This window comes from Vidua macroura, chromosome 13 (genome assembly GCF_024509145.1).
Source record: "Vidua macroura isolate BioBank_ID:100142 chromosome 13, ASM2450914v1, whole genome shotgun sequence".
In the NCBI taxonomy this organism is placed as follows: Eukaryota; Metazoa; Chordata; class Aves; order Passeriformes; family Viduidae; genus Vidua; species Vidua macroura.
In genome coordinates, this window is record NC_071583.1 from 2,822,549 (window position 1) to 2,966,727 (window position 144,179).

General features: G+C 44.5%; 1 protein-coding gene across 1 annotated transcript; it reads right to left on the reverse strand.

Moving 5' to 3' along the window:
- Nucleotides 1-8,682: 8,682 nt before the first annotated feature.
- Nucleotides 8,683-106,714, reverse strand: CHL1 (cell adhesion molecule L1 like). The gene is made up of 27 exons (XM_053989270.1): nt 106,657-106,714; nt 65,409-65,598; nt 63,383-63,488; nt 61,585-61,775; nt 52,995-53,117; nt 52,083-52,253; nt 49,619-49,666; nt 47,636-47,756; nt 44,286-44,470; nt 38,353-38,484; nt 37,678-37,815; nt 36,852-36,963; nt 36,018-36,184; nt 34,261-34,426; nt 32,995-33,119; nt 30,822-30,923; nt 30,428-30,625; nt 29,209-29,279; nt 26,685-26,907; nt 25,356-25,471; nt 24,996-25,200; nt 24,643-24,765; nt 23,024-23,203; nt 16,949-17,110; nt 16,178-16,309; nt 15,372-15,444; nt 8,683-13,542 (listed from the first exon to the last, which is right to left on the reverse strand). The coding sequence occupies exons 2-27, from the start codon at nt 65,497-65,499 to the stop codon at nt 13,326-13,328; spliced, it is 3,678 nt and encodes a 1,225-aa protein (XP_053845245.1). The 5' UTR covers nt 65,500-65,598; nt 106,657-106,714; the 3' UTR covers nt 8,683-13,325.
- Between the last annotated feature and the right edge of the window lie 37,465 nt (nt 106,715-144,179).

The following is a 144,179-nucleotide window of genomic DNA, read 5'->3' on the forward strand; positions in this document are numbered from 1 at the left end:
TTATTAAAAATAAACATTAACGATCCAAAGAGTAGCTCAGATGGCTCTTAAAAATTTTAGGTGCCAGTTAGGCAGACTTACTGATTTAACAGAGTCTGGTGAGAGGAGCTGCTGTTTAACTGCCTCCTAATCACTGCTGGGAGATAAATTATTCCATCTTGTGAGGCAGCAGCATCACCCTCCTCCCTCCCAGGGACAGGACAGAGGCACCAGCAGCCCTGGGTCCACCTGAAAATGGGCTGGTGCACTTCTGTTCACTCCTATCACACTTAAAGAACATTATTAAATAAGTTTAAACTCGCTGCTCGAACATTTTTTTCATGTTTTCTCTTCTCAGTCTTACCCAACTCCTCACTTCCATTCCCTGCCATGGGCTCCTGATCACTCCACTTGCCATTTACAGAGTATTCTGCCAGGGACAGAAGGGTGGAGGAATCAGGAGAGTTGGATTGTTTTCCTCAATGTGAAATTGGATATTTTGGAGAACAGTAAATAGAGATTTTTTTTTTTATCTGTTAGCATAAACCAGACACAATCAAAGCGAGCAGCCACTAATTTTCCATGCATTGATCAATTACTCTCTTGCTGTGGAGATGGGATCTAATCTAGAGCTCCATCCTGCTGGATGGGATGCACCCTAAATCAGGGAAATATCAGCCACAGATTTTAGGAAACACCCTGGGCAATCTCCCACCAGCTGCTCCAGACCTTCTGTGTTGGCTTCCCAAAAATTCCCCCAAGGACCAGCTCCTTCCACCCTGCAAAACCCAAGTGAAGAACATCCTGTGGGGTTTATTTCCTAGCAGCCATGGCCAAGTGCCCCACCCTGGATTCCAGCTAGCAGGAAGCTGACCTGGAATGCTGATGGCTCACTTGTATTAATTGCCTGGGACTGCAGACTGTGCCATTTCCCTGGGCCAGCTTCCTGCTTGCTGCTCCCAAAAGGGCACAAAGCGCCGCTAATTGTTATATTCAATACTCTCCTGCAAGCAATACCAATTTAATTAAATTTACGTGGTTTTAAGTGACCAAATACAACTCCTTTCATGTGTTTATACAGGTCACTAGAATTGATAAATCTCCATTTCATTGCTGACATCTTCTTTTAAGTGCTCCCTTATTCCCCTCCTGACCTTTTAAAGCTGTTTTCTACCCTTCCTGCCCAGCTGAGACAGGTCGAAATAGAGGTTCTCTCCTTCCCTAGGAGGCAGGACAGCAATCCATAAACCCCCAATCTCACTGTATGCCAGGGGATTTTCCTTAACACTGAGTATGAAGTGTCTTTGAAGAGTAAATTTGAATATTTCTCTTTTTTTTACCCATTTAAATCCCCTAGAGCCATTCACAGCTGAAACCAGAGCCTGCATTGCCAATACCCTCTACAGAATCCATCATCATTGTCACCTGGCACTGCTGGTGACGCCAGCATGGCAAAAGCTGAAATAACAGCAGAGAAATCTATTACTTTGAGCCCCAAACCAGACAGGATGGAGCCGTGGGCAGCTGTGCCTTCCTGGGCCACCAAGAGCCCTCTGGTTCCACTCCTCCAGCTCTGATCCTCCACCCACACTCCAGCACCCAGCTGAAAGCTGATCCCACTCCCTCTGCTTTTCCCAGGGCAGCCAGGACCACACTTGCACAATTCAGACGCCCAAAAATCAGAGTAAAGGAGCTGAAAAGCTGCTCCAGTTCTGTGCCCTCCCAGCAGCTGGATCTGGTGTTAGCTCGACTCTCTGCTCAAACCCAGAGGCAGTGCCCAACCTCTCAGTCCTTGTCCCATCCCTCCAGAACCTGAATTCACAGAATCACTGGGTTGGAAGAAACCTTCAAGACCATCGAATCCAACCCAGCCCCAGCACCTCAACTCAACCCTGGCACCCAGTGCCACATCCAGGCTTTGTTAAACACACCCAGGGATGGTGACTCCACCACCTCCCCGGGCAGCCATTCCAGAACTTTATCACCTTTCTGTAAAAAACTTTTTCCCAGTATCCAACCTCAATTTCCCTTGGTGCAGCTGAGGCTGTGTGCTCTGGTTCTGTCAGTTCCTGGAGAAGGAGCCCAGCCCCACCTGAGCACAGCCACCTTTCAGGAGTTGTGGAGAGTGATGAGGGCACCCCTGAGCCTCCTTTTCTCCAGGCTGAGCACCCCCAGCTCCCTCAGTCGTTCCTCAAACCTGCCTTTCCTCTGGGTCTGGGAGCAGAGTTCCTGCATCCCTCCCACCCTGCAGTCAGTCAGGGCGTGGGGTCACACCAGGGAGGGCTCTGCTCCCAGCACCAGCCAACAGCAGGTTGGCTTCCAAGGCTGGAAGGAATAAAAATGAAATAATCTTCAGCTGCAGCAGCCTGAAGGAGGTAGAAGCTGAGCAGCATAAATCCATCCTCACAGCCTGAGCTCAGGGAGCAGCTGGTGCTGCTCTGCTGCCAAAGGCTCCAGAGTTGGACCATGAGGGAATGGCTGGGCTGGAAGTGGAGATTGGCCTTGAGGGTTCCACACACTGAGGAGGCTCCTTGAGCTGTCGAGGCTGCCCCTGGATCCCTGGAAGTGTCCAAGGCCAGTCTGGATGAGGCTTGGAGCAGCCTGGGACAGTGGAAAGTGTCCCTGCCCATGGCCGGGTGGGAATGAGATGATCTTTAAGGTCCTTTCCAACCCAAACCATTCTGGGATTGCACTGCCACCACCTGAGACCTCAATGACTCTTTCTCTCTTGCAGTTAACAGGAACAACATTTTCTTGGGCTGTTTTGACATTTTTCATAAGATTATATGCTTGGGTTTTTGTTTTTTTTCGGGCATGAGGGAGAAAACATCAGCAACACTTATAAATCGCTTTTATCTTAAGGTTTTAAATCATTTTTGCAAAGGGTCTCTGGCCCCTTTTTCCTCACCTGTACAGGGAGATTATCTTCAGAGCGCCCCATCAGCTCTGGAGATGTGTTTGATATGGAGCAGACTGATTATCCCACTGCTCCATATGTGCTCAGTCAGGGACACAACTCAAAGCAGCCAAAAGGCAAATCTGGCCCAGTTTCTCCTCTTTCCCTCTGGGGAGAATTCAATCAAGAATTGATTAATGCTTGAATTCTCATCAAGAATTAATAAGTTCCTGATGTGGTGAAAATGAATAGTCTCAGGGAAGCAGCTAAGCTTGTTGTTTTGTATGGGGGAAAAGAAAAAAATTCCATGTATTTGGTAACTGATGCAGTGGTGAAGTTAGAGAGGGGGAATTCTGAATTCCCTGACTCCTTATGACATTTTAATAATCTAATGAATGGATTGACTGAAGGTTGACTCTCAGAGGTGACTTGGGCTGCTCCTACCACTTCCCTCAAGCTTAGGTGCAATTCTCAAACTCCACATCAGGTGGGGAGCATTGGGGGTAGCAGCTCAACACCACCACCACAGAAAAGCCATTTCCTCATCCCCAAAAAGATGTCCCTAAAGGCTAAAAGCAAGAAAAGCACAAAGTCAATCCTTTCTCATCAAAACCCTCCTCAATGTATTTGTACAGACAATAAAATGAGACTCAGCAGGCACTAAGAGTGATAAAGGTAGGAAATATTTAGTGACATTTTTTATACTTCCTTTGACGGGCTGGAGAGCTAAAATACCTTAAAAAAAAAAAAAAAGAAGAAAGAAAAACCCATGATGCTCTAAGACTAATTGAACCAATAATCAAAGGCTGTCTCTAATTCCTGGACCAGGAGGTCAATTACAGAAATAAATCTGACAGCAGATAGATGGGAACAGAGTGCAATTACCAGTTAAAGACTTGATAATTATGGCAAGAATTAGTCTGCATTTTCAATGGCAGCAAAACCCATCCGTTCTTTGCAGTTATTATCTGGATTGGAAGAAGAAATGGGTTCAGCTCTGTCTCAGGCTGACACAAAGCTCCAGGTACAACAGGAACTGAGAAGTGGCTGATGAGCCCATGGAGTTGGAAGTTTCCTTAACTGCAAACTTCAATGGCAGATGTGAGAGAAAATTAATTATTCGGCAAGGAGAGATGTGGGGAAATTTTAACTCTGATAGAATAGGACTGAGAAGCATGTATTTTTATGAGGTTTGTCAAAATGAGCCCAAACATGGGCTTTTCAAAAACCCAATCTTGAAAGGCAGTCAATGAGAGAGTAACCATCCTGAATATTTAAAGAATTAGCACATTGTTCTTCCATTCCCTCATGGCATTATGTAGTCAAAAGGAAGAGGTTTTGTAACTATTTCTTTTTAAGAAGTGTGATCTGCAAAATCTGTAAAAATCTCAATAAATTACCCTAAACTTGATGACCTTTATTCCCTGAGGTAGGTTGAACTTATATTTCTTCCTTATTGAAATAATCTGAAAGCACAACACTTGAATTCTTCCTCTTATTCTTAATTCTGTCATTCTGGGACTCCAGGAGCTGGGAAGTTCAGAAAAGTTGGATCCAGGTAAAGCCAAGGAGATGCTGCTGCCCTGGGAAAGTAAAAACCTTGGCAAGAGAGCGATTGAGCCCAGCAGAGGAAAACAACACCCTCAGAAAAATGACTAAAACCTGGCAGCTAAGAGGCCTCGGGACAGGAAATAATTTGCAGCCTTGGAGTCATAAAAAATGCACTAAAAAAGTGAAGAGTTTTTGGGTTTTCAGTAAATATTTTCCAAGAAACCAATCAGTAAATTTTAAGTTCTCAGCAACTAATGGTTGTGGGAAATAAAGCAAAGAAAATATTTCCAGGAGATAATTTCCTCCTCAACTCATCCTGATGAGGTAACAATGAAAATGAGTGGCTTTAGCAGCTTCCATGGTGTTCCCCCACCTCTCAGTATTCCAGAGCTATTCCCACTCCATTTGTCACTGCCACTTCCACATCCCTCTGCTGACACTCCTCTCTGCAGCAACTCTTTTTCCTCGAGTTTTTTTTTTTAAGTTAGGTGAATTACTGTGTCAAATGATCTGATTTCACTGCATATTATGTAAATTTATTTACTTAGTGGCCTCTGGGCTCCATGCTGAGCTTGGAAAATGTACTTTTCAAAATAATAAATAATTAACCAGAGCTCCTGCACCACTGGAAGTTGTTACTCTGCTCTCATTTTAAATAGTCCAGGAATATTTTTTTAATGCATGTTTCATATAAATTGCCACTTAGAGGAAAATAAATGCTCGGAATGTTGACTGCCTGAAGTCATAAAGGCTTACACATAGCAAGGTGATTTTTATTAGAAACTGCATTTATGCTTTTCATTATTTAATAAATAATCATATAAAGAACTCATTTCCAAATAGCAGCAGCCTCACGTGTCCAACCCCCTGCAGAGATGCACAGGAGGGAGCAGCACCAGCAATTCCCAGGTTAAACCCCAGCCCAGGACCAGGCTCAGGCAGGTCCCACACCAGAAACACTGGGGAGGGCCTGAACTCCTGCTCAGATCTTCTCTTTATCACCCAGAGGAGGAAATGTGAATTTATTTAGACAAACTATTGTGTTCTTTAAAAAAAAAAAAAATAATATTTTTTTTTTTTTTTTTTTTTTTTTTAAGTACCAAAAAGGCTGGAAGCTCAGACACCTCGATCCATGCTAAATTCAAAATCCCAGGTGCAGCTGTCAATGAAATACAACTTCCCCAAAGAGATGAGGAGGTTGCAGGTGATGAGAAATATGCATGGGGAAGAAGCAGCCTCAACACAGCACAGACACAAAACAGGCTGGAACTTTTCCAAGCCCAGGAATGGAGGAGTTGAGGGACCAACACAGATAAATCCTGATAGAGTCAGGAGGGGGAAGAAAACAACCAAGCTTGTGCAGGAGAGGCAGCCACATCATCCAGCCAGGGGAAAAATGGGAAAAACCAGCCCTGGGACAGCAAACTCCCCTGGGAGGGATCACAGCCCCCCAGATCTCCTCAGCAGGGTCTTCTGACATTTGTGGGGGACAGACTTTAGGAATCAGCAGCTACTACTCCAACACCTGCATCTTTAATTGGTGCCCAACGTGGGGCCTGACCTTGAGGCTTTATTTAGCCTTTTGAAAGCATCTCCATAGGACCTCCTCTGGGTTTTAAGTCACAGTCACTGCTCCAGTTCCCTGAGAGAAAAAAACCCAATTTTCTGGGGGATTTCTCTGGAGGTGGCTGACAGCCCTCGAGACTTCGAGGATCAGCCTCATCAGCAAAACCTCCTCTGAGAGTTTTTTTTTTTTCTGACACACCGAGGTGGTGAGTATAGCCTGGTGACTGTCACCTTTTTGTACATATTTTTTTTACAGACATCCCCTTCCAGGTAAAGCAGCACCAAACCCCTGTTCCCACTGCTGGTTATTCTCACCTGCTGCATCTTTCCATGGGGTTCCAGCAGCTCCAGTTCCATCCCAGCCACAGCCTCTGCTCCTGTTCCCACACGAGGAGCTGCAACACCAGTGCAGTTTCCCCACTCCAGAGCTGGGGGAAAGTCACTTCTTGGCCACAAAGGCAATTCCATCCCAAACTGGAAGGAAAAGCTGATTTGCCACCAGGGTAATTAGCAAAGAGGTTCCTCTTGTACCTCATTTCCTGCAGGAGGAGCAATTGGAAATGACCCAGTTCTGCTCCTGTGCCAGCCAGAGCTGCCCCTTGCTCTCACTCCTCCTCACATCCCTGCTTCTCACCCCATCCCAGGTGAAGCACATACACCAAAACCATCCATTTTTAGAGTTTTAAGTCAATAAAACTACTGCAAACAAGTTTTGGGGCTCCCAAACAAAACCAGGTGGTAAAAGCAAAAAAAACTCCACCCAAACTCAGGGTACTGCTGCCTGTTTTCTGGTTTGAGATATTCCTGCCCCATTGTTCCAAACAAATGCTGCAACCCCAGGCTGGGAGGGATATGAAGCACAGAAGTACAAACTCTACAGAAAAAAATAAAAGCTGAAATGCAAAGAGTGGTGGTTTTTGTACAGAAATGCCCATTTCTACATCCAGGGCGTGGGGTGGGGCAGCTCTCCTGGGTGGGTTTAGCCACGTCATGTGGGCTTCAAGCACAGTAAAAACAACACCCAGGACTTGTTAAATGAGGCTTGGAAATGTGCAGAGCTCAGACATTTCAGCAGAGTGAAATGCTGGTGTTTCCCTGGGGGACTCCTCTGCGTTCCCAGCTGATGAACAGATGCTGAAGTGGAAAAGTGATGACATTTCCTTGTGAGATTGAGGAACAGGGTGAAATGTTTGAGCATTAGGAGGAATGCTCTGCCCCCAAACCAGGTCTAATAATGACAACTTTGTCCCAAAAGCAAAACATCAAATCTTTTCAAAATGATACATAATTAACCAGAGCTCCTGCACCCATGGAAGCTGTTACTTCACTCTCATTTTAAATAGCCCAGGAATATTTTTTAAATGCATGTTTCATATAAATTGAATTTTATCCCATATTTCATCCTTAAACTTCTGTGACATCTGCTCCCACACACCTGCTGGTGGCAGCAGCACCTTTATTCTCACTCCAGTGAAGCACATGATTGTAGGACATTCTCCTCCCCGTTTTGCTGTTGAGAAAAGTGTAAATCTCATTATTCCAGGATATGAATTATAATAAAACCTTCTTGGGATGCCCTTGATGCCTCCCTGAAAGGTGAATGCCTGTTAGCACAGGCATTCCCACTGAGGGCATTCAGTTCTTGCAGGTGAAGAATGCATTAAAAAAGTCCTGAAGCCTTCCTGCTGAAGTGAAGCAGCTAAAAACATGTGGCACAAAAAAAAACAAACAAAAACAAAACAAAACAAAACAAAACAAAACAAAGATAATTTCTTTCACTGAAATACAGTGAAAACACTCAGAATAGTACAGAATATTTCAATGAAATACACTCAGAACAGCACAGAAGCCACACCATCATCAAGGGTGATGTTCAACAACTTGAGCATCAACAAGATCTTTCAGATTCCTGTTAAATGCATTAAAAAAATGATTTTCCACCAATATCAGCTGCCACAGATTTGTCTGCTGTCTTTTATTGAGTCCTCAGTTTGGCTGTTCCAGGTATCAGGAGGGTGAATTTGTGTTCACCTGCAGAACCTTCCCATGGGCAGACAGAGTAGAATTAATCCTAGAACAGAGTATTGGTGATAGGGAGAGGGGAGGGAGTAATGAAAGAACCAAGGTATTTGCCTTGGCAAACAAAGCCCATTTGCTAAATTCCTATAAAATAAATCAATACAGATTTCAGACTTGAAGCACAAGTGCAATCTTCCCTAAAAAAAAAGGTATTATTGGGTTTGTGTGAGCCTGGATATTGATAAGATGACCAATATTCTGGTGATCTTTAATGAAGAGGAGTAGAAACTCTGTGTGCTGGGAGGCTTTGTGCTGCTAATAGGGTGAGTAAAGCCTGTGAGAGATGCTAACAATATACAGGGTGATAGTTTGGTCCAGGAGAGGATCTCATGGAATCAATGAGGAATTAAATTCAGGCAGTTTGCAGGTCAGGTTCCTCCTGCTTTGGTGTCATATCTACAGGGCTGATGATCCATGGTGTCCAAAAATCCCAGTGAAAACCAAGGGCAGCTCAACCTTGGTGTGGAACAAATTAAAAAAAAAAACACTCACATGTCACAGCCTAGAGAGGGCTGTGAGTCACAATTACATCAGATTCCCAGCAAATAAACAGTGTCAAGTGAAAGAAGAATCAAACAAAACCCCCAAATCAAACAAAAGAAACTTGCTGATTTCAGCCAAGGCTTTTGAAGATTACAACAAGTCAAACTTTTATTAGCAAAGTTGTATTTCATGTAAAATGAAAATATCTTTTCAAACCATACGTGCACATCTGCGTGGTACAAACAGCAACTACAGTACAACACGTTTCTCTAAACTTTAATCAATGCACACTAACATTTAGCTCCCAAAAAAGTAACATTGTGATGGTGACACCACATTTGCTTTGATCTTTTTCTCATGAAATTACAAAGTCTCTTGTTTAAAGTCAGAACCATAAGAATAAAAAATGAACAGACAGAATGCTTTGGCTCAAACCCCCCGAGGGGCTCCTGCCTGAAAACAGAACAAATCAGTGCATATCACTTGAGATTTGACATGAGAGATCCAGAGCTGCAATGTAAACATGTCCTGCTACTCCAGCGTGGTTTGTACCTTTATTTTTTGTCATAAACACTGACAGAGATGCAGCTGAGGGTGTGATCCATTGGCAAACAAAGGGAATTCTCCATGAAGAATTTCCTTTCTGTCTATCTGTTCTTACAGGTAAGCAAAATAATCTAAATACACTTCTCATCTGCAAAATCATGGCTGTGAAAAACAATGTTGAGGTTTCCTCTCGAAAGCTCAAGGAGCAGTGAATTTTATTCTAACTTTGCTTTACAAAATGTGGAATCACTGTTTAAAAATCTCACCTTTTTTTTTTTTTCTGAATATATATATAGAAAGATTGTGCTACTATTTGTTTTCATGTCAAAAATAATATTGGCCTGAAAACTTTGATGAAAACCTCTCGTGCACTGGATTGAAGCCATTCAGCCAATGGAAGCAGTTCCCAGGAAAAGAGCTACTCACTGGAATTTGTGTAACATCAGCACAGCAGAACAAATATCAATCATTAAATGATTTGCTTATCAGATCCATTTCAGATGAGAGTTACAACGAAGGTTTTTAAAATTTTTTATACATGAACACACAATTTTATCCAGAGGGGAGAAGTAATTTTCTGATTTGATTCCTAATTCTGCACTTCCTAAAGATCCAGCCCCAGCAGGGCTTTGATGCCCAGTGCTGTACTTTTATCCTGCTGGAGTGCAGAGCCATGAGGGTTTCTGGAGATTGGATCCCCTAATTTTGACAGAGAGGGAAGCTGGGGTTGTTCCTGCAAGTTCTTGATAATGTTATTAATTTATATATATATATATAAATTAGAGAAAAATTATCAATATTATGCTGCTCTGGGAATCCAAACAGCTCCCTTGGGAGAAAGGACAGAGGGTTTTTCCCCATTATTTAGGAAGAGCTGATTTTATTTGTTTCATGTTATGCACAGTCAAGACTGCACAACTTTTTCAGCAAGACCCCTCCCTCTATTCTTCCAGAGGCTGCTTAAATCCCCAAATCTGGATCTGTGGGGCCAGGGAAATGTCTCCTCCCTGATGGGTGGAATTACATCCTGGCTTGACCCAAAGGGACCAAGCACAGCCTGGAATGGGATAATGAATAATTCCCTGTTCTGCTCCCATGGCTGGACTCCCTCCTCCCAGCAGGCAGGCTGGAATTCCCTGCTAGGTGTTAATTAATGGAATCCCCACAGATTTCCAGCAGCTAATTTTAATAAACACCCCTGGACAGAGGAAAAAAAAAAATCTAAAAAAGTCCCAAACAAACCAACGCAAAGATTTAATGCTCAATGCACTATTTCAGAATAGGGGGTGATTTTTGGGGCTGTCCTGTGCAGGGACAGAAGATGGACTTTGATGATCTTGTGGATTCCTTCCAACTCAGGAAGTTCTACAGCTGCAGAGCAGTTGGTGACACTTTTACTGAGCTACATGGTCACACTTCATCTCACCTGGCACAGACCAAGACAAAAACACAGCCCAGCTCCCTGCAATGACAAAAAAAACTCCTCAGGAAAACCTCAGCTTGCTCTGTTAATTTACTTTTGAAAAAAAATCTCCAAAAAACCATCACTAACTTGCACTTTCCAGGGTACCTTTACAGCAGAAAAAATTCCAATGCAGGACAAAAAGGAAAATAAATGACTGGGGAAGAGAAAACTGCTCAGGTGGGTGAGATTTCCTGGGAGTTTGAGTCACTTGTTAAATATTCACTGGGCATCTTCCTCAAAACCCGTGTTCAAAAATCCAGGTTCCATTGCACATTTTTTCCTCCCTGTTTGACTTTTAGGTCCTGAGGCATCGTGGAACACCAACATTAAGATTTAAGGCTGTGAATTAAAATCTGAGTGGAAAAAGCAGCACATCACAAACACCTCTTAGCAGCAACCGAGCAGGAGCTGCACGGGGGATTTATATCCATTATTGGATCATTTGACACTCACTAATATGGTCTGAAACTGAACAGAGGAATTTAATATTGTTTAACAGAAGCATTTTCTGGGATGAGGGGTCTGGTTTATCAGCAGTGCTCCACAGGAAAATTTGATGGGTGTGTTCAGACACAGCCCCTCCAGCCCAAAGTGAGGATTTGGGGGAGCCCACCCCCATTTTATTGCCTAATTTTCAAAGAGCCTTGATCACTGCAGATGATTCCCAAAGGAAACACATTAAAACCAGCCCAAAGCAAGCAGTAGGTTGTCACAAGCCTAATCAGTTCTTAGATTTTATCTGGTTTGGGCTGCAGCAGACAGGAGTCAGCAGATAAAGATGCTGCTGGGAAATGTCTCTGTTGATGAGATGCCAATTTTCACATTTCTCTAATTCTAATTCTCTAACTACCTTCTTTGGAAAATTCCTTTTTTTCCCCCCAAAAAACCTAAAAGGCTTTTGGACCTCTTCAGTGTTTGGATTGAGTGAAATACAGAAAATAGAACTTTATAAGTAATAAAAAGTGAACAATGTGGGTCACTGATATGGGATGGGATAATTTTTGATTGAGGGCAGATTTTCACTCACCGTTTTATACTCATAGCCTGAATGGGGCTTTTGGGGTGGCTGTTTGGGGTTTGCTTTTCTCAAATAGGGGTTACATAAAAAGCCCTTAAAAGCTCCAGTTAAAACCCCAAAAAGAGGCACAGATAAGCAGAAGCTTGAGCACCAAAGGCTTCCAGAAACTGCCAAGCTCTGAGGAGCAGCAGCCCCAGCCTGGGGGGAGCTGTGTGGGATCCACAGCCCTTCCACTGGGAAAAAATCTGCATTTCCCTGGGCTTAATTGTAGCCCTTGCTGGAAACTCAGAACCACGTGAGTAATTCTTGCTTCCTCTCTTTCTTCCACTGAAATCATGGAGGAGCCATTTGGGGATATTTGCCTAATTGCTATATGCCAAACAGCTTTTAGGATCTATTCCTCGTGCAGGAACTACTGAAAAACTTTTATAATGGGAGTGACAGAAGAAATGAAGCCACGTTGATGCTCTACTCAAACAAGCAGATTCAAAAATACAAATGCTGTTAAAAAGAGATTCAGGAGATTCCAATACAAAAAGACCAAAAAAATGTGCTGTACAGCTCGGCTGAGTTAGTGTTGGAGAGGCAAAGAACCAGATTTAAACCAGCACTCAGTCAACAAAATAGGAAAAGAAACTCTACCATAATATTTTCTCTTTGCTTTTGTTTTTTTTTTTTTGTTTATTTAACAGTGATTAGGCTGAAAAGAAACGAACTCTTGAAATTCAGGTAGGTCTAGTTTAGGTGCTGCTTGAATGGTGAGAGGTTTGGATGATTCCTATACACACAACTCCTGAAAACTAATTTTGCTGGTCCAAATCCATATTGAGAAGCAAATCTACTCATTCCTACACAGCTATACAGACCCATGCTAGCAACATGTCTCAGTTCAAAATAAAACCAGGCTGCTCTGGACTTGTGTCAATATTAATATCATATGTACAACGTCTCCATGAAATGTTGGCTAGCTCACAAATATACAGATATGAGACAGACACCAAGGAGTTTGCTTAGAAATGCAGCTTGCCACTGGGAAAAATTAAAAATCTTTCGAGTGATGGTGGATGGGAACCCTGTTTTGCCTTGCCACAGGAAAGAGCTGCAGCTTTACTTATTTAAGGAAATAGTGCCAGCTACTGGGCAGCAGCTTCACCCACACTCTCCTGTGGGTAAAGCTGCATTTCTGAGTATTGGTAATGGAAGTCAGCTGTAACCACTAAAACAGTTTTTTTGAATATCATACACAAAGGGGTTCAATTCTTTAGGAAAAAAAATATACAATATATAGAATATATTTCTCTGGTATTTTAAATTCTAATTTTCCTCGTTGTGTCACTTTGCAGAGTAACCTGGTTCTGTTGGTGCCATTATCTTGGGCATGAGGGAATTTTACACACACACCTGTGACAACAGCCATACAGGGCAAAAATACTACACAGAGAAACATATTCCAAGCCTAAGAAACAGCTGGAGCAGCAGGTAAGGACACAGATGTACCACCAGAGCAAACTCTGGTTTGCTCAGACTAACACATCGTGTAGAAAAAAAAAAAAAAATACTCTGTTTTATTGAGAAGAAAACACATAGGAAGGAAAAATCATCTTTTAGTGGCAGTGACTCGTTTTTGTATTACCTGGACGTCAGGATTTTCCTGACTGGCTCAACTGGCACCCTGCTCCCCAGCACACGAGGTAACTGTGGGAGCTAACCAGGATAGACACCACAATTAAACACCAATCGTTTTAGGCGTGCAGAGGAAAAGTCGCCGTAGAACTCCCAGTGCTTTCCACTGATCCTTTTTCCTTAGATCCAGAATAAGCTCCAATAAATGAACCATCTTCATTGAACATGCCATGCTCCCCTTCTCCATAATCTACCAGACTATCAGCACTTCCAGTGGCTTTAATGTCCCCGTTAAGTGACTGGAGGCTGCCTTTCAGCGGCTTTTCATCGCTGTCACTACAAAATAAAGAGATGCCTTTCCAAAAATCTGCCTTGCACTGGCAAGGAGGGACACTGCCCTTGGCTTGGGAAGGGGAGAGTGAGGGACCCGTGGGTGGTACAGCGAGGATGATCTGACCCTCTGAGTCCTGCCCTGCTCCTCGCACACCTGAGCTCCCCCACACGGGATTTTGTCATGATTCCAACAAATTAATTGGTAAATGGGCATTATCAATACCCATCTATTTGGGGTTTTTTGCCTTTTTGTCTTGGGCAGACAGAATGGACAGAAAGGGAGGGGGAAGGAAAAGGGAATGCTGGAAAGGATGGGAGGGCTCTGTTCCAGCCACCAGGGCTGATGTCAAATCTTTGGAACCCCACAGAGAGACACTTCTCATTTTACAAAACACTGGACAACATTCAGGGCCTATTTATTTCATTTTCCTTTTGAGGTGGGTGAATGAAGTGGTATCACTTCAGTGGGTCACATCTCACTGCTTTGGGGGCATCCCTTTGAGTTTAAATGACTAATAAGGGTGCTTTTCCCCTTTTTTTCTGCTGCCATTTTATTTTACCAGAGTAAAACTGGAGTTTGCCTCTGCTAAGGGGGAAGAACTGGGAAAAAAACAAAGTAGAATCAATGTCTGCATCTGCAGTCTCTGTCCAGTGAAAATTTCATGAAAAAGGACAGGCCCACCACAAAAATTCTGGGAAAAAAAGGGGAATTTCGCTGGCCATTCCTCCTAATGGCTCTACAGAAGAGGAACAAGAAGAGGACATTTGGGGGGATTGGGAAAATATTAAAATATTGTATAAAAAAACTTCATAAAAAATAAAAAATTAGGTGTCTGGATTAGGGACATAATTACTCAAGTACAGCCCTTGCTGCTAATGCCAGCTCAGTTTCAAATCTTTGGCAATTTTATCTAAGCAGGGACAGAGAAATGAACCCGAGCTTCATTTCTTCAGGATGGACTCAATATGTGCATAAGCAACACAGAAAAAAAAAATCACTACTTTTCTGAACAGAGCATTTGTCCTCAGAAAAAAAGACAAGTTTGGATTTCAGGGGGAAAGGAGGGGGTCAAAGTTATTAACCTCAGGGCTTTCTTACCTTTCTAAATATTTGTCCCATTAGAAAGCATTAAAAATTAAATAAAGATGAAATTATGCAGAAAAAAAAAGCCCTACTCCAGTACAAATAATGTAGTATATATAGGTGGGATTTCAACAGCAATTTTATGCCCTTAAGGGCAGCAACACCAGTTTTCCAGTATGGTTCTTATAATTATGTATTTTCCTTCACATCACAATTACATATTGCTTGAAGTTTTAGTTATTTTAAAGCAGCCAAAGTGGTTATTTCAATTCTCCTACAGGGATTTCTGTAGAGAGATGTTTGGTTTTTTAATATTTTTTTACCATATTCCAAACTTTTCTTTGTTTTCTTCCCCAAAATTCCCCATATTATGTGATTTGGGTCTGAGTTTCAAAAACCCACTGAAGACATAGAATTCAACCCATTGACTTCAGTGGGCTTTTCAGCAGCACCCCAGATTATCATATATATTTACATTATTCATACAATGCTAATTAAAAAAAAAACAACAAAAAAGTGAAAAATAACCACCAATACATCAACATTTCCTTATATCCCAGCTTGGATGGATTGAAAAATACTGGATATACCTTTATATTCCTACTCTTATCCACTCCTATGAGGTTTGCTTTGAAAATGAAAAACAGCATTAATTGCATGCCATAAAAATGTCCCGAATAATGATGGCATTTGGAAACAAACAAAACCCCAAGAAACACAAAGGCTCGTGAAAGCAGGTCCTATTTACCTATATTCCCCAAAGATTTCATCTTTTATTGATTGAGCTTCGGGATCTGGATGCAAATCTTCTTTTTCTTTCACTGTACAAATAAAATAAAGGACAGATCTCTGTGTTGTGTTCTGCCATGGATTCTTCTTTTCCCAGGGGCAATGGGAAAACCATCTGCTCTCACCTCCAGCCTGGCCTGGAGCTGGCTGGACACAACCTGTGAGCTTCCAAGAGTTTGGGACCATTCCCTAATTGATTATAAGCAAGTATTTATAGAATCATGGAATGGTTTGGGTTGGAAGGGACCTTAAATCCCATCCAGTGCCACCAGGGACACCCTCCACTATCCCAGGCAGCTCCAAGCCCCATCCAACCTGGCACGGGATGTTTTCAGAGATGGAGCATCCATCACCTCTTTGGGCAGCCAGTACATTTACCTAAATCCTTACTCACTGCTTGGATAGTGACAGAGGTAATTTTTAGCAAAATATTCCACTGTTAACCTGCCTGTGGAAGCTCTGTCCACGTGTCCAGCAGCAGTTCCCAGGTGGAAGGCGGGCAGGGACTCCTGTCAGCAAGGATCTTGCTGGATTAAATGCTGGAATATTCCAGGAGTGCTGGGAAAGGCCTTTGCAGGCTCTGTGGCCAGCACACAGCACAGCTCCACTTACATTCATTAAAATCCCTTCTGTGGATATTTATCAAAAGCTACAAATCCTAATTGGATGTTTGCGCTCGCGGCCTTGCGGCCCCCAGAGAGAAACCTCTGAAGGATGTTAGTTATTAACGTGTGAACATGGGGAAAGGACAATAAATCCATTTACCTGAATATTTGCCTCCTTTATTTCTTCTGACAAAGCAAATTGTCAGCAGCAGCAGGGTGAGCAAGGCGATGGCGCACATCAGCCCGATGAACCAGCCCTGGGTGGAAATCCCCTCGTAAATGCCAGCGTAGGCTTGGGGAGATGGCAGAGGAGCAAAAAGGGAGGAAATTAATCAGAGGGAAAGAGCAGCACCCCACGATAACACGAACACATCACGTCCCTCTCTGGACCTTAATGGACTCAGTCTATCGCTACTGATGGTGCTCAACTTCAGCGCGAGGCCGGAATGTGTCCAGAGTGTGACATTTGGGACTGGAGGGGAGCGTGCAGGTGACAAGGGACAACACAGACACTTGGCAAGGCGGCTCTGAGAGAGCAGTTGACTCACAGGATTAGCACCACACAGGAAAGCTGAGCACAGAGCTGTTAAGCCTCTCATGCAAAAGCAGTTTTGCGAAAGAGAGAGAGGTAAAAGTGCCCCCAGTACAAGCAAATCACCAAACTGGCCACTTAAGGGGCTTTATCCCAGCTGCCCTCTCACGTTGCACAGGTTTGTGAAGGTTTGGGACTGTCCCAGGCTGTTGTATAGCACAGGGTTCAGCCAAGAACCTGGGATGTGTTTGTGCTGCCATGGGATTCAACTGCAAGGGCCAAACTCAACGCCACAGCACGGAACGATGAGTTTGGGACACTCACACGGCACAGGAACCTCAGCATCGATTCACATGGAAAAAACAAACGTTCAGCACCTCGAAGGGCTTCGTGTCTCACCTCTCCCCCTGGTCTCAATTACATCTTCAAAAATGCTATTGTTATCCACCCAGTTCTTAGTCACTAGGCGGATTGTGTACTCAGTGCCAGGCTCAAGGGCCTCGCTGGGCTGAAACTTTGGGGTGGGCTTTACTGCGTCTGAAATCCTGCCGCTGCCTTTACCTACGGAATGCACACATTCAAGGCATAGGGATTAATGGCATTCATGGACAAGAAGCCTAGGAAATGCACAGTTACAAACAACAGACAAATACAACACGTCATTTTAAACATTTGGCATCAGGCAATCTGATTTTCCAAAGGAAAAAAAAAAAAAAAAATACCCCCAAACATTCCCTCTGATTTTTAGTGTTCCATCAGATGAAATCAACAGCAGTCCAGAGTAATCCTGATGTTTAGGAAGGGGTTTGTACATCTCCCAGGATGAAAGTTAATATTGATGGGGGATTATGGATCTCCTTTAACTAATGCCTGCTTAAAAAATTACAACTTGCAAACGGGCTTGCTTTGTGTGGATAATCTGGGGTTTGATGCTTCTCCCATTGAACTGAACTCAGCAGGGAAGCACAGACAGCTTGTTAGCTGGATATGGATCCTTATATGTCTCCCAGAAAAAATTAACAGTGGGATTTGTGCTTGCTTCTCTCCTGACAGTGATTTTCTGTGTCCTTTTAAATTCCACAACGCCTGCACAAAGCACTGGTTTAGAAACAACTCAACAATTTGCCTGTAAATGGACATTTAGGCATTTTAAGTGTTGCTGATGAGTTTAATATTTGATTAGGAGAAGGCAAATTCCACTAGTTCTGGTTATGGAACCTTGTTATTTGCAAAACACCTCTGTAGCCCCGTCTGCATTCAGATTGTGGGCATTAAATAAGGTTTTTCAGAACAGCTTTTGTGGAAAGCAGGAGAAAGGATGTTACAGGAGCTGACAATCACTGCCTGGACATGAACAGCCTGCTCAGCAAATTCAGAACTGTGTGTGACATGGAGGGATCTCTTACAACATGGAAGTGTCCCTGTCCTCGATGACAGGGGAGAAATTTGGGGGGGCTGCACTTAATAAAAATAATTCTTGATTTGTTCTTAGGTGCCTGATTTGCCTGTTTTGTCCAAAGCCATCTAAAAGCACAAAGTATAATCTGAAAACTACTCGGCCAATTAGCACTGACAGGAGAACAATGCTCATTAATACTCTAACTAGTAAATAAGCAAAGCAAGAAGCTGCTGGAGATTAAGGCTGAGTTGACAGCTGAAGGGAAAAAAAGAAAAAAGATTAAGATAAATCCAAGCACAGTCAAAGCAGCAGTTCAGGATAAGTTTTTAAAGGCAACTCTCCATGTATTACAATAAGCAGTTAAATGAGCAGACCACTGGGACCAGAGAGAACACATCCAGCTGAAACGCTGCTGATACTGAAGCACAGCTCATTAGTATAAATTAATCCATCTATGGGTAATTTTTGCTAAATGAAGTATATGAAACCCAGCTATAGTTTTTAATCAAACCGAAAATTAGGCAAAGGGATACCACAGGTACATTTTAATTACATGCTCTAAAATCAAGGCATCAGAAAAAAGGGAATATTATCCATAAAGGAACTGGAATGAGCACAAACCTTCAACCCAATATCTGTTAAATACCACTAACACTTGTGCATGACTTGGAAACTACATGACCCAAAATGTTCATACCAACAGCCTCCTAAGGAAGAATTTCTCCTGAATTCCTGGGAAGTAAATCCTAAACCTTGAGCTCCAGGCAGGTGGTTTGTGGTTCATATTCTTAAACCAGCTTTACCAGTCCCTCTCTGCCCCTTATTTATTCCAGTCTCTCTCTGAACCATCAGCTCTTCAGAGAAGCAGAAAGAGGGAAGTGAGATGGCTGAAAAAAAAACCCCTTTTTCTGTCTGCTTATTGCTCATCTCTGTCTGATGCTGCAGCTGCCCTGGCACACGGAGCAGCTTAGGACTGGGATGGACCTTTTGGGATGAGGATGAGCCCAGCCTAACCTGGCACTGGGAATTTAGCAACAACTCTCCATTTAGCATCTCCTATCCCAAAATACTCTTTTTTTTTCCTTTAAAACTCAGAACAGGTGTCAATGCTGGGTGATTACAAGTTGTTGTTTTTTTTTTTCCATGCCATTTCTCCCTGGTCTGTGTGACACAGCCAACAGGCGCCCTACAGAGCAGAAAGCTTTGCTAATGGGGGCAGGGTTGGTGGCTGGAATAGAAAAAACAGTGTGGCCTCCTGAAAAATAAAAGCAAAGATACACAGATAAGGCAAAGCTCCACATTCTCGAAGGCCAGGAACATCCTGAAAGCTGCAGGAATTAGCTGCAGAAAATTGAAAGCAGTTGGGTTGGGTTTTTAATCTCCAATAAGGGAGAAGGAGCATTAGTAATAAAGGCATATCACCAGCATTTCTCATCTTCCCCCACTATTTATCAGCCACACCATGGGACTTGCATGAACATTAAACACTGAACTGCAATGTTACAATATTCCTACCAGGCTCCAAGATTTATGAGGAGAACAGAACACACATTTTTTATAGAAGCTTATGGTATAAAGGGAAAAACAATAGAAACCACCCCTGAAGATTTTCCAGAGTGTTCTCCAAAAGTTAGCACATCTGTTATAAAATATACTTACATAAAAAAAACCTGTCAGTCTGAGAGCTAAATACTAATTGTGGGCAGCATCTTAATTTATAACCATACCTGTCTAAATACATCTGCTGCAATAAATGCAAAGCTGAACTTCCATTAATTTTCCCCTGCTGCCTGGCTGTTAAAAATGCATAAATATGCAGCACAAATATCCTTCATTTTCAGGGCTTTTCAATGCAGGAGGTAATTCATGTTAAATTTGGATTATTTTATACTACAGAGATTAGCCAACCTGTTGTACGCAAAATTTATTGAGAAAAATTGATAGGTGAGGTGGTGATCAAGAAATTTGCACCGATTTCTTTAGATTGTCTTGATTGTGAGCGAAAAAATAGGGTTTGCTGCTAACAGCACCAGTAGTTATATACAGGAAAGGTTTTTTATTATTCCTTTTCTGCTGTGCCCATGGCAAAAGAGAGCTGAACCCACATGTCTTGTTCCACATGGTTACTCTGGTCCTGAAGGACAGGAGCCTCTCCCTAAAATTTTGCAAAAGCCTTTGGGAATTACATGCCAACAGCCACTGGAATATAATGAAATTGGTGAACTTTTATTTCCTGGCTTCTCTGGAGAATAAACCTACAACTGTGTGGCTTCATGTGGATGAATTTCTCATTAATGCTTGGATTTCTGGACGCACAATGATAATTCTCAACATGTAATATGTGTTTGGTAATCCCTGAGCAACACTGGTGGCAAGATGAAAAGGAGCTTTGTGTTAAAGAAGGGCTGCTACATTAAATTAATCTTTTCACTTCTGGAAGAACATTATTTTGTGTTCTGTTTCTGAGGGCTAATGATCTTGGGGAAATTGACATTTTCAAGGGGAAAATTAATTAGTTTGGAGGTCATTTAAGACATACTGCCTGAAAATATGAAGACAGAGATTATAGTAATTTTCTAAGGACAACATATCTTCTTCTGTGGAATGAAACCAAGATAAAATCACAGAAATTAAGCTATTATTTATTTTGCAGTACAATCTAAGTCCCCTTTTGCTCAGGTTCAAGAATCATTTTATCAAGAAATGATAAAGATCTTAGGTTGCCTATAAGGATTTCATTTCTGAGTTATTTTTCCTGTACAGATTTGTTTTCAGTGGTGCTACACAAATCCTCACACATATTAAATAAGGAAATTCCTTTTTCTTCCTAATTCCAGACAACAGTAACAGTGATAACTGCAAATAAAGCAACAGCAGTGATGGACATCAAGTTAAAAAAAAAAAAGTGAATGAATGTTGATGGAGATGTTGAGCTGCCACCTCAACATTTCCACTTTCCTGGCAGATTGCATTGTGAAATTCTGAAATACCCATGGCAAAGGCTGAATTGCAGCAGTGGAAGTTTCCAAAGCCTTAAAATGAACAACGAGAGCTTTATGGGTTTATTATTAAACTGGAACAGAGTGGTTATAGAATCACTGAATCAACCCCCAAAGAAACGTGGAGTGCTCCATCATGGAGTTTCATTTCAGAGGGCACCACATTTTATATCTGCCATTTACGTGGGTCATTTGAAATGATAAACTTTGACTTCTGAAATCACTCCCCTCCTTCAAAAAGAGAGATTGTTTTAATTTTGAGCAATTGCCTCGCTCCCCAAACCACAGCTTAAAACCCCAAGGAGGTCACTGAAAAGAGTGATTTTAAAATTTTTTTTCAGCCTATCATGTTTAGGTGAAAAATACCTGAACAATTTAGCCAGCAAATAATGACACAGAACTCTAATGGCATCTCAGTGACAGATGCAGTGCCCTAATTTAGGGTGGCTTGAGAAGCAGCAAGGAGCACACATAAATCATAGAACTGAACCCTTGCAGCTTTCATTAATTATACTGCTCTAGTCTAAGAATATTTCACAAGAATCAGGTGTTGCCACCACTGAAACAGAGTTTAGGAAAGTAGAGAATGAGAACAAAATGAATGTCAACATCTCTAAACCGTGACAAGGTTATTTCCAGGAGTCAAAACACATTATTCTGGTTGCCCAATGAAGGCCAGAAAAGGCAGCTAATGAGGGGAAATGGGGTATTTTTATCTTGGAGAAAAAAGAAGTATTTTTCTTTTCTTAATGAGGAATAAATCATGGTGATTAATAGTTGCTACCAAGTGAGTACCTGTATCCTACAGTGAGACTGGAGGCCAAAAGAGAGTTGAGAAGGAGTTTTACTACTTGGGAAAACAAATGGCAGTTCCTGACTGCATGTGGAACTGGGACATTAAGGTTTAAAACACATTTTTCCTGTTTTACCAGTAACTGAAAATAATTCTGCAACTTAGAAGTCCAACAGCACATGGGCCATTTTTCTATTTTCCATCAACATTGCTGCACACTGTTATCTTTGCTAAAATGATGCAGTCAGGACTCTTTTGCTTATCACATTCTCTTTCTCCTTCCCCGGGGTAAGTGCACAGCAATGGTTTCTGATTAATAGCAAGGAGCTGCTCCTCAGTACTGTGGAGTTCTCAGACTTGCTGAGCACAGTACATTTTATTTCATTTTATTTCATTTCAGCTGAAAGTGAAAGATGAGCTATCATAGAGTGCCTGGGATTTTCCTTCAAATCACTGAACATCAGTGCTTCAGCACAGGGTGTAAGTGGCACACAAACACTCACTCCTGGTCTCTGATAAAATAATCATAAATAATGGAGCAAATGCAGTCAACTTGATGTTTATCAGGATTTTCCATGTCAAACAGCTGACCCTAATGTTGCTGGCAGTCCCCCATCTTCATGCATGGGCAGAATTTGTTTTTATAATATTACTGAGAACAGATTATCTGCATCTTCAATTTTCTGTTCATGCCTGAATGCAATTCACTTATTCCAGCATGGCTTAAGGAGTTGATGGGTGGGAACAGAAACAGGACTGCACAGCAAAATGAAACAGATGAGCTCTGCTTCCCTGAAGAACACCATGGCCACATTAAAAAGTCCATTGACTGCTCTCACGGCAAAGAAAACAAACTTACTTCCCCTAATTACAAAGGAAATGTCAAGCCTGGATTATTCTCGATGGATTTTTCTATTACAGAAAAGCAGAGTAATGCAGAGTCCCCAGGCAGGTGCAAAGGAGAGCTCCTTATTGCACAAACCAGACCTTTTAAAGCAGTTAGGCTGTTATCAGCTGCGTTCCATTTAAGCACAACGAATGTAATTCACCCAACCGCCATAAACCACGATGTGAGCACGTCGTGGCTCTATAACTCGTTTTCCTACCTCCAATTCAGCTGAGTCACTTTCCCACAGTCCTTTTCTACTTAGCTGAAGCAGCAGGCCCCAGCCATGATTTTGCAAGGGTAACAAGGCCCCAATTTTGTAAGGTTTTACCTACACGCAGTATTTTCCCGCTATTCTCAGAGCTCCTCCACACCGAACCGGATTTTGTGAACTTACTGCCTTGGGCCAGCGTCAGCCCCTCCTCAGTGGCCGCCTTCCCGCAGCCCTTGGCCGTGCAGGCCTTGATGTAGAACTTGTACTTGGTGCTGGGGCTGAGCCCCGCCAGGCGCCAGCTCAGCGCCGAGCGGTTGGCGACGCTCACGTTGCTCACGGCGCCCACCTCGTGCGTCTCGTTGACTGCAAGGGAAGAGCACCTCGGTCAGAGCCACGGAAACGTGTCCTGAGCACCCCCAGGAGGGAGCAGTCGGCAGGGAGAGGGGAGGAGGGAGGCTGGGTGAGTGTAGGCGCCCTTCCCGTCCGTGTTAAATGGGGTTTATGTCCTCCGTGCCCATCTCCCAGCGGTTCGGTGAGCTATCACTGCTCTTGAAAAGCTCTCTGATTGCACATATGCACAGCCTGAGAGGGAGGTAAGAAGGACTGTCTCCTAGATCATTAAATATCCACGAATTGCTCCTTGCTTTGCTTCCAAACATCTGCAAACTTTTACCGGCAGCTCAGAGGGCGGTTGGTGTGCTGAGAGCTGCTCTGGCTCCTCAGAGCTGGCAGCTGAAGGAGGGGTTGTGAGAAAATGGAGAGAGGATCTTATAAATACACAGAAATAGCTGAAGGGAGGCGTCAGAAGATGGACCAGGCTGTGCTTGGTGGTGCCCAGCAATGGGCAGGAACTGATGCCCAGGAAGTTCCACCTGAACACTTGTGGAAGAACTTCCCTGTGCAGTGGCGGAGGACTGGAACAGAGACCAGAGAAGGTGTGCGGTCTCCCTCACTGGGGATATTCCAGAGCTATCTGGACACATTCCTGTGCTGTGGGATGACCGAGATGACTCTGTGTTCCCTTCCAAACTGAGCCAGTCTAGAGTCCTGTAAATAAATCCATTCTCTGCCCATAATCAGCAAAACCAAAGGGAAGATCCAGATGCAAAGGCATCGGATCAGTTCTGCTACCAGTAGAGAGAAGTGTAAAGTACATGGGTGATTTTTTTTTTTTTTAATATATATAAATAGGGCACAGACTCATCCTTTTCCAGCCTCAAAGAACATGTAAAATACACTGAATTATCACCAAACCACACAACTGGTGTTGTGGCAGTCTGGGCTAAGTACTGGGTCTTGCTTGAGGTTGTCTTTGTTTCTCATTTCTTTCCTCAGCAGAAAGAAAGAACTCCCCTGGTATTTGGTTGTTTTCAGTTGATTACTCAACACCATGACTCAGGTGATCCTTTGTGTTTCTGCTGAGGCACCTTAGGGGGGAAGAAACCCCCTGATATAACGTGCAGATCTACATTAATGTGGCTTCATAGAGTGCTCTCATCACAATTCCCTTCGTATTAAATGAGTTTCACTCCAGTAAAATGCACCTACAATTTATGGGCCTTTTTAGCCACTACATTAGGTGTAATTTGCCAATATGAAATAATTGAATCAGCCCATAAATGTGGGACAGGGAATGGCAGCAATGGGGGTTTCCACAGGAAAAAAAAAAAAAAAAATAGGCACGGAAAACTGCGTGGAAAACTGCAGGCTGCCCTCTGGCAGCCTCTGTGCACATCACAGCTGGGAATTTTCCTTAACTGATCCTGCTTCAATTCTGAACTCAAAGCAAACGAGGCACATACTTATCTGGTACTGCAGAATGTAGCCAGTGAGGTGGCCATTGGCTTTCTTGGGAAGTCCCCAGGACAGAGTGACTGAGTCCTTGTCAAAGTTCAGGATCCTGAGAAAACGTGGCTGTTCAGGGACTGGAAGACACAGGGATGAGCTTTCAGAGGAGAATGAACGGGTCTGTCCCTACAAATTCTTGTTAAATGAGGATATAATGTAGCTCAACACCTACAGGTCCCCTTTTGAGTGAAGGGTTCTACAAATAGTGGAGTTTTTACTATCACTTTAAATAAGGGAATCAACTCACCTTGTCCCAAGGACAATTTCAATTTATGACCCTCCATCCCATATTTTCCTCTTGTCTTACCTCCTTCTGGAGTTTCAAACACCACGGGGGAGCTCTCAGGGCCATCTCCTCTGGAGTTGAAAGCCAAAACTGTCAAGCGGAATTCACTGAACGGCTCCAGGCCAGGAATCATCCCAGAGTTCCTGTCTCCTACAAACGTCAGGAAGTGTTTCTCTGGGTGATGCCTCTTTCCATCCAGCATGCTTCTTGTTTTCCACCAGCTGACCTGCGAGGAGATTGGGATTTCTATAACAAATTATGTCGTATGGGGATGAGCATGATCATGATCTCTCCCACCTTCCCAAAAACGAGAGATTGCAATCTGCAATTATTTAATAATTTATTCAGCTATATACAAATACTTATAGAGAGATTTGTAACCTTGTAGCCTCTTAAGTGCCCACGAACTCTGTCCCTTGGTATCCCAAACCAGAAGACTTTGACCAGGGTGCTGTTCACAACCTCCACTGACACGCCTGAAGGAGCAGCATCTGGAACTGCAAAAACAAAAGTCCCAGGTGTTAAAAACACTTCCAAAAGCCCAGATTCACACTGTTCACAGCTCCAGGGCTTGGCTTTCCAGCTTCAGCTGTGCCACTTCATGCAGTCTCACTGTGGGCAAGCAAAAAGCCATTACACCTGCATCCAGTGGGTGGAATGGGCCAATAAACATTATTTTTCTGTATTTTTCTGCTGAGGGTTGAGATACATGTGTACTGGGACACATGAATTTCTGCACCAGTATTTATGATTTCCTGTTTCAAGCAATGCTTACAGCAGTGAGAAGAATAAAAAAAATGATTAACATGGCACTCAAGAAGGCAATCATAAAGGTTTTTTTATAATCAATTTCATTTTACAACTCAGCTCATTAAACAGTAGGATTTTAATCACTGCATAACACAGAGAGCTATTACAGTGCCTGAAAAAAAGGAGGCCTTGATCCATTGACAACTGAATTGCGAGGAAGATTTTCCACTGGTAGATGCAAAATTAGATTCATCACAGAGAGACAAAGAAAATAAACATGCTGTGCAGTTTCTTTCTCCTCATTCTCACTATTCACCACCTCTTCTGCACCACCAGATGTTCCTGTTCCCACCTCTGGCTGGGCAGTGGGGATTCTCCTGTCTGACCACTACCAAGTCCATTTCCAGCACTGAAACTCCATTTGGGAGCCATGGAAAACCAAGAGGCAGAAACCCAGGCTGGAGAAGATGACACATTCTTCATTAACTCATGGTGTTTAGCAGGAAACACCAGCACATGTGGGAATGTGGCTTTGTCTGCAAATTCACTCAAACACTCAGTGCCTGCAAGTTTGTCCCTAATTGTCCAAGTATTTAACTTCTGACAGCATTAAACTGTTGGGTCAAGCCTCAGAGAGCCCAAAGATTTTTTTCCCTACCAAGTACAACCCGACTGCTACACTTCAGAGACTTCTCATGGACTGTGGCCTTCAAACAAGTACCCAGACTCAGCCAACAACTGAGATTAATGAGAGCACAAGTGACCTTTCCAAAAAAACCCCTCACACTCCAGCAGGCTGGCGTCCAGGCACCCAGCACGGGTCACGTCCATGCCTCATGGACCCATCAGGCTGAGCACTGGCACTCCAGAAACTTTGGGCTGCCCAATCCATCACTCCACGCCCGAGCGTTCTGCAGCACAAGAAACCCCCATTTTTACAGGCAAGCTCCTGCCACTCACCGTCCTCTCCTGAATATCCAATGGTGATGTTTGGTTCCGGGCCAGATCCTAAATTATTCACGGCCTGGACTTTGATCTCGTAGGGCACGAAGGTGGGCACGTTCCGCACGCTCAGGGAGTGCTTCTTCACCAGCTCCTCGTTCCAGTCGGTCTCCACGCCCCGCTGCCTCCAGCTGACCTTGTACTCCAGCCCCGGCCCGTTCCTTTCCGTGGGCTTCAGTGGCTGGGGAAAAGTTAAAAGAGGTCTTGTCTGCCTTTGCTGTAGTCACAAACCAGCAGCTGAGGGGAGTGGGATGGTTTTGGAATGTGTGTTACAACACTGGGACAGAAAAGGGGCAAAACCCCCAAGCTTTGAGTTTTTGCTGTCATTTTAATTTGAGGATGATTGGAACAACAACAACATGACTTCAAGAGAAAGGAGGGTGAAAGGCTTGGATTAAAATCCAGATTAATTGCTAGGAGCTGTGTTTCTGCCTCCTACACACATCAGGGTTTGTTTTGCCACAGGTTTTCCTGTGTGAGGTAAAACCACATGCCTTCAGCACTACTGAATTGCATAGTTTGGCATAAGGCTGTGTGTGCCTTTTAGCAGAGATAAAATTTGCATTTTATCCTAGAATTTTATGTAGCACAGCAAGTTGGGTCATTAAAATTTAGATTTGTTCTAACTACACACCAAATGGTTGAAATTATGCCTGGACATTTAATGTGCAACTGCTGGGCCACTCTGCTTTTACCAATCAACTGGAGAATTCATCCCAGCAGGGTTTCCATCTAATTAACATGAATTTATAAAATATTAGGAGATGTATACCAATAGCTTGTCATGACACATCCTCAAGTTGAGTTTATTTCTCTGAAAATGCACTACTTTAATTAAGAAAGTTAAATAATCACCTACCCTACCAAAAAAGCTAAACACTGGAACAGCTGTGGGCGTTTCCCACCACATAGGCTGCCTTTAATAATATTTAAATATAGGCAAATATGAAATACATAATAGCTGGTTTGTATCTAAGAGGTCTGACAGGAAATAGCATCAAATACCAGTAGAAAGTTATTCCCCTTTGATGTTCCTCATGCACGGGGAGACCTAAATTTGGGGGATCTGCAAAAATTCCCATTGCTCTGCTCTGCTGTGAAGACCTTTGGGATGTCTGAGGCAAAGGAATTGGGAGATTGGGAGATTTCTCACAGGCACCATCTCCATAGCAGACTGGGATTTGCAAGAGAAGCTGGAGAAGTAAAAATTTCCTCCTAAAAAACCTGATTTCTTGTATAGAGTTAAATTGCAGCACTGCTTGACTTTTATTTTGATCTCCCTTAAAGCTGCAAATCCTTGGCTGAAAATCCCAGTCGCTAAAGCTCAGCTGGTCTCTTAATCCAAAATAGGCAGATTGACATCATTCTGCAGCCTTTGTCTGTCAGAAATAGCCTGTGCAGTGCCCAGCAGTTCCTCTGAAAAGCACACAGGAAATGCCATAAATAAATGAATATCCTGTGTGACAACATTTTAATGATTCAACAAGATTTAGCCAAGCCTTTCCATCCCATTCTCTCCTTTCAGGCTCAGCTTTCACTTCCACTTTTGCCCTGTCTGAGCAGTGATTATGAAGCTCCTGGTTCTCAAAGATGTGTTGGCCATCCCAGTATTTCCCAAGAAACATACTGGGTACTAAAACTCTGCATTTCATGGATTCATTAAAATGGGAAAAGACCTCCAAGATCAAATCCAACCTTTTCTGAGAGGCAGAATTTTTCTCTCCTGACCCTGGACTAAAAATCCCATTCAAATCCAAGCCCATGGATCTTGAGGGCCATCTCCTTTTGGATGCAATTCTACCCCAAACCATGATTTCCCACTGGGGAAACATTTGTTGTTCTTTGCTGGGAGCAGCAGATTGAGGAGTAAATCTCATGCAAGTTGTGTGTAATTCCAGCCTCAACAAAAACCTGCTTCCCTCCACAGTTGTGGATATTTGCGCTAAATGAAGGAACACATAACTCAACTGCTGGCACAGAAGCTCGAGGCTTAAAACTCAGGAAATTTGAAGTCTGGAAACCATCCTCAAGACTTTTACATAATTCCTTTGATGCACATCACAGGCTTTGGAGGTTTATCCACATTTCTTTAGTTCATGGTGTAAAAATTCAAGCTCACATTCTCTTGGGCAAGGGATCTGTGGTGTTTTTAAACTTCCAGGCTGGAAGGGTAGAAGCCATGAGCCACCCATCCCCTCCCTGGGCCTGGCTGGTAATTTTAATTGCAGAGCAGGGTCAGACCACAATTATTTGAAGCATTTTCTTGCATAAAATAAGCAAATAAGAGCAAATTTTGGTGAATTCTCACTATGATTTACTGGAATTCCATTTTTTTTTTAATATCTTCTGAAGTCAGACATAAAAAACAGTCTTTTGAAATAAAAATGATACTGGGGTTGAAAATGCAGAATACGTTTAAGTCAGATTCACCTTTCAGAAGAATAAAGGATCACTCCTATAGGATTTGCTAATCTTGCCTTACCTCCCATTTCATCACCATTTCATTGGGTTCAGAAGCTTCAACTCGGATGTTCTCTGGGTTTTTATCTGGAGCTGAAACCACACAGGTGGCAAGGTTAGTTTGCACATCCCATTTATGCGCATTTAGCATTTAAATGCCAGAAAGGATGGGAAATTCCCCTATTCGTGACAGACTCTTAGACAAAAAACGTTCATGAGATGAATGACTTGGATCAGCCAAGCTGACGGGACACAAGCACGTCGTTTATGCAGTTTGGACTCCTAAGTGCCCCTGTTGGTTGGAGCCACCAGCTAACATGGAACTGTGACTTTTAGATTTGAAAGCACCAGATGCGGGGGGATTATGAGGAAGAGATTTTTCTCCCTGTGGGGATAGCAAACAGAAGGTGCATCATTAGAGGTGCACACACAGCTGGAAAGCTGAAGAGGGACCTGAAATTGGTGCAAATGAGGAAAAAAAGAGAGAAAATGCCAAGGAATGCAAATGCTGTGCTGAACAGTTGGCCTCTAAAATGACTTTCAGGGAGACAACATTTTCTGCCCCAGTGAATGCTCTGTAAATGGAGATTTTTGACAAGCTTAGTGCTCCTAAAAGGCTCCCTGTAAACCCAGCCCTTCTCCAGGAACTGTTTGTCCATGAAGGTCTGCAAAGGGTGGGAAATCAGCAGAGTGAGGTGCTGGAGGTGTAGGAAAATTCAGCAGCGTGGACCCCTCCCTTTGGCATCCTTGGGAATTTTATGCAGCACAGCAAGTTGGGTCATTAAAATTTAGATTTGTTCTAACTGCACATCAAATGCTCAAAACAACACCTGGACATTTGATGTGCAACTGCTGGGCTGCTCTTTTTTACCAATCACTGAAGAATTCACCCCAGAAGGGTTCCCATCTCATTAATATCAACAATATCAGAATACGGCTTGTCACGAGACATCCTCCAGCTGATTTTACCTCTCTGAAAATGCACTGCTTTAATTAATACAGTCCATTTAAATGGTCCCCTACCCCACCAAAATTACTGAGGGTTATTCCAGTCCACCAAACCAGCTGGGGGTAATTCCCACCACAGGACCTACTTTTAATAATCCCTGAGGCTGCCACTGAGCAGTGAAAGCTACCCTGATCCCTTCACACCCTCTGGAGCATGGGAGGGCACAGATATTCCAAAAAAAAAAAAAAAGCACTGAAAACACTAATATTTAGGAAAGCAGAGCCAGGTTTACCAGCTGGAGGGGTCGCATAGCGCAGGGATGGTGTGCTGGGCTGGCTCCTGCCCACGGCGTTGACGGACACCACGCGGAACTGGTAATTCACATAGGGGGCCAGGGACAGCAGGGCTGTGGTGTCATTCCCTGGCACTCTGCTGAGCTCCTGCCACCTCTCCGGCTCCCAGCGGTTCTCTTCAAACTCTATAATTGACTCTGGGCGGGAAAAAGGACAAAGAACAAAGGAAAAAAAGATAAAAAAATAACTTAGCGTGAACAGCGCGGGTGGAAATGAACTATCCTAGAAAAAGTGATTAAATCTGGCCGTCAGCAGGGTTTGTGTCCTGTGACAACGAGGATGTGCCAGAATTCTGAACAACCCCAAAAAGTTATGCTGGAAACCCCTTCCTACCATTAACAGGGCTGTTATGGCTGGCCCCAGCTTTCCAGGAGAGTCGAACGCTCCGGTTTTGGTGTTCCGAGAGCTGGAGGTCTTCTGGTGGGTCAGGAACATCTGAGAAATAAAGAAGTGTCAGGAGCACAGCAAGGCATTTCTGTTTGTCCTGGCATTTTCCAGAGGGTTGGAACAGCACAGTCAGTGAAGATGGTGGTGAAACACCTCCTGATTTCAAGATGGACAGGTTGTAGGAATTGCTTCAAAAGATCCCAAATCTTCTGGCGCTGATTTTTCCCTCATAAACACAAAATCCTTCTCGAATCCATCTCTCTCTACCTGCATTATTGTGCTTGATTTTTCTTTCCAAATCAACCCCAGGATCTGCTGAATCATTAGTGGGTGCTGACCCTGCTCTGGGCAGGACGTTGTGCCAGCATCACGTGGATTTACCCTGTGACAAATCAGAATGGGAGAAGGAGACTCAGCTCTGGCCTCTGAGGGTGTGAGGGAAAGGAGAACGTTCATCATCCCCGCCATGGGGATCTACGTTAATGGGGAACTGGAAATTCACTACCTGCCAGCTCAACTAATGCTGTCCCAACTAAACTTTTGACTGAAAATGTCATTTCTTACAGAAAAACCAGAGCACCCAACTGTCTTTGTCATTGTGAAAAAAATCCACTGCGTGCGTACTGATTTTTTAAAAATTAAAATACTGAGTTTTTATCTAAGGGTACATCAAGGAGTTAAAAAGTTTATATTTGGATTATTTTTTATTTTCTTTTTATTTCTTTCCCTATTTCTCTTGTATCTGGGAAAATATCAGGAAAGCACAGTTTAATCTGCAGGCTTATTTCTGCTCTATCCTCAGAGCACAGCTGGTTAAAATTCAATATATTAATTTAAAGATGGTGATGGTGCATCTTAAATATTCTCACCCCTCTACCCGTTCATTAAACACACAACAAATACTTAGAATTATTATAATTGAATATTTATTTTACTCTTAATTGCCCCTAATCTGATGTCTCTATTTAGTTCTTCAGTCAGCCCACCAGTCCTTGATTGCAAAATCCTGAATTTTTCACTTGGAAAATAAGATGTTAATTCACCAAGACCTTTCTCATATGCAATAAACAAGGGTAAAGAGCACAAAACTGTTTTTCTTCTCCTGCAAAACATCTTTTTAAAAAGGAATAAAATGCTTTATGAAATTTTCATAAGTGAAGTAACGAATAATCTACAAACATTTTGAATTATACAGCACTGAAGGACACAGCACCATAAATAATGTGCACAGCATCTTCCTAATTTACTATTTACTGAAAAATATTACCCCTTTAAAGTGGAAAAACATCTTGAAGGGCAGATTGACTTATTTCTTGCTGCAATCACTGCCAGCAATAAAAAAAAAAAGTCAAATGAAGCAAAAATAAATGTAATTAAAATGATGCAAAGGTGTCAGAGAATCATAAAATCACAAAATGGTTCAGGTTGGAAAGAACCTTAAAGATTATCTAATTCCAGCCCCTTGCCATGGGCAGGGACACTTTCACCTAGACCAGGCTGGCCAAAACTGTGACCACAAAGCAGAATTTTGGCTGCTGCCCTTGGACACAGCGCTCCACAAGTTCATCCTCTTAATTCCAAGGGGTCCTTCAGGGAGGGATGCAGGTGGTGAGGATGCTCTCAGAAGGCCAAGCTTCAGACCCAGGGGGTCAAGGCTCTTCTCTGCTCTTTGCCCCCAGGCAATCATTCATGCTCAGGTTCACAGATAGAATTAATTCCTTTTAGCTGCTTAACTCACACTGATCTTCTGAGGAGCTGCACATCCAAATATTGGCCTGATGGCCTTCAAAAACCAGTCCAAGTCTTGTGAAGGACTGGCCAAGGACTTCAAAGCAGCAGCAGAACCATTCTTAGTTTGCTCTCACACCTTCCAGCCTGGGCAATTCCTGCAGCCACTGAACTGAGGCAAAAATGCTGCCTCACCTTACTGCACCAAAGACGAAAATAAATCGAGTTTGTGTCAGCACCACCATTCCCAGAGATAAGGGACAGCCCAGCTGAGCTTAAGGAGTGAGAGGCTCTGTGAAATTGGGTTATTGAGGCTCTGTGAAAAGAAGCAAGGAAGTGTTGCAGTGGCAACTCCTGCTGCAAGGAGTTGCAGTAGGAAAATCAACCTTACCCAGAACAATCAGCTGCGTCTCGGCCTCAGCGGAGTCCAGGGCAGTGCTGGCCACACACCTGTAAACCCCCTGATCCTCCAGGAGCACACTGGATATGAACAGGGTATCCCTGTCCAGAATTATCCTGCAGGGCAAAAAAAAAAGTTAATAAGGATGAGAAAAATATGTAAGATGAGTGTGACACACAGACAATGTTCTCTGAAAAATTGTTCTCAATAGAACTTGGCACGGGGCACTTTCATTAAACAGCTGCACACTGGGCCTGCTGCATTAAAATGTAATTGTGGCTCTGCTCTCCACTGTGCTGAGGAGTATTATTTGTATTTTGTGGCAATTTAGCCTCTGTGGTTGGAGGTTGGCCTGTCAGTCCTGCTCTGAAAAGAAGCACATTGAGATGCGCTGGATGAGCGTCTGGGCCATAGGATTTTGGCACGTCATTAATGAGACAAATATATGGGGTTTATGATGGAATTTTTGAAAGGCTGAGGGAAACTGGGCATTCCCAAGGCATTTGTGTGATGTCCAAAGCACCAGGGAAGCTGCCAAGAATCCAAGGCCATGGGCTCCGTGGCAGACACGGAGTTTCCATGGCACAGCCTCACCATCCTACGAGGGCTCAGCGGGATTTTCAGCCTCTCCAGTATTTAGGAAATCATCTCTCTCCTGTGGTAATTTATAAAGACATCTGATTTCTCCCCGTGGGACCCCTCTGTGGAATAAAGGCTGAGCTCCAGCCCCCTGAGGTCAATGAAAACCCAAAAATAGGGCAAAATTCAGCCTCCAAATCCTAAACTCATATGTAGGAAAGATTCACGGCAGAATCCCCGAAAGCTGTTTGCCATCACTTCAACATTGCAAAGACTTTGCTTTGGCCAAATAAAGGCAAACTATAAGAAAATACTGGTTCCACTGAAGTGGAGAAACAACCTGCACTGGGGTCAGGGTTGTGTTCTTGGGTTAGGCCAACATTTGTATTATACATAAAAATAGATATATGTTTAATGTATATATTAATATATAACTTTATATTCTGCTACGATGGTAACAGAGTTAATAAACCCAAACCCATTTGGCTCGAAACTCACACTGCTGCATTTATATTTAGATGTGTATAAAATGCAGATCTACTCAGGTATCGCATGAAGAATTCTTTGCAGACACAAATTTGCATTTCAAGCTGTTAAGGCTCATGTTTAATGGAGCTCCAGCACCACACCAGATTATCCAGCTGAGATCAAGAACAGCCTTGCTCCTTCCCCACTCACCTGCCACCTTCCGTGCTGTTGACTGGCAGCTCATCTCCATCCTTCCTCCAGGATAATTTAAAACTGTGTTTCAAGTGAGAATCGTACTCAGCCTGGCATTTCAATAAAATGGAATGTGATTTCAGCACTCGGGGGTTCTTCGGAGTAACAACAAGTTTTGTAGCATCTGATTGATCACAGAAAAACACTTTGATTAGTTGAGAGAGAGGCTATTATAACAAATTTTCACCAAGCACTTCATCTACACAAATCAACTTCAGGAGCAAAAATCATGTCTTTTTTTTGTCATATATACAAACATTTCAAGTGAGCGATGGTGGGGTTTGAAATAGATATTTGCCAGGATTTCATTTTTTTTTATCTTGAAACATTTTTTTTTATCTTCAAACATTTTTTATCTTGAAACATTTTTTATCTTGAAACATTTTTTATCTTGAAACATTTTTTTAGTTCGCTCCAAACCAAAGAGCTCCAGAAAAAGAAAAATCCACAAAAAAAAAAAGTACAGGTGAAAATCCTTGTTAGCAGCTTGTCATGAAATGGATGATAAAAAAAAAAAAAAAGGCTTGAATATGATTTTTATGTCTAATTGCCATTTGAAATAAGCTTTGGCAATGATCCAAGAAAAATTACAAGCATATTAAAGTCAAGTGAGAAAAAATTATTGCAATCAAGTTTGTTCTTTTAATTGACTATAATCTGAATGCAGAAACAGATGAATAAGTAAGAAGAAAGCACTAAGCTTGAATTTATTTCTGCACTGAAATGTTGCTCTGTGAGAATTTCATTGTACATTTTCATGTTTATTATCACTGTAAAATTCCCAAAGCCGAGGCAGTGGGTGGAAACGGAACACAAAGAATGGGCTTTTTCCTCAAGTCTGTCATAGCAAACCTACATCAGAGAGCTTTGCTAATTGAGTATTTAAGTGTTTGTTTTGTTTTGTTTTGTTTTTAATTGGCAAGCCCTAAATCCTAAGCAGATTTGTACAAAACTCACTAAATGCCACCTGTGTGCCCAACAGGAGCTGCCCACTGCCCTCCAGGGAAAACCCCTCGTGCCAACCAACCACACAAATCCCTTAAAGCAGAGCTGCAGCACAAGGGATGGATCTCAAATTTAAAAGTAAACAAATCTGAGGATTTTTATTTGCTCTGTTTAAAAATATTTATCAACAAACAGGCAAAGGCCCAGTGCAAAGTCCTTCAACCAGCAGCACCCTGCATCGTGTTTGGTGCCCACTGTGGGATTTAGTCCAGTTTGGGATGTACCTTCTGACAGGAAGGAATTTTAGGGAAAGGAATCCCACAGCTAAGGGAGAAGCAGGAACACATCTGGATCAACAAGGGCCCCACCAAGCCCAGGAGCACAGGGAAGGCTCCCAAGGGTCAGCCAAGAGCCTGCCCTGAGTGTAACAGGGCAGTGACAAAAAGGAGACAAAATCATTTCGAGATAATGTGTAAATGCAAATTTTTGGTGGCTTGTGCAGCTTCTGCAAGAAAATGAGCACCATGGGAGAGCATATGAGAAATCCAGCTGAAAAGCTGGGTTTGTTTTAAAGGCTCATATATATATATATATGAGACCTGTGACAATTTCAGGTTGTAATATCCAGAGAATTCCTAAAGTCACAGAACAAATCTGTACCCTGGACTGAATAGTCACTCCTTCCTGAAAAACATAAAATCTTAGCATAAAAGACATAAAAATGGACATAAAATCTTAGCAGCTGTGAGAGTTTTTTTTTCTTTTCTCACCCCTTATATCCAGATTAGCAGTGATTGCTCTTTTCCCCACAGAATTTGCAGCCCAGCAGGCGTAGGACCCCGAATCCTCCTTCTTCGTGTCCCTGATCTCCAGGGTGCCGTTCTTGTTTAACTCGTAGCGAAACGTTGACAGGGGCTCTATGCTGTCATCCTTAGTCCTAAAGGTGATAAAAACAGGCCTGGGTCACTGCAGGAAGTGTTAGTTCATGGTTAGGGGTTAGCGCAGGGGAATTTTGGGACTCAGCTTTGCCACTGAGCAATTAAAGTCAGGATTAGTGAGATAATTTATGCACGTGCAGCAAATCATAAAGGGACTTAAGAGTCCTGCACACCAAAGCCACAGGGACAGAGCCTCAAAAGTTCTTTAAAATATTCTGTCTTTAATCTACAGCTGCCACCTGCAATTTTATTGCACCTGTCACCTGCTGTGACAATCCTGTGATTTCCAAGCCTATAGAAGCATGTCCAGGTAAATGTGTTCTGTAAGTCACTGCATTTCCACCTCAATAGTGTGCTCAAACTTGAAGGGTTGCCAGCATTAAACTGATGAAGCTGCAGCAGGATTTGGCTATCAACAGCATGGTCTTGCTCAATGTGTAGCCTGGCATTTGCCTCAAACAAGTAATGGGGACTTCCAGGAACTCTTTTTTTCCAAACCAGTTCTTCAGAATTCTTAAAAGCGCATTTAAACACAGAGAATTTACATTATATACAGTTTTGTTATAAATTTCTACTCTTAACTCCATAGAAATAGTAACTAGCAGACTTTTCAAATTTGGAAGGAACTTGTTTCATATGAAAAAAAAACAATTCCCAGTATCTTACCATCTGACATCTGCTGCAGGTGAGGCAAAGATGTCACAGTGCAGGAAGGCGCTGTAACCCACGACTGTGGCGTAGTTTTCCCCATCTGGGGTCAATATCAGGGGGGCAATATCTGCAGGAGAGAATTCAGGGTGAGCAGCACTGCATTTCAGAACTAGGAACATACATATTGGCCCTGCATCCTGTCCTTTTCCAGCAAGGGTGAGAGGCTGGGGTGTTTAATGGGAATTTCACAGCTGTTTGGAAGAGTTGCTTGGAGAGCAGCTGAGCTCTCAGAAGCGTCACTGACAGAGATAGCAGGGGTTTACTGCTGGACATGTCAGAAATTGAAACATCCAGGAGAGAAAATAGACCCAGTTCTGCTGCCTCCAGAGGTGTTTTTTATTAAATAAATTCCCTCACTCCCTTTCTTCAAGGAACAGACAGAGCATCACAACTAAAATCAAAGACTAAAAGCACACTTAATAATTCAAAACCAGAGTTGTGGTCACAATTCAGTCCCCAGTGGTTTCACTGTGTTTGAATTCATGTTTTTGAGGCCAACCACAACCACGTTTCTAAAATATATCAGAGCTCAGGAGTGCCTGTGCTAAGCACATAACACTGCCCATGACAAAACCTGTGGCATCAATCTGGACAACATTTCTTAAAATCTGGGGCCAAAGGAACCATGAGGTGCTCATGACAAGCCAAAGAAACCATGGAACCCAAAGGAACCCTGAGGAACCATGAGATGGTGACAAGCCCCAGGCTGCTCTGAGGATTCAGCTTGGGCTGTTGGATGTGGGAGGGGACACTCTGGGAGGGGACAGCCCGGGGGTCTCACTGAGGACGTTGACGTTGGCGCTGGCCAGGATGGTGCCGTGCTTGTTGGTGGCCTCGCACTGGAACACGGCGCTGTCCTGCAGCTGCAGGTTGGTCAGGCTGATCTCCCTGGTGGAGATTCTCCCTCGGAAGGTCCTGCCTGGAAAACACCAGATTGTGTCAGGAGCTGGAGGAACACCGTGACTGGGGAGCTCCCAGGCTCTCCTCACTGCTTGGAAGCCAAAGGAAAGAGCATCTTGAGGATCCAACCGAGATTGTGCCCAAGAGCTGGTGAGTTCCAGGGCTCTGCCTTGGCCAGCAGTGCCATGGCCTGAGGAAAGAGCCCCAGAGCACCAAATTCCAGTAAATTCACCTCAGAGATAATAATAATAGAGCCACCTGGGCTTACTCAGAAGCACAAAGGAGCCCTCGAGCTGTCCCAGATCCCCAAAAGATGGGAGAGCTACAGGGCAGCACCTCAAAGGTACCACAGCTCCACGTGTGCAATGTTCACCACCACCCTCTTCAAGAATCCTATTTAAATATTCAGTTTTTTAAAGTAAATAAACAATTCATATCTAAAGAGGTGCCAAACCAGACATCACTCAGCGTGTTGTGGGTCCCCTCAAACTGGGTGATCCAGAGGCACACCCCACCTGGGCAGGGCCTGGAGGAGCACCCTGGCCCCTGCACGTACCATCGATGGGCATCCCGTTGAGCTTCCACTGGATGCTGGGCTCGGGGTTCCCGATGGCCTCGCACAGCAGCACCAGGTTTGTCCCCACGCTGTAGACCCCACCTTCGGGCTTCTTCAGCCACTGGGGAGGCTCTGGGGAAAGAGACACAACAGGAATCAGTTGTTGCCTTTTTGGGACTACCTAAGAACAGAGGCAAGAGTGAATTAAGGGAATAAAAGAATAAAAGCTGTTCTATTTATTGAAGGGCCTTCAGGTACATTTAGGGCAGACCCAGAGGCTACACCCAAAATGGACAATGGGTCAGGGTTTTCACACTTTTCTAAGTTCTAATTACAGCTTCAGCTAATGAAGTCACTGACCCCAAGTTTGCTCCCCCAAGTCACTTTTGTTCCCATCTCTCTGGCCTGAGGCAGTGAGGTGTCCTTGATTGCCAGGCCTGGAGAGGAATTGTTGTGTCTGCCCCAAATGGGGAAGCAGCAGCTCACACTGAGTGTGGAGTTTGGAGTTACACACTAAAGAACTGCAGGGTTACAAATAGATGGGAAATAGAAAAGCTGAAATCCAAAGGCACCACGGCCACAGCCCAACGTGTGCCTCTGCTGTTGCTGGGGCTCTCCAGGAGATGGCAAACGCCACCAACACTTCCCAGCCGCTGCTCACAGCCCATCCATCCCGCGGCTGAGCTGGATTCCTCGTATTTCCCATGTAAAGGAAAGGTAAAATTAGCATCAGCACACGCCAGTCCTGTCCCGCAGGCTCGGTGGGTGTCAGGCAGGGTGGGGGAACGGGCAGCGTTCATCCAGGTGGGAAACGAATGCACAGGGGAGGGAGAGGCTGGGAAGGAGGGAATGGGTCGGCATTTCCACAAGGACCCTCAGATGTGAGTGTGATCTATGAATTCAGGTAAGGCTATTGCAGCAAGACAAACAAGGTGGGAATATCCATCCAGCTCGAATTCCCCTCTCCAGGCACGAGCAAGTGGCTCCCATCACCTTCCCTGTGAGCTGACAGAGCTCCAGGACAGCACTGAACCACCTTTGATCCACCTGCCTCTCTCCCTGTGCTGAGGAAATGCACCATCACCTTGATTTCCTGTTTCTCCATGGTGTACTCAGACCAGAGACTGATCCAGAACACATTTAGGAATGGTAAAACATTCTCTCATGGCTGGGGATGAGCGGTGTGGCTGCCACAGGGTGGTGGTAGAGGAGCAGCCAAGTGCTGCTGCATCCCCCGTGCTCTCCTTTCCCAGCTGTTCCGGGGAAGCTTTGGGAAAACTCTGCTCTGCAGAGCAGCCCCTGAGCATCGGGTACCCAAACCTCATGTGGAATAGACATCCATAATGAGGGAAGGGAAATGAAGGGGAGAAAAAGGGACTTTATCTCATAAACGCTTAATTCTGACTGAACGCAGGTCCCTGAGCCCTCAGTGGGCAGCCTCAACCCAAAACACAGCCTTGAATTCATCATTTCCCCTTGAAAGGCACCAAACTTAAGAGATTTTAACACCAGACCTGACACTGCCTCTTCTACAAGTGCTGGGAAGATCATGGGGCCTCTTTCCCTATCAAAGAGGTGAGCTAATGTAGGGAAAACGTGAGGATTCATTAGTTAATGCTCAGAAAATGCTTTGAAGATTAACGGAGCTGCTGCCTGGTAATACAGCAACAGATGCTATCAGTGAGATATGCTAAAGCAAAACACCACTGCTTATATTCACACAGATATTAAAAAAAAAAAAAACACCCCTAAAGTGGGGTGCATTTCCACACCCAGACCAGCATTCCCACAGGAGAGCACCAGGAATGGTTTAATTAACATATAAAGACTAAAGTCAAATTCAAACCACTCAAGCTTATTTAAAACGATAAAATCATCCCACTTCCTTCACACAGCAGGGATTTTTCTACCAACATCCTCACTCAGTGCTTCTTCCCATCCCACAGTGACATGACCACATCTGTTAAGCTTCCTGGTATTTGGCTCCAGGGGAAAAACTCTGCAAACACCAGAATATTTTGGTTTTGCAGATCTTTTTCCTTCTCTCTCATATACACCATGGTTTCATCAGGAAAAGACGAGTCAAAGGCACAGAGGTGAAAAGGTTTGTAGCAGTCCTGATTAAATTGCTGGTTTGGAATTTTTCCTCTAAATCTTCCACAAACTAAAGTAGGATATATCCTTGGTTTGGAGACACCAGGCATAGGCTGAATAAAAACCACCTGAAGGATCCCTTCCTATCTCTACCTGTGCCCACACTCTGGAGCTGTGAGCTGATATTTGATGTCACTGCTCTCCTTTCTCAGCACTGGAATTGTTGTGGGTGCTCCAAGGAAGTGAAGAGGCTGTGAAGTCAGAGGCAATAAGATTTTGCCAGGTGTGAAATGCAATTTCACAGAAAGGCTGAAGAACCTCTTTTCCACGTGGCAGATGTGCTACACTGCCTAAAGTATACAAAATATAACAAAATATTCACATATTTTAGCAACTACAAAATCCAGGGGTTGGATAATCAAATACTTAATCTGGAATGGCAAATATTTCACTGTATCATTTATTCTTCCTGGTAAGAGTTATCAATTTGCTCCTCCTGATTGATTTATGTCTTTATGGGAAATACTGACAGATCCAGAAATGAAAGGGCTCTAAAATGGGCATCCCCTGCAGAGCAGGATCATCTGCATCTAAAATACCCATAAAGGATCCAAACCTTCCCCTCAGCCTCTCCCACTGTGTTTTCCCCATGAGTAGAACAATTTTGGGGCATCTAACCAGCTTCTGCCTTGCTGCAGTTTAACTCTCCCCTGTCTTCCATCACCCCCAGGGAACTTGCTGGAGAATCTTGCATTCCTCTGAAGGCTGCTGTGCATTCCCCAGGTGTAATTTCTCCTAAATTGAAGATATCTATATTTTTTAATCCCATATGCCACGATTTTGAGCCCTGTGACCACCTCTGCTGCCTTCTCCTGACCTTTTCTGAAGAAGGTGAAGTTGTAAATCTGCTTACTTGAGGTGAGGCCTTCTCAGTTCTCAGCAGTGTCTTACAACAACACTTTTCCTTCTGTTTTCCAGGATGATTTTTGCCTTTTCTGCCAGACTAACACTTCCCAGAGGTGCTCCTCTTGCCATCCAGTGGATTCTCCCAATAAACCCAAGCAGGCATTTCCCAGCCTGTGCTGATGAGGCCAATCAGTGCTGCCTGGTGAGAATTGCTCTGTGCTTGTTCTTCCTGAAGCCATCCTTTTTATCCCACACCACTTTCCCAATTTGTCAAGTTCTCTCCAAATTCTCCTCCCAAAGGCTGGGAATCCATCCCACCCCAGGGCCAGCAGCAGCTGCTGTTGCCACCTTGGGCTCTGCATCCCTCTTGGAGCAATTTTCCAGTGAAACAGAAAGATTGAGCCTGATTAAAACACCCAGTTCTGCTTCTGCTTCCCATTAATTTAATCTCTTTTCTTTTGCTCTGGCTGAGTAATGAAAGTATTACGAGACATAACTGCAAAGGCCCTTAGCTATTACATTATTACTATAATTAATCATTATATTGTAACAATTATTTCTGTTAAACCCCACCTAGGAGCCTCAGTCGAGACCAAAGTAACTTTAGATCATTATGATCCTGTAAGATTTGGAGGTTATATTTGGGTTTGGTGAACTACAGACAGCAACCAAATAAACACTTGAAGTCAAAACAATTTGTGGGCTTGCATTGCTATTTTTTGAAAAAAAATAATTCTCTCTCATTTTAATAACAACAGTGGGGTTTTTGTGTCTGCTCAGGTATTCCAGGCTACATCTTCCCTTTGCAAAGAGAGATTAAAATGCTCAAACAGTCAAGCAATTTGCTTGCTGAATATTTTCATATGCTTGGTAATGATTGCCTGAATCTTTCCCCTCAGACTTGGCAGGATTAGGAAGTGGGCTGCATGCAAATAACATTAAAACTGGTATTTAGAAGGATGGGGTGCTGGTTTGAGGTCCTCAAAAACCAGAAAGTAGAACAGGAAACGTGGCACAGTGACAGAAAAATCCTGATTTATACCCCAGCACTCCTCTGAGGATGGCTGGAGGTTAATAACAGATAATTTTTCTTCCATTTTTAATTTTCTTCTCCCTGCATGCATCCTGTGAGAGGAACCTGTCAGGTGTGAGGAGCCCAACACCAGCACGAGCTCCCTGAAGCCTCCTGAAATTAATGCTCAGGATGTGCCCTTGAGTGTGCTCACAGGAGCTCCTGCAAGAATGATGAACGTGTCCATCTCTGATTAACGACAGCGACATTTGCTGCTCAGAAATTGTAGAAGACAGCAGGGTTTGGGCTCAGGTTTACCTTGATACCTTGGATGTGAGGTGACTCCTAATAGGAAGAATCCCTGCTGCTAAAGGAGACACCTTTAGTTACACACATGGAAAATGGATTTAATAGCAATTGGAAAAGGGTTTTTTACGTCGCAATGGCTGGAGTGGGATTAGTTCCTGCTTTTCTCTTTTTCTGAGTTCTTGTTTATTAATAACCAGGAATAACAATTTGCCAGGAAGTTTTCCTTCCTCTGGAAACTGTGGGAGAAGAAGGTCAATATTCTAAACTGCAAAATTGATGTAGTTTCTCTGGTATTTTAGTTTTTGCAGCTCCTGCAATTTCTTTGAAGGAAATCGATTTTTGCAGCCGAGAAAATCATAGCCAGATTGTTAAAATATTCTGCTACAGCAGAGATGCTCCAAACCATCTGGAAGGATTTCTAGGAGTCAGCACTTCCCCTCCACCACAGCTGAAAACTTGCCATGCCTCTGCCACACTCCCAGCAAGGGAAAGAGGAGTGCAAGGGACAAGGTTGGGTTGAGGGAATGGAGAAAACTCAACAGCCACTGGGAGAAAATCTTTTCCTCAGCTGCTGAGCAAACACAGAGCAAGGAGCTCAAAGTGCTTTTCTCCCATCAGAAATCTGGTGTCCACAGAGGGATGAGGAGCCCTGATGGAAATGAAGCACTTGGAAGGTTCTAACAGGGTAAAACTGCCAGGGATTTATTTTATTTTTTAAGTGCAGAGCAGAGGTTGGAGCACTTTTCATCAGGCAAATGTTTTCAGCAAGTTTTCCAGCTGGGCCTCAGGATTCTCAGTTTGTAGCTATTTATTGGGCAGGGAAAGTGGCAGGGAGAGTTCTTGGCCCTGACTCCTCAGAGCTCTGCTGGCTCCTGGGAAAGGGCATCTCCACCTGCTGCACACCTCAGGGTTTGGGGAGGAGCAGAAGGGAAAGAGAAGCCTTGGGTACTCAGTGAGGTGACAAAAAGGGTCATATTTCCATTTTTTAACTGCTAAAAAATAGTAGAAAGCATCTCTTTTGCTTTGTTTCACAGGTTTTATGATACCTTTCAGGGATTACAGCAAACACTCCCAGCTCAGGTTGTGCCTATAGAAAAATAAGATCAAAGGAACAGGAGAAGGAGGCAAGGAGTGGAACCTTGTCTGCTCACTGAATTTTCACAGCCCTCCCTAAGAGCCCACTTATGGTGGAAACCAAAGAAAGGGACTTGAGCTAAATGTCCCTCTGATCCAGCCCAGCTTTTAAGAGCAAAAAGAATAATTAGATCTTTCTTTTGACCTTCAGCTTAGTACAAGACATTTCATCAACATCTCTGCTTGACTCCCTCCCATCTTTAGAGTATTGAACCTGCTCACATATTTATATTGTTCCCTGCTTTTTAAGGCCTTCATGGTTCAGGGGAAAAAAAACCAAAAAGCATTATTTACATTTTTTGTTGCTGTTGTTTTAGATTTCAGTTTACTAGTTTACTTTGTGCAAACCTTCCCAAATCCAAGAGGCTGGCATCAATTGGTGGAGTTTCTTAAATGATATTCACAAAGACCCTCCTTCACTTCCCTTTTCCCACCTTTTAGTCCCAAACCAATAATTTTAGCAAAGAGTACTGAGCACCTTCCACATGCACGTGGAACTCGTGCCTGGCCCTGCCCATGGGGTTGCTGGCCGTGCACTGGTACGTCCCCTCATCAGCTGCTGTCACTTGGTCAATCTTCAGCATCTTCCCAAAATTCTCTGTCTCTGGCTCATCCTTGGGCATGTTTCCCGTGACCTTGACCCAGCTGAGATGAGGAGTTGGGCTGAGAACAAAGGAAAAAAAAGAAGATTTTGAGTTGAATGCAAGAAGCTGCTGTGATGCTTCACGTGGCAGAGCTGCTGTTCACACCCAGGGTTTGGGAGGTGCTTTTAGAACATTTTAAAGCTCTGAAAACTCTGGGGCTACCTAAGGGTTATACTCTACAGCTGCAGTGCTGCCCCTTGTTCTGCACATCCCCTGTGAGTGGGATTTTTCACCAGGGCAAAGCTGCATTCCTTGGATGCGCCTTGGCATGGACAGCGGGAACGGGGCTGGAGCTCATTCCCTCCTGCCCCAAAAGGGCACCTGAGGACGGCCAGGAGGGCCAGACTCCAATGCAGTGCCTCTTGGGAGGTGGCTGAAATGCTCTTCCCATCCCTAGAAAGAGCCAGAAGTGACACAGAGCTGGGGACAGATGTTGTTGGTGACCCCGACACCGCACAGGACACGCGGCTGCAGCGCCAGAGCCGCCTCCTCCCGTGCCCATCTGTCCCCGTGGCTCCACGCCCAGGCAGGAGGCACAAAGCCCCCGGTGCCCAGAAATTCTGGTGCTCCACCAGCTCTGCAAATATCCCATTATTCCCTCCCAGAGCCCTCATCCCACTCTTGTCCCAAAGCCAGCTCCGAGGCCATGCCCTCCTGCCACTGCCACTGCTCAGGGTATAAATCTTTAAAAAATGACAGGCTGGAAATGTCCCTAATTCCCTATTTTGCAGTCTGGTGCCCCTGATCTGAGTTCCTTGAAATCCACTTCCATGGTCTGTGGACATTTGGCAGGATGGATTGGCAGAGATGTAGGCAAAGCTGAACATTTTTTCTGCTGAAAATGGGAATTTTAGCAAAGAAAAATAATGTTTTATTCTAAAAGTTGTACTTTTGAAGGATTTCAATGAAAAGGTGTGCTTGGTGATAAGACAAAGAGGTACTTTGTGTTCTTGCAAAAGTGACTGCTTAAAAAAACCCTCTTTTTGTTAAAAAAAAATTAATTTTCTAAAGAGTTTCCTGGAAATTTTTGAGTGAAAAAAATATATTTCTTTCTTTTTACCTTTTTCCAAAGGGACACAAAGACTTTTCTGGCTTTCTCTTCTTGTATCTGATATTCATGCTTGCACATCAAAATTCACATTTGAGTATTCCCAAGGTGATTTCCCTATTAAAACCCCTTGAAAACCCTCTAAAATCAGAGCTGTGGCTTTGGGGAGGTTTGTGGGCTGGCAGATTCGCTTGGTGGGGAGTGAATTAGACAAGGAAATGTTGCAACAGGGAAGCAAAACTCACTGCAGATACCTGGAGTGAATCCAACAGAGACAAGTCATTCACCTCCTTTCAGGAATGCCAACTCAACTCCTTTGCCAGCTTCCACCAGCAATGCCCTTTCAAGCCCACATGGAAAAACAAAATGCCCTAAACATGTGCAGGCAGATAAATATCCTGACTTTGGAATTTTATGCAGGGGCTATAACTGCAGAGCCTTTAATAGGAATTATCTCAGTGTGAAGCAGAGCCTGCAGCTCCACGTCCAGCACGAGGGGATGGTGATTTAAAGCTCTGCTCTACACAAAGCTCTGTCCCAGCCAAACCAGAAGGGGCTCTGCTTTCCCTGGGGATTTAGTGGGTGCACAGAGTCTCTGTTTCTCTGGTGGCAGCTCGACTTTGGCAGTGACAGGCACGTGGGACAAACTGGGGAACTGGAAGAGCAGAGCAGGGCTCGTGGCTGAGTGAGCTGGAGCAGCCCTGAGAAGGGAATCACAGCTCCTTGTGAGGGTGCAGCTCAACATTAATTTCCCAGTCCCTTTCCTTACTTACCCTCATTTTGTCCTGTGTTATTCACAGGAATTTGTCAGATTAAGTGATACATTATAAGCCTTTCTTAGCTTAGTTTTTAGCATATTATGTTACAAATGTTTTAAAGCTAATCATCTAAAATTACCCTTCACAGGTCCTACTACAACACATCTTTCATAGTTCTATTTCTTTAAAATATTTAGGCTTTTTTACAAAATCACCTTTTAAAACTTACTTCTAGCGCCATTTCTCTCTCAACAATCTCTCTCTTATTCTATAATATTTTTAAATCAGCTTTCTTAACTTAAAATTTGTATAAAAATACATACAATATGAACTTTTTGTCAAGTTTTAAGACTTCTCTACAAATTCATTTCCCGTAAAAATTGTCCTGATTTCCCATCATAAAGCAGCTCTTTTAACCCTTCCCTGTATTATCCTTTCACTACCTGAAGGGAGTCAGCAAGGTAGAGAGAGGTTATCTAAAAGAAGTTGGAGTGACAGGACAAAGGGGAATGGCTTCAAACTGAGAGAAGGTTTAGAGGGGATTTGGAAGGTTTTTTAGGGGAAAAACTCTTCCCTGTGAGGGTGGGCAGCCCTGGCACAGGTGCCCAGAGAAGCTGGGGCTGCCCCTGGATCCCTGGCAGTGCCCAAGGTTTGAGTTTGCTCTTTGCTGCTGGATTGATCAGGATCACACTGATACAGCTGATCCTGGTTCACTGTATTCCTGCATAGCCATGGATTTGCTCCTCAATATCCTGTCCTTTGTGAGGACACCGTGGAATGAACATCCTTTATGGAAACTCTGGGTGCTGGGGAATGGACACAGAAAACAGCCAGGGTCACATTCGAACCCGAGCCAGCATCTCCTGCTGTGACTGAGATTGATGATTTTCCCTCAATGGCCCAACCATTCCTTAAAGGATGTCTTGTGTAACATCACACAGGAACTTTGTTTTTAAAAAATCTGAGATCTTACACCGGGAAAATCTTAAATTTTGAGCATTGAAGCAAAACTGAATTGGCAAAACCAGAAAAAAAAAACAAAAAATACAGGTTGTGAACAAAAGCACTGAAGCTGATGCTGGTATTATTTAGTTTCTTGACATCTCAAAAGTAGGACTACTGAAAAAAAATCAATTTTTTAATAGAAAAATTTCAAAAATTCCATACTTACCACACTAAGGTTTTAATTACTTGTTTACAAACTACAGCAATAACCAACACACCACTGTTACCTGCGCTCTGTGCTGCTTTACAGGTACAGAAAGCTCTGCACAGGAGCTTGCATTTAAAACTGTTGCATAATTTGTAATATCCCTTTTTCTTTGCTCATTTGTCCCTCCAAAGGTGATTAAGTTTGTGCAGCATTTCCATTACTCACAGCCCTTCAGCAATACACTCGAGGAGCAGGACACCTCCCTTGATGACAGTGACTGATGAGCTACTGCCAGCAGATTCAGGAGGGATCAGCAGTTTGGGCTTCCTTTCCTTGATAAAATTTGCTGGAAGATAAAATAAAACACAAGTTAGGCGGGAAATCTCAGATATTCTTCAATAATGCCACAAACATCACTGCTGCCAGAAGGTTTCTGACAGCCATTTGTGTGCTTTCTTTTTTATTTATCCACTCTGAGACTCATCCAGGAGCCCTTATTTCCCCTGATAACAGCCAGAAGGGAGGTACAGTGATATCAACAGGCAGCAGTGCTGGGAAACTCCTTTTCCTACAGTTTTATATCCAGTTTTCCAAGCACTGGCCCTTCCTATCACCCCTCACACAGTCTGATCCTCTCAATTCCTGATCTTTAGGTCCACACCTCCTTTCTTAGCACCTTTTCTTCTGCACTGGCTCCATCATCTTTTAAACCCCAGGTGAAACCCCACCTTTCCTGACTTAAGCATCCCACAGAATTGTCCCTCCTGTTCCAATTATTAAATCTACAGTAATGGAGATACAATTTGTAAGGAAGACTGTAAAAATAATAAAACAAGATTGACCTGCATTTGATTCCAACAGCCCATTTGTGCCAGCCTGCCAAACAAGGGTTTTAGGATGAAAAATGCAGGGTTCAGTGGCTGCCCAGTTATCACTATCGTAACAATTAGCACACTAATGAATCAGTCCCCAAATGGTGCTAGTTCTTAAAAAAAATTGCCAGTTATGGATGATTTGGTAAAAGACCACATAGATCTCCTGAACCATTTTCTCATTTTTAATTTTAATTTCCCCTTGCTTTGTATCTCTACAGATCTGTGTCACAAGAGCTCGGAGCTGCAGCAGGACACGTTGGTGCCCCTGGACACACTCACACATTTCCCATCTGCCCTCCACCTCCTGCTGCCAAAGGCAGCCAGGCCCCCTTCCCAGCACGAGTTCAGACATCCCTTGGAGGGAAAAACTGCTTCTGGAGTGACAGCCACCGTGCACAAGCCCTGCCTGTGCTGCTCCCAGGGCTCAGCTCCACGGGCAAAGTCGGGGGAGTGATGAGTGCTCTGAGTTATCCATCCCAAAACACTCCAGGATAACAGGATGACCTCCTTTTCAGAAACCTCAGTGCCTGTCTGGCAAAAAAAAAAAATCTCCTAGAGGAGGTTAAAATTGGGCATTAAAAAAAAAAAAAAAAAAAAGGACTCTTAAAAGGCATTTAACCAAAGAAATGAAGAGTGAAGAGCTACAGAGTCTAAATTTCATAGATTTGAAACAAAAGGAAGCAGGAGGAGAATTGCAGGAACAGGCACCTGCTGCCTTCAGGATATTTTCAGGATCTGCTCCACAGGGAGGGGCAGGCAAAGCAGTGGGAGATGGGAATGCACAGGAGGAGAAGGGCTTTGCTGTAGTGTCACCTGTGCTGGTGACACACAGGGCACCACAGAGACACAGCCACCTCCCATCTACATCGAGGTGATGGGGACAGCCAACACGGGGCACCCAAACTCCATAAATCCACACCCTGAGCTCATCCTGCAGCAATGCAGCCCCAGGGTGACCCCTGGGACATGAATTCATGGTGCCAAACCTTGGCTGTCTCATCTCAGGGTTCTCTTAACTGCCAGAAAAAGGATTTGGAGCATCCAGCTCTGGCTCCTGCTCTGAATTGATAACACGAGAAACCCAGAACATCAACGTCCTCACTTCCACCTCCTTACAAAGCTCCTTTCTCAAGTAAAAAAACTGCCTTTTTCATTAAAAGCCCTGCAGATTGCTCTCAGAAACTACAAGATGAGGAAGTTTTGCTCCCTGGACTGCTTAAATCCATCCCATCACAATCAAGAGGCTTTTGTGATGCGTTTCTGAGCAGCTCCCATTTCACCTCAGCTGGTGGAGTCTCAGTTCAAAGGCTAAAAACAGATGTATTCAACTCACCCTTGGTAACAGCAGCGTTAGGTGAGCCTGAGTCATTAGCATGCTTTACTGAAATAAATAAAAATGACAACCAAACAAACATGCAGGGTTGAGACAGAATCAAAAGAAACCATAAATCAACCAAAACAAAACCATGCCCCTCACCACCCCCCCAATTTCTGCCCCAAAAGAAAGAAAGGATGAAAAATATAAAAGAAAGCAGCAGATGAGCAACAGAGTTTTGAAAACGCAATGAAAATGCTTTAAAGATTTGAGTTATTCTGAAAAATACATCATGGGTGATATAATCAGCATTTCATCCTTGCTATCTATAATAATAAAAATCACTAAGTGTCCACAAAGAGAAATGTTATAAAATGTTCTCCATTCTCTTGATTCTTATTGCTTATTTTTGTTCTATTTCTTTTGAATGCAGTCCCTCGCCAGGCACTTGGCACAGAGTGGAGTGGGCAATGTCAAGCTGAGTTTACAGAACCCTTTCAGTTCATGCCTCTCATCTTTTCTTGGCCCAAGTCCTGTGGCTTTGATGACAAGATGGACACACTGAAGTGGGTTTTTGGGCCACTTCCAGGGCTACCAGCAGACAAAACCCATCTCGTTTTTCTCTAATCTCTGTGTGCATGTGTGGGGGACTGAACCCATTTGAAAAGCCATGGAGAGCAACATTTAATTTGGATGTTTTTCCCACAATTATTACCCCAAGATACGGTCTAATCAAGCATTAAACACACAAAGCCACTATTAATCCTTTATCTTTTTATCCCAACAAGAAAACTCTCAAAAATCACATATTAAACATGAGGGTTTCATTCATGAAGACAAAATTCTGCTTGGCTTTCTGGGCTGTGTAGGCCCAAAAGATCAGAGGTTTTAAGGAACAACTGAAATCCTACATTCCCCACACATCATTTCATCAAGGAACTGGAAACACCTCTTATGTTTCTGATGCTCCAGGCTGCCTGGAAAAACCTGGAAAACATCATCCTTCCAACCTCACTGCTGAGGCTGGACCAAACCAGGCCCTGCCCAGGGAAGAGGCAGCCACAAAGTCCTCAAAAGCCAGTGAAGTCCCATTGCTGGGGGACCTGCTGGACTCAAGAGCAGCAGATTTCCCTAATGCATCCTTGCCTTTCACTGTGGGGACAGCAGGAGGAGGGACAGGGCACTTTTGGGGTCTGACAGTGATGCCTTAGGATTTCAAATTTTCTATTTTTCAGATCCTGTACTGCTTTAGTGTATAACTCTGAACTCCATATTCAGTGTCAGCTTCTGTCTTCACATTTTGGGCAGACACAACAATTCCTCTCCAGGCCTGGCAATCAAGGACACCCGATTGTCTCAGGCCCCAAGAAATGGGAACAAAAGTGAATTGGGGAGGAGCAAACTGGGGGTAAATAACTTCATTAGCTGAAGCTGTAATTGGAGGATTAACCCCTGATATGTAAATTGACCAAATTTATAATTGTCTGGAAAACTCATGACCATTGGCCAGCTCTGAGAGGCTTTGGACTGCCCAAGGTGTGCCTATCAAAGGCCTTTAATAAATACCCATTTTATTCTCTCAATCTTGTCCAGCCTCTGTTCTACGCAGCCATCCCAAGGCATCAGTTCCTGGTGACCTGTCGGAGTTCAGCACATCCCTCTGGCTGCCCTGGCTGTCTCCAGACCCTGGCAGGGGGCTCAGGGACCTTGGCATGAAGTCAAAAACACCTGTGGCTTTGATTCTAGCCCGTGGGAGAGGTTGCCAACTCTACATGAGGAATTACAAGCCACAAGGGTTTGAGTAGTGTAATAGGTGAATTGATACAGGGTGAAAAAAGTAGAATTTTGGGACTTTTAGAATGTGATTCAGGGGTACGAGATGGAGGGATTTGGGAGTGTCCTGGCCTTCTTCTCCTTCTCCTTGCCCTCCATGTCTTGCTGTGATGGTGACACTTTTCTATTGGTTTAAGGTAGAGACACAGCATCTGACATAGGTGATAGGTATTGGCACATTATTGTAAATATAAATACATGTAATTTCTGATATAAAATGTAGACACCACCCAGCAGGGCAGGCATGGCTTCTTTACTAGATGGACCTCAGCAGGTCAGAGAATGAATGTTATAGATAAGGAAAAATAAACAACCCTGAAAATTCGACCTTACGCATTCCAGACTTCTTCGGCTGCACGGGCTGGGGAACAAGGACTTTTACACTCTTGGGGTCAGCCCAGCATTGAGACCCCAACAGCGACCCAGATGGGACAGGTGAAAATGATGGCATGGGATGGCTGCCTGGAACACAGGCTAGAGCAAGAAGCTTTTCTCAGTGAAATTCAGCCCCAGGAATGAGGTTAATAATGCAGGAAACAAACTCAGCAAGGTGCCCTTCGTTGAGAGAGCCAGGGCACACATCTGCATGCACTGCTGCCTGGGGAGCTCAGAAACCAGCAGCAAACCAAGAGCTGAGCCCCACACTCACAGCGGGAAACCTTCAGCGTCATCGGCATCTTCTGCACGATGGTCCTGAGCCTCGGGAAGGCTGCAAAGCAGCAATAGTCACTCCTGCTGTCACTTTCCTCCACGTTGGCAAAGTAGAGATCCCCGTTCAGGCTCATGGAGACCCTTTCATCCTGTGGGATGTGCTGCAAATCTGGCAAGGAAAAGTAATTGTGAGGTGGGAACGACACGGGGCTGTTTCACCAAATGCTCCCCTCATGTGCCTTCCTTCCAGATACAGACAGAGAATGAAACTCTGAAGCAAAAGAGGCAGAGAATCCAGCAGAACACATGGGTTATTTAAGCAATATTCGGTATACAAGAGATAAAAAATATTTAATTTTATATATATATAAAATATAATAATTTATACCTATATAAATGGTAAGGAAAAATTGATAATGAAGAACAGAGTTATTCTGCTTCCCCAAAAGCCAGAAATTCCTGCAGAAAGCAAATGCTGCAGAACAACAGGACAGAAGCCCACCAGGAACTAATTATATAAACCTGGTGGATTATTTTTCCCTTAGTACCATAAATCAATCATCAATTTATGGAAAGAGGAAAACAATGATGATAACATATTGACACGTGATATCCTCTCTCCTTTAAATGCAGGACTCCTCATCACTGACAGGCTCAGCAATATAAAAATTATTTGATATCTCATATTTAATGAGATGCTGTGTCAATGCACTCAACAATTTAACTTTGGGTCATGTCAAACCAGATCTCCACCCTCCATTTTTTAATTTTGTTCTTCAATATTCAGATATTTCTCCCAAGCACTTGCACAATTACAATTCCTGTCCATGACAAATCTGCAATGAAGCTGCTCTGAAAGACAAATACTTTGAGCCCCCTTGTATGAATTGTGCAAAAGCCATTTACTCACCAATATTCATCCAGTAGATATGCAAAGGGGGGATGCCTTTTGGGGGGTTGCAGTGCAGGATCACAGAATCCCCATGCTCCACATCCAGAGGCTCAATTTTTTCTTTGGGGAATTTTGGTACACCTGCAAAAAAAAAAAAAAAAAAAAAAAGCAAAGATGTTTCCTCTATTATAGGTATCTTTTGAAATTTTGCTTTTTGATTTTCCCTTGATACAGTTTTAATAAAATATTTACTTTTCCTTCATCCTTTGCATTCTCTACCTTTAATACTGATTTAATTTACACAGAGGCGCAGAGTAATGATGAGTTTTACTCAGAGTAGGAAATCCCTGCGTTCTGCGACACTCAGAATAGGAATCCCTTCATTCACAAAGTTCTTGGAGCATCCTATCCAAAGCCAGGCACTGAATGAGGATATTTAACACTTGTTTGTGATGTCCTGTGCTTTGCTTTGGCTTTATTTTAACAGAATTCTTTTCAAACACTTTCTTTAGCTCCTTTGTGCAGTCTGGAAGGGACCACTCAAGGCCAAAGGGTCCCTAAGGACAAGCCTGGCACCGAGGGCTGTGCACTGGTGGGGCCCCAGCTGCTCCCAGTGATGCCTCAGGTTTGAGCTTTTCTATTTTTCACATTCTGTGCTGCTTTAGGGTGTGGGTCTGGATTCATATCAGGGGATGGCGAGCTCTCTGCACAGAGCAGGGAGACAAAATAATTCCTTCTCCAGCTGGGCACCAAGGACAAATGAGCCAAATCTCAGGCCCAGGAGCACAAACACCGTGGGCTGGAGAGAGAAAAACAAGCAGGATGGGAGTGCCTGGGCTGGAGCTGGAATGGGACAATGAACTGCAAGGTGCAAATGGAGCAGAGCTGATCCCAGTGAGAGCCCCCGGGAGCGCTCGTGCATTTTGGGACCATTTTGGTTCCTCTTGGCTGCAGCCCTGGCTGGGCTCTGGTGCTGCCCAAGGTGGATTCATGGAGGAGATCCTTTGAATAAATCCCTGTTTTATTCTGTAGCTCTGCCCAGCCTCTGTTCTCAGCCAGCCTGCACAAGGCCTCAGCAGGAGATCAGAGAGCAGCCTGGGAGTGTGGAATGTTCTGGAATAAAACATGTCACCTAAGGACTCACTGCAAGTCCCTGCAGGTGAGGACAGACATCAAGCTCCTGCCTGGAGCTGTCCCAGCTCTCCTCCAGCTCCAGGATCAGAGGAAGGCTGGTGTGAAGCCTCTGTTGCCTCCTCAGGCATGGAAGATCAGCCTGGATTCCTGCAGGCTTGGAGTGCAGGGATAGGCTTGGCACAAAGCTCACAGGGCTGTACCAGAGCTGTTCTAGCTGGGCTTAAATACAGAATAAATGGTTAATGGATCAATGTTTCATCACCCACAGCATCTGATGCCAGAATTTTGTTCAGAGCCTGATCTGTGCTTGGCACACCTGGGGAAATTTGGATGCCCAAAATGCCACTGGAGCTGATGTGGGAAAATGGGGAGTAGAGCTGGGCTGGAGCCCACCCCAGACCAAAGGAGGCTCAGCTTGGAGATGATCCCAGGGAAGGCAGCCTGTAAGATGGAACCACTCCTTGAAGGAACTGAGCTAAGGCAGTTTCAGGGCTGACGTCGCCTCCTGCTTTCATTTCAGGCAAGTTCAAACTGGCCAAAGTTTCACTTCAGACCAGCATCAACCAGCAAAATGAGCAGCAATTAAACAGCAAAGGATGGAGAACGTCCTGGCTGTGCAGAGTCAAACTGGCACAGCCAACATCACCTCCCTGGTGATGACAGGGAGCTCTGAGAGCTCCTCCACATCTTGAGACATCGGGGGTCCAGCAGGGAATCTGCAACATCCCAGTGCAGGAGGCAAAGGAAAGGAGAGGGGGAGAAATGCAGGGACAGGACTCCGAGGACATTTCACACATCTCAGGATTAGTAAACATGAAAAGAAGCAATCACTCCAGTGCTGACTGCCTGAATGCAGACTCTGCAGAGATTTTATCTCCAGGAGGGTTATTAATAGGTTAGGAATTCTTAGGAGAGGAGAAATGCAGCTAATGAGCATCACCCACGCTGTAGGTGAAATTTCAGGTAAAAAAAAAAGAGCTGCATATTCATATCCAGTACCTTCAGCAACCTGCACTCTTCAAGCCCTGGGAAATACATCTGCTGACTGCACAGGTGGAATATTTTCCAGCAGGAAAAGGCCAATTCCTTGATCTAAAGCTTATTTATTCCCCAAAGCACGTCACTCACAACAAAACTTGAAATAAGCTGGATCAGGGAAGGATAAAGGGATTTCTGACCAAACCAATGAGATCAGCAAATGGACTAATATGGGATCGCTTATTTAGGACATTGGAACCCCTTGTTCAAACCCATTTTTTGCCTCATTTAGCAGAGCTAAATCTGGGTTTCTGATATCCCAGCTGGGTGCTATAACCACTGGGCTTCTCAGTGAATTTCTGTGGCCAGTAATTACAGAATTATACAGAAATGTACTGAGTCCCACCAGGAGACAGTGACAAGTCACAGTCCTGGTGTCATTAGCTGGCAGCACAGATATTCATCTCCAACGTGGGGCCCAGATGTTGGCAGCTGGACTTCACTGGGGGAAGCAGCAATTTGACCCCAAATGTCCTCCACCTCCAACAAGTACTTGCACCACAGGTGATCAGGGCGTTTGGGTCCTTCCACGCTGTTTTTTGTTGTTTAGTTCACCATGAAAAACACTGAAAAACTTTGATTTTCATCCTCATAATGGATGAATTGGACTGGTTTAATCCCTGAAGCTTTACAAGAGATGAAAACTCATGATAAATTCCTAAGCCAAACCATCTGACAAGCATAATTTTTTTGCTGGGGTCCCACTGGTCTCAAAGACTAGAAAAAATACCTACTTCTGAATTCAGATTTATTCAAAATAAAAAGCTTCTGTCACATTAGACTTTGCCTTTTGCACATCAATCTTCAGGACGTCTATGCAGGCAATATTTTGGATATTTTTGCAGGGCTCCTATGCTCCAATTAGAGGATATTCCAGAATCAATCACCACTGATTTGTGGCTGATCACAGAAACTATCATAGCTGAGTTCAACTCCACAGCATCACACAAAATGAATTGCACCATGGAAGTGTTTGATATTGTACAGAGTTCTCAGTGCAGCACATGGCCACTGAAAAACCCAGCTGATGTCCCTGCAGAGATAGCAGTGACACTGTTCCATCAATATTCCATGGAATCCCCCCCACAGGGATGTGATGAGAGGGGATCCAGCACAGCTCCGGGTGCTGCTTCCCACATACCCACGGCACAGGGGAGAGCAGAGGGATTTAGGGACTCTGAGAAAGCCCCAGGAAGGCTCTCACCACACACAGATCATGGGGTGTGAGTGGAACAGCCACGGGGAACTTGGAAACCTGCACTCCCAACTCCAGCTATGGAGAATCTCCTAAAATCCCACCGTGACGCCTCTTCAAATACTCCTGGGAAAGGCTTCGCTGACCAAGGGTTTTTTCCTGGCGAGGCTGCACTCAAAACCAGAACTGAAGTGCTCTGACAGTGTGTGAACCATGGAAACAGAAGATTATCAGTGGCCAGAGTCATTTGTGCAAGGAGTCAGGATCTGTTTAATCCCTGGGGTGACTCAAAGTTCAATGACTGAGCTGTGCTTGAGACCAGGCTGAAGCACCAAATTTGGGGGGGCTGGGAAAAAATCCAGAAAGGAGCCTGAGTCTCTCCTCCTCATCCCTTCAGAAAATGCAGTTTCTCAACCTAAAGCAAACAGGAGAGAGACCAATACAGTGCAATAGAAAGGCTTAATTTGAGTTTAGCAGAAATAGGGATTCAGAATACAGCAAGCAGAGCTGGGAACTCCAGTCCCCAACACTGCTCCAGATTTACTCAGAGATCCATTTAGGACACCTTGTCCTACAGCTCAGTTTTTGTCCTACTGCTGATTACAGTGACTTCACACTGAAACTGCATCAATTATGGTAATTTATTCCAGTTTGTGTGAGAATGGAGCCCATTCCATCAGATATTTTGCATGTCTTGGGGTCAAGTGTTGAGAAATTGAAGAAGGAAAAGCATTTCTCCAGGTAACTTGTCCTTGAGATCCCTGTGTCTTGTTTCTGCCAATATCAGGTGCAAAATGGGAGTGAGTTCAGGATGATAAATCAGCAATTAGCAAATACATTGTGAAATTATTGCAGAAAAACATCACTGTAACCCAGCTCTGGCTTTATAACCTTCCCAATGGATTCTACTGAAGATATCAAGGAGAGTTTAGCCTGATCCATCATGGATAGTCTCATATTTTTCCTTGCAAATAAACCCTCAAAGGATGTAAAAGTGAGGCAAAGCAGAAATAGTCAAGAAATTTCTATAACCTCAGAATTTCCAGCTCCTTAGACACTTAAATTAGTATCTAATCATGATTTTTCATACAAGATCTGTATCCTGTACAGCAAACAGCCCAACATTTTAAGGAATCTGAACCATGACTTGCAGTCCCTGATGTTGAGCTGCACTGAGTGAAGCTTGGGAAGTTTCCAGGACTCATCTTCGTGCCTCAATTGATATTCTGAACCACGGAGCAGGAGCAGTAGTTAAATCTGTAATTTCCATTGCAGCCTTTGAACTGTTTATAAGATGTGACCCTGCTTGTTTATGGATTTTTTAAATTGCTGCTTTAAATTGAAAAAGTTAGCAAAGCCTGGCTATCAGGAAGAGTGTGGCTGGGAGTCCACTCACACCTGAAGATGTGGAATGGAATCAGTGACAGTTTTTTTTCTGTGACAGTGTCTGTTATCATTTTCAAAATGATGGCCACAGGCAAGAATCAGAGCCAGCCCAATGATTTAGGTGGCCATAGGTGAAGGTCACTGGCTTAGGACGCAAGAGGGTTAAATTTCATCCCCATCACCTGCAAAGTCTCAGTGAATTGCTCTCTTTTGTTTTCTCTTGCATAAAGTCTACACCGAAGCCTTCACAAATCTGAGGCCTCCTACTGCAGTATCAGCTCTGTATCTTTTACTGATTTCAGGATATTCACACCTGAGTGTGGCTTTCTTTGGGAATTCTTGCACTAACATCACATCAGAGCACAGCCTGCCACGGGAAAATTTTACATTCAGCCAATTTTTCCATCCTCAGGTCTCTGGTCTTTTGGAGCAGCAGCTTTAGAAATACCAAGCATAAATCTTAACTCAGTCTGCCGTGAAGAGTCTTTTACAGCACAGTTAATTAAAGAAGTTTAAACTGTACTTCTTCTCCTTCCTCTGGCATTGGGCCTGCTCACTAATTCAGGCAGCAGATTCCCGAAATGCTGGAGGAGGGGAGCTGAAGTCTGTGTTCTCACCATTTAAATTCATTTTCATGCTGAATGTATCTTGTAACAATCTGGCCTTTGTTAGTGCTGCAAACACATCGAGATCCTCAGAGCCCATTCTTCCTCCTCTCCTTAATGTCATCCTACATAGGGGAGGTGGGGTATTTTCATTATGTAGGTGAGATTTAATGATCATTTCTGCTGACATTTCCATTGCTTCCCTGGAATGACTACTGTGAGTAAACACTCTTTTGTTCTCCTTTTCAGCAGCAGCCTTACAGACCCAGTATTCTGCTTCTGCAGTGGAAATGTAATTTATGAAAGAAACTGCCCTGCTCTGCCTCACTGGGGTTTTCTTCCCTTCCCTGGCACGGTGACTTTGCCAAGGAGCTTTACATCTGACTTGAATACAGCTGGCACAGCTCTGCCACCTCTGCATCATTATCATGAATGCACGGAGTGATCTCACATGCACCAGTCTGTGCTCCAAAACCTGGGGGTGAATAGAGGTGATTTATCCCCAGCCCTGCCGTGGCAGGCTCTGATTTACAGTGGATCTGTGCACCAGCAGCTCTTTCACTGGGGCACAGTTGTAGAGCACTTTAGAAAATCAAAGGTGCCTTCTACTCCTCTCTGAATCCTGATTTCATTTGCAGCTTTTACATTGCACCAGTAAATGAAAGAACTGATGGCAGAAGAGTTCTAATAACAGCAAATGTGCTTCAAAAGATGTGTGAGTCGGGTAAATCCCTCTAATACATTATCTGTACCATGTCTTTTTCTTGCTGGGTTTAGGAATTTGCATATATTAGCACTAAAATTCCTCTTGCTTTTGATAACACCATGTTTGTAACCTCTCCATAAATTTGTTGCCATCCACTCCCAGTATATTTAATATCTACTTAAGCTACTCTAGACCGTTCTTCATTAAAAGCAAAAAATCTCCTCTCTGAATACAGATCCAGTAATCACAAATACAGACATCAACTCCTTGTTTTCCATCTTTTTTTAGTTCAGTAGCAATAGAGTAACAGAATATTCTGCTGCTGGAGGTACAAACATGACACTGAGCACTTTAATTCCTCCTAGGTAATGAGTTTGAGATATTTTGCTTAAGAGAAGTTGTATTAACCCCACTGCCCTGGCCAGACTCCAAAGTGAAAAACCATGTCCTGTCTGGAGTTAAATTGCATCACTCTCCTGTCCCTGCCTGAAACTCCAGCTGCTGTCAGCTGCCCTGTCCTACCTGTGGAGCCTGAGGTTCAATAAACCTCAGCTCAGTGTCCTAAAGCTTTCTGCAGTTCTCCTCTGCTCTGGAAAGCTCTTCCCTAAAACAGCTGCAAGGTGGCGGAGACAAAACCACAGAGCAACACCTGGAATGCTGCGAATTCCTCACCCAACACCAAGCTCCGGCATCAGGGATTACTGTGTGGCACATTGCAACATAAAATAGATTTCCCAAAGAAAAAGAAATCCATCAAGCTGGATGGGAGGAAAAGAAAATGTGTCTTTTATGAGGAGCACTCGTAAAATACATTTACATGGCATCATCAGCAGCTCCTTCCCAGGAACCCTCCCAGCCCTTGCAATGTCTTGTTTTCAATGTGCCCACAGCACCACGACTCTCCCAGCCCTGGCTATGCCTGGAATGTTTCTCAGGATTATTTCCTATGCTGAAGACAGGACAAAAATGTTTATTCATGTTTCTCATAGCCCATTTCATCTGCATTGATCTGCCAGAAGTGTTTTTTGTACAAAAGCAGCCACCTCCTGTCACTGTGGGGCTGAGAAGGCTGTGGATGCATCCCTGCCACATGGATTCCACCTGAACATGGAGCTGTCAGATATTTGAGAACAAAATACCGTAGGAGCTTGGAAATGCAGGATCTAATCTGAAAAAATCCACTGCACTGCTGCTTTTCTCCATCTCTGACACTGAACTGATGCCTCAGGTTTGAGCTTTTCTATTTTTGACATTCTGTGCTGCTTTAGGGTGTGGGTCTGAGCTTCATATCAGGGGATGCTGAGCTCTCTGCACAGAGCAGGGAGACAAAACAATTCCTGCTCCAGCTGGGCACCAAGGGCAAATGAGCCAAATCTCAGGCCCAGGAGCACAAACAGCGTGGGCTGGAGAGAGAAAAACAAGCAGGATGGGGCTGCCTGGGCTAAAGCTGGAATGGGACAATGAACTGCAAGGTGCAAATGGAGCAGAGCTGATCCCAGTGAGAGCCCCCGGGAGCACTCGTGCATTTTGGGACCATTTTGGTTCCTCTTGGGTGCAGCCCTGGCTGGGCTCTGGTGCTGCCCAAGGTGGATCCATGGAGGAGATCCTTTGAATGAATCCCTGCTTTATTCTGTGACTCTGCCCAGCCTCTGCTCTAGGCCAGCCTGCACAAGGCATCAGAACTGCATCATAAAACCTGCTTCAGGTTCTCACCCTGCTCCAACATGGAGCTGGGAGAGTTTCTTGTTCTTTCTACTCCCTCTGGGAAGATTCTCCTTCTGATTTTCCTCTTCTCATTTAGTATGTTTCAATCCTGAATTTAGAACCAAAATGTGTGCTCATATTCCAAACCACAGGTGATTAAATGGATTGGTACAAAGCAGCTGTTTCAGCTTTGGGACACAGTTGAATGCTGAACCTGGCTAGGCTGGGTTAAGGGTTGGACTCAATGATTTTAAGAGGTTTTTGCCAACCTTAATGATTCTTTGATTCTATCCATAAATTTCATGCCACTTCTACAAACCTGGTCCTTAATCCCTCATCTCCCCCTCTTCCTTCCTCTGTGCTAATAGTGGAAGCACAAATTTCTAGGATCAGTACTTTTCCCTGCTTTATTTTTAAGCTTGTTTTCCATTTAGTTCCAGGGCTTTATTCTTTTCCCCATCAGTATTTATCCCAAACCCTGAATGCTGCTGACATCAGATTAATGAACTCACAGCTGATCAAATCGCTTCCCCTGGAGTTTTCAAACATTTGCATCCGTTGCTATTTTGCAGTAATAACCTGTGGGAGTTGCTAGTTCAGTGGTCTGAAATCCTGCATCCAGATTTGGTTTCTGTCCTCAAAATCAGGAAATAAATTAGATTATTCCAAGAAGAAAACACCACTTTCTTCTTTGAATGTTCACTGAATAACAAGCAACTCATGTTTTGTCATGCACCACCTCAGTGAGCTGCTTCTTTCCCATTAATTTTGAGGAAAGATAGTTCTCATTTTAATAATAAAATAATAACCACAAATTCAAACAAAAAATAAAGCCCTTACTTGGAACAATCAGCTCAATTTCCTCTGACATGGCAGTTCCCAGCACGTTGGATGCAAAGCAGCGATATTTCCCTTGGAAATTGTTGATGATTCCCCGGTTTTGGATCACAAAAGTTCCAGAGTTGTTAGATGCAACTATCCTCGGGTCAGATGATAAATCAAATGGTTTTCCATCCTTAGTCCAGTTAAAGCTGGAAAGGAAAAGAAATGTTACAGTGGGCAGGCCCCAGGACAGCATTTTGGTATTAATGAGGGGTAAATATCGGGCCAAGGGGGTTTTAGCAAAATAAAAGGAAAAAGTGGACGTAAGAGGAGAGAGCTGAATGGCAGAGTGACCACTGTGCTCCTCTGCCTCGTGCTGCCCCTCGGGCACATCCCTCCTTCCACACACTCTGCTTTTCTTGGCTGTGACGTGAGACAAGAGCACAGAGCTCGGAGCAAGGGCCGTGACAGACAGAACATCTGGGACAGCCGCGCACCGACAGCACCTGCAGCTTTGCAAAGGCTCTGGCTGCAGTGGAATTGCTGCTTTGGAATGGCAAAGATCCACGAGAGCTTTTCCCACCCTCCACCATGGCAGACTCAGAAGAACCTGAGGTGATTCCATTGAGGTTCTCCTTGCCATAGATTCATTTGTAGTTTTGATGCTGCTGGGGGGTGATTTTGAGCAATGCTGTTCCTGTACCCACAGTTCTCAGATGGATTGAGGTTTGCCTAACCTGATTTAAAATCAGACAGCTGGGAATTACAGTGTATCATCAATTTAGTGGCAGATGTACCTTTCTTTTTGGTTTTAAGAGAATAAATAATTAACAAAAAAAAAAAAAAGTTGTTTTGGTACTTCACTGGTCTTGGCAAAACTGCCTTGCTCCAGGATGGAGGGAATATGGGATCCTTGCTCCATGATGGAAGGAATAGGGGATCCCCTCACCTAACAGGCACTACCACATCATTTAAATACACCAGGAAACTTTTCATTGATGCACTGACAAACAGTGGGACAAAGGGAATTTGTTATCATGCTACAAATCCCCATTCAGAGCTCAATTAAAAATTACCAAATTGCCTTGATCTAAATAAAAGAATGTCTTTTAGAGTTTAAATTGTATTGCAAAGAAAGAAGAAGGGAAGGATTAAAGGGAAAAAATGGCATTCAAACCAGCTATTAATTTAGCCCAAACACCATCCAGTGGTGAAAGCCTCTGGAGGAGTTTTTACTGTTATTATTACACTCTTGTTAATCACATTTTCATTAAAAATCTTTCTCTTTTCCACACTGGTGCAAAATGCACAGAGCTCATCTTTGGATATTTATCTGAAGAACTCCTTCTGTGTCTATCTGTACCATCACCACGGCCCTACTGATGTTAGGTACAGACAAGGCATCTGATAAAATGCAAATGTGGTGTTTGAATACACAGTTTAATGTGTTTGGGATTTTTAGGGTTGCTGTGGAAGAAGCAGAGGAACAGCTGGGCCCCTTTGATTACCATGACACTGCCCATCTTTTGCAGCACAACCCAGACAAGATTTTTTTTAAAAAACCACGGGGTGAATTTGGCACGTGCCAGAGAAATGAAACATCCCCCAGCAAGGAAAACCATGTTGATACCTATTCACAGGGTGAGGGGAAGTGATGGAGCAACAAAAGCTGAATGGCCTGAATGGGAAGCCAAACCTTAACCCCACTGAGGATGATGAGCAGGTTTTTGTGCAGCAGCTCCTGACAGACACAAAAATGTCTGGCAAAGGTTAAAAGCAAGCTCAGCTTCTGTTTGCTTCTCCGAGCAGTACTCACGTGGGCTGGGGGTTTCCTCTGGCTTCACATTTAATGGTGAAGTCCTCATCAAAGGGGTAGGCAACCTGGGTGTGGGATTGTTCCGTGATGCTTGGAAGCTGGGAAACTGAACACAAAGAGGAATTGGGTTAAAACAGCATTCCAGCCAAAATGGGCTCCCCTTGAGTGGAGAGGGACAATGGCAGGATTGCATTATTCCTGCAGAAAGTGAGGCTTGCCTTGGGAAAAAGGTGATCATCTCCTCCCTGGCATGGACAATACCCTCTGGTCACTGTCACTGCCTCCGTGGCCAAAGAGAGGCCTGGCAGAGGGACAGTGCCCACCCTCACTCCCCTCCAAACCCACCCGGGGCAGAGGGGAGCTGGGACCACGCCAGAGCCCAAGCCAAAGCACGGGGCTGTGGCCTGGCAAATTGATTCATAGGTGAAGCCAGCCACTGGATTTAATCCAGACTCAGATGCACACACACGAAGTAGCAAACTGCTGCCTCCATCCTGGCTAAAACTGCCAGGAAAACCCATGGACTGCAAGGCTGGATTCATGTCTGCCCCGGGGTGCAGCTGCACCGTCACGCACCGAGGCTGCACAAACTTTTCGCTTTTTCTGAGGGAATTAAAGTGTTGCAAAAGCCTGTGTAACAGAGGAAGGAGAATGTTCCCGGCAGTGGAGCTGGGATAATAGGATCACCCCATTGTTATAAACAGCCAGGAAGAGAATTAAAATGCTCTTTGGGTGCTGCTTTAAGTCGAGGGAGCTGAGAGCTGGAGTGAAACGCGGTGTCTTGTCATATCCCATGGTCTCAAAGCTGAACACTTCCAAGCCCACCAGCTCCACTGATCAGAAATAACTTTTTATTATGAAATAAAATGCTTCATTACAGCTAATTAAGGGTTAGGTGGTTCCCTGGGGTAGGTTCATAAAAGCAGTGGATGCCCAGTGGATGCTTTACAGTCACAGCTCCACTTTGGCTTTATTGAAACACAAGGAGCCACTGAAGTTCCTTCCTGAAAAAAAAACCTAAAAACCTCTACCTCCTAATGAAAATATGGATAGTTTTACAAAAATATCCTATAAACCTGCTTGGTTGGCTTCCTCTTTGCAGCCACGGCTATTGGCAGGCTCCAGAGTGCTAAGAGCTCATGGCAGATCCACAGGATGCCCTGAAACTGGCCCATGTCCTACTCTGAGACCCTGAAAAGAGCTTAAATTTATTCTTCTTTAGGTTTACTTCTTTATTTTACCCTACCATAATTCACAAACCCTAATATTGTTGAGTTTTGCTTTGATTTTTTTTTTTTTTTTTTTTTTTTTTTTTTTTTTTTTTTTTTTTTTTTTTTTTTTGCAGTGGAAACAACAAAGCAAAATGCAGTTTTCAACACTCCTGGTCCATTTATGTCTGAAAAATGCAAAGCTGGGGAGGTCTGGGCTGTACTCCAGGCAGAGGGGTCCTCTGGCTTTCCTTGGATTGTTCCCTGTGAGTCTCATCCCATATTTTACACGTGTCCTGGAAGCTCATGATCCATGTAAAACAAGCAGTTTGAATTCCTCCCAGCCGGCGAGGGATGCAGGAGCTGCTCCCCGGGGCAGGGCACGGAGTGTGAAATCCTCCTCTGGGGACCAACACTGGCTCTGAGACATCCACCTGCTCCTTCCCCAGGCTGGAATGGCAGCTTGCACCACATGGAAGGAGGGATATAGGCACATCAAACAAGCTTCAGGGGGATTCAGAGCCAAAATGAGGAATTGAAGTGAAGGACAAACCCAAAGCCTCGGAGCTAAGCGTTGTGTTGGATGGCAAACACCAGAGAGATGTTATTAGACAACTTTACTGCTCCATTTAAGCAGGCCCAAACAGGACAGCTTAGTTTTTGATCAGACCCGAATTTCCCAAAGGCCACATTGTGGCAAGATTAAATTCCGAGTGGAACACAACTGGAAAGGAGGATTTAGTACTTTTCCTTCAGGGATAGCTGCAAAGGAATACCAAACAAAACAGCAAAGTGCACAGCAAATAGCTACAACTCACCTGATAATGGTATTTCAATAGCTGCTGCCAAACTCAATACAAAGAAAAACAGGCATATGGTGATGCCTTTTGTGCTTAATAGCATCTCCATCACTCTTCTGTAAACAAGGAGTCCAAACAGAATGAGAGATACCTTATGCTTCCGCTCACTGTCACTTCAAATCAGGCACAGGGATGTGAGAGTGGGAGTCTGGTGAGGAGAACAAACAGTAATATTAGCCTGCAATATCAACCTGGGTCTGACACAGTTATACAATTAAAGCAATGCCTCAGGTTTGTGGCTGAATTGCAATAAATGGTCCATTTTCCTCTCGCCCCATCCCCTGGCTTCAGGAACAACCTCTATTTAAATTCTAACAAAGAAACACATGCACAAAAGTACAGCTCTACTGTAGCACAGAAATATGATTATTTTTTTGCCATTTGGCAATTAAAAGTAAGGATGGTTTAGAACATGGTGTATTTGTAATCATTCCAGTTCATAAATTTTTCTAATGAGAGTTGTGTAAGTTGGAAAGTAATGTAACAGATCTAATGAGAGAAATTTGGTACACTAATGACCTTGTTCATAAATCTCATCTGTCTTTTATCTTTCATTTATGCTCAAAGAAGGACATAATCTCATTTAGTTCATTACTAGGAACCAGAACATGAAACCTTTGCTTTTTCCCCACAGTCCCAGAACTACTCTACGTGGGTTTTACACATTCCATTGGACATCCTTAGGTTCTGAATTACAAAGTAAAAATGTTGTGCAGCTGCAAAAAGGAGACAGATCCAGCTCTAATGAGAATTTAAGTGAAATTCACAGAGAAGTAAAGGGGAGAATTCTGATTTAGATGAAACATCAGGAAGAAATCCTTCCCTGTGAGGGTGGGCAGCCCTGGCACAGGTGCCCAGAGCAGCTGGGGCTGCCCCTGGATCCCTGGCAGTGCCCAAGGCCAGGTTGGACACTGGGGCTGGAGCAGCCTGGGACAGTGGGAGGTGTCCCTGCCCATGGCAAGGGGTGGGAGAAGATGATTTTTAAGGCCCCTTCCAACCCAAAGCACTCTGGGATTCTGCAAAAGTGGGTGCACAGAGGATTCCAATCACCAACTTCATCCACAGCCCCTGAGTGAATTATTAACCAGCACAAGCTGTGTTTACCTGTGCACCCTCTGACAGGGCTAAGAGACATCAGTCCCAGGAGAATTTAGACCTCAGTTGTCAGGATAACAGTGAAAGAACAATTCTGAAGACAAAGCCACTGTGCAGGAGCCATGGGCCCACCAGGCAGCCCAGGCTGGCATGGCCTGGCCAGCTCTGCCCCACGGCAGCGAGCCCACGGGCAGAGCTCACCAGGGCAACCCCTGCCAAGCTGAGCCTGCCTCACACACAGCTCTTGTATCTTTGCACATCCCAGCCCGTTAATCCAGGGATCAGAAAAGCAATCCCGGGATCACAGGAGCAGTTGGCATGTGGGGACAGCAGGAGGTGGCTCTGTGGATGGTTGTGCTTGCCCAGCACAGCTGGAGCAGAGGCAGAGCTCAGCCCCTCCAGCCCATGGGGGTTTTCTCCTCATGGCTGCTTTTCCCTACAAACAGAGATTTTTCTCCCCCAGCACATTCCCTCTCACATCAGCTCCAGGATGAGCACAGCGTGTGCTGTGGCCCTCCCTCCAGGATGAGTTGTGTTCACACCAGCCCACGGAAACTTCCTGGAAGTTCACATCTGTGAGACCAAAATCCCCGGCTGAGGATTGCAATTGGCCAACGAGGGGCAAGCGACAGACACCATAATCACATAAGCCTCATTTGTTTAGAAATGAGGCTAAAAACCAGATGTCTTTTAAGTATCTTAGGCCTGGAGTATTTGCTGATGGAAGAAGCTGACTAATCTGCTTAGTGCCCCGCTCTGCAGAAGGGCACTGGAGGGGACAGGGACAGGGGACAGGCTCAGCTGGCACCCCCAGGCTATCCTGGGTGTAAATCAGCCAGAATCAGGCAAAGCCAGTAGTTCTGTTTGTGGCAGATATTCCCTCAGCTGGAGCTCTCCTGGCTCTGCCTTTTGAGCAGCAGAGCTTTCCAAAGCTCAGCCTGCCCAAACCTGGGCTGTGTGACAGCACAGGGGACACACAGGACACGCAGCAGCCCCAGCCAGCAGCCACCTGATGGCTGCTGTCACTGCAGGATGGGGCTCTGCCCCTCCTCACCTGCTCCTGGCACACGCTCAGCCCCAGATCTGTGTCATGGCAGTAAAACAGATGCTCTGACAGAAAACCCTCTGGATGCAGAATTGCAATTTAGGCTCATAAAAACCTGAGCAGCCTTGCTGCCTGCAGATGGTACGTTGGTGGCAGCGAGAGCCTCCTCTCCCCCATCTGCTGACAGCTCTGGGGACAGGAGCAGGCAGGTCAGGATGCCAGCCAGAGGCAGGGGAGCTGGCACTACAGGAGGTGTGCAGCTTGCTAAGGTCACAGCAAGTTTCGTTTTAGATGAGTGTCACAAAGCATTGTATAAATTCAGATTAAATCCAGGAAAAAACACAAGAGCACAGCTCGATTCCTTAACCAAACCAATTAGCTCACACCTTATTTATTTTTCTTATTTTTTTTAAATGAAGTGCCACAGCAGAGCAGCAACGTTCCAAGTAAGCAGGATATCCTTCATCATGTGGCACAGCCCGACTTGCCTCTGCAGGCTGCTGTAATTAGTCGGCCTGTCTAGCACCTCACTCCTGTTCCCTGGCTTGAATACTAATGCTGGGGGCTGACAGCAGCAGCATTTGGAAGCAGGCAGCACAGGGGGACCAGCAGTGATGGACTTGTGCACACCCAGCATAAAATTCCACTTGGGAACCTCCCTGCACTGCCTTGGACCTGGGCTGGCTTATTGGGAGGGGATTCCAGGAGGTGCAGTCCTGGGGTGATGGGAATCAAGCCAGAGGCTCTTTGCAGAGATATTTACCTTGTGACAACCTCCCAGCAAGATAAGCCTCGTGCTCCTATGTCTCCCATCCCTGGTGGAGTAGCAGAGGCTGGTTATGGAATGCCAACACCTCACACACATCTCCCCTGGCGTGCCCCACTCACTGCTCCCTCCTCTGTGCCCAGCAGGCAGCCAGGTGAGGCTCATCCTCCCTGCAGAGGATGGGCCAAGCTCTTCACCTTTTTAAGGTGACATTTAGGCAGGGCTGCCAAGCTTTGGTGTTTAGGATGCCTGTCACGCCTTTGGCTATCCCAGCAGGCCTCAGGTGAAACTGCAGAGATCCTGATTAAATCCCCAACCTTCCCTCTCACCTCCAGCACCCAAAACACCCCGAGCTGCTTCCTTAATGAGCAATATCCCCCAGACAGCCCATCCATCCTGCCTTCAGACACAGCCACGCACCCAAACTCCAGGCAGCACAATCTCTCACTCCAGCGATGATTAAACTCCAAAGCCAAACTTCTCAACGTGTGCCAGCTCCCAGCAAATGAACAATTTCGCTGCCTAAGTAATTTGGAGAAATGACTGAGGGAGCTGTGCAGGCACTTGGCAGCCGTGGGCAGGTTTTGGTCTCGCTGGTGCCAAAGCACAGCTCTGTCCTTGGGGTAGGACAGAGCCAGGGACCCACTTGCAAAATCCTGACCTTGGGAAAAACATCAGCCCTGCTCTCCGAGCTGGGTCAGGCCCAGAGTCCTGATTTTTACAGAATTACAAAATGGGTGGGGTTGGAAGGGGCCTTAAAAATCATCTTCTCCCAGCCCCTGCCATGGCAGGGACATCTTCCACTGTCCCAGGCTGCTCCAAGCCCTGTCCAACCTGGCTTTGGGCACTGCCAGGGATCCAGGGGCAGCCCCAGCTGCTCTGGGCACCTTGTGCCAGGGCTGCCCACCCTCACAGGGAAGGATTCCATCCCAAAATCCCATCCATCCCTGCCCTCTGGCATTGGTAAGCCATTCCCTGTGTCCTGTCCCTCCATGTCCTTGTCCAAAACCCCTCTCCAGCCTTCTTGTAACCCCCCTGCAGGTACTGGGAAAATTTATAAGGTCTCCCCACGCCTCCTCTTCTCTTTTCCCCCAGGAATTCCACATCCTCCTTTGCTCTCACATGGACTCTCTGCAGCACCACTTGCACCAGGGATGGGGACACCAGATTCCCAGGAAAACCTTTCTTCTGCACCACAAATGAACAGGGATTGCTACAGCAAATGTTACATTTGCAACCCCTCCTCTCCCTTCTTCTTCCCCCCTCCTCCTTCTCTTTCTGACTTTCTATTTGCTTTTCTCTGCCTCAGGCTTAAGTCAAGTAATTTGAATTCACTGCAAATACTTATCTGTAGTTCCTTACCTGCAATTCATTATTTACTGTTCTGTTCAGTTAATAGTAAATACTGATTGCTCTAAGGACAGCTCATTTGTTTGTTTAATGAGCTGCCTTTAACTTACACTGAGCAAATCTTTCAAACTATCAGGATTTCCAAGGAGCAATGGAGTTCCAGATTCTTTTATTATATCCCCTTGCTTCCAGAAGGATGCCATAAAAATATTGGACAACCAAACAAGAAAAAAAGATTAAATTTCCATTTATCTCATCAACCTAGTGAACAATTTTCTCTGCATGTAATTACTGCATTAAAATTGCTCATAAATAGGAGCAGGATGACAGCCAAAATTCCCAGATTACTGGTCTACCGCTTCCAAGAGAAATTATAATGCACTGCTAAATATGGCATCAACGTCAGCTCTTTGGTCCCCTCTTCAAATATTCCTTGTTTAAGTCCTGTACAGTTCAAATCTTGAGGAAAGTAATGGATCCCCACAGCTTAACACTGGTGCATCCCTTGGCTAAGCTTTTCATTTGCTAGAACCAGGTTTAATTTCTCAGTGACATGGATGTGTCAGGACTGGTAAATATTTGTAATTAGAAATTACAGCCTCCCCTGTGGCCCCAGTTGTGGAACAAAAGGAAAAAAAAAAATCTGGGGGAAAAAATATTTTTGCTAGGAAGAAATAAAAGTTTGGTTGTTTAATGATTCCCCACATGGAATTGTTAATTGTTAGAACCCTAGATACTGAACATTTTAAATTTTCTGTATAGAAAAACACAGACCCTCAAGAAAACACTACATTTAACCTGAAGCTATAGAGAAGACTTCCAAAATTAAATAATAAAACTAAGATTATAAGTGTATAGTTTAAATGGAAGTGTGTAATATCACATAATAGAAAATTTAAAGTTTTAAAATATAATAATAGATATAAAACTAAAATAGACGTTTTAAAATAATAACTAGTTCTTCTTCTTCATAAGTTTAAGTAATATTTTATAATTAAACAAAAAAGTCCACATTACGAGACATAAGCAATTCATTAAGTTAAAAGTAAAAATAATTTAAGCGTCATTTCTTAATTAAATAGTTTTTCCTTAAAAAAAACTTACAGAAATAAGTGCTAAATCATTTTATAGCTTGTGAATAAAATACCGTAAAACTCACAACTTATAAAACTGTAATATAAAGACGAAATAATAAACATCTAAGTCCAAACACAAAATACCATCTCAAGAACTGTCAATCCCTACCCTAACACCAAAAAAAAGAAAAAAAAAAAAGAAAAAAAAAATCAACAGTTACTGTAGCACAGGGGCTCCTCTGCAAAGCTTTCCAGCAAGTGGGGCATGGAAAATTCACCAGGTAAGGAAAGGAAATGTGCTCCAAAAGTGGAAATGTGCTCCGAAGTGTTCCCAGAGCAGCTCCCAGCTGAGGGACGGCAGCCCTGGGATCCAGGCTCACAGAAGGAATCCATCCCCTCGGAGCTTCTCCACACCTCACTGAGCTCCCTCCTTCACCACTTAGCTGGGAAATGTGGAGGTTCTGCTGCATTTCTGCTGTAAATGTACTGCCCCAGCACCAGTTTTTATGCAGCTCTAGATTTTTTTTTCCCCCTGAAAAGCCCCCAAGGTGCAGAGTCACTCAGGAGTTTGGAAAAGAGAGGGAATATTCATAAGGAGCCCATTTAGTTCAGGTGTCAGTGTTAGGCATTGCTGTTCCCCTAAAAGCTTTTGACATCCCAGTGTAAGTACCAGGGAGGGGGTAACCTTCACTTGACTCCTCCCCAGTCACCTATTTTGGGATGTTTTCAGTCCTTAAAAAAGCAGCCCATGCATATGCTGGAGGTGATTAAAATAATCACCCAAATCAGAAAGCTGCTCTTCCTTCCATGGCAAAGTGTTTCCAAACCCACTGCAGCACACAACAGGCACGGAGATATTTTTGGTTTAGATGCAGTTCCACTCTCAGGAGGTTTAGTGAGAAAAGTCCATGCATTATTTATCTTGCCGAGGACTTCGTAAACATTATCAAACAGCACATCTAAAGGAAAAGTTTTCAGTGTAGTTACACAACCTCAGCATTATTTCACAAAATTTTATGTGTTTCAACTGTGATTGCAACTATTGCACCTTCCCAATTTTGTAATCCATCAGCCTTCTAAATTCCAAACCAAAAAACCACTTTAAAAATGGAATTAATATAATCAACAAAGGAATATGTATGCGAGGCTGGAGCACAATGCAGCAGTAAAACGCTCAATTCAATAAAGAGCACAATATAATTAATTTCCCTGGGCCAAAGTTTTAAGGAATAAATAAGGAATTTGGGGGGCCAGCCTGCCAGGTCCTGGCTGTCTGGGAGAGCAGGTCAGCCGTGGGCTGGGCAGGTGACAGATAGTGCTGTCCCCTGGCTGCACTGATGCTGTGTAAACCCAATTTCTGGTGTCTCTGCTGGAGATCTACCCTGAGCTGAGGGGAAGCAAGAGGTGCACGAGCATCTTGGAATCCAAGGGTGTGACCCCAGGAAAAGGCAGCCAGCACCAGCTCTCCATTCCCACAAATAATCCCTTATCTGCTCCCAGCTGATCCCAACAAAACCCTGACGTGCAATCCCCTCAAGCCTCATCAGATCACAGCCTATGCTCTGAAATGGTTGAAAGGAGCAATAAATGATTTCTCCTGGTCATATCTCTGCCCACATAATGGCCCAGCACCTGGAGAGCTGATTTAATTGGTTTTGTCCATCTGGCAGCTGAAGCACTGAGCACAAGGACCACATTTCTTGCAGCTTTGCATGGCTTTTACACACACACAGGGATGGAAAGATGAGGAAATGGGGTTTGTAACCTGCAAAGACACTCAGGAGCCCAGCTTTGCCAGCCCCATCAGACCTGCTGGAACCTCGAAAGGCCTCTGAACAGCACTTGCAATAAAGACTCCCAAGAAAACCCAGGGTGGAAATCAACACCTGCTTTAGCCTCTCCATGGCCCAAGGAATGAATGTGAGCTGTGGCTGGGCTGTTGCTGATGACGGCCACCTCATGAAACTTCAGTGATGACATTACTGACATGGCACCTCCCAGTAAATTGAGATAACCAGCCACGTGGTCACTCCTTCCAGCAGGAGCACACAGACCTGCACCAAATTCTGCCCTGATGGAAGTCCTTAAATAGGTGAGCAAACACCAACATCTGTATTGATCTGAAGAGAACAGCTGGGAAATGGGACAGCAGGTCACCCCACAGTGGCTCAGAACAGAAATCCTCCGTCCTCCTGCAGCTGTCTGGGGACTTTCTGAGCCAGATCTGCTCTTTAATACCAACAGGTCTTTCCTCCATAAATTTAAGTATCTTTTTCTTTTAATTAATTGCTTCCCTGCCCATCCTCACTGCACATAAAACTGCTCCTTCTCCAGTTCATTTCTGGACTGGGTTAACTGAGCAGCAGCTCTGAGCACTGAGCCACTACAGCAGCTCCTGTGACAGACAAGTTTAGGTCACTAGACACAATCTTTTCCTGAGTGGAAACTAATCCATATTTTTACATTCATCTCCTTTAATCCTTCTTCCAGTTCTACTGTGGCACCAACCTCTCTTTCAGGGGAAAATCTGGATTTAATGTAGTGTACTTGAGGTGTGCGTACCACATCCTGCAGCACAATATTGTGCAGACTTCTGAGAAACCCACAAGTATTTAATTAGCAAGTTTCTAGGGTATTTAGAGTGGAATTAAACGTACCATGTGTAGGAATATAAAAAGGTAAAAGACTTTAGAAAGTGCAAAAAGGCCCCAGAAAGTAGCCATAAAGCTGAGAAAGGCTGGGAAATTTCTAAACCTTCTCATAGGAAGCTAAGAAGTTAAGAACCAAGTGAATACACTTATATTTATCATAAGGAACAAGAAAGAACTAGAACTTACTGATAGTTCAAGATGTGAAAAGTCCTAGATGTATGCTTTGCAAAGATAAAGTTTCAATCTTAAATAATGAATTATTGTGTATTGTTTGAGGTTCATAGAAGTCCTTTTGTTAATGTTAAAATTTTAGACTGTATTCCTTCACTGGACTATAAAGTGTACTTTGCATGACTCCTGTACAAGTCACCATAAAATGAGGGTCTGGTTTTACATATGCATATTTACAGATGTAAGAGCAGCCTAATCCCCGCACTGTGTCTGGCTTATCCCCTTCACCTGAAGGCTTGGCCACACATCATTCCTTTTTTAACCAATGGAAACACAGGAATTACTCCAGCACGAGGAGATAACGCTGTAGCAGAGGAATGCCATGACCTACAAACACAGAGTGACCATCATCCTCCCTGCTGGTCACAAACCAGCCCAGATCTGAGCTTTGCAGACACACCTGAAAGCACAGCCTGTTAAAAATTCAGCTGTTGTCTGAGGCTTTTGCCATTCTGCATTTCCTTGAGATGCTACATCTCCTAAACGAGTTTAGCACATTTCTGGCTGAAACTAGTTTTATATTAATTGAGATTTTCAACAGCCATTAGCATTTCAGCTCATAGGTCAAGCATGAAGCAGAAAGTAAAGGACAGCAGCAGGTGGGGTGGGTGATGGGGATGAGGCTGTGGCAGCCAGGCACAAAGGGAAGGGAAAGAAAAGAAAGGAAAGCAGGCTGCAGTTTGTGCTCAGATGAGACTGCCAATGACAGCCTCTGCCAACAGAGGTGATGCAAATTCTCTGAAATTTCAACAGGAATTTGCAAAGGTGCCTGCTTCTTTTGTACTCTCATCCTGCCTCTTTCAAAACACATAATAATGGGCAAATCATGAGCTTTCTCCTGTTAATATGAACAAACATGAGTTCTAGTAAAGCAAGGTGTCCTTGAAGCAGCCCTGCCTCACCTGGAAAGGCTCTCCTGGAACCCAGCACATGCCACAGCCAGTCTGAGCCATGCCAGCTCCTGCTTGGAGCACAACCTTGGCACACACAGAGCCAGGAGAGCTCCACTGACTGGGAAACGTGGGCAGGGACGTGCCAGGCAGAGCTCTGGCAGGCCTGGGGCTAATGAGATTGTTCAGTCAGCAGAAAGCTCAGGGAGAACAGCACAGATCACACTCCAAAGGCACAGCCAAGGGCTCCTGGGGATTCTGCCGTGGAAGGAACCCTGCACTCTCTCAGGTGGTAAAGGAGGGGGAAAATTTACACACCCAGCCCCTGATGGGCTCCAGTCCAGGCACAGGAGCCATGGCAGCGCCAGGAAAATCACCTGGCAATGGCAGAAACCCCTGCAGGGCACCGAGGGCTCCACTTGGTGATTCTCACAGGTGGGTTTGTGTTTGCTGGAGAGCTCCCTGTGCTGGTAACGAGGTGACATGAACAGGGGGGAAAAGGGATTTAATTGCAAATAAACTACCTCTATAAACAGCAGAAAGCAGCTATTATACCCACTCAATGCATTAAGGATCATCTTTGCCTGCTGCATCCCAGGCAGGTGAACTCACTCAGATGTACAACGTTGGCAATACTGTCCGATATCAAAACCCCTAAATCTGAGCTCCCTGCTTCATCTGTGCCAGGAGAAATGCACACTCACAGAGCTTTTCTGCCTCAGGGACTCAGGAGATGCTCAGTGGATTCCCAAGACCTCGAGAGAAAAATCCTGGCGGGCTTCACACAAAAAAAAATCTTAAACCCCAAGACAAACTGACCCCAAAAGTGCAGCAAATCTCCTCTCTCAGTTTTACCCTGCATCTCAGCACAATGGCAGTGAAAGTCACTGGGACACTGGCATGTTCCTAATTTAAATTGCAGCCAGTGACTTGTGACCAGGGAGAGTTTCACAGCAGGCAGGCTCTGTTCTCTCTGCCTGCCTCTGATTCTCCTGCTTCTGTGTAATAACAGAGATTAGCTCTTGCAGCTTCCTGGAGGATCTCCCCACACTTGCTTTTCCTGATAAGTCAAGGCCATTAAGCTTCCAACATTTTCTACGTTGCCAGAGATACAAGGGATTACTTAGGGGGGAAAAAAAAATCGAGTGAAATGTAATGATTTCACACAGACACTGCATGGGAGCGTTTAAGGGTACAAGTGAAACACCATCCACATCACTCTGAAATCCTCATGTGCCTGTGTGGACAGCCAGCAGCATCTCTCAGTTTGGGAATCTTGGTCTGATTCTACCAGGATCCTGTGGGATTCACAGTCTGCCAAGGCAGTAGCACCACAGGAATTGATTTGTGGCAATAATTGTAGGATTTGGCCCAGTTTGTGCGTCAGGAATCTGAGTAGCTGAGCAAACAGGATGGCATTAGAGACTCATGGATAATTCATCCTGATTCTGCACTTCCTACTTTCCCTGTTTTCACCTGGAATCTCCAACAGTTTCCTTTTTCCATGAAGAACTTCGCAGCTCAACAAAACCCCCAATAAGGCTAAATAAAACCACACATTCAGCAGCCCAGCCACAGGGGAAACACTCTTTGTTCACCTGCATTTTTTAGGAGCTCGTTTTTAGAGACTCATGACGAAGATGGGACAAATTTTTCTCAGGATCTCCAGAGAGGAAAGAGCTCAGAATCATACCAGGAGTACCTGAGACATTCTCCCAAGCAGCATAATACTGCCATTTATCTGGTCATCATTTTGTTCCTACAGCTTCTGTTAATGGAAATGTTTCTTGGCAAAGCTTTCAGGGAAATCAAGTTGTTGATAAGGTGAGGATTATTTCTGAGCACAGTAGCAATTTTCTGCACTTGCTCTAGTAGTTTTACCATTGTAAGGGAAAAGCATCATTCAAAACACTCCAAACCCCAATGATTTTCTAGCTGCAACAGTTGCTTTTCTCCACTAATACCTTTTCTTTTTCCAAGGCACTAAATCAAAACATCTATCAACCACACTGAAGACAGCTGGCTGACAATATATTGAATATATCTACTGTAGCTGTGAAAGAAAGGGAAGAGACTCTGTAATTCTGCTTCTCTCTCCTCGGGATCCACATTCATCATCCCTTTCAGCACTGGCAGGGTGCAGAGAGGCAGCTGTCAGTGACTGCAGTACCTCCAGGTGATCACAGGAGATGTTTCCTCAGTCACACCACGAGCCCTGGGTGTATTTTAAGGCACAGTTGATCTTTAGAGGTACAATTTGACCCCAGCTAGGTGGCTGAGCAGAAAACAATGAGGAAGCAACACAGGCAGCAAAACACACTGTTCAAACAGCCTAAAAGCCTTGGAAAACCAGGATTGCTTGGAAAAATATGATTTACCTGTTTGCCCAGTACCCAGGGGAAAATGTTTTGAAGGAAATTGAGCAAAACTAAATCTATTCCCTCAGCTCCTGAGGGGTTGAAAGATCTCCCAAGGCCACACAAGAAGGTTTAGAAACAACCCAGAGGAAATGCCCACTAACTGGAGGGCAATTTAGGTACCTGCTTTTCCTTTCCTTTTGGTTTTTGCTTTCCTTCCTGTACACCTCAAATACAGGCAGCAGGTGTGCATTGGCTTTCTTGACATTCTCCTCTGTAAAACTCCCAGAGCTTGAAGCATCCTGTTTTTCCAGACAGGCAGAGAAGGAGCTCATGGCCACTGAAGACACCGAAATGCAGAAATGAAACCCACTTCTGCAATTACAGCACGAGCCCTTGGAGCTTTCCCCTCCACTCTCATTTTCCTCCCTTTACTTAGCTGAAGTTATTTAGAGGACAGATCTCTGTTTAAGCAGCTGCTGCCACAACTAGTTGGCCCAAGCAGCTTTTTTAATTAAATATTTGCTGCTGTGAGAGTTTTCTCTCCCCTCCCTGCTCTCCTTGTGGACAACATTTGTTCTTGCAGAGATAAGAGGAATCAGCCTCCGCCTTCCCCTGCAAGGCCTCCTGCACTCCAAGCCCCTGCAATGGTGTGAAATCCCCACAAAAATTCATTTTTATGATAGGCATCACGACATTTTCCTATCAGGGACAACCATCAGCAATGAGGAAAAGAAATAGAGCTTGCTAGGATTTAATAATGATTATTAAATTATGTCATTTACATAATTAGACCTTAGTATTAACTATGGCATATCTCTTTTATGGCATGGTAAATTGGCAGAGCACTTCATAAAGAGATTTTTGGGGTTTTTTTTTCCTTCTCTCCCACCAATTACAGAGGAATAGATCAGGTAAATGATACCACAACCCATACTAAGCAGGTTTACACAGAGGCAGGAAATAGAGGTGAGTTTCATGACGTGAATGAGAGAATTCTTGAGAACTACAGATTTCAAACAGGTTTCTTGCACATTTGTTGCTCTCAGAATTTCTTCCTAGTCAGCAGCCAGGTCCAGCAATGCCTCTGGGATGTTCTAGGGTATTTCCCAAGCGGGATGAGGGAAGCATTGGGTTTGCTCTGCCATAGGTGTGCACAGAATTGTTCCCTCTGTTCCTCCCAGCAGGTAACCCTGGGAACAGCATTAAAGGCAATGGCTTGGCCCAATGCCAGCAAAGGCTTGACTTGCTTGGGGAAAAGCTCCAACTGATGTTTCATACAGCAGAGGTGCCTTGAATCATTTTGACTTGGTCCAGGTGTGACTGAGATTCTCACCTATTTCCATACTGGAAAGAGCAGAGCCAAGTCAGTGTGAAAAAAAATGAAGCACAACTCTTCATCAGAGCCAGTTTGACACTGGAGGTAAAAAAGGGAAGCAAAAACTTTTTGCTTTTTGAGCAAAGCTGTTTCAACAGCTGGGACAGACACTCGGGGTCCCCCTCCATGCAGAAATGAGGAAGCAGCAAGGGATGAGCTCCCTGTGCTGGTGGGGAGAGGCTGGGATGGAATTCCCAGAGCAGCTGGGGCTGCCCCTGGATCCCTGGCAGTGCCCAAGGCCAGGCTGGACAGGGCTTGGAGCAGCCTGGGACAGTGGGAGGTGTCCCTGCCATGGCAGGGGGTGGATGAGCTTTTAAGTCCCTTCCAAGCCAAAACCACTCCACGATTCCATGAGGCTGAAGGGATAAAAGTGCTGAGCAGCAGCAGCACAGAGGAGCACAGGATTTGGAGTGTGAAATGGAGATGGAGACGGGGAGGTTTCAGGAAAAAGGAGGCCGCAGGAGGAGCACACAAGGAAATGAGAGCAACACCAAAGGAGGCTGATGCAGCAACACCAGGCTGGGGAGTAAACGAGGCTGGGAGCAGCTGCTGCTCCACGTCTGTGAGCGAGGAACACATCCTGGGAGAGGGATAGATCTGGCAAAATCTGGGAATGCAGCTGGGCAGGGATCAGTGCTGAGCAGAGACAGGCAGCACGGGGACTTGGGAGAATTTGTGAGGCTGGAACAGGAACTCACTGGGGAAGAAATGAAAGAGAGCCTTGGTCTCAATCCCCGAGCAGGGAACTGGGGAGCCTGTGATGGCAGTGGCAGTCTGGGGGGATCAGAGAGCAAAGCAGCAAATGCTGCATTTGAGAATATTTCAAACCTGCCCGAACTCCCCAGGCTGGAGCCACAGAGGGAATTAATTTCAAAAAGAAAAACCAGTATCATATCACCAAGCAATTTTAAATATATATATCAATAAGACACACTGAGGCAGACAAGACTGTACAAACTGTTCAGCACCTGGGCACAGGAGGACTCAGCCCTTACTTACTCCAGTCTACACCGGGGTGTATCCTCTGAGGACAGCACAGATGCTCCTGACTGACATCAGCTTCACAGGCAAAGAAGAATTAAAAATCTCATCTTCTGTTTCCATGGGAAACCTGTCAAATTCCACTCATGCACCACAACACCTCGCTGCCTTTCCAGGAACAGAAGCAACTGGTGAAGAAAAGCAGGGCTGGGGCCACTCTCTGTTACCTGTCTCAGGAAGATCTTTCTTGGGGGGATTTATTAATGTGATTTACATGTTTATAAACATCACCAAAGAACTGCAATGCTGTGTGCTTCCTAGGAGGAACAGCAAACAGCAGTATCCCCATTCCCTCTGCTTCCCTCAGATCCATTCAGCACAGACCAAGGTCACTGGCACTCTCCTGGGCACCAGGCAGGTAAATCCAAGCTGACAACACACAGAGATCTTTCAGATCAGTTCAGGAATCAGGGAAGCCTGAGAGCTGTTCTAAAATGTCCCTTACATTATGGAGCAGACAGAAAATTAAAAATTAAAGAGTGAAGTCTCCAGGGTGGGCTTTCACCCCCAGGAGACCTCTTCAAAATCCAAGCACTGTCAGGCTGAACTCACCAAAGCAAAGACAAACAAGATTCCTCCTTTGGAGGTAATGCCTTCAGCAGCTCCTAATCCAGGTACAGATGAAGTTTCTGTTTCCTAATTGTGTCTGCTTTTCTTTTGTAATGACAGCATTTCTAATTTTGCAACTTTGGCTTTATTACAGTGAAAGTTGTTTCCATTCTCAACGTGGCTAATGTTTAAATGGGCTCCCAGAAGCTTGTTGGGCACAAAGGATACCACTTTCACACTCAGAGAAATCAGTGTTTTCAACAAATACTTTAAGCTTCCATAATCCAGGACAAGTTTGGGCATCACAAGCGTCTGGGAGCGGCTCTCACCTGCTGCAAAATCAGCTCCAGGGCTGCTGAAAGGAATCTGCAGGTGAGGAGGAGCCATCCCAGGAGCTCAGTGTTGTCTCTAGCACCACCTCTCCCTATCCAAAGGGACAATCCAGGACTCCAGACTGGTGCAAAGTGTGGCTCATCTGTTGTTAGACCTGGTGGAGAAGCATTAGCAGGGGCTGCCCAGGGAGGGTTGGAGTGCCCATCCCCAGAGGTGTCACCTGGAGGTGGCACTCAGTGCTCTGGGGACAGGGTGGGGATGGGGCACAGCTGGGACTCGGTGATCCTGGAGGGCTTTTCCAAGCTCAGTGATGCTGTGACTGCTGTGTAGATGGGAATGGTGTCGCAGAACACGTCCCAGAGCCTCACCCAGCACCTGCTGCCGACCCCTACACCCCGAAATATTCAGCTCAAACACAAACCTGCACTCTGGGGCTGACCTGTGTTGTTGAAAAGCCCCTGAGCAGCAATTCAGCCACGAGCAGTGAGAGGGAAATCTGGCACCTCCTCTGCCCCAGCTCCTCAGGGATCACAGGCTGAAGTGTCACCTGCAGGGAGGAACGACACCAACCTGACCCCAAAGCCACCCCAGCTCCCCTGCAGGTGACAGAGCCAGGATCCCACATATCACCCACTCCAACAGCTCTGCCTGGGAACGTTTCACTAATCCTGAAGCACAAAAAGGCTTCAAATATCTGTCAGTCAGGCTGCTCCCCGCTGGCCTCCCTGCAGCCCTCGCAGCCTTGCTGGGAGGATTGTTATTGAGATCACCAGCGCTGCCAACGTGCTGAGGAAAATTAAACCCCAGCCGTGGAAACAATAGCTATTATAAAGTGTGTAACCAGCAGGAGATGGGATGAATGGTTGTAATTCCAAGGCGTAGAAAGCTTTTTAAAAATGTCTTTAATCTCATCCATACTTCTTTAATATTTTGCTGCCTAATAGTGGCGTTTTATAGCCAGGCCGTAATTTCAGTGAGGTACAAACTTGTGGAGCATAATGTCAAGCTATGTGGTAGAGTCAAGTAAACATTTGTAGTAATTATATGCCCAGGAGATTTCATCACCTTGCAGAATTAACAAGCAGCTCAGTAAATTACATATCACTCCATCTGCAATTGCTGCATCTCCAGCAAAGAGCTCGGCTCCATCTCCAGCAGCCCTGACACGACGTGTCAGAGCACAGTGCAAACCTGTCAGCCTGTGATTGTGCACTCCCATCAGCCACCACCTCACCTCCCAAAGCTCCTTTTCAAAGGTTTGCAGCACAATTCTCCTTCCAGAGAAAACACAGCCCTATCCAGTAAAAAGAGGCAGTTTGCTCACACCTTGTGATTCACGCTAGAATTTGTTTCCACTTTGGCTTTGCCACGGAGCAATGTTCAAAGGGATGAGCTCGAGGTAGTGGAGATCAGCCCTAGTGCCAAATGGGTGTCTGGGAACACTGACATGCTCCAAGGCTCAGGAGAGGCAGGCTGCCTGTGGAGCAGCCTGCCCAGCCAGCAGCAGCCAGGTTCTCAGTGCACACATATGTTCCGAAAGCTCTGCACGAAGCTCATTAAGCACCCTGACAATCATCCTGATCGAGCAGGAGCCAACAGCTCCTGCCTCTCCTGTTGGAAACTCGAGGAATGAGAATGGCTCTGAAGATTTCCAAGGCAGAAAATGCAGATTGCTTTTAAATGTCTCTTCCTAGGCTCCCCCAGCCATGCCAGGGTTACCAGGCAGAGCGATTACAAACAAGCTCCTTGATTAGGAATTTGAGCACAGCAATAAATTGCCCAAGCAGCTGCTGCACTCTGGCTCAGAGATGAGTGCCCTTTAGCGTTTGCTAAAGTGATTTCCTACAAAATCCCTGCCATTTGTCAGGCCACTACCTGGAAGGTGGAATACACTTACAGGACTCGCAGATTCATCACCGGCTAATTCTGTTCTCTGAACAGCACCAAGCAAAAAGGAGACAATGCTCAGCCATCAACTTCCTTCATGTCCCACATCAGTTTTAATGACAGTGGTTGCCACCTTCCACAGAGAATCACAGAAGGGTTTGGGTTGGGAGGGACCTTAAAATCCATCCAGTTCCACCCCCTGCCATGGCAGGGACACCTTCCACTGTCCCAGGGTGCTCCAGCCCCAGTGTCCAACCTGGCCCTGGGCACTTCCAGAGATCCAGGGGCAGCCACAGCTGCTCTGGGCACCCTGTGCCAGGGCCTCCCTAGGAAGAATTTTTTTTCTAATGTCCCATCCAAACCTACTCTCCTTCAGTCTGAAGTCATTCCCTCCTGTCCTGTCCCTGCAGGCCCTCACAGAAGTCCCTCACCTGCTCTCTTGGAGCCCATTTAGGCACTGAAAGGCACAGTTAGATCATCCCAAAGCCTTCTCCAGGCTGAGCAATCCCAATTCTCGCAGCCTTTCCTCCCAGCAGAGCTGCTCCATCCCTCACATCCAGCACACCTGAACCTCACAGCCCTGGGGCTCCACGTGGGAGATGCTGCTCCCCTCCAGCCCTGCAGGGATGAGCTGAGCCCAGCCTTGGCTTTGCACCATCTGACCTCTAAAGGGACAGGAGCTAAAAGACAGGGACACAGCCAGGGATGTGAACAAGCTGTAACAACAGCGAGCTCCTTTCTGACACAGGAGTTTATCTGTTCATTTATTTCATCTCCCTGGCAAATTTAATCCTGCTTCTAACTTTTCTGGTTGCAGGAGCAATGTGCTGGAACCACATCTCTGAGCACAGTCAACATTAGCACTCGAGCATTGTTTTCTTTCCCTAAGTGACTAATTTATATTGTGCATATTCTAATACCACAGCCATCTGCCAAAAGGTGTTCAAACCATCCACATTGCAACAGACTCTATTAATATGTATTAAAAATCACATTACAGTTGACATAAGCCATTTCTGTACATGCATATGAAAAATACGACTATTATGTTTAAAACTTTCAACTAATCATGCATCACTGGTTTTCTCCCTCTGAGTTTATAATTTAAATCTTTAAATGTTTCATAGCAGCCTCATCAAGCCAAGATTTCTGATGGCTGTGGAGCTGAGACAGCCCATTAGAGTAACAACAAGAAAAGGAAAAAAGAAAACAAATATGAGCCTGGTTCTGGAGAGGGGAAAAGAGAAATTATTTATAGATGGCAATAAAGTAATAATAATTAAGAAATAATGTGCATCTGCTTCCTTCATTGTTTCCTATGACATTGGTCACGGTGCAGGGACGGGGTGTGACATAAATCTGTCCAGAAGGACAGGGATGGCCAGCAGACAGAGCAGCTGTGGCAGATGACATGCCCAGAACAGACAGTCAGAGGTGACTTTGTACAAGCCAGCACAGGACCAGTCCTGCTAAAAGCTGTCTGAACATCAGACCCCATCCAGCTCCCCAGCCCAGCTCTGCCTTCTGCAGAGCACAAAAAACATTCCCTAATTTCTATTTCACTCACAATTTCAGGGCTTTCACTCATGCACAGCTCATTGAAAACCTTGGGACTCAGCAGGGTGAAAGCTCTGAGCAGCTGAAGCCCAGAGCAGGGGCACAAAGTCCCCAATCCCTGCAGGACAGCTCCTCCAGGCACCTGACATGATGGGGACCAACACTTCCAGGGATTTGGATGCTCTGCTCACATTAAACACCACCAATAATCTGTGAGCCCAATCTCCAGGGGTAATTTGAGTATTCCAGAGGGGGTTTTGGGTTTTCTTTTTGTGGTTTGTGTATTTCCCTTCAAGAACTTAAGAGGCAGATCCTCCTCTGGAAGCATTTATTAGACTTGCTGAGCTTTTTCCCACCTGAATTACCTTTTGTGAATGTTAATCACTGTCATTACATGGTTCATTGTCTGTCAAACGCTCACCTCCATTACCACACATCCCCCCAACCAAAGAAACAAATTAAAGCAAAATTAAAACAAGATTAAAGCAGGTCAGGACAGAAAACAAGGAACACAAAACTGGGCACCATTTCATAAAGATTTTTTTCCCAGAGATTCAGATCCCTTCCCCCTTTGGCACAGTCCTAATTTCCAAACTATTTCAACCACCTTTTACTATAAATGTCTTCCAGAACAACTCTCCAAGAAGGGTGTAGTGCTCCTCTCTGTGAGGTGGATAAAAACCTCTGGATTCTCTCCTGAGTCCAAATTTGGATCCCAGCCCTTCTTGCAGAGTCACTGAATAAAGCACCAACTGCTGGAATTCAAACTGCTGCCAATAAATTTTTGCATTTAGAGTGGAAAGGTGAACTGGGAAAGGGGATGAGGACAACAGAAACAGGTTTTTCTAAGGAGCTGGAAAATCTTTGAGTTTCAAGGCTGAAATGTATTAATTGCTATGAATTTATGAGGTTAAAATTATCTGGAAAAGTCATGCATGTATAAATCCAGAATCTGAGATCAAGGTGCTTCCTTCTTTACTCCTTATTCCAAAATAATCTCATGTAGTTTTTGCTCTGCTTCCTTTGGTGACCTGGTACCTATTGAATTTTCCAAAGTTGTTCATTGCCCTTAGCAAAAAATCCAGTCCAGTGAGGAATTCTAACACCTGCATTCAGGTTTGATGAATAAAATACATACCAAAATTCCAATCCTCCAGGTTTTTTTTGCAGTGTTAGTTGAAGCAATTTACAGAACTGAAATACTGCAAAGAAATTAATTTCAAATGAACGTGTGCTGAAGAACCTTTGCAGAAACAGCTGCAATGATCAAGAGTCACCACTCTGTAAATTCATCTTTCAACTCTTCCCTTCCTTCACCTGAAGGAGCAGCTTTGTGCAGGCTTGCTTTTCTTTCCTTCCAGATTTCAGGTGTCACAGCCAGCCTGGCTCACCCTGCCACAAACAGCCAGAGCAGCTGCAAGAATTTTCCATGCACTGCCATGGGTCAGCACCAGAGGCAGCTGGGACTGGCCCAGCAGGGCTGGGCACCCCAAAAATCCTGGGGTCACAGCCAAGGACAGGCTCTGCTGCCCTGTCACCTGAAGCAGCAACATAAAAGCAACATCCTCTGAATACTAAAAAAAAAAAAAAAAAAAAAACCTAAAAAAAAACCCAAACAAACAACAATAACAACAAAACTCCACCCAAAAAAAAAAAAAAAGCCCCACCAAAACAAAATAAACAACAAACCAACAAACAAAAAAATCCACCAAAAGCAAGCCCCAACTCCTTTCAAATGTATTTCATTGCAGATATTGATGCTCTTTTTCCCTGAATGCATGCAAAAATGGAGCTAACACCTTGGAAATGCATTCTGAACCACAAAACATCAGCTGATGCTCAAGGGGGTTTCACATCCATTGTACTAAGGAGCAGACTTGAATTTCTCCTCAGCATCCCTCCAGACAGACAGGTGATACTGTGATTCATTTTCATCTATCAGAATAATGTTTAAATATTAAAAAAGCTCATTGCCAAGTTCATTTCAATTATTAACACTTGATTATCTATTAATTGATTGTATTATTTTTTCATCAAGTGCTGGAGTTTGTCCTTAGGATTGGTGCTATTCCAGCTCCTCCCTCCACCCTGAATTACCCATGCCCTGCTCCTGGCTGTGAACACAACACCCAGGGGTAAGAAATCAGCATTCGTGTCAGAAATCTGGATTTTGGTAAAGTTTTTTTGATATGAAATGAAAATATCTTTCATTCTATCATTTGTTCAACCTCTATTTTTTTTTTTTTTTTTACTACTCACGGCCAAACTCCAGCTCAACAGAGAAGAGCAATCACCTCCCCAGGTGTCTGCTGCACTGCAGGCCTGCCTTTGCACAAACCTAACAGTTTGCTTCCAAATCAAACTTTAAATTAAATCATTTTGCAAAATATTTAATCACACAGGAAGCAGAATGTGCAGTTACTTTCAGGGGAGAACATGCCTCTGATGTAGAATTCTCTTTAACCTGCCTGTGAGGAACTTTGGATTTGAAAATGCCCAGACCCATAAGATGCAACTTCCATGACAAGAATCTATAATAACAAGCCAACGAACACAATACTCATAAATAATGGTTATACTTCATAAATAAAATCAACTTTTACACCTTTTCCCCATCTTAAAAAACCAATTTTCAATACTGATTTTCAAATTGCTGCTGATTTCCCTCAGCAGAAGTAAGACCATGCCCTCAGGGAGTTACACAACTGATAATTGTGGTATCATGGCACGAACTAAGCTCTGAGTAAGGGTAAAACACAAAAAATTCACACACAGTTATAGAGAGGGTGCTCCTGTTCTGGGGAAACTGCCACAGAAATACCCATGGCATTCAAGTGCCATTTTCCTGGAAAATATTTGGCATTAAAGGACAGTGGGCAGTCAACATTTGAACACACACTCAGAAACAAATGGGATTATTTGCAAGAGCATGTGGGGAAGCACAAGGGGGATGGATTCAAACTGAGAAAGAGCAGGGCTAGATTAGATATTAGGAAAATATTCTTTACTCAGAGGGTGGGGATGCCCTGAGATTGCCCAGAGCAGCTGGGGCTGCCCCTGGATCCCTGGCAGTGCCCAAGGCCAGGCTGGACACTGGGGCTGGGAGCACCTGGGACAGTGGAAGGTGTCCCTGCCATGGCAGGGGTGGAAACAGATGATGTTTAGGTCCCTCACAACCCAAATAATTCTGTGATTCTGTGAGCACATGACAGAACAAAAATATTACATCCGAAGGGGAAAATTCAGGATAGCAAGTTGCATGAAAGCTGATTTGGGACTATAAAGGAGCAAGACAACAACCCAGACACACAATGGGGCTCTGAAGGTGAGAGAGAGGATATAAACAGCTCTAAGAAACAAAATGCAAAGCCATCCCTGTCACCTTGGCTGCTGTTTTATCATGGACTTGACATCCCCTCCCTTCTCCCTCCTGCCACCCCAAACCCCCTGGCACACTCAGTGCCCAGGGCTGGCCCAGGGCCTCTCTTTCCCCTCCTAACACAGACAAAGACATTGAGGCTGGAGAGGGGCTGGGAACACAAACCCTGTGAGGAAAACCTGAGGGAGCTGGGGGTGCTCAGCCTGGAGAAAAGGAGACTCAGGGTGACCTCAGCACTCTCCACAGCTCCTGAAAGGTGGCTGTGCTCAGCTGGGGCTGGGCTCTGTCTCCAGGAGCTGACAGAACCAGAGGACACAGCCTCAGCTGCACCAAGGGAAATTTAGGTTGGATATCAGGAAAACGTTTTTTACAGAAAGGGTGATAAAGTTCTGGAATGGCTGCCCGGGGAGGTGGTGGAGTCACCATCCCTGGGTGTGTTTAACAAAGCCTGGATGTGGCACTGGGTGCCAGGGTTGAGTTGAGGTGTTGGGGCTGGGTTGGACTCGATGGGCTTGAAGGTTTCTTCCAGCCTAGTCAAAAAAACCCAAAAAAACCCAAAGAAAAAACAACAACAAAAACCCAACAACAACAACAACAACAAAACCCACATTTCTCAATAGTTAATGAATTTTAAACACAGGCCAGGTTGCACAGGGCTTGGAGCACCCTGGGACAGTGGAAGGCATCCCTGCCGTGGCACTGGATGGGATTTAATGTCCCTTCCAACCCGAGCCACACCACGGTTCTGTGACACTGAAACAGTGACAGACAAGTGGCCTGGCTCTAGGGAGGAGTGAGCCCAGAGCCAAAGCTCAGCCAGGAGTCAGGCAGTGCTCAGGATGCATCCCAGACCCCACCCATCAGCAGGGACAGCCCCAGGAGCTGCTGAGCCAGGGAAGGAGCCACAAGCAAAGCCCCGGTGCCCTTCACACTCAGCAGCTAAAAGGGTACAAGTGGAGAGCAGGGAGAAGAGTTTTTGAGCTCCAGCACATCAAAGGCTTAGTGACATTGAAGTAATAAGAAATAATTAATATTTAACTCCCAGCTCATATTAAAAAACCTATTAATGTTTTATTTTGTCATCCATAATGAAACAAGAAATTGGGCCAGTGGTTCTTAATGATATCTGTGGTGCACGAGGAAAATTGCTGGGCCAAAAGCAAGGCAGGAGTGGGGAGCTGAGGGCCATGGCAGCCTGGGCTTGGACTCTGGCAGCCTCAGACACAAACCAGCACTTCTCTGCACTCTGGGGAAATTTGGGAAGGAGGAACAGGGCAGGCTGATGTGGATTACAAATCTCAAATCTGACCCTGTCACTGCAGCCCTTCCCTTTCCCAAATCACTGTGGTGTCTTTAATTAAGGAGATGGTTTTGGAAAATCTCAGAAATTCAAATTCCAGCTTTGACAGACTTTCCACATGATCTTACTGAACTTTTCTGTGTCATGATGCTCCTTCTTCCATCTCTTGGACACCTGCTCATGTTCATACCATTCTCAGGATGGGGCCTGTGTGCAATGAATGTAATCCCTGGAATTCCCATGGATCCACAGGTCTATTCTAATAACAGTACATTAAACCACAGCCTTAAAGTACTATTTAAGCCTTACTTTGAGCTTCATTTTTCCCAAATTTGCCAGGAAATTCAGGTTTTTAATTACAAACAAAAGAATGCTTGAATCAGCCTTGTCAACCAATCAGTTATTAACCAGCTCACAGCTGTGGCACGGAGGTGTAAAAGACTTGACAGCACCTGTGATCCTGTAAAAATGATTAATTTAACTGTGCAGATAAGATGAGCAAGTGCCCAGGGTATTCAGCAAGGTGAAATGAATGAACTCTACACTTTGGAAGACCTGAGCAGGGCACACATCTGCTCTTCAGTCAGCCCCCAGCCTCCACAGGCTGCCCAGTGCAGCTGAAGTGACACCAGGAGACAGGAGGACACCGGTGACAATCACTGCCACGGGGGCTCCTCACACTCTGCTGCTCCCAGGGGTCTGGGGGAGGACCCACAGAGGAGCTCCAGCCACAGCTCCAGCCTGGAGGGACGGACAGGGGCGACAGAGCTCATGCAATAAAACAGCTGAGATAAAATCTAGGGTTGTCCCTCCTGCAGCAGTCAGTGACAATGACACAACACAGGGCTCTCCCAGTGATCCCTTCCTCCTGGAAGAGGTCTAACAGGCAGGATAAAATCACACTGGCAGCACGGATCCTCCTCTCAGTGCAGCATCCCCTCCCCTCCAATTCCTCACCCAGGGAGTCAAAACCCTCCCTGTTCCTCATCCCTTTGGTGCTTTTCCCTCTTTCATTGCAGGACACAGACAACAAAACTCCATCCATCCATCCATCCATCCATCCATGGATCCATCCATCCATCATCCATCCATCCCTCCATCATCCATCCATCCATCCATGGATCCATCCATCCATCCATCCATCCATGGATCCATCCATCCATCATCCATCCATCCATCCATCCATCCATCCATCCATCCATCCATCATCCATCCATCCATCCATCCATCATCCAACTATCCATCCATCCATCATCCAACCATCCATCATCCATCCATCATCCATCCATCCATCCATCATCCATCCATCCATCCATCCATCCGTCATCCATCCATCCATCCACTCCTCCATCCATCCCTCCCTCCATCCCTGGAGGATGCAGCAGTGTGGATAACCAAGCCTTGGGTACGTCTGAGTTTCAGAGAACATTTCTAGCAGCCGAGGTTTCACTTCCCCTGCTGGAACCTCATCATTTACTACATCCAGGCCCCAGCAGAGCAGAGCTGCTCTGCACATCCCGTTCCTCCCCAGAGCATTTAGCCACAGGAGCCTCTGGAGAGCACATTACCAAAGATTAGGGACTAATTGACCAAAGGCTTCCCTGGAGAGCAGCAGGGCTCCAGCGCAGGAGACACAACTGCTGCTTATCCCAAGTGTCAGGGATGAGTAGGGAAAAGGTTAAATCTTCCTGCTTTGGGTTCTCTCCACTTGAAACCGGCCACTAATCCCTAATAATTTAATTTATTTGTATTAATGGACCAGGGAGTCAATATTTGTGTTAGCCTATTGCACAAAATAATTTGAAATATTTCTTCTAAATCTGGTTCAATTTCATTTCTTAATGCTGAAGCACCTTTATTTCATGAGATACCAGGAGCCTAATTAATATTTCATGCCTATTGGGCTGAGCCTCACAATAATCAGTTCCTAAACCCAGGTTCCACAGGACTCTGCTTGGAGTATTTAATCTTTTAGTATCTGCAGTGCAGCTCTGATTTGCAATGAATTTACCTCGAGCTGATTTCTTTCTATTCTCATACCTGAACCCTTCTTGTTAATTAAAAAAGAAAAATCAGTGTATTGTTGTCTCTGCAGTTGGGGTGTTTATTTCCTCTCCTCCTTCTCACGTTCTTCCTCTGCACTTTTTGCCTGCAAGGCACAAAGTACTGAGTGATTTCCAGACACTGAGTTCCTGAATTTAATCTAAATTAAGCCCCACATCCAATTGGATAACAAATCCTTGCAATGGAAGTATTCACACTTGGTAAATACTGCATGATTGTAATTACAAAGCTAAAAATCATAACATGAAAGTGTTGATTAATGCTTCAAAGCAGATTTCCCAGCATTCTGTACATGGAATCCATCTGATTCGTCCTATATGTGATTGCTCTGTTTGGCCTCAGGCTAAAAAATCAAATTTTTCAAACTATTTCTTCCCACTGTAAATGTTTCTGCTGGGAAAATTGGCTTCTTTTCTTTTCTTTTCTTTTCTTTTCTTTTCTTTTCTTTTCTTTTCTTTTCTTTTCTTTTCTTTTCTTTTCTTTTCTTTTCTTTTCTTTTCTTTTCTTTTCTTTTCTTTTCTTTTCTTTTCTTTTCTTTTCTTTTCTTTTCTTTTCTTTTCTTTTCTTTTCTTTTTTCTTTTTTCTTTTCTTTTCTTTTTTTCTTCTTCTTCTTCCTCATTTAAAGGTCTTTGAATTCAAGCCATACAGCCAATAAACACATTTTGAGTTCATTATTTTATGAGAACACCAAGGTAGTTTTTACTGCAGCAGACATCATCCCTGAGTGGGAATTGTGACTTTGGGAAGTTGAGTTGCTAAATTTCAAAGGATTCTCCTATAGGAAGGATCAACAAACAGCCAATTTTCTTTTTTTTTTTTTTTTTTTCCTAGCTGAAAACAGCCTTTTCACCTGCTAGTGAGGAAGAAAATTACAGCTGGAAATGCACCATTCCTACTCCCAAACACTGAGAAAGCTGGCTAAACCAAAGATAAATTCAGATTTGTTTCCAAGTCTAAGACAGAATAAAATCACCTTTCTGGAGCTGCAGGATCATCCTTCCAACCTTCCCTCCTGGGAAAGAGCTGGACTCCCATGGCCTCCTTTTCCAGGAATCAGCTCTGAGCATGAGGCTGAGCTTTCCACCCTGCCAGAGCAAATCTGGGCAGCCTCAGCCCACCCAAAATGCTGCTCCTGGGAGGGGTTTGGGACCCTGCACTGATGATAATTAACATCCCCTCAGAGCTGGAGCATCCCTGCTGACTTCCCCACCACGAGATGCAGAATTTTGACATTAAACAACCACAGTGGGGGGAAATAGGGAGGGGATGGGAGGAAAAAACAAAAAAAAAAGACTGTTAAATTCTTAAGTTTTGGTGCCTGAATCAAATCCAGTCTGAAAATATCAGTTTGGACAGTTGTGGACAGGGCTCTCAGAGCTCAGTGTCAGCTCAGACAGATGAGCTGAATATTCACAAATTCCCCACCCACCACTCAGAAATGACTTTTATTTAGCCCAGCAACCAGCAGCTCTGCTGGCAAACTGTGGGGGAAAATAAGATCCCACCTAAGCAGAGCTTTTCCTGTACTTATTCCATGGATTCTGGGCAGAGTGTGCAGTGAGGGGGTGAGCAACCCATGGTTTCAATCACTGCTTCCATCAAATTTCATTTTTTTTTGCAGCTGAAAAAGCCTGCACAAGGAGAATTAAAGCTTCTTTTATGGAAGCAAGAGTGGAAAAAATCCCAATGCTCACAGAAAATAAGGTGCATTCTATTAGAAAAGTCAAAACCACAGGCACTAAAATTCCCCCCTCAGTGGTATTTGCCAGGCCTTCCACTGGTAGATGGGAAAAATTCATTGATCTAATGCACAAAATTATTGTCATTAATATGAAAACCTAAACATGCCAATGTGGGGCATTCTGGAGCTTTATCCTCCTGATATTCCTGTGGAGAATATTTATCCTGTTATTCCTTTGGAGAAATGTCAGCAGAGGACTGAGCAGAAAGGAAAACTGGAGGACTGATTAAACCACGTTTAAACCATGAGAACATGCAAAACTGAGTATTTTCCAGGCTCATTAAAATAAACCTTAATTACAGAACCCAGGTTTATCTATGGCATCCAATGTCACAATACTTCAAGGCAGGTGATGAGGAGAAAAAGGCAAAAATCCCCAACAACTGCATCCAGCAGCAGAGCAGTATCTGCATTATTCATCACCAGTCGTGCAGTGACAGATCCAAAATAATTAGTATTATTCACATTAACTTATGCAATTCCCCTGCCTAAAGAGAAGCCATAAAGAAATGTAAAGTAATTATAAAGCAGAGATGCTCTGGATGAGCTGGGAAGTTCTGGTGGAGCAAAGCTTGGAGGGAGGAGGAAGAACAAAACTTGGAGTGGCAAAAAGGGGCAGTTGTCAAAGGAGAAAAGGAAATTAATTGAAAATTCTGGTGTGTAACTCACAGGTTAGGGAAACCTGCGACTTTGCAGCAAAAAGGAAAAAAATAAAGGAGAACAAAAAGAAAGGGGAAAAAAAAGAAAGGGGAACAAAAAAGAAGTAAAAAGGAGAAAAAATAACACTGGACGAGAAACAGAAAAGAAACAAAAAAATCAACAAGATATAAAAAAGAATAAAGGAAATATTTTAAAAATATATATCTTATTTATGTTCTTTTATTCTGAGCTTTCATGACAAAAAGCTGTGACAAAGTCTTATTAAATGTGGCACGGAATTCTGGAATGGTTTGGGTTGGAAGAAATCTTAAAGCTCACCCAGTGCCACCCCTGCCATGGCAGGGACACCTCCCACTGTCCCAGGTGTCCCCAAGTCCCAGTGTCCAGCCTGGCCTTGGGCACTGCCAGGGATCCAGGGGCAGCCCCAGCTGCTCTGGGCACCTGTGCCAGGGTTGCCCACCCTGACAGGAACAATTCCTGCCCAATACCCCATTAACCCTCTTCCCTTTCAGTCTGAAGCATTTCCCCTTGTCCTATCACTGTTTTTTCCTGATGAAAATCAGAAACGTTTATCCCTACAAGGATCTCTGTCTGAAAAAATAATTGGCATTTGCTTTCTGTCCATGGGTAGAATCACCACTAAAGTAACATCAAAGTTAGCAAGAGATTCCAGCAGAGTTTGACTCTCACCTCCAGAAGGAATTGCAGGAAACTCCAGCACAGTTTGGGTAAATCTTCAGAATCTGGAAGGGCACTGCCTCGATGTGCAGCTGTCCCCATTCATTACAAAGACAGAAAGAAGCTGCTTTCCCTCAGAAGGAGCCAAAATGAAAAGAAAAAAAAAACTCTGCCAGGGAAAAAAACAACCTGGCACATCCCAGAGCAGCCAAATCTGGAGCTCATTAGCCCGGACTCAGCACAGTCCTGGGGACTGCACCTCCTCGTGCCAGCTGGGAATGTTCAACCTTCCAAATGATTGTGGTAGGACACTCTGAAAATCCAAGCAGTGCTGGAGAGAATCTGATTTTCAGCAGAGGAAGTCAGAGTTCTCTGCAAGGTCCCCACAAAGCACCTGAATCGGAGTTTTTCAAAGCTCAAATGCATCAGAAACACACTCAGCAAAGGAAACCCAGTGCATCTGGTCAGCAAACATGTGGCTAGAAATCTCATTCGTCTCCGAGCCAGAAGACAGAGAAGGTAAAAGGAATGGTTCCAGTAAAGGTTGTTTTAGATGTGTTTCAAGAAGCAGAAAGTGGCAGGCACTTGAGAATAAACTCAGATGTCTCAGCTCTTCCCGTCAGCTCTGAGGGGACACCAGGCACAGCTGAGAGATTGAGAAAGCAGGGTTTGTTAAGAGATGGAAGAAAAAGAAAAAAATTCACAACAGCAACAACAAAACCCACAAGACATCTGGGCTAAGACTGGAATTTAGAAATCCTGCCTTTGTAGACAAAAATCCTGACCTTACAGGATGTGCAATAACCAAGGCACTGAGTTCACAACTGCAAAGAGACCAAGAGAAGGTGGGGGGACAGACAAAACCAAAAAACACCAACTCAGTCTTGTGGGGACATGTCACAGACATCTCCCCAAAGTGCTCTGACACCACCACAGCTCCCAAAGCCTGCCCTGCACACCCTGAACCAGACAATATCTCACATCTGCCCCTTTCTGGTGCCACCAGTCACCAACCAGCCGTGAGACCCCCAAACCAGCTCAGGAATTCCAGACCTTCCTGCGTTAGCCTCTGTGCTTCTCCTCCTCCTCCTCACTGCTCTGGATGGCTTTGGGACCTCTCTTGTCCCCTCATGCTCCTCCTGGGTTGATGCCACCTCCTTCCCTCCACGATTTCCAGAGCAGCTTCCCCAAGGAGCCCTGACAGTTCCAGGGAGTTTAATCTGAAATGCTCTGCAGATGCACTGAGTGGCCATTTAAGCAGTGACTCATCTTTTCTGGGAGCCTTTTAAGGAGCTGGCCTGGCACATTTTCAAGGCACATTTCTTAATCCCGAGTTTTGCAATTTGCAGGGCGATACATCCCAGAGCTGGGAATATGGATCAGATGGCAGCAGAACCACTTTTATAGGGGAAAAGCGTTCAGCACCAGATTTTCCTGTATGTGGCACTTGCAAAGGGTGATCCTAAAATATCTGAGTTTGTCCTTCTGCCCTATCTCAATTAACTCCTCTTTTAAAGGGAGTCAGCTGAACTTGGCCAAGAAAGACATGAATTCTATCTTCTGTTATAGCTGAGCAAATTATATTTCAAATATTTTTTAAAATTAATTCCTTAACTCTGCTGATTTCTGTCTCTGACTCTCAGAGTTATCTGAAACTTTTCCAAATATTTTTGTTTATTTGTTTGTTTGCTTTGGGGGTTGTTTTGCAATTATCAGCATCCTATTCCCTACACCTGCCTTCATTTTTTGGGGGTTCTGTTAAGATCAGTTTGTCAATAAATTTTATGCAGCCAAATTACTGAAAGTACTGTGAAACTCTGAGTAATTATTGTGTAAACAATTAACACTCAAGTAAGATCACTTCCAAGAAGTCCATCCTAGGCTATGAAGGCCTCTCACACAATTTCTCTTAGATCATCATGAAATATTTCTACATCTTCATTTTTCCACCCTCAACCTCCAACTTACAGAGAGGACCAGGTTCTTTCCATGAGGATCTCAGGATTCACCAGAAGATCCTGCACCAATTTATGATGTACAGCACCTTTTTTATCAATTACATTTCCAAACAGTACATTATTTTTGATTGTTCTGAGTTTTCTAGCAGAAGTCAGTGTGCACCTGCCTTTGCTACGTCACCAAGCCGCTGCTTCTCTGCAACTTCCTGGTGAGATGAAAGCCTGGAAGCTCTTTTATCCATCTTTTCAATGGATTGCAGATGGGTGAAAGTGGCAGGCTTGGAGACAAAAAAAAACCAACCCAACTGAGTCAGAGAAATCTGACGATTCATGCAAACCCAAGGGAAGAGGAATGAAAGGGATTTGCTCCCACATCTTGCTGTAAAACAAGTAAATAATGTCCAGTAATTTGGACAACTCAGCAGGGAACTGCACAACCTCCTCCACAGAAACAGTCACAAATTAACAATCTCAAAACACTAATTAAGCTAATGCCTTATGTTACACTTCTCAATGAAATGAGGTATGATGGAAGTCTGGAGAGATGAATACCAAAAAAGATTCCTAAAGGAACTCCCAGTAGTGGAGCAGGGACGTGCAGCAGCTTGGTCCCTGAGGATCAGGGTGCCAGCCTGTGCTCTGATGTCAGAGCTCCTACCTGAGCACGTGGAACACAAGATTTATTCTTTCTACATATAAATACACATCTGTGATCTGTAAAGGACACTTAACTCACTGAGAGGCGCAGAATCAGTGATATTAATTAGATATTTTCACATTAGAAATCTCTGTTCTTGGCAGTTCTACCACTCTACAGCAAAATGCTCCCTTGCCCTTTCACACACACAGGAAAAACCCAATTCCTTTAACACACTGATCCTCTCCTGATGTATTTCTCCCCAGAATGGTGGCACACACTCCTTTGCTGCCTTGTGGCACAATCATCCTCCATCAGCAGCATCCAGAGCTTGGTTCTTGCCTCCTGGGGGATCCAGAGGAGGATCTGCTCTCCCTCAGACACAGCTCTCAACTCCAGCTCACCTTTCTGCCAGTGAGAGAATGACTTTGAACAGAACCAGTGCCACGAGAAACCCAAGCTCAGGTTAATCCTAACATCAGTGAGAGAAGGCAACCTTCTCTCACTGATCCTTAATAGCTCCTGCAAGAAGGGAAAATAAAGTTTCAGGGCTGGCCAGTGCCATCAATGCTCAGGGAGTCCAAAGGCTTCATGATGGGAGCTCCAAACAAATCTGTCAAAAGCATCAGCAGCCCTGAGGGAGACAAACGTCCCTGTTCCAGCCCCTTGGCTGGAGAAATCCTTTAATGAGTGGCATCAAGAGCTGCTCTTCGTTGCAAAGCAAGTAACAAACAGAAAGTTTTGCCAGTGCTTTCTGAATGTGGTTGTTCTGGTGTTCCACCAGTGCATTGGCAAGGCTAAAATGCAGAAAGATTTGGTAAAGCACTCCTTCCCAAAATGCTGGTTTTAAAAGTAAAAATGCCTCTGTCAGCATCTTCAGGGTGAAATGATCATTTACTCGGTTCCAGGCTGGGCTTTCAGAGTTTTACTGAAAATGCTGAATTATCCAATCTCTGCCCCAGCAGCACTCAGCTCTGGGGACTGACCCATCCTCACCCAGCCCTGGGGACAGGACAGCAGCACCCAGAGGTGTTGGGACACCCCAAAAACATCCTTTTCACTGAAGTCACCAACATTCTTGAAGATAAAAACTCAAATATAAACCCTTCAGAGAGATGAAAATCCTGTGTGATGAGCAGGGGGTTTGGCAAAAAGTGCACACCTTGACTAGGGGGATAAAGGTTATAATGTTGAAATGGACTGGATTAATGAGAATTGTGGGGTTCTTTTTTTTTTTTTTTCCTTTGGCAAAGGGGAAAAAAAGGAAATGCTCTTTTCTGGGACAGCTTGTTGAGGAAATGAGGCCCTTGCACTTGTGCAGCCTGTCCCAGCTATCCAAACTCCTCCACCACTGGCAAACAGGGGAGCTGCAAAAGAAAGAAACTCCAGCCAGTGTTTCCACTGAGAAAAAAGACATTTTGCAAATTCTGTTTGAGAGCAGCTGACTGGCAAATCTCAGAGCATTTGCTGGCAGCTCAGGCAGGCTGTGCAGAACACGGGCTGTGAGTAACCCTGGAGTATCTCCTGCCTGCTGGGGAAGGCAGAACTGGCACCAGCTCTGCCCCGTGCAGGGACTGGGGATGTCAGGCAGTAGGAAACCAAGACAGCCTTTTAGGTTCACAGGTTACAGAATACCTTGTTTTGTCAGAAAGGCTCCATTTTTAATTACGTGGAGAGAATTGCTTTCCCTGTTATTTTGTGCTCTAGGGTTATTATTAACGTTTTAACATAAATCTGCATTGTAGAACTGTAAACCCGAGTTGGTTAATGAAAACAACCACCCTGTAGGGGCACAGCAGCTCAACAGATGATCAAAAAGCCTTTTTTGCATCATTAATCTGCAGGATTTCATGAAAGAATTAAGAAAAATAAGCATTTCTCAAACACAGGCATGAAGCATCCTTGAAAATATCAATCCCTCCCCCAAAACCAGTCTGCCCAGAACCACTCCGTGGCAACAAAGATCCCCTCAAACCCGAAATGAAATCATTAAGCAGCAAGAACTCGGTGGAGAGCTCTCCTTGCCCGGTGGAAGAGGTTTCACAGCCCTCGTGTCTCGTTCATTAATTCCCAAATGAGGGATGCTGGGTGCAGACAGTGTCCCTTTGTCTCCTGGCTGAGTCCCTCGTTAGTGGTGTCCCCTCAGCCCTGTCCCCATTGTGGGGTGGTGACAGAGACCTCGTGGGCAGCTCCAGCCAACACCAGAAAGAGCCCTGCTCCTTCCTCAGCAGCCTCTTCCCCATCCTGGAGGCCTCCCCCCTTCCAGCAGCCCCTGTCCCACAGCTCCAGCCCTCAGCCCATGCAGGGATCCACCCAGGATTCCTCTGGGAACCAGCAGATTCCAGGGAATCTGGGAAAGCTGTGGCTGTTAAATCTGGGACAGCCATAACGGGACCCAAGTCCTTGAATTTAACGAGGCAGCAGCACTTCAGGCTGCCTCTTCCTAAATGTGCATATGGAAATAATTCCCTTGTAATGAACTCCTGTGGCAACTGGCTTTGCCCTTCCTGCTAATGAAAATAAATTCCATCCAAACCATTCCAGGCACCGAATAGTCCCTGCCCTGTCCTTACCCTTAGCCTTGTGCAGGGACAGAGGAACAGCTGCACTGAGGGGAAAAGGTGCATCAGAGCCCTGAGCAATACCTCACTGCCCTGCTTTGCCATGCTCACACACATCCAACGATTTTGTTCTAGGCAGGATTAAAAAATGCTAAGCTTGGCATGGAAGTGTTAAGAAGAAATTGATTTTTTTTTTCAAATGGAGTAGTGAGGAAATATGTAAAGTGAGAATTCTCCAAGAGATGGAAATCCTATTTCCAGGCAGCCACGGGAGATGGTACAGCCAAATAAACAGATTAAAACCCAAGGGCTGTCGGTACAACTGAACGACGATCCATCTTGGAGCTGCTCAGGAATAACTTCTGCTGCAGCAATTTATGATGTGGCCTGACAGGAAGGGTTTGGAGGGAACATGTCATTAGCTCAGCAGCATTTAAAGAAAACCCCCAAGTCATTTGTCACGTCTCTGTCAGGCCAGTCTTGGTGAGGTGCTCCGTAAGGAGACAGCAGCTTTTAGAAACAGGAGCTGCAGTGACTTCCAATCCTCCTGCTGCTGCCAGGTGTTGATTTGGGCAGGCAGGGGACAATCCTGGGGGTCTCCTCAGCCCACACTGTGGCACAGAAAGCAGGGATCCATCCCGGGCATCCCTAAGGAGCTCCCAGCAATCACAATTTGTGTGAGCATCTCCTTGTCACCACCCCGAGCACTTGGCACAGGCAGGAGAGATGGGCACAGAGGGGCAGGGCTGGTGCTGCCAGAGCTGGCACGTCCCCAGGGCAGGCAGGGAATGGCCACTGCATCATCCCTGTGCAGGGACTGGGGATGCCAGGCAGTGGGAAACCACACAGCCTTTTAGGTTCACAGGTTACAGAATACCTGGTTTTGTCAGAAAAGCTCCATTTGTAATTACCTGGAGAGAATTGCTTTCCCTGTTATTTTATGTGAAATAGTCAAAGAGAGAAAAGTCAGATAAACTTTCCCAAGCCTTGTTCTGGGGGAGCTTAAGAAAACTCTGAGAAATAATTAAAATAATCTTTACAACTAGTGTTTTAAACTTTAAGATGTTTACAAGAAAAGTGTTGTTCCTAATTAACCAATGGTGTGAGGGGTGTTGATTAAGGAGCAAACAGGTCCAGCTCTGTCAGAACTGTCTATAAGAGAGTGTGTGGTATCTAATAAACTGATATATTTTACTTTCTGAGAACCTAAGATGCTTTATGTCACTTTATTCATGCATCCTTAACACAAGAGTGACAATTTTGTGCTCTGGGGTTATTATGAACTTTTATCTCTTATTATTGACTCTACACCTGTGCCACCTCTGCCCCAGCTGGAGATGCATGGCTGGGATGTCCTTTCCTGGAGAAAGCTCAGCTCAGGGAATCCCTCCCAGATCAGGAATCCCACGCAGAAACTGCCCAGATGTGAAGTTCTAATCATCTCAACCCAACCTTTCTTTTTTTTAAATCAGGATAATTACCCTATCACAGCAGGAAATTAGATTCTGAGTACATTTTGAATAGACAAACAGAATATGTTTGTCACAGCAAGGTCCATTCAATAACTTGTGAATTTACACTGACAATAAACACACTCCAAGATTATTTTTTGCCTGTCCACTTCCAAACTGAGGGCCCTCACCAGCACACCTGCACAGGTTTTTGGCTTGGCCCTATATTTTCATTAGTCATACACAGTGTGAGGGATTCACCAGGACAACACTTATGGTGAAAAACAAAATTAATATAATTTAAGAAAAAGTATTTTTAAAACTATAATAAAAATAATTATTTTATATATACATATAATTTAATTAAAATATATATTTAATAAAAATATTCCCTACTTATTTTGGGAATAATCAAGGGCAAGCTTTAAATATGGGGTTTTTTTTCAGACAGGCAGTGGGAACAAAGGTTGGAAAGGATAAAACCCAAGCGTGAATCAGCAAGGAGAGGCTGCTGCCAGACACAAGTGGTGTTTGGGGAAATATTACCAGATGTTAACCACAGGACACAGGAGGTAATTATCCATGTGAGATTCAGAAAACATGACCTGGAAAGGAGGAGCTTTGCTCACTCCATGAAGAGAGGGCTGGAGAAGGGACGTGGCAGCAATATCCCAACACATGACAAGCTTTAATTAAGAAGGCTCCAATCAGTTGTGCTTTGGGAACGCCACCAGTGGCTGCCTTAATCCACTGAGAGGGAAATTGAGGACAGGTAGTATGGAAAGCTATCTGAGCTTTACAGTGAATCATTTTCATACATTATCTCCAAGAAAGCTGCTGTGACCCATTGCTGGGAGCTTCTACAGTGACCTTGACACGACCACCTCTGCTGGAGGCAGGGGGTGCCCTGGGCTCCAGAGGGCTCAGCTGGCTGACCCCTTAAAATTTGTGTCAGATTTGCATTCTACCCCTTACTTTTTAGTGTCAAAACCCAATAAATAATGTTTTATAGAAACGTTATTATCTCCTCTGGAAGAAAACCATTTAATTTGGCACAACTAACCGCTGCAGCACCAGCCTTGTAATATTTTCCTTTTCAAATTCATATTGGATACCTTCAAGCCAACTTTCTTCCAAATATGGAACACAGGTTGTCCATACATGAGAATTCCCAAAGCATCTCTCCCTAAAGGCAGCTTTTTATCCCAGTGCTCCCAGTTTTATCTTTTCCAAACAAACACAGTGACATAAAACCAAAATAGGAAAAGCTCCCTTGTTCCACTTCCCACCCTCCTGTGCACATTGGGCTTTTAACATGATCTGCTCCAGATTTTCCTCAGGGAAAAGCCTTCAGGAGGAAAAGGGTGGCATGCAATAAACTTCCTTCACTGTGATGTTTGTTTTACATATTCTTACTCACTTTTCCTTAATTTTCCATACATTTGGTGGTTCCCTATAGCATTTTGCAGTAAAGCAAAATTTCAGCATCAAAGCAGAATTTTATACTTCAATTTAGTGAAGTAACAGATGAGCTTTTCTGATGCTGAACCTAACTTTGTATTTTTATGTGATTTTATTAACTCGTTTATATAAAACTGGATTACACTCTATTACCAATCTATTTTCTCTGTGTCTACAAGTAGCTGGTAATAAAGCAGATAAATCTGAAATAATTGGAATAACAAAAGTACTATTGTGCACAATTATAGCTTGTAGCACCCAAAATCAGACATCATTAGTAACAAATGACAATATTATATAAAAGAAATACCATCTGAAAACTGATTTTACACGGCATATTAAAGACTTGATGGCTCAGGAGATGGGTAATAGAATAAAAAGCCTTTTATCTCAAGGTCATCAATTCAAATCCAAGTCAGACTGATAGCGACTGAAAGCCATTTGATGAGAGTGCTAATGAGCCCAGCCTCGTTACTGGAAATTTAAGAACACCTCAGCATTTAGCTCCTTGTGCTGCCCTGAGAGCAGAAGCCAGGGAGGTTTGGAGGAGCAGATCCAGCCCAGCAGGCAGAGCTCTGCTTCCCTCCTTATCCACTGCCAGCCCCGGGCTGCAGGAGCCTGCTCGGCTCCAAAATTCAGAATTCACTGCTCAGTCTTTCTTGTGGGAAGGCTGAAATAAAGGATTGTACTTCCAGCACCCCGAGTGACCATTTCAAATGTGCAGAGGCACAGCACTGCTCTGAGCTGTAACAGTTCCAGGTATTAATGCATCACTTTTATTTGATATCTCACTATTTTCCCAGCGTGGATCAAATGATGTGCCAAAGCAAACCAGTGCAGGGAGAGAAAAGAATCCCTGTGGAAACTCCAGCAACTGCTCAGCTGCTCTGACACCAGCCAGCAAACAAAGCAGAGCACATATTGCATGGCTTGACAAGCAAACTCTAAGTATTCTCAGATAAAACCCCTGGAATAATTTCCTTTGTTCTGGTTTAATACCAGCACAACTCATTGCTGGCTCTGGTATTAACATGATGCAAAGCACAGATAAGAAGCCCATTGATGTTGTCCTTTTTATGCTCAATGAGATTTTTATTAAAAATACCCTTCCAATAAAAGCAACAAAACTAGAGATGCATTTTCAATTATTTTCAAATTAAAAAAAGAAAAAAGCATCCCAAAAGGAATTCGCTTTCATGTCTTTCATAGGCAAAGCTCAGTGTTAAATCAACACCTACAAATACCTGTTTGCAGGTGTAACTGAGGACACAGTGTGACATAATCATTATAAATTGAGCAACCTGGGCTGGTGGAAAATGTCAATGAGATGATCTTTGAGGTCCCTTCAAACCCAAACCGCTCCATGATTCTGTAGGAACAGGGCAAGTGTTCCCCATAATCTCTGGAATCCACAGATTCCTTTTTGAATCTCCCCAGTCCCTTCCAGCCTCAATTATTTCAAGATTCTAAAAATTAACCACCTCATGGCTCAGTAAACTCCATCTTCAGCAGTGCCTGGGTTTAGAGGAGCAGGTTTGGGTTTCAGGAGTGAATAATGGATTAATTTTAAAGGTACCCAGGTGCCTAAAGATGCATTTTACAACCAGCTTTGGCTTACCATGTCTGGATAATCAATTCCCTTAATTCAATTTTCCCTCGGTGTAATAACCATGAGAAAATCAGCCCTCACCCAGGGGAGACTGCAGAAATCCCCAAACTCTCACTTCTCTGCTGTCTAGAGATGCTTCAGCACCTACAGTTCCTCAGCTAAACCCCCATGGATGCCTCTTACTTCAGTGCTGAATCTGGTAACTAATTCCTAAATCCTGAAGATCCCACATTTATAACAGTGGGAACAAAACCTTCAGATTTATGGAAGGTCCCCAGATGGAATCCCAGGCTGGTTTGGGTTGGAAGAACCTCAAAGCCCAACTCATTCCACCCTTGCCATGGGCAGGGACACCTCTCACTGTCCCAGGCTGCTCCCAGCCCTGTCCAGCCTGGCCTTGGGCACTGCCAGGGATCCAGGGGCAGCCCCAGCTGCTCTGGGCACCTGTGCCAGGGCTGCCCACCCTCCCAGGGAAGAGTTTCTTCCTAATATTTGATCTAAACCTACTCTCTGTCAGTTCCCTATAAATTCTGTATCCCACATCAGCCCAAGGTGTTCACCTCTTGTGCAGCTGTGCAGCCTCCAGCACTGAATTGCCAATTTTTTTTCCCCTTCCAAGAGCTCAGGATTTCCCAGTTCTGATGACCTGAGGTTAAAACCAGAGCTTCCTCCCCAGCTTGCAGCACCACATGGCCCCACTTACTGCACGTCTATCCAGCAAACTAACTGTCAAAAATTCAGAAATATGGGTTTGAGTGGATTTTGGAGTGTGGAAAAATCCCAAATCCATCAGTTAAGGCCATTAGCTCATGTGACACACCTCGCTGAAGTCAATTTTCAAGGATAAGCGTGTGACAAGCTGACTGGAGGAATTCTCCTTTAATGCATTATTAATTCATTTATTATTACAGTTATTATAATCTTTATGCAGGGCACTGAAGTTTAATTTGTTCTCTATGAGCTAATCTTTTTAATGAGCCCTTTCTTCTCCTCAGGATGGGAGCTTTCTCAGCCACTTATGTAGCTTTTAAGCAAGTAGAAAATGACAGGACCATGTACCGTCCTCATAAACACAGCTTCACATATCATGCCCTGAATTTTAAATGAAAATTAATGATTACCAACTTTCCCACTGCCAAATATCTTTTAAAAGGTTTCAGATTTTAAAAGGTTTCAGAAAGGAAAAGATTCACCAATAATGCTCTAAATATAGGGAGTTCATCACACAATGAAATCTTAATTACAATTCCTCTCTCTGACAAAGAGGAGAAATGTATTTAAATAAAAAGCCCCTGTGTGAGTAAATGCAGTTATTTGTGGGGCAGCACAGATTAATCCACTCTGGAGCCCCATCTGAATGGCTCTGGGTTCATTCTCTGGTCAGGCAGGGCAAGGAGGTCACGGGGCTGATCCCTGCCCTGAGAAACGGGCTCAGTCAGAGAGGAAACGGCACAAAAACACAGAAGTGGGTGCTTTGAGTTGGGATGCAAAGGGAAGAAATGCTCCAATTCCAAACATCCACACTGCAGGCACAGCTCTAAAGGCTGCAGCACTTTAGGACTTCCTTGATACTCAAAAACCGTGTGGATGTGGCACTTGGGGACATGGGACAGGGGTGAGTGGTGGCCTCGGCAGTGCTGCAGCAGTCAGTCGGATTTGATGGCCCTAAAGGTCTTTTCCAACCTCAAAGATTCTGTGATTCCATTCAGGAGGATGCTCAAGGCTGCACTTGGAATGCTGTACCTGCATTTCCAGTGTCCCTCCCTGGAAATGGAACAGCTCAGCCCATGGGACACCCTCCCAGAGAGGAGGTTTGGGGGATGAAAGGCAGGAGAAGGTTCTGGAGGTGAGCAAGAAGAAACAACACAGATTGGCCCTTAAGAAAACAGAATAAATACTTCAGGAGAAGGTTTGGGGGATAAAAGGCAGGAGAAGGTTCTGGAGGTGAGCAAGAAGAAACAACAAAGACTGTCCCCTAAGAAAAACAGAGTAAATCTTTTTTCTTTTTCATTCATACCCAAAAACCAGCCAGCTTTCCATGGTGGCCTTTCTGGCTGGATGGGCTTGAAAGAAGGAAAGTTTATCAGCTACCTCACAAACACACAAGGAAGTCAGCTTTTCAGATCAGAGCTGCTCCCACACTGAGATAAATGAAAATAGAACCAGATTTTATGGAGATCTGGACTTACACAGCAGCTGGATCCCACTGTCTGCCTGATTAGCTGGGGTTAATCAGAAATTAGTAAATTATTTTCTACTTGGAACAATTGCTGGCTGTAATGGAAATAAATCCATTTATCAGTGGGTATAAGAAAAGAATTTTGAAAAAAAACCCTGAAACATTTTACTCAGACAAACTACATTTTGTCAATAACTTTATCATTCTGATTTTTACAGACCACCAAAGTTCACAAAATTAAATTCAGCAGCAGATACAATAAGAAACCTGCTCTCTACAGTAGTCAAGGCCAGTGAGCAGATCACAAAATCCTAAAAATGGCAGCTTAAAAGGAAGTTATGGTGTAAATAATTCCCATTATAGGCAAAGCTTGAAGCTGTTAGTAAAAGTCCATGGGAAATGCACATATTGGTAGCCAAGACTCCCTTTTCAGCAGCCACAAACAAAAAGAAAACAGAATTACGGGACGGTTGTTTTTGGTTTTGTTTGTTTTTTGTTTTTGTTTTTGTTTTGTTTTGTTTTTTGTTTTCTGAATAGGATTTAAAAATAGTTAAATAAATAGACAGAACCCCCTTGCCAGTGTGATTATTTCCTCCAGGCACATCTCCCTGCAGGAAGGGCCCATGGGCACTGAAATCCCGTGGAAAAAAACTGTCCTGGAGAAGTCCAAGCCATAAATATCTCCAGGGCTCCAAAGCCTTTTTTCCCTGCTGAACGGTTGTTGGCAGTGCCACCATGAAGCCCCTGCTCTTCCGCTATTTCTCTTCTACTTTTAGGAAACCCAAGGAAATCCCTCCAGCCCCTCCCTGCCCTGACGGCCACCAGCAGCTGCTGGAGAGCAGAATGGGACACTGACCTTGAAATAATCAGGGTAGAATGGTCACAGCACCTTTTTCTACAGAACTGAGGGGGTTTTATAAATGTAAAATCACCATTTCCTCACCAATTAGTTGCTACAACAGGATAAAGCCTGGCTTAGGGCTCAGCTCCACACACAATAACAAATGAATGTTTGCTTGAGCTGCAAAAAGAGAAGACAAACAAGCTCCATCTGACCTCGGAGCTGTCAGGCTCTGCAAGCATGTCCACACCCTCCAGGGAATTAAAATCACAGGGAAGCATTCCAGAACCTACCTACCTGCACAAACACACACACACACGTTTGTGCTTTTACAGAGAGCTTTTTCCAGCCAGAAATGGTATCAAACAGATCTAAAATGGTTACAATGACTTTAACTGTGATGATTCAGATAGAGAGGCAAATCAAATTGGCATCCAAAACAGAAATATTTAATTGAAAAGAAAAAATATGCATTTCTAACCAGTACATGGGGCTGTTTCCTCATCAGTGCATGGTCAGGCTGTAGTTTTACATCTGAATCCTTCTCCCCACTTTACTGCATCTAGAAAGAAAAACAGAATGGTGAATTGTGTAATGGCATGTCATATGCTGAATTTATCTAAAACCAGCACCTTTATCAGTACAATTCCTTTGCTTTATTTTTTTTCCCTGTGTGCTGAGTTTCTGTCTGATCTCATTCTCCTTGCCTTCATTTACCTGAAAAAGGGGAGGTTTTTCCATATTTGAATAACAGAAGCAACATACCCCATGGAATAGAGGGAAAAATGGGCTGAAGTGAGAAGATCTGATTTTTATTCTAAACCTGGTTTGTGGCTTTGGGACGAGGCACTTTTCTGCACATTTCCTCTCTCTTCCTTTGCCTTTCTTGTCTGCTTACATTACAAGCTCTCTGAAGTCTGTTAGGTGTTTATACAGCACCAAACAGATAAGATTCAGCTTTCCTCAAAATCACAAGATAACACAAACCCAGAAACAATAAATCTTATCAATCACCACCTACATTATTGCTCTCCTAACATGAGACACGTTTCAAAGTGATTTTCAATAGTTACTTTCCTTTAAAGGAAAAGAAATAAAAAGGGCTCGTGGAAGAAAAGTGCATCCAAGAGGAAACAGATCCCTTAAGTGTTTTGTTTTGTTTTTTTTTTTCCCAAAACATTCCACCTGTTTTAAACACATTGACCAAGAGCTGCATTTCTGTATCTTTACTGCAAGGACAGGACACACCTCTGCCACTGACCTCGATATTCCCACCTAGAGCTGGGTCACAGGATGCTCCACAGTGTGCTGGGAGCAGCAAAAGCATGGAAAAGACTTTGGAGCTCTAATCCCACTTTTCCTGCTCTCCCAAATGTTACAATCCTCACAGTGCAAGCACCAGAACAATTCCTGTGCCACCCATGAGCAAAAGAAGCACCATTTTGGTCTGGTTTTACCTCTGTGGGTCACCTTTAAAAGTGATTTTCTTTCCAGCCTCTCCGTATGAATGACAAGATATTCAGAGACGTCTTGAGGGAGAAGAAGTGATAAAGAGGAATTCAGCTAACCTATTTTTTTTCTTGTCACTACTTGATAATCTCTTTATCTGCTCTCATCTCACCCGGTGCAGACAGACTTATTTCCCCATGGACAAGGCCAATCCCCCTCCCAAAGTGCCCACGTGCACCTGGACTTCCTTTCCCAGAGCGTTTCAAACTCATATTGCCAAGTGCCCCTGATCTTTTGGGGCAGGCAGAGCCAACTTCAGCACGCACAGATGTAAACATATAAAATGTCAGGGCTTATTGTCACACACATCTTTAGCCTTTCAGGGAGGTTCTGTGGCCATGGGCACACAGGGAACATTTATAAGAATCTCCCCATCAATAGAAGTTTGGAGTTTCACTGAAACACAGCTCACTAGCACATATATATTTACAGTTTGACCCCTCTGTCGATAAATTATGGTTTTGGTGTGAACAGAAAACATTTTCTAAAGCTCTGTGGTGATTTAGGAACCCCAATTCTACTTTCAGCTGCACCTTAATCCTTCTTGACTTCTATTGAGGCTTTAGCTCAGCAATGTTTGCTCTCCTCCTGGCACTGCACTCAGCCTTTCAGAGAGCCCCCACCTCCCCAAAGCAACGTGACTGCAATTTGTAATGCCAAATGCAAATCTCCTCAGCCACAGCCTGTGCCAGCTGGGCACAGCCCAACTAAGCTGTGCCAGCCTGGTCCAAGCTTTGCAAGACATGCCTGGGCTGGAAAAGAGAGCAAACCCCAACCCAGCCCCATGCAGAATCACCAGGGCTGCAAAGCAGAGTGGAAAAATCCTTCTGCCACGAACCAGGGCAGAACAGGCCATTGTCAGGATTTCAGTTTGCCACAGGGCTGGATTCAGGGAGCTCAAGACAAGATGCTGTTATTACCTCAGGTCCAGACTCCCTGCCATTACACTGCCCCCAGTTCGCTCTGTATTAAGCCAATTCTCCTGCAACTGATTCAAAGCTCTCCTCCAAATAAAAAAAAAATCTCCTGTTTATTTAGAGACATGGGAGGAAAAAGAAGAAATTCAACACTATTTCAGCCTGAGATTCTGAGGGAGGAGGGAATGATGATTTGTATCTTCCCCTCCTCCTATTTTTTAATCTCTTTCAGAAATCACAGCAGAGAACAGTAACTCAAATGCTTTATAGCTGAATTCATTTTCATCAGCTGTCTCCTATCTTTACCAGCTGTTTGTCTGCTTCTCCCATTTATGCTGTGCATCTTGGACTTATCGATCTTGTAAGCTTTAAATTACAGCTATCCATGGAAAAAAAAAAAGAAAAAAAAAAAAAAAGAAGGCAAGAGGCAAACCACTACAGGAAAAACCAGGCCTGATAAAGGATTTCTGAAGGGCTGCTCACTTTTGCCAAAAGAAAATCTTAATGGCATTTCCTGGAGAGAAGGTCTGTGGGGCTGAAGTTATTAGTGAACTGTATGGACAGAGGACAGGCAAAAAAAAATAGCTGTCAGATTGAAGGGTTTATATCAAAAATATTTCCAGTGAAAAGTGTAGGAAAACTTGGGGGGCAAAATTACAAGATTTATACAAGTATCAATCAGCTGATTTATAGCACTGGGTTTATTAGAACCAGCCAATTTATAGCAGTTCTTGTGGTTTCAGGCTGAGTTTAAGCAATAAGAACTCACTGCTCCCCAGAACCACTGGAAATATTTCCCATGACAAAGGCAGAGCAGGGGCAGAGCTGATTTCTGTGCTCAAGTGCACCCACTGCAGCCTCAGCTCAGTGCCTGCTCAGGGGCTCACTGCAGGCTTCTGGGGCTGTCAGAGAATCATGGGATCAGAGAATGGTTGAAACAGACCTTAAAATCATCTCATTCCAACCCTCCTTCCATGGGCAGGGACACCTTCCACTGCCTTCCTTAAAGAACTCCATGAATCCAACACTCCTGCAGTGATGCTGCAATTCCCCAGGGAAGTTTATCCAGTATTTTGCCCAAGACTCTTCTGTAACATGAAGGAAAAATTAAGGCTCAGAAGCCTCTGTTCCAGGTGTTCCCACCTGGGGTAATGCTGCAGGAAGGGGAAGGGGAAAGGGGAAAGGGAGGGAAGGACCATCATTCTTCTTGTGGAACAACAAGGCACAGGTAGCTCTGGCCTCCCTAGCTGGGCTCTCTGGCTGCAGCAAGTTCCTTGAGTTTAAAAACCAACCATGGGGTTTATTTCACTGAGGAATAACTGAAATCAGGTCTGTCTTAATGAGAAAACCTGTCTGCAGTCTGCACTGAAAATGTAGCCTGTTGGGTTTTCATGCCTTGAGTACAAGGGAAAAACCTGCACCCTTCCTAACTGGGATTTCTGACTGTCCTGGAAACCTAGTGGCCTGAATCAAAGTGAGGTTCCCTGGTATGGGAAATCTGTTGGGATTTTTAAAGCCGAGAAATGAAAATCTAATCTTTTCCTCTGTGGGTATGGGCAGAGTGTCTGCATGTCTGGGCTCCTTCAAGAGCTTTTTATTGTTCTGATGTCCCACAAGGACAGTCACTCTGTCTTTCAGTTTCCCAAAGGCCAGAGGGAGCTGACAGCTGCCTCGGTGAGGGAATGCAGCTCCTGTTTGCCTGCACTCAGCTGGTCACTCCTGCCTCGCAGTGAGCTCTGCGTGGCACAGCAAGGGGAGAGGCTGCAGGGCACAGAGGTGCCTTGGGGACATCCCTGACCCCCGTGTCCAGCTGGGGCTGCTCGGTGTCTGAGCAGAACCAGGAGCAGGGCTGGCATCACCCACTGCCTCTGGCCATGCCACAGATGGCACCAGCAGCTTCCCAGGCTCCTGCATCTCCGGCTGGCACAGGAGGAGCAAACAAAGAGGGATGAGCAGTCCCTGCTGCAATGTGACCTTCCCATTCCATCCATGCATTTCTCCTCAACAGAGACACAAATGACAAAGTCAAAACCTGCCAGTCAGGCTCAGATTCTGTTCTGGAAATGACAAATAAATATTTAAATGTTACTTGAGCTATGCCTGCTGCAGATCCCTGCAGAACAGAGGAAGGTAATCCACAGATTTGTCCTGGAGGACTTGAGAAAGAAGAATGGCATCAAAGGAGGGGAATTCTGGCCAGGATGGAGCTCTGGCACTGCTCTGGCTGCTCCTGAAGCCAACCTGCTCCCCCAGCACTGCTCTGTACATCAAACCTGCCTCGACTCTGCTCTTAGGGCACACACCAAGGCTGATCCTATTTCAGGGAGGGGTGGGTGGCAAAGGGATGAAAGGACCTGTGACACTCACATTGTCTGGACAGAGAGACAGAATTCTGTCTCTCAGGATTTCTTGGAGATGCACAGAGAGAAGAAGAGAAAACAATCTTTATCTCTGCCCCTCTGTTTTCCCCATGTGGAATGTGGTGTGGAGATTGTTCACCTGCAGTGATTGCTGGGTTGGATTCTGGTGAAGGTTTTTTGGGGTCAGTGACCCAGTGGGGTCCAGCTGTGGCTCAGGCTCTCAGCAGAGTCACGAGTTTGAGTTAGGTAAGTAAGGAGTAAGTATGTAGAATAGTACAGTATCTCTTTAAATAGTATATTAATGTCATATAGTATAGTTTTAATAAAGCTTCAGCCTCCTGATCTGGAGCCAGACATCAGCATTTCTTCCCTGAGCTGGGGTTCACCACATTTTACTATAAGGGCCTAAATCCCAGCACCCAGGGCTGGGCATTGTCCCCATCAGCTCCACCAGTGAGGCATGAGCTGTCCTTGTGCATGGTAACAGCTGAAGGGTTTTCAAGGAGGAGGTTAAGCAATAAAAAGATGCCTTAACCAGCTTGGAAAATAGCAAGGGGTGAAGTGGATAAACTTTCCCAGCAAAAGGTCAAGGTTCTTACAGCTTATGGATCCCACAGCAATGCAAATGTGCTAAGGGGAGTATTTACAGTGATGTCTTCTGACTAACACCAAATACATAAAATTAATATGGGTTGAGAAAAAGAAGAGCAACAGAGAAAAGAAACTCTTTAATAAAGAAACAAACATCCTCGATGTAATTTTACCCATGTGCATTTTGAACACAACCCAGCAAAGATGCAGTCTGCTGAGAAGAGTCAGCACAAGCATTTTTCTGCTCCTTAAATAATATGATTATTTTCTTTTTAGCAACAGTAGGAAATATTAATTTTACAGGAATAAAATTAAGAAGTCTAGTTTAGCAGACGTGCTTTGCCCATATTTCAACTTTTCCCACCAGGAAAAAGAAATTAATAAAAATATATTTCTACTCTGTGGGACATATAGAATAAGGTGGCTCATAATTACTCCAAGCACATTGCTACAAGTTGCTCAAATAACTGTTTATTTATTACTGGAATATAAAGAATATGAAGAGAGCCTTGCAATACTAATCACAGCTGTCTGGGCCCACCACATGATGTTGGCTGACAATTCCTGTGATTTACTGCACCAGTAAAAGAAGGCAGCCGTGAACACATTTTTGTAAATCAAGTCTATTGGGCCAGATTTGGGTCCTCAATTTCTCAGGCATAAGAAATGCTATAGCTCTTTGCCAGTACATAATTCAGGTGGTGAACTTAATAATATGGATGTAGGGCATTAAAAGCTGTTGGAATAGTTACCAGGAGAAAATCATCTTGGCTCCAGCGCCCGTGCAAAGGCTCATTGCTGCACAGTCTCTCTCTGAGCCTTGTCATTACCCAGCGACAGCAGAGCCATTTTTTCCCCTAAAGAAAATGTCAAGGTCTGTGCAGAATCACCCAGGTTTCATGTTCACACCACTGAGTGCTCAGCAGTTAAACACCGTGCCACGACACACACGAGTTGAGTTTAAATTTACAGTGCACACCAGGTGCTCTTATTGCCCCTTCAGGGAACCTGGGAGCGGGGCAGAATCACCTCTGTCAGTGTTCCCCTGCTGGGTCAATAAATCCTGATAGTCCATAAAAAAGTCAGCGAGCAAAACCGACAGCACGCAGCAGCCTGCCGGCACTTTGGGGTAAAATTTGGTGCACTTAGCACCTGCCTATTAGTCAGAATGATTCTGCACTTAATGTCCCCGAGGTACAGGCAGCACTGGCACTGGTTTTAACAACCTCCTAATGCTCAAAGCTGCGTTCCAGCCCCGCTCTGAGCTCCTCACCACGGAGGATGTGCAAACCCAACAGCACAGTGGGCTGAAAAAAGGATTTCCCCAAGTGGGAAGGCAGCACCCCGAGTGTTTGCACAGCAGCTGAGAAATATCCACCATTTTGCAGGAGACCCGTGGAATCTTATCACAATGTTGGGGTTTCAGGAATGAAAGCAGCCAGAAAACTTCGCTCTGCGTTTAAAATCTAAAATCTTATAAAATATAAAATCTTCAAAAATCTATTTTCCAGCTATTCACACCCAAAGTCATGGCCATTCTCAGGCACTCTGGAACAACTCTCAGCATAGAGAAACAGAATCCCCAAAAGATTTGGGTTGGAAAGAACCCTAAATCCCATCCAGTGCCACCCCTGCCATGGGCAGGGACACCTCCCACTGTCCCAGGCTGCTCCAAGCCCTGTCCAGCCTGGCCTTGGGCACTGCCAGGGATCCAGGGGCAGCCCCAGCTGCTCTGGGCACCTGTGCCAGGGCTGCCCATCCTCACAGGGAAGGATTTCTTCCCAATATCCCATCTAAACCTTCTCTCAGTTTGAAGGTAAATAGCATTCAACTCAAAGAAATCAATGTAGATTTTTGAAGTTAAAATTTATTTACCCCGCCTGACAAACCATTTCCTTCTGTTTCCTGGTTAAAAATTGTATGCAAATTGAAACTGAGGATGTTTTTTTTCCACTCTACAACCCAGAAGTCAATCCCATGCGAGCTGTCATGAGCATGAACTCTGAAAGATCACAAGGACCTAACCCATGGCACTGAGTAAAAATAACAGGCAAGGAAGTTTGAAAGCATTTTTTAAATGATCAGTTTTCTGCTGCCCTTTTCATAAGAGATTTAGAGAACAGTTTTAATGAAGGATGATTTTTTTTTTCCTGTTATAAAGATAGTTCGCTGTTAAACTATAATTTTCACTTTTTTTTTTTTCCCCAGGAAATGCCCTTTAAATGCACTTGAAAATTGTCCAATATTGAAATTGGAAACTGAACCTTATAATATGTGATTCTATGCTGAGATTGCTAATGATCACACAAACTAATAAGTAACTTATTTGGCATCTAAAATGATAAGCAAATGACGAAAGAAGCAAATTAAAAAATTTCTACACCCAACTGGCAAATGATTTACAGACTAAAATATCCTCTACAGACAGACATAAAAAAGTGAATGACTTTCAAGCAGAAGGAAAAAATGAAGTCTATAGTCTGAAGTTGCTCATTATCCCTCATTTGTTCAATTCTTATCTTGATTTGGTCATCAACTCTCTGCTTGCTTGTTAAGATGGTCAAGCCATGCAAACAAAGTGATATTTGTTCCCATAACAACATTGAACCCTTATATAGCATTTTTCATCATCAAATCTCCGAGCCTTCTGCGAAGAAGGAGAGCTTTGTTATTTATCCCCAATCCAGATAAGGAAATTACAGCAGTGGGATAATTGCAGAGCCAGAAATAAAACTTCCAAGTCCCAGCTAATGGCCTAAGTAACAGCACAGGGCATTTGATTAACACAGGAGACAACTGAGGTCAAGATGGGCAATTTGAGCATCCCATCTTCTGAACTGCTGAAAGCACAAGGAGGAAAGTGCAACTGAAAAAAAAGTCATCAATTCAACGAGTGCTTTACACTGGCACTCGAGGCTTGAAGTGTGCTATTAACTCCTTCTGCCCACAGACAGGCACCAAGACTTCACACCAACAATCCCTCAGCAAAAAAGGTCAACAAGAAGATGCTTAATTTATTATGGTACTCCAAGTACTTGGAGTCCAATAGGATTTCTTTTTTTCTATCAGAAAAAAAAGCATGTTTCTTCTGGAAAAGGAATTCTATAGGAGTAAAAGGAGTTTAGAACAATGCCAAGACAACAGAATTTTCCTCAGAAGAGATTATTGAGTCAGAATTCTATCTCAGGAACGTTATGCTGTGAAACAGGGCTGTTGGGAGTTAATTCTTGGAGGCCAGAATGAGAGGCCATCAAGGAGGACACTGCTGGGGGCTTTGCTGCCCACCACCCAGTTAAGAACTGGAAGTGGATAAAGCTTGAGTCAGCCTTCACAAAATATGGCCACTGGTGATGCACCAGCGACTGAGATCTCCTGACAACACTGAAATTCAGGGAGCAGTTTGGCTTGCTCTGGGAGGTGGGAGCTGTAAGGCCATGGCTGAGTGTCCTGGGGGCAGAAGGGCACAGGAAAGCTCTGTGATCTCCATGGAAAACCTCCCCAAGGTACAAGAACAACCCACCCCAGTGAGTGGGAAGTGGAGCAGACGTGGCAGAAGGCTGACTTGGCTGGACATGGAATCCCTGAGCGAGCTCCAACACAGAAAGAAAGTGAACAGAAGGTGGAAGTGGGGACTGTCCAGCAGAACTACAGAAGCCTGGCCCAGACTGCAGGGAAAAAAGGAGGAAAGGCAAATCAAATCCCAGCTGGAGCTGAAGGTGGCAAGGGACGCTGTGGCTGGTTAGAAAGGCTCACCCACAGCTACAGCTGCAGGAGACAACCAGGGAAATGTGAGTCACTCGTGAATATGTCACCAAAACTGCTGCCAAAGGGTCCAGGGGAGGGATGAGGCACTCAGAGAAGGTTTTGCCTCAATCTCCACTGCAAGGCCTCATCTCAGGCTGCCATCTCCAGGGTCCTGGTGTCTTTGTGTGGGGTAGGGAAGTCTGATATACAATAGAAGAAGGCTTTGTTAGGAGCCACCTAATGAAGCTGTTGATTATGTCTGTGGGTGTTCAGGAGGCACACTGACATCATCCTGAGGCTGCTCTTTGTGTCCTTGAAACTCTGGGGCAACTGGATTGGAAAAGACAACTGCCATGTCCATCCTCCAGGTGGGCAGGAAGGAAACACACACCCCCACACCCAACTGCTTGGTGACTCTCACCCCAATCCCAAAGGTTACGGAGCAAATCTTCCTCACTACAATCCATTTAACCTCTTAATGTCTTAATTAACAGCTCGGACAACGAGAGCAGGAGGTTTCCAGATGACACCAGAGCTGGAGAGTGGGGCAGCCATTCGGGGGGGACTCAGCCAGACGGAGAAAGCGTCGGGCAGAAACCTTCCAGCATCCCAACAAAACACACCCGGAGCTCTGAAACCCGCCGTGCAGAAAGCAGCTCCAGGGAGCAGAGCCTGGGAGCTGGACAGGAGCTGGCAGCCACGGTGACAAATGCCACCCTCACACTGGGTTCCACCTGCAGGAGCAGAGCCAGCGGGTCAGAAAGCAATTCTTACTCCTCAACCAGCACTTGGGAGGCTGCATCCAGAACAGAGCGTCCACTTTGGGTTTCCCCCTTACCAAACACTGACAAACAGGCAAGAATTCAGCAGAACGGATCAGGATGGTGAGGGACATGCAGTGCTGAGGTTTTATTTGTTTTTTTTTTTTGTTCTGCTAGGGTTGGGATTAAATGTGTAGAGATTGCGTTTTGTCTTCAGTTTTAGGTGTTTATTATTTGTTATTTACATTCTAGTTTTCTAAGTTGTGAGTTTTATAGTATTTTACTAATAAGTTATAAAATGGTTTTGTATTTATTTTTAGAAGGTTTTTTAAGAAAAAAACCTTTTTTTATTTTTAATTTAATAATTAATTACTTGTGGTTCATAATGTGGATTCTTTTGTTTAATTATAAAAAATTATTTAAATTTATGAAGAAGGAAGTTGAAGAAGAAGGATTAGTTACTGTTTTAAAACTTTTCTTTTTGTTTTATATCTATTATTATATTTTAAAACTTTAAGTTTTTTACTATATGATGTTATATACTTTTATATAAATTATACACTTATAATTTTAGTTTATTTAATTATTTATTTATTTAATTATTATTAAATAAATTATTTTTATTTATTTATTTATTTTATTATTATTTAATTTTGGAAGGGTTTTTTTTCTGGTTTTAGGTTAAATGTAGTGGGTTTTTTGAGGGTCTGTGTTTTTTAACAGAGAGAGTTTAAAATTCTTAGTATCTAGGGTTCTAATAATGCAGCACATAACTTGGGAGGAGAGCTGGGAGAACTGGATTTGCCCAGCATGGGCAGAGAAGCCTAATTCCTGTTTTCAACCCAACAAATCCCAGAGCAACCAGATTTAAGTTCAAAGACATCCCAACATTCAACAGGAGGATCTCCAAAGGTCCCTTCCTACTTACATCCCTCCACAATGTTAAAGGCTTCTCCTTCACTCGTGCTCATCAGAGTGCACTCGCTGCAAAGTAGCCTTTGAAATAATTATTCTCACTTTGGGTGGCGCTTTCAAGCGCAATACAAAATTCCATACATATTTGAGAAGCATCCAACTGCAGGTGAGGAACAGCATGGCCTAAAAGCCATTCAGCTGGAGCCAATTAAAGGCTGATCAGCCTCCCCTGACACCAGAAGGCCTAATTGAACTTCTCCCCTCTGTGCAAGATGGAGATTTTTGCCTTCTCCACAGAAGCCCAGAATGAGGGGTTTGCTGCTCTGAGCCTCTGCAAAGCAGGATCATTATCAGAACATAGCCATCAAAACAGGAGATGTCTGCACTGATTAAAATAATGCTATTCCACCCTCTCAGAAAAGAAAAAAAAAACCCAAAACACTTCCCCTGCAAAGAGCCCACCTCAGATGTTTAGTCCCAGACACCCATTTTTACCCTCCTGGCAAACAGAAAGTGTGAGCAGGAGCAAGTGACACACAGATTTAGAATTAAACTTCAAAAGCAAGTGGTTCATTAAAGAAACCAAGACATGTTTGAATGATTGTTAGTTAAAGTCTAATAAAACCTGAGCCTGGTCTTTAAGAGAAGAAGAAAAAGAAAAAGGCTAAAAATGCATGTGGAGTGAAATATATAAACTTACAGTGGAAATCAATTGGTATTTATAGCTGCTGAATAATGCACTCATTACTATTCATTCTCATTACTGTGCGTTTTGCAACTGTCACAAAAAATACAGTGACTGACTGACAGCTTTTAAAATATTTTTATGCCTCAAGAACCAAAATAGCTGAAAGAGAGCTGGAATTTCAAATTCAAAAAGACTGGACAAACTGCCATTAGTGCAGCAATCTAACCGTCTCTTAATTCCTGGTTTTAAGTTCAAAACTCCCCAATATTCTGTGTTAATTAGAACAATCATTTTGCTTTTCTTCCTTTTCTGGGGGTGGAATCATGTTTCACTTCTTTGTGGCTTTGTTGTATGAAAAATCTCTGTATATCAGGAAGGCTACAAGCAACATTTTCCCCTAATTAGTCTATAAAAATGCTAATTTCTCTAATGAATCAGATTGAAATATCACAGGAGTAGGTAATAGCACAAATACAGAGTTTGCTTATGGGGTAGGCTTTTGCTAATCACTACCACAGCACCGGGCAGCTCACAAAGCCAACACTCTAATGAGGTTAGAGAGGCAAAACATGCTCATCCGAATCTTTTTGGTATAAAAGAGAGACAGATACTTGCCTGTGCAGTCACAGCACCTTTGAATTTGTGTCTGTATGTGAAGAAAACCAGATCCCCAGGATTTACATCCCAGCTTTTCCATCCCCACACACTCAGGTCCTCTGCCTGTTTACTCAAGCTGAGGACGGGGCCATAAATCTTTATCCTGCCCAATTTCATTGTTAACATAATCCATTTCTGAGACAGATAAAATAATACTGCCCTTTTTTTTCATGGACCAGTAGCTAATAATGTCACCAGTCTGAATGATACAAGACTGAGATCATTGTCTGTCTGCCCCACAGCATCTTTCTCTCTAATTTTTTTCCTGCCCTTACACTTTGGCTCCTGCCTTCTGTGCTGGCACATACTGAGGCAGTTGTATGCAAGCTGCAGATCTAGGAAGGAGTGGTCTCTCTCCAAGTCAAAAATCTAGGAGAATCAATGAGCTCTTAGAGGAAATCTCCTAGGGTTTGACCTTCAGGGTGGCCTTTTACTCTTTAAACCTCATGTAAAACAGCGATTCTGCCAGTCAATCCTTAGTAAAAGATTTAAAGAAAGGGACTGTTGCCTATTGGTGACACCAGAAATCTAAGCAGGAATTAAGCAGCTTGAAAAAGCCTTTAAATTCAACTCACCATTCTCCCCGAGCTCTCCATATATTCTTTATGGCCCTGTGTTCCCCCAGCCCTTTGATCATTTTATATTGAAGTAGTCTCTTGTTTAATACGCAGCTAAGATGACTGCAGGATAACATCAAAACAGGGGGGGAACAGAAAGAACATGAAAGAATATGAAGTCAATGGCTTTGCCAATCACAATCCACAAACAGGGCTGGTTAAAAGGCTCGGCATTACAGAGCTGCCTTTATGCTCTCACAAAGCCTCACGCAGCGTTAAGACCAACGACAAACTGAGACTAATGATTAAAACTACACTGGGCTGCCTTTCTTCTGCTTTAATTGTTGCTTGTTTTGCTCAGAGGTAACAGATCTGCAAACCCAGCACCTGTCTTTGTCCCACAGGTTCGCTGCACCAGCTGGTCTCACCATCTTTCTGTCAGGAATCAGAGTTTCCAAGCCAGGGTTTCCAATAAAACGTGGTCCATCATCCTTGTGCCATCACAGATTGGTTTTGTTTGGAAAAGGCATTAAAGTTCATCTCGTTCCAAGCCCCTGCCATGGGCAAGGACACCTTCCACTAGACCAGGTTGCTCCAATCCCCATCCAAGCTGGTCTTGAACACCTCACAAAGGAGCTCCTCTAACAAGTTCCCAAGGTGTTTTTGACAAGAAGCAAAAAGGGAGAAGAGTGTTCATTGAAATCTCCCTCATGCTCCTCTAAGAACATCAAACCACTTCCACAACAAAAATAAAGAAGAAACAAATCCTAGTTACACAAGACTTTGACTTCTTGATCCCCAACAACTTCCTGGTGCAGTATTTACATAAAAATCCACAGCATGTTTTGGACGCCAGACAGACGGAAAAGTTGATGTCTTCTGTCTAGAACTCCTCTCACACTTGGTTTTCATGCCATATTTCTTGGCTGCCTACACTCATGTTAATCTGCTAAAATCACTTTACCCACTTGGAAGGCAACGTTTCACTTGTACTCAGTTCTATTATTCATCAGACAACCAGCTCCGTGACTGACTGCCAATTATCCTTCCCCTGCACCGCACCGACAGCCGCGGTTGTGGCACCAATTTATCCCTGCTCCCATAGAGCCACGAGGTGGGAGCTGAGGCCCATTGAAGTTGGTGACAAAGGCCCCAGAGGTTCCAATCGTGTTGAGAATTCATCTTTTAATGGGAAGAGACCTGCCTTAAGTGTTATTTAGTGTATGATGTCACCAGCCCAAGATAGCAACTGACATGAGGAGAACGTATTTTCCCATCCAGAACATCAGGAATCCCTGTCCATTCTGCATCTTCCCCACCCTCTGGCTCCTGCTTTTCCTAAACCAGGACTCTTGGAGCACAGGCAGGATACAAAAAACAACTTAAACCTGTGAGGTTCTTCATCCATGTAACGAAGTTTTTCAGGGATGGCAGAGGAAGATGAGGGAATGCTCAGAACAAGAGGAATTAAAGGAAAATCCTGGAGAAACTGGAACCACGGGCTGTGGGGTTCAACTGGTCGGGTGTGCGGATCCCACTTATTAATCATGTATTAATTCCATCATCACATGGGATTCCTTTTTAATTAGTGGGATGCTGGTCAGCTCTAGGAGGCAGAAATCCCTCAGTCTGAGGATTTGGCCTAAATCCCTGATGAGATCAAGGCAGGAATGGAGAGCTCACATTTTCCCCCTGACCCAGCCCCAGGCTGACCTGACCTCTAAAATTCACCTTCAAAGTAACCTAAATGACTCTGGAAAATGGGATGAGGCTGCTGCAAGTGTGGGTAGGTCCATGTAGGACTGGGGTTGGGATTTTCATCTTGAAAACCAGGATTCTGGTGGTGCAGAAGTTGGTCTTGATGATCCTTGCGGGTCCCTTCCAACTCAGGATATTCTGTGATTCTGTGCACGGTGCCAGTGGGGCCAGGATGGGACGCAGCTCCTGGGGGCTCTGCTGGCTGTGACATCCCTGTCACAGGGCCAGACAGGATTGTCCCACATTCCCTCCTACCAGGGAACAGCCTCAGGTCTGCTCAAGCCCAGTGTGCAGTTGCTGGGAACTTTGGGGGTGATGGAGAAATCCCATTTACCTTTATCATTTTTCAGATCCAGCGTGTAACAGGGAGATACAATCCCTGTTGCAAAAGGAGCTTGGAAGAGCTGTGGCAATGTAAATTCCCAGTGTAAATTCCCACTGCTCCTGAATTTCTTTAATAGAAGCAAGAGCTAAAAGGACAATAAATGAGATGGCAAAGCAAACTTTCCCTGACTTCTTTTCTGTTCACCATCCTAGACATGCTGGCAAAGGAGGGAAAACAGAGAACATGAACATTGTCCAAAATGCTCACTTCTTACACAAGAAGTTGTAGTTTCCACTGGAAAATGCTTTGTGTATGTAAATGAGAAACAGAAGATGAAATCCTAGTGTTGATAAACACATTTTCTGAATCGTAACAGACTTTGAGGATAATTTTGCTGCTTTGTTTGGGTTTTTTTTTTCTTTCCAAATAAGCTATCCTGACTTGTCCTTTCTCTCACCTTGTCCTACTGCCTTAACCTCCCTCACTTACATAAACCAAAGTTATCTCAGTTTTGCATCTTTTCATTCCTATTCCCTGTGTCTGAACTCCCACCTGGAAAGAAAGATGGAGAGATTATTTGTGAGAGCTTGGAGTGACAGGACAAGGGGGAATGGCTTCACTTTGGAGGAGGGCAGGTTTAGATGGGATATGAGGAAAACTGCTTTACTCAGAGGGCAGTGAGGCCTTGGCACAGGTGCCCAGAGCAGCTGGGGCTGCCCCTGGATCCCTGGAAATGTCCAAGGCCAGGTTGGACAGTGGGGCTTGGAGCAGCCTGGGACAGTGGGAGGTGTCCCTGCCATGGCAGGGGTGGCACTGGGTGGGATTTAAGGTCCCTGGGCCAAGGGATGATTTCCTTTCAACACAGAAGAGAATTCTCAAAAAAAAAAAAAAAATCTTAATTTTTAGCATAAGGACAAATGTTTGTGCTGGCTAAAGGGGAAGAGGAGGGGAGGGGAAGGGAAGGGAAGGGAAGGGAAGGGAAGGGAAGGGAAGGGAAGGGAAGGGAAGGGAAGGGAAGGGAAGGGAAGGGAAGGGAAGGGAAGGGAAGGGAAGGGAAGGGAAGGGAAGGGAAGGGAAGGGAAGGGAAGGGAAGGGAAGGGAAGGGAAGGGAAGGGAAGGGAAGGGAAGGGAAGGGAAGGGAAGGGAAGGGAAGGGAAGGGAAGGGAAGGGAAGGGAAGGGAAGGGAAGGGAAGGGAAGGGAAGGGAAGGGAAGGGAAGGGAAGGGAAGGGAAGGGAAGGGAAGGGAAGGGAAGGGAAGGGAAGGGAAGGGAAGGGGTCTCCTGAGGGCAGCAGAATGAGGAGCCAAGCTGGGAGCAGTTTGGAGCAGGTGCTTGGGAGCAGCAGGTTTTTAGCAGCTGCCCTGCCCAAAGCAAGCTGAGGGATATTGTGAGTAAATCCATCTTTCTCATGTGGTTAAAAGCCACAGGCAGTAAGTTCAACTTGATGATTTTAAAGGCCTTTGTGAACCTGAATAATCCTCTGGTTCTAATGCAAAAATCCTCTGTGTGCAAGTTACATTTCAATAACTTTACCTTAAAACAGATCCTCCAAATATATTAAAAAACCTGTTCAAGGCAAATTCACAGCCCAGTCCATGAGATTTCATTCAAATGTATTTTTCTTTGCTTCTGTATCAACTTGCTGGTCCTTTGTTCTGGGCAAGGCTCATTTTCCCTGAGCTATTCCAGTGCCACCAAAGCAGCCAGGTGACCTCTGAGGACAAGGAAAATCCAAGCTCCTCACTCAGGATCAGTCTCTGGAGCATCTAAACCACTGAAGCCTTAAACAATCTGAATTTGCTTTTCTGAAACCTCCTTATACTTGGGGTTTTTTTTTATGCAGGAAATTATTGCTTAAATTACCAGCAATCCTTATATATTGGAAGGACAAAAATAAGAATGATAAAAATAAATAATGGTTCCTATGTGATATAGACTATGACAAACTGGTGTAAGCAGAGATGGGTTGTAAAAACTACCTTGAAACACAAAGCAGAAGTACCCACAAGAGCAACACACCAGATTAAAAATAGACAGCGAAATAAATAAATAAATAAAAATCAATGTGCACTGTACTGGTTGTTTGCAAAATTAGACAATTAATTCTGTGTAAACTAACCTATCAGGAAGGCACACTGTGGGGATTCAGAGAGCTGATATTGCAGTACACTGGATTAGGAAAGAATGCTTTAATGAGATCCCTGGAGAGTCTCCATGGACTTGGACCGTCCTCTCCAAAAGATCATTTTTACCCCATTTAACTGCCAGCGTGTTCTGTCTCTGATACACACATGAACAAAAAGAAAGTAAAAAAAAACCAAAAAAAACCCTGAAGAAAACCTACAAATAAAGAGCACTATTAACACAATGACCAGGACCAATGAGAATGGTGCTTTTCAGGCTCAAAAAAGACATTATGTCATTTTCAACACATAGGAGCCATCAGAAAGAATGTCTGTATATTAAAACCCACTGCACTTAAAGCCATTTACAGCCAGAGTAGCAGCAGCATAACGAAAGCTTTTACACACAGGAGGGTGTAAAAAAAAACTATAATAACAATAATAAAAAAAATAAAATCACATTGTGCTCGCCAGAACAATCTGCAACCTGGCTTTTATTAAAATTTGATTTTTCTTTAAGTAAAGACCTAGTGTAGAGCTTGCCAAGTGCAATAAAAGCCCCAGTTTAACGTGTGATTTTTCAAGGAAACTGGAGAAAAACCACCTTGAGCCCCAAACCCAAAATGGTTGTATTTCAAAATGATCACTTGCTGTAAAATAACAGCTGGAAAACAGCAAGGCAGAATGTTTTGGTGAGAAGCTGAGTAGGAGGGTTAGAAGCTGTTCTTCTATTTGCAGATTCTCTGTGAAGACATGTATAACCACATTTATACCTTCAATCTCAACAATCAATACTCTCAGCTTTCAGAAAGATTTTTCAGGGAAGCCTGTGGATTTTCTTTACTCTTGTCTGTTTTACAGAGCTGTTTCTGCCACTGAGGCCTGAGATTAGAGGGGAAAAAACCCTGAAAATTTGAAATTAAATTCAAGTAAATAAACAAGCCAGTAGATAAACCCTTGGAAACATTTAAACCAGCCTCTACATTAAGATGAATTATTTTCTCTCCAACTCTACTATTTCTCTCAAACTATTTCTACTATTTCTCTCCAACTCTACTACTATTATCCAACTCTACTATTTATGCAAAAACCAAGTCTGCCTCAGCAGCAGAAGGTGCTGGACAGCTCTAACTGTGAGACCAATGTTAATTTCCAAGAGTGTCATGTTCTGGAAAGCCAGCAGGTTTGGGAGTTAATGGGTTAAGGGGTTGATAGGAACACCCAGGGCTGAAGCATTAGGCAGTTAATGAATGCAATCCACGTCAGTAAATCCTGAATTCTCATTATGCTGCTGCCATTTTACCTGGCCAGCTGATGTGACACCCCCACCTGGACCATGGGACACCCCAAAATCCAGGCTGGGAGAAGCCAACAGGAGAGTGCCCATGGACAGCCACCATCAGAGCCTGCTCTCCACAGGGAAATGCACTCCAGCGTGCTTTAATCACCCCTAATTGATTTTACACCACCAGGAAACTGAGAAAGAGTTCAAATACAGTCTTTGAGTCCTAATATTTACACGGGCAAACATTTGTTTATCTGTCAGCTGCATAATCCCAGGGCCTCTGCAGAGCCTGGGACAGGCTCTTAAGTAGCTTTCTCCAGTTTTGATTAGCTGACTGGAGCCAGCCCTATAAATATTCCTACCATTTGCACCCAATGGACCAAGTATTTTGTCGAGCAGACTAATTGGTTCACAACCCCTGCTAAGTATCAGCCCTATCATCCCCCACTGCCGTGGGCTACGATCATCATTAGCCAAGTGACAATCTCCTGGAGAATTTGGGCTCCTTAATCTCCCTTCTCCCCGAGGACATCAGACTTATTATGGGTTAAAGCTCTCCGAGTTGGCTCTCACTCCTTTCCGAGGCTGGATGCTCGGTACTGAAGGAAAAACCTCCTGAACGTGGGGGCACAAAGGAAATTCGTGGCCAGGTCTCACAAAAGGTGCTCCAGAGGGAGAGATTTTGGTGCAGATGGACAGATCCTGCCTGCACACAGTTTTCTGCAATCTTACCATTTCCAAGAGATGTGTGAATTAACAGATGCCAGGTGGAAACAGTCCTTGATCAGCATCAAACCACACTGACCCCAAAACATCCTGGCTGGGAAAGCTGCAGGGGCTGCAGAACCAGCAGTGCTGGGGACAGGAGCATCAAACCACACTGACCCCAAAACATCCTGGCTGGGAAAGCCCCAGGGGCTCCAGAACCAGCCCCTGCCCTGAGAGCCAGCACTGCAGAGGGAGGAGCAGAGCAAGAGGTGAAACACAGGCCAAACGCTGGAACAAAAGGTGAAAAAGAGAATAAAGGTGGGGAAATGAAAGGCAAACTGTGAGGAGATGTCATGTCCTCAGTCAGGCAGAACCCACACAAAGGAGCAGCTCCAGACAATGCAAACCTGGCCTCGTTAGGGCTGGGATGGGAATCTGGAGGTTCCAGCAAGGAACACGGAGGTTCCTCTGTGCTCTGTTTCATCAGGAAGAAAGTTCTGCTCTTAAACTTGGGACATCCTTTCACGTTTTAGATCCTTTCATATTTTAGATCTGGAGTGTTAAGTTCTTGTCCTTCAAAAGACATACAAATCACAGACACCAGTTTCCTGAAAAATAGCTGAAAAAACCCCACCACAATGAAGAGGCACATCCTCTCCTCATTGCACCTCTCTCCATCCAAAATGAGAGCTTGGCAGGGACAAAAAAGCCCTTCCTGGCCCCCTGAATTCCTGCTTTGACACCAAATTCTTCCTCTTAAAAACACCTGTGCTCACTGATGCTAGAGAGTCACCCAATAAATAAGATGTTAGAGCACCAGTCACCATCTGGAGGTGAAAGGGAAAAGGTAGAAGGGAGAATCCAGCTGTGCCCCACTGGCTTTTCTGGGGTTTCCAGCAGGGAAAGGGTTGTTAGAGAGTGAAGTGGAAGCAGCTCAGTGATGGACAGGGCCTCTCTTGTGTCCAAATTTGTACGAGGCAATAAACTCAGGCTTTGGTACCAGAGCTGCCCCCTCCCATCACAGCAGCCTATCTGCACAGAGAGTTTTATTTCTCCTTGAGCCACGCTGAGAAATCTCTGCCATTTGGAGCTCTGGAAAGCCTCCACATTCACATTTAATTTGAAATTATATCCTCCCTGTCAAAAAATGCCTGGGGGGCAAGTCACTTACGGAAAAAAAAAAAAATATATATATATAAATCTGAATCTTCTGAGTCATAACATCTGCCACTGAGAGTGCCAGTGCCAAAGATAGGATGAAGTTATGAAGTTGTTCCTCAGAGAGGACACCCAAACAAAACAATATCCCAAAACAGAAGGAATCTGAACCACCTCTCAGGCAACACCTAATTATTAATTAATAGGAAGAAATAAACTTTAGTGTATGAGTTCTCCAGCAATTCTCATGTGCCCACACAAGGCAAAAACCCAATTATCTTTATTTATAAATAGAAGGTATAAAAGTAATTGTATGGGAATACTCATGAAAACACATTAGAGGTGTGTAATATCAAATTTCAAAGTTCATAGCTCAGGAATAATTTGAAACATTTCATATGCTCCATATTCAGCTGCTTCACTTGTGTTTGTTTCCCTTTCAGGCATGTCAGATGTTGATGTACTCTGATTATTTTCAGGGAAGATAAATGTAATATCAGATTCAAGAGCCCAAGGCTAAAGCTACTGCCTGTTGCACAAAATGGTTTTGAAACAAAAATAAAGATATATCTATAGATATATCTCCCAAATGATTTTATTTTCCATGAACTGCCACGATGGTTAAACAATTCTGTTCAAAACCATACAAATACAGTAATTTAACTAATTGTGTGCACACACACATATATAAAAACATAAATATATAACCATAAATATATATATATTCATAAATATATATTTTATAAACACTTTATGCACTCAAAATTCAGCCTGTTCAGAAATGACCAGGCCACTCAGTTCAAAGGAAACTGTGAAAACCCTTGCAGGAGACAGTTACAGGATCATCCATCCAGGGAGACATTAATTTCCCATCCCTATATTTAGAAGCAACCTATGATCTAAAACATGAGATTTCCTCAAGGGTCAGAATGGATTTGTTTCATTTGATGTAACTGAAGTTAAATTCACCAAATAGCCCCTGGCCTTCAGGAGGCTGAAGGAGAAGCGGGATTCAATTGGATTGTTTGCTTTCCACAAAAATGAATAAAAATCACTTCAATAGGAAGCATCTGCTCAGCAGCCCAAGGTGCTCAAGATGCAACTGAGATGAGGATTCTGTACAGAATCCTTTAGAAAGGACTAAAAGAATTATTAATAATAATTATTAGCAATTTGGATGCGCTGATTTATGTTTGCCTTTGACACAAAGCAGAATTGCATTCAAAAATTAGAGGTGTAAAAAGGACTAAATGAGATAAAAACCAAAGGAAAATATTAAAAGTCCCTTTAAGAAAGGAATGAGAAGAATGCTCAGGATTTGATGCACAGATGAAGTGTTTCAAGGAATGCACGTGACAGACACAAGCATTTATGAAAACAGGTGAAACAAGGTCAAAGAGCCACTCCAATGATCACACTGGAATTAAGACACAGCACGTTTAAAACAAGAATGAAAATCACAATAATTAACTTGGCGACCTGTCTGACACAAGAAAAGTTATTGATACAAAGGGCAGGATGATTAAGAGAATGATTAGGTATTTCAAGTGCTAATAATGATACTTCCCCAAGGCAGGAGAAGAATTTATAAGGGCTATTGATCTCATGTTTCAGGGTGGAAGCCAAGCTGGAAGTGCTTGGGAAGAAGGGAAAAAAAAAAAAAAATAAAAAATAAAATAAAATAAAAGAAAATAAATCTTTAAGGGACAATTTGCTCATTAATTGTGATCAAAGTTCAGGGGTGGAGGGAGGAAGGTTTGGGGCTTTTCCCAGGGTGTTGAGCGTGTGGTATTGGTTACTAACAGAGAGAGGATTCCAACTTAATTGGATCTTTAATCGGATTGAATAGGGTAATTCCTACCTCTCTGAGTTCCTAATGGATGCCACAATGGCAGGAGTTAAGTGCTGAAGGGCTGCTCTGATTTGAGAGCAGCTTCCAGGGGATCCTTAGGCAAAGGCAATTGTTGGGATGTGCACTGAGAAAGAAAATGATCATCAAGGTAGATATATTCCAGGGATTTTGGAATAATTACTGCCCACTCAGCCAATTCTTACAGGTAGGACACACATCCTTTGTTTAGTTGGTTTTTTTTTTGTTTGTTTGTTTTTTTTTTTTTTTTTTTTGTTTTTTTTTTTTTTTTTTGTTTTTTTTGGGTTTTTTTTTTCCCCAATAAATCAGTTTATTCCCATTTAGCAGTTTTCCTAGTTCCAAGCAGAACACGGCCATAACCAGCCCAGTTCCACACTCTGTGCAAAATGTCCATGGCCATCCAAGGCAGAAACAGAGCTGCAGGTAACTGGAGCTCTAATTGATCCCAAAGAGTTTATGGCTTTGTTAAATAGTCCAAAGAAAACGTGTTCCCATTTCCACTGAAAAGATCCTGAAATAGCAACTCTCTTCCAGTCCAGAAACAATGCAGGAAATGTTGCTAAACAAAGGCAACACCTCTGGGATGGAGTTGTAAAAGAAGAATAATGTGAGTGATTTCCCCCTCACATAAACATGACAGAATATTCTCTGCTGTGGAGGTAAAGAAGAGTTTTAGAAATTTTTCTGGAAAAGTGATTTCCAGTCCTGGCTAAAGAGCTCCCATGATAACAAAATTACTGACAGCCTTTAGGCATCTCTTTCCCTTTCCTTATAGCTGAAGATCCACAGGAAAAAAACCAGCAACAAAGTCACATGACTGAACCACTGCAGTGCCCCACAGAAAAAACACAATATTAGGTGTAAAATAGTTATTATTTCAGTATCAGGCACTGTAAGCAGTTGTAATAGAGTTATGTTTCTTGGAAAAAAGAAGCCTCAATCACTGGTCTGGTGAAACAACTTCAGAGAACAAACATACGGAGAGAACACAACAAAAATACTGAGACTGCAGAGACTTCCCTGTGGGATTTCCTTGGTGCCTTAAGTTTTAGTTTTCATATTTCCCAGGTTCTGCACTGCACTGGTGTGACTCTGAACTCCAGATAAAGTGTCAGCAGCTCTCCTCACAGCTCAGGCACACAGAACAATCCTTTTCCAGCCCCAGAACCAAGGACAGCGCTGCAGCTTCAGCCCAAAGAGTGCAAACAGCAGGGAATGCAGGAGAGCAACCTGGGAGGGTGGGACTGCATCACCTGGAGCTGGAATTGGGCAATGAACCCCAACGTGGAAACGGACCAGAACTTATAAAAGTGTCAAAACTCGTGACTCTGAGTCCATCTTGGGTGGAGCCATGGCTGGGCTCTTGCACTGCTCAAGGTGCATCCTTTGAAGGCCTTTTAATAAATCCCCACTTTATTCCTTAAACTCTAGCCAGCCTCTGTTCCAGGCAGCCTCTCAAGGGATCATTCTGAAAATTTGGTCCAATGGCAGAAATATTAAGTGCTTAATTTCTGCTAACACTTGTGTGTGTAACACTGATGCCAGCAAAGCTGGGGGCACACAGGAGACCACAGTGACACCTCGGTGCTGGAATGGGACATCACACCAGTGCCCAGGGACACGGGACGTGCCCTTTGCTCCAGGGGAGGGTGGCACAACTCTCCTGGTGGGATCCCACCCTCAGGTCCATCCCTGCTCTTGGCAGCACCCTCCTCTCCCCCAGCACCACAACACTGCCAAAACCCAGACCACAAATAAGAGGTTTCTTTATCATCATTAACAAAGCCCAGAATCCAAAATTGCTGTTTTGACTGGGAGACAGATGACTCCAGCTCTGCCAACACCCAAGGTGCTCCCAATGCCAAAACTCATTTTGCTCACACATATGCTCCAACACTCCAAAACAGAAGCTCTGAAACTCCTTTCTTTGTCCTTTCAGAGCTTCTATTCCTCCTTTTTGTGCTTCCCATCTAAGTTCCTGCCTTTTCTTTCTTCTTCCTTTGACTGCCCTTTCAATGCTCACACATTTTAAGGCCTTTGCACCTTTCTGCACAGCACATTCTCTTGTGGTTTTTCCTATCCTCTGTAAATCATATCCAGCAACACGTGTTTGATGGTGTCACACGAGGTACTCAGTCTCCACATCACAGTTCATTACAGTGGTTAATCACAGATTAAAAAAAAAAAAAGGGAATTTTCTTTAATGTCTAATTTAAAATTGTCTGGCTCCAGCTCGCAACTATTGGATCTGATTTTTCTCTTCTCTTCTTGATTAAAAAGCTGGATATGCTTTCCCCATGAAAATACTTGTCCCTGTAATCAAGTCCCCTCTCAATCCTCTTTTTGATGAGCTAAGCAGATTGAGCTCTAAATCTCTTCACTGCAGGGAATTTCCTCCACTCTTCAAATCAATATTGTGGTTATTTCCTTGACTCTCCAGGTTTGTAAACCCTTTCTTTCAGCTGTTGACACCACAACTGACCCTGGCTTTCCAGCACTCTCATGGATTCAGATAAAATCCCTGTGTGAAAGGATCCTATTTGTCCTTCAGCCTGCTGGGCTGCCCTTGGATCCCTGAAGTGCCCAAGGCCAGGCTGGACAGGGCTTGGAGCAGCCTGGGACAGTGGAAAATGTCCCTGCCCATGGCAGGGGTGGCACTGGGTGGGCTTTAAGGTCCCTTCCAACCCAAAATGTTCCATAATTCTATGAAACAAGATTTCTGCCAGTTCCACACAGCAGATTTGTTGGGTTTGTTTGGTTTTAACGGAGGTTTCACAGCATACCACATCTAACACCAGGAAACCCTGACACAAACCTCAGTTATCCTCATTTATCAAACCTGTAACTCCTCCCTTTCCAGAGAGGCCGAGATTATTATGTAGCTCTATTTTAATTCAGTCCTCTATCAACTTTTCTATTATTTTTCTGGGATTGGTGCCAAGCTCTCCAGACAATTATCTCTGACCTCTCTGCTTCCCCCCTTTGCACATGGGCTTCTCCTCTTTTCCTGCAGAAGATACACAGGATAATGGAGCCAAAACCACTTTGCCATCCTTGTATGACCCAACCTTTCCAAAAGGCCATAACCAAGACTTTTCCCAACAGATATTGACAGTCTTGCCTCTCCCTCCCACACCACTCCTGCCCACCCATCCCAGTTCAGCTGTCACACAGGCACAGGGATGCCAAAACCATGGGCTGAGAACAGCACACACCAAAAGCTATCACCAGAGCCTGCTCAGGAAAACTCTTTCCGCAGCTTCAGTGCTCTTCTTCAGCAAAAATTTGTCAATTTTATAAAATTTTATTTTTAGGACAATTTAGCTTTGACCCGACTGGAGTGATAGGACAAAGAGTGATGAGTTCAAAATGAAAAGAGGGGAACTTTAAGGTGAGATTATCAGGAAGAAACTGTTCCCTGTGAGGGTGGGGAGCCCCAGCACAGGCTGCCCAGAGAAGCTGTGGATTCCTCATCCCTGGAAATGTCCAAGGACAGGTTGGACTGGGCTTGGCTGCAACGAGATGATCTTTAATGTCCCTTCCACCCCAAACCCTTTTGGAATTCTGTGTGACATCAGCTCAGTGAGAAGTTTGTTTCCCAGGAATTCCCTCCTCCCAGTGCATCCCTTGGAGCCCCTGCTCCAGGAGCACATTTAGCACCAGAGATTGATTGAACTTGCAAGTGGCAGCCCCACGCTGGGTGATCCTAAGTGGGCTGGACAGGCTCTCCTCTCCAAGGTGTGCCGCAAATCGCCGGATTAGCGGCTCAGGCAGCGCCCGCAAGCTCGCCTGTCTTACATCATTTACCTGGGCTGAAATTACAGTTCAATTACTGGAGCAATATCTCATTCAGGCAGAACAAAGAAAGGGAAAATATGCAAATGAGCAAATTTAAATGCACTTAATTTAAAGGCCTAAAATTTTTAAGGGCACGCTCGCTCTCTGGGGACATTTGGGTTCAGGGATTATAAAATACATAAAGCTATAAATGGTTAAATGGATTGTCATTGCCTGAGCATCCAAACTTTGCATACATTATTCTTTTCAGTGAGTGCTTCATGTAATTAGCAGGGAAAATACACAACATTCCTGACTATATCCTAACCAGGGATAAAAAATTTGGTCTAACCACCCATTTCAGGGAGCTCTGTGCACAGACAAGCTCAGCATACATTTTGGAGGATCACGGTGGAATAGGTTTGTAGGGAGAATACTGCTTATCTGCTGAATACAAAGATTATTCCAATTTTTTTTTGTAGTACACATGCTAAGATTGTGAATAACCCTCCAGGTTTGCTGCTTGTTGTGGTTTTCATGGTTGTTTTTTTCTTTAATGAACGCTGAGGCATAATTTAATGCACCAAAGATGAAATTTCCCTCTTGCTATGCAGCTGGAATTCTGTGAGGTTTCACTGCACAGGGATGCCTGACAGGGGGAATGGCTGACAGGGAAAATGTGCTGCTCTGGCAGGATAATGAGGTACAATGCTCCAAAAGGCAGCATCCTGCTCACGGGGAAGGAAATGGGAGAAATTTCCTTTTCTTTAGGGGCTGCATCACCAAATAACTATTACAAAAAAAGATAGGGACTATTTACAAGGGCATGTCGTGACAGAACAAGGGGGAATGGATTCAAACTGAAACAGCAGGTCTGGATGGGATATTGGGAAGGAATTCCTCCCTGTGAGGGTGGGCAGGCCCTGGCACAGAGCAGCTGTGGCTGCCCCTGGATCCCTGGAAGTGACCAAGGCCAGGCTGGACAGGGCTTGGAGCAGCCTGGGACAGTGGGAGGTGTCCCTGCCCATGGCAGGGGGAGGGATGAGATGAGCTTTAATGTCCCTTCCACCCCAAGCCACTCTGTCCCTCTGTGATTACTTTCTGGTGCCACCACACTGACTGCACTTCACCTTTAGCAAAGCTTTGCTCTGCAATACACCTCAAACAGCTCAATTTGCAGCAATTCCCTGGGATATAATGTGAAGCTGGAAAGGCAAGCCCAGGCCTCTCCCAGCAGGTAGGCGCTGTCTGGACAGGAATCAGCCAAAAATCAGGGTGAGCAGAACCCCGGGCTGAGCACTGAACACACACAGCAGGGAGGCTGCAATTCCACAGGCTCAGCAGAGATCATAAAAATTCCAGATTTAGGTGGAAGCCTAAGTCCAGCCTCACGCAGTCAATAACAGAAAGGTGCATTTGTCATGCAGGTGGTAAACCCTGAGCAATTACTGTGGATTTCAGTGCTAACCCTGTCAGTTTAATGGAGCAGGTATGGCTTAGCTCTGTACATCTGGGACAGCCCTTTAATCACTGTTCCTCCTCACCCTACACACCACAGTTGTCAATTGTGTGGCTCAGAAAACAGGAATATGCAGTGATCTTTGCTGGGTATTTGTTCCCAGTCAAAACACAAGACACTTGAGAGGAGGCAGAGTCACAGAGTTCCCAACCCTCCTGCCTGCAGAGCCCACGTGGATGGTGGATTCTCCAAAATCCCAGATGGATCAAGTCAGGGTAACTCAATCACCCTCAGCTGAACCAGCCTCATTTGTATCAGTCAAGGACCCGAGCCATTACGCCTCCTCCTCAAACTGGTTAGGCTGCAAATTAGATTTTCATCACTCCTGGGACAAAAAGCTGACTCTGCTGAGGTCACTGGGAGTTTGAGCATCCATTTCAGTGGCGCCATGACTTCACCAGTGGCTTGCCTGGGCAATATCCAGCCTGGGAGTCACCATGGATAATCCTACAAATGTGTTCAATAAAATCTGCCACTAGAACTGGCAGATAGCAGTAGTTCAGTTCTGTGCCATTTTCTTCTGCCCAGATGCAACAAAAGGAATATTTATCTGAAAGGAATGGGGATGGTAATGACCAATATCACTGCAGTTTTGACCAATGCCCTGGCAGAACTCAAAGCAAGTACTGAATACAGTTTATTCTTGTAAAATTGAGTAATTAAAAAAAAAAAAAAAATCAGACAGGACCTCTTCTGACTTACAACAGAAATCCTCTAAAATCTATCCTCTCAATGAAGTTTTACTGGAACAAAGTCATTGGTGGAGTGATATGAAAGAATAACCTGTGAAAAATAAAACACTGGGCCCTTATTCAGTAAAGCACTTGAGCAATAACCCAAATTTTAGGTAATAACTTCACTGAACTCAGCAAACAGATTGTGGTTTGGAGTATTTTGCTTACAAACTAACAAAATTAGACAAACAACCATGGATGCAAGCGGACATACAGACCTGGACCAAGCAACACAAACTGCCCCAGAGGGAAGGATTTTAGTGATGGACAGACACACCTACAAGATCAGCCTTGGGAAAAACATGTGGCTGCTTCCAAACCTACCAACAATCTCTTCTTATTAACCATTCTCTGACTTCAGTAAACTGCAAAAATAATGGTGCATTCTGTAAAAATGCATGTGTTAAAAAAAAAAAAGCCATTGAGTTAATCACTCCTTTAGCTGAAAGCATTGTTGAGGGGCTTTTCGAACAGAACAAAAATCTGCCCCCCAATAATAATTTTCCTTTCCCTATCAGCAGAGCAATCTTTCATCAGGACTGATTTTATTTGAAGCACTGGGGGTGCACGCTGGCACCAGGAATTTTTTTACTGAGACATTGTTCCAGGTTTCCATCGGGTTTAATGCTGGAACAGCACGTGACAGGACGGAGCGCTGCATTTTTCAAATATCCTTTAAAGCTGTGGGAAGACTCTCCTTAAAGGCAGCCCTCTCTCCTTTCAAGTGCCACACAAGCACAGCAGGCAGCTTTCAAAGCCACCTCTTCTGTGTCAGCCAGCAGGGAAGGCTGACAGGGAATTGCTTGTGTCACACTCCAAAAGTCACCAAAGCAGACACGCACTGAAAGGTGGATGGACCCAATTCTGCCTTTTTGTTTTGTTTTGTTTTCCTCCTCCTCTCAGTAGATTTCTGCCTTTCCCATTCATTCCAGCCAGGATGCTGTTCTGAATAGTGACTTAAACCTTGCAGAGTCATCCCGTGGGCCTCCCAAAAAATGGAGAAGCTTGAAATGAGATTTCTGAAAGTACTAAAATCATCTAGCTAAGCTGTATTGGGAGGTCAGAGGGCTTTGGTTCACTGCAATGTTTAGAGTTCTTTGGGACTGCAGCCTCGTGCTCTCACTGCTTGGCTTGTTTGTAGTTACACTTTGTATTCTCCAGGAGGGCACAGAGACTCCCCAGCCATCAGAGCCCCTTCACGTGGGTTCATCCCACCTTTAAAGCCCTCTCAGAAGCAGAAATGAACAGCCCAGGTGCTGCCTTTGATGCTCTCAGGAGGAGGAAGAGGAGGAGGAGGAGGCAGCAAATGCAGCAGCAGCATCACCAGGCAGGGACAGTGACACAGGGCCAGGCTGGGGACCAAGAGCCCACCCAGAGCCATGCAAGGCCCTCGGTGCTGCACTGAGGATAAATATCACAGCAGGTGTCACCTTTCCATGGCTCCCTGGCTGCAGACACGGGCAGGATTCAGCAGGGACACTGGCAGCTCTGGTTCTGGCACAGGGACAGTCTGGGCTGTCTGAGGTCACCTGTCTGGAGCTCTGTCGGGCTCTCTCAGCCAGACTGGGAACCAGCTGGTGAAAATCCCCTCAAAAGCTGCTCTCTCACAGAAACAGCCCTGCCCAGGCTCCACCTCTGGCTCAGGCCAGCATCCAGACATCTCAAATCTGCTGTGCCACAGAGCAGGAGCAAAGGTGGGGATGGATCCAAGCAGGCTCGTCCCCGTCCTCCCCAGACTCCTCTTCACCCTCCCTTAACCTGAATCACATCCTCACCACTCCTCTGACTTAACTCTGTCCTGTTACAAGAGAGAAAAAACAAACAAAAGGAGAGAAAACCACCTGAAGTTGGTCATTTTCTTCATAAATGGAGGAAAGAGAGGACTAGCAAGGGTCAAAGGAAAATAGGAAGAGAAGCTCTAATGAAGAAAGCAACATAATTTTGTCCTTCTTACATGGAACAGGATCTGCACTTGGAAATCACACTGAAAACCACAAGCTAGTTAAGAGCTGTAACGATAAACGCTGCTTTTAAAGATAAACTGTTCTCCATCTGCATTTTTTTTTGATCTTCACATGTCCAGGTGCAATGAAGGAAGAAGGAAACATCTGCTAGGGAGTGCTGAAACCCCAGAAAATAACATCAGCACAGCCATCACTCACTGTGTGCTTCATGCAGGGTGCCTGGACACGCTGGGAAGAGAAACCTGAGGCACCAAATATCACCAAGCACCTTCATCTGTTTGTTGTGCAGAGGCAATCACTAATCAGCATCTGGGGATGCAAATGCACTTACAGAAGTCAATGAATAAAACAGAAGAGTAGCTAGGGAGAAAAATAAGCTAAATACAACAACCTTGAGTTTTGAGCGCTGACTTTGTTGCACAGAAACAACGGGGGAAAAAACAGCCCACCACAAAGTCAGCCAAGCTCACAGGTCACCTAAGCTCTTCACCTGAGTCTGTCTGAGCCTAGAAGGGCAATGAATTAATTACAAGTACACAGATTATGAACTACAATAATCTTAGCCTAGGAATAGTGACAACAAGCTGGGATTTGGTTCAGTGTGATCTTAGCTCCTGTGGGCACTGCCACAACACCCCCCTCGAGTCCCATGCACAGTCAATTATTCAATACCCAAGTTCTACAAAGAGAAGTACCTGGATTCCTTTTTTCTCATCCAGAGGGAAGAAATCTTCTCTGCTATTTAAGCAGAATGAGTGCCATGACACCCTGCAGTTCTGCCAGCCCTAGCAGGCTTTTTCCTAGGTGCACTTTGAGCAGGATGAGGATTTGTCTACATGAACACGGAGCAGAGCTCAGAAGGGTGGAGATAAGTAGAGCAAAAGGGTGCTGGGAGCCTCAGGTCCACCCACACACACTGGAAAGCTTTGCTCCAGCTCAGGAGGCCACGGATGAAAAGCCCATTAGCAGCTGAAGTGCTCAGAGGGAGCTCCTGAAATATCCTGGCTCAAAGTCACCCTGGGGGTTCCCTGTAACCCCAACAAAAGCACAGAGAGTGGGGATGGGATGATGCAGGATTCCCTCCCAAGGTGCAGCACACGTGGAGCCAGGGGGAACAAAAAAAGAGTTCACTGACCAAAATATAATTGATTGAAGCCCATGTTGGTACTTCAGGTAGGTAATTGTGATAACATCCATCTTCCTTCTGCTCTTTGAGTTATTCTCTTACCCAAAAAGATCTGCTAAGGACCCAGGGTCTGCTGTGAGGAGAAGCCAGCAGAGCTCCCCAGCCCTGTGGGCCATGGGATAATTCAGACCACAATCAAACCACACATTCCAGGTTTTATTTCAAAGTGGAGCACAGGAGAACCCCACAGACCTTGGGGGATCTCTCAGCTCATGACAGCACATTCAAACAGCACCTGGTGGATGAATTTCTTTGATAGAACTCATCCCACTAATGATTTGGGTTTTTTTAGGAGTCTAACCAAGAAAGGACAATTGAAACTTGTTATAAAACACTGAGCACATCACCACCAGAATATGGTTACAAGATTCCTGCTCTGTTTTCATTCCCGTGCTGCTCCCACACTCTGTGCTGGGACATCAATTTTCATTCTTCATGATTTAGGGTCGTTATAGGGTGGGCTTTGTGCTAGCAAAGAACCCATGATCTGTAACAAGACTGAATTTCTACTTTACTGGACAAATATACCAAAAGAAATTGTGGCATCTTGGTGGGTTGCTAAGCAACCAAGAGCTCCAGTGTCACTTGTTTGTGATCAATTCAAGTCATTCATAGGGCTCTGAAGCAGCAGCTCAGGAATTCCAACAAAATCTGTGCCTTGGGAAAGCCAGGGGGACTTCCTGACACACAATAACACTTTCTTTCCTCTAAGATAAACTTTGTAGATGTTCTTTTGATCTGTGTGATATGTTAATCCATTATTCTTAACATACTGCTAATGGGAAAAGCTATAATTAACTAACTACAGCATTGTAATGCATGCAAGATAAACTGATCTAATTAGTAGTGTTTAAAGTAGTCCCTGTCCTCTCCCACTGGGGAAAGGAGCAGATCCTTTCTGATCACAGGAGCAACTGTCCCCAACATCGTTTTATGTAAAGAATAAATTCCTTTTTGTTCCACTTTTTTTTTCTCCCAAAGAGAAGTGATAAAGTAAATTTTTAATGGCAAACAAGGTGGCCCCAGTCCAAGCCACTCGAGGTACACATCCAAGCTGTGAATAATGTAATCTTTCATTTAAATGAAGGCTTATCTGTTGGCTTTCTTGGGGTAAAGAAGTGGACTGTTATATTTTCACTCATGAAGTTTAATTACTGAAGTAACTCATACTGAATGCCCACAATAACCGCACTCAGTGAGTTAAATGTATATTGCTGAAGTACAGTCTTTATTTCAGCCTCATATTCAAGATTCATCTCATCCCTATTTTGATAAAAAATCAATAATAAACAGGAAGAGTTTAGAAACAAATTCGTTTCCAAGCTGTGTGCTGCATATGGCAAAATTTCAACTTCTTGATTGCTGGCAGGTGGTTTTTTACTAAGGATATTTAATGATAATTTCATATACACTGGGCAATATTTCTAAAGAAATTACCTTCTGCAAATCTCGGTGCCCTGTCCTGCGCATCTCATTTTAAAGTCACATGATCTGGACTTGTAGTTCCTCTGCAAGCCAGACTCCACCGACAGCAGATGCTCAGCCTAAATGAGCACCAGAAACTGGTGAACCAGAATTTCCTAATTGTTAATGACCCATTGAGAGAGGGGCTTATTTGGTTTGGGGTGTTTTTTTTAAACACAAAGAAAATTTACTACTTTTAAGCAAGAGAGAAGTGTTACCACAGCAGGAGTTGTGCACTCTGGTATTTCATATCAGAAGCAGAGGCACGTGGGAAGCAATGGCCACAGGATGGCAAGCACAGCTCCAACGAGGTAATATTTCACGTTCATAAACGGCAAAAAAAAAAAAAAAACATATTAATTTAAAGTACAGCTTTTCACCTCCTCTGCTTTCCTCAGACTGGTATCTAAAGTCATAACATTTATTATTTATTGTTTGTGGAATAGGATTTGGGGGAGCTACACAGCACATATCAACTCGGTCACACCAAACAAACCCTTGGCAACGACACAGAAATGCCACCTGTCACCGCTCTGGTGAAATTTTCCAAAACCACATTTCAAGCAGCAGTATTCCCAGGCAGTGCTGCACACCTGTACATAATCCAACAAAACACAGCTTAGTTCCTTTCTACACCAAAAGAAGCCAAGTATCCCTAAGGATGGAAGCGGCAGAGGCAAAGCCCACGTACATTTGCCGTGTCTGACTACTGGAAAACAGAATCTCCTTGGACTGCGTTGCCAAGCTCCCCGATGCTCTCTGATCGTGCAACACAAATCGATAACACACAGTCCAGACACCGAGCCTCAGCGATCCCAGCAGCTCTCCTGCCGTGCAACACGAGCACATCGCTTCCCCGGCGAAAAAAAACCAACCTTGGGACTTCGCTCATTATTTAGGAACTGCAGCAAACCCCCCCCACAAATCCTCTCCAAAATCACTTGGAAAGCACAAACAAGTGTTCGCCAAGATGCAGGACATCCGGGCTCGCAAACTTGAGGCCACCTAAAGCAACACGGGAGTGACATGCCGACCCCCAGCCGAGCCCCCGGCCCGTGGCTCTGTCCCCCGGACCCTCCGCGCTGTCCCCCGGCTCCGCAGGGCTCCGCACCCCCGAAACTTCCCGCGGGCAGCGGCTCCTCCGCCCGGGGACCCGAGTGCGGGGAGAAGGGGCCGGACCGGCTCCCCGGGACCCCCCGAGCCCCCCGCTCTCCCCCGGTCCGGGCTGAGCCCGGCTCCGCTTCCTCATCGCTCCGCAGGGCGCCGCCGCTGCGGGACCCGGTGCGGTGCCGGGAGCAGGAAAACCAGTTTTCAGATCAGAGCGATAATAATTAAAGAGCGCTTTGGGAGCCAGGCGGGGCGAGCCGGGGCGGCGGCAGGGCAGCCCCGCGGGCGGACACCCCCGGACCCCTCCCCGGTCCCCCCGCCGTACCTTGAGCCCGGGCGGGCGGAGGGGTCCCGGTGGCGGCGGCGGCTCCGCAGCCCCGTCCCGGCGCTCCGAATTAATCGCTCCACCCCGAAAAAAAAAAAAAAAAGGGGGAGGTAGGGGGGGAAGGAAGGAGGGGGAGCGGAAAAACCCAACGCAACCACCCCAAAGCCAGCCCCGCTCCACACCCACGAGGAGGGAGAGGGTCCCTCCGTGACTGGCATCGCTATCTCCTCCGGCGGAGCTTGCAGGGAGCCATGGCAACGAGCCCCCGCGCTCCCCACAGCCTCCCCCGGGGCACAGCCACCCCCGCCCCGGCTCCGGCCCCTCTCCGGGTCCCACCTGCCCGATCCGAATGCCCCCGGCCGGAGCCGGCTGCCAGCGGCACCTCCGCCCCCGCCGCTCGGGCGGTACCTGGGGATGCAGGGAGGGAGAAGAGCAGGGAGCGAGGGGAGCCCCTGCCCGCCCCCAGCCCGGGTGGGGCGTCCCGCAGCCGGGCAGGTGCCGGGGAGAGGCTCCCAGGGCCGGCCAGCCCAGAACCGGGGCGGGAGGAGGAGAACGGGATGGCCGAACCGCGGGCGCTGCCCCGGCAGGACCCGGGATGCTCTCGCTCCGGCGGGCAGCGGCTCCGCCAAAATCCAGGCAAGGAGGAGCGAGGCGCTGCCAGGGAAGGGACGGTCCCCGCCTGGTCTCGCCCCTCTCTCGGGTGGAGAATTGTCTCCAAAGATGAGGAAAAGATGAAGATTAAGAAAACCGCAACTGGATTTAGCCCTTCCCCCCTCTCCCCTACTACACCGTCATGTACCCAATCATCCCAACACCAAACCTCGGAAAACCCTCTTTTCCTCGTCGTTTTTTTTTTTTTTTTTTTTGCTTGTTTGTTTGGTTTTGGGTTTGTTTTTTTTTTTGGGGGGGGGGGCGTTTTTTGGTTTTGTTTTTTTTGTGTTTTTTTTTTTTTTCTTGCGAATGCCACCCTGTGTGCTGTACAAGACCACGGAACCAGCTCAGGTTCACGTGTGCGCTTGAGCGCCCGGACTCTGCCTGGGCGCTTCATGCTCCCAGCCCTGTGTGGAATGGGCTAAATATTTAAGTAATTGGTAAAGACAGTCGTCACAAATCTGCCAGTCATTGTCTTAAGCACTCCATCCCGAGAGGTGGGGAAGGTCAGACACAATCATTTTCATGAGGGCTTGGACTCCTCAGACATTTCTGTCTCGCTGCTGACCTTTGGGTGCTTTTCTTTTCCCTGAGCCTTGCCTAATGCACTGAACAGTAATCATAAAGTAACATTCACGGACATTAAACCATAAACCCACCCTACCGAATCACAGTGGCACTCCCGGGGATTATTAGCATTTGGGTTAAAGATTTTTGGGACAGTGGCAATTGGAATTCGTGGATGCACTGGCCAAGTGGTGTTATTTATCTCCTGCAGATTTAAGTCGGAGAGCTTGCCTTTTGGATGAGAAGTAAATAATTAAAGATGGCAGTAGAAGAAAAAATATCTGAAAAGTAGAAGGGAAAAGGGCAGAATAGTTTAATGTATTTGTTAAGCAAGTGCAAAACAGTTCAAACAATGGCAAGTTTGCAGTCATGCAAAGTCAGGCAATTAATAGATAGCATTTTTATATTCAACTATGCATGAGTGAACCAGCACCAATATAAATGCATGGAGCAGAGCATGGAAAGCTGCTGAGGAAGCTCTGAAGTTGGGCAGATTTCTGTGTGGCAAACACCCAGCCCAGAGCACACCAGAGGACTGGGAATCCTCCCTTTGGATCCTGCCCTCCACGCCAGATCCTGAATTGAGCCACTGTTCCATCTGAAGACAGTAAAATGTTATATTTACAGCACATTGCTTTCCAAAGCAACCAACAGCTAAGCAACAGACCTGTGCCCTGTGAGCGGAAACTCGGGAAATAAATGGACAAGGAGGCAGCTCCAGGGAATGTCTGAGGGCTGCCCGTGGATTGAAAAGCCATTTGACCCAGTACCCAAGAGCCAGCAGAAATCCACTCCAATCCAGAGGTTTGAGCCTTGGCAATGCCTTGGAAATGCCAAGGGTGGGAAGCTGCTTGTCTGGGAGCAGAGATAAGAGAGCTGGGAGAGCCAGGGAGAGCTGGCACTGCCCCTCCTGCCATTGCCAGGAGGATGAAAAGTGGAGCCAGTGACTCTCACCCAAGTGGAACCCTGCCTGCTGAGAATTTTAGACTTTCTGTGTTGAAAGGCACAGAGACCCTCAAGAGAACACTACATTTGACCTGAGGCTGTGGAGAAAGCTTCCAAAATTGATTGATAGGACTGGGATTATGGGTGTGTAGTTTGAATAGAAGTGTGTAATATCACATGGTGGAAAACTTAGAGTTTAAGGTTTTAAAATACAGCAATATATATGGAGCTAAGATGGAGGTTTTAGGCAGTGGCTGGTCCTTTTTCTTCATGGGTTTGGGTGGTATTTTGTAATTGGTCAGAAAAGTCTGCATTGTGAGACATAGGTGATTAGTTATTGAGTTAAAAGTAAAAGTAATTTGAGTGTCATTTCTTAATTGGACAGTTTTTCCTTAAAAGACCTTGTAGAGATAGATACGGGGCCATTTTGTAGCTTGTGAATGAAGTGCTGCAGAACTCACAGCTTGTAAGAGTGTAATATAGATAAGAAATAATAAAAACCTGAGTCCAAACACTGCCCTGCCAATGCTGAGCTCCACCCAGGATACCTCAGCAGCACCAGGAGTCTCCAGGTTGATTTTTGCAGGGCTCTGGCAGAAAGAAGGGAGGTACCAATTTCATAACCTGCAGAGACTGCTTGAGGCAGGGCTGCTGCCAAAGTCAGCTTCCCATCTGCCCATCCCTGCATCCCTGTGCCACAGAGGGAGGGAAGCTGGGCTCACAAAATGCAGCCACCCCTTAGACCTTCATCTCCCTGCTTAGCTGGCCCAGCTCCTACATCCTCCCTGTCAATGGGATTTTCCCAAGGTCTTCTCCCATGTTCAGGTTTGAGGCCATAAATGGAAAGCATTAAATGGTTCTAATTTTTCACACAGAGTCGTGCACAAAGTTTTTTTTTTTTTTTCTGCTAGGAAGCCAGATGATGGCAAAGCCCAAGTACAGCAGCTTCCCCAGAGCTGCTCCAGAGTTGCAAAATAAAATAAAATGTGTTCCTGTTAGTAATGATAATAACATGGCACTAGCTAAATCTATTTGAGAATAGGGTTTGCCTTAAGTAAAGTGTAAATAGACATAATCAATCGTGGCTCACATTTCACTGGGCTCTGAAATGGGGCAAATGTCGTGGCACTTAAGTCTGCACCAAACAAAAATAAAGACAGAGAAGCTCAGTGTGGTCCTCTCACAAAACTGCTCTTTATTTTGGGATTTCCTGCTGAAAATCAAGGGGCCTTTTCATCAGACCCTCTGCTTGATGTGAGAATGAGAGAGCAACACTGCTGGAAACACAGGAAAAAATTAATTCTCTCTAGGCTGGTACTGATCACATATTTAAAATACACACTAAATGCATAATATTGTCTGAAATCAAGTGTGAGAGAGCCCCCTCAGAATATTTACCTCAGGCGTTGTCTGAAGGAGTCAGAAGGAACAGCAGGTGTGTTTTGCCAATCCCATCTGTAACTTGTTACCTGATTCCCGGAATGTTCTCCCTCAAGACCATCTTAAACCCAGTTCCAGAGTCTGGTGGCAGGCTCAGAAGATTCCCAATCCTACTCTAAATGCCGTTTAAGACACATGAAATACTCAGGACAAAAGAACAGATTGGCCAGATTTTCTGTGGAGGAAATTAAATTGCTTGTAATTGCCAGCACATATCCCATCAGCAGAGCTCGTCAATAAAGATGCTGTAATTTTCTGAATAGGTAGATATGCAAAAAGGGGAATGCATTTGAATGTCAAGAACCACAATTTGATATGGACTAAAAAAAAAAAAAAAATAGGATAAATAAGCTTCTGGGAATCTAGTTTGGTCCTGGACAAATTAAGTGGCTAAAATAAT

Coding starts and splice junctions, on each gene's coding strand:
- CHL1 (XM_053989270.1), bottom strand. CDS start 65,499: ATGGAGATGCTATTAAGCACAAAAGGCATCACCATATGCCTGTTTTTC. Junction 61,776..63,382: donor AGAGGAAACCCCCAGCCCAC/GTGAGTACTGCT, acceptor TTTCCTTTCCAG/CTTTAACTGGACTAAGGATG. Junction 15,445..16,177: donor TAAAGGAGGCAAATATTCAG/GTAAATGGATTT, acceptor TTATTTGTACAG/TGAAAGAAAAAGAAGATTTG.